Source organism: Myxine glutinosa, chromosome 4 (assembly GCF_964187855.1).
Source record: "Myxine glutinosa chromosome 4, kmMyxGlut1.1, whole genome shotgun sequence".
Lineage (NCBI taxonomy): Eukaryota > Metazoa > Chordata > Myxini > Myxiniformes > Myxinidae > Myxine > Myxine glutinosa.
Window position 1 is genome coordinate 75115309 of NC_136264.1, and position 144179 is coordinate 75259487.

Sequence of the window (144179 nt, forward strand, 5' to 3'; positions counted from 1 at the left end):
TCTGGCACCCTGCCCTGCTCACCAAACTCCCCTCCTATGGCATCCATGGAAATCTCCACGCATGGCTGGCGGACTTCCTCTCTGGTCGTAGGCAACGTGTGGCCCTGAATGGGTTTCTCTCATCTCCTCTTCCTGTTCAGGCTGGAGTTCCCCAAGGCAGTGTTCTGCGCCCTGTGCTTTTTCTGGTCTTCATCAATGATCTCTCTGACTCTCTTGAAAATCCTCTCTACCTCTTTGCTGATGACTCCACTCTCTGCCGCTCCATACCCCATCCCTCAGATCGGTAGTCTGCACCCTCCTCACTCTCTGCAGACCTGGACAAAATCACAGACTGGTCAAACAAGTGGAACATGTCTTTCAATCCTGACAAATCTCACACTCTTACTATGTCTCTACGAAAAGACCGACTGGACAACCCTCCCATCTACTTTCTGAACAATCCTCTCCAAGAAGTTCTGTCACTCAAGCTTTTGGGTCTCACTATCTGCCATGATCTTTCCAGAGAAAACCACATATCCAAGCTGGCCTCCAAAGCCAGTCGCCGACTGGACATCCTCCGTCGTGCGAAGTCCTTCCTTGGCACACCTGAGCTCCTCACCACATACAAGGCTTTCATCCGCAGGTCAATGGAATACTGTTCCCCCCTCTGGGCCGGTGCTCCTGCCTCACACCTCGCTCGGCTTCACGCTGTTGAAACCAAAGCTTTCAGAATCATTGGTATCTCCCGCGATGAAGCGAACTCTGATGGCCTTTCACTCACTCACCACAGGCAGGTTGGTGGTCTTTCCGTCTTCTACCGACTCCTCTCCGGCCTTGCTCCCCCAGCTCTGTCTGTGCTCTGTCCCCCAAATATTCCTACAGGTCACACAAGATCTGCCAGTAACCCTCTTCTGGTTAAATTGCCAAAATCAAGACTCTCTGCTCACCTTCACTCCTTCATTCCTTTTTACTCCCGCCTCTGGAACAAACTCCCTCACTCCATCCAATCCCACTCCTCCCTCCATGTCTTTAAAACAGCTGTTCACCACCATCTCTTGTCTTCCCCCATCCAAAACCTTGATCTTTTCTACCCCCATTAATTCACCCCAGATCCACTATTTTGAACTGCCGACTTCTTTCCTGGAAGTCCTTGCAGTGTACATGTGTTTTATACCCCCTCCCCACCCCCCTTACCATGCCTCCTCCCCCCAAGCCCTCACCCTCCCACAGATCTCCCGATGTCCTTGCTCTCAAATGTTGTACTTGTGTGCTTCCCTCTCTCTCCCCATCTTGTCTCCCACACCCTTTATCTTATGTTTTATGTGTCAGTGTCTTTTTGTGATTAATGTTCGCTCTTACACGAGCCTCAATCTTGTATGCAAAAAAACAAAACAAAAACAAAAACAATGATCGACGACGATTTCTGAAATTCCAAATAACGATCTATACGAAGCGAGAAAATGTCACAAAGGTTGCGACGTGGCCGGAAACCGAAAGGTGATGTTGCGCATTTACGTGATTTACGAACGGGAACGAACTTTGAAGTTTTACACAGCGCGCAGACGAGGAAGCATCGAGAGACGTGAAAACCCGAGTCAGCAGCGATGTGCGCGAATCGAGGTACGAGGTTGCGTCTCGAAACCCGGAAGTGCGCTCATGGCTGAGAAGAAGCAGCAAGAGAGCGACACCGGTCCATCGTGCGAAACGGGAAACGTCGAGGCCATGCCGTCTCCGAGAAAGGCGACGCCGGCGTCGCCGGAGCAGGCGGGTAAGAAGGTGCTTTAGCGAGTGCGCGGAAAGACGTGTTTAAGTCGATGGGAATTGAAAACATTTAAATCCGCTCGTTCGCTGAAATCGCTCGCCAGTGCGTGTGAATGAATGAGTGTGAAGGACTAAATCGTGAGACTTCTTCTTGACGTTAAAATACTTTATTTTGGGTTACGTCGTGGTAGGAAATATAAAAAGAAAATTGGTATCCGATGCCCATTGAAGGAACTTTGGCACAGGAGGCGGACATTCGGCCCATCATGGCTGCGCTGCACCGAAGCCGGAGGCGGAATTGTTGATTCGAGTTCGAGACATTTTGCTGTGTGGTGCATTCTGGGCATTTAAACCGACCTCCTCTGCCACGTTTCTTTGAAATAACTTAACTAACTTAACTACAACTGCACTCGGTAGAGCGCATACCTACCTCCCCCAGACTGATCCGCTTATGTTTTGTATCCACTGATAGGCCGGATCTGGATTTGGAACTGAACAAAAATCTAATCGGCTTGTTCTTGTCACCTGACCAACTCGTCCACCTAGTTTTTATCATAACTCATCCATAACTTTTTGAAATATCATGTTATATATCGCTTTTCACCCGATCTCTCAATGGTGAAGAATCACTTAAAAATTAAATAATTATTGTAGCCGAATCCAGATTCAGGTCTTCACCAAAATCGAATCGAATCGTCCTTGTCACACACCCAACTGGTCTACCACGTTTCGTCCAAATCTGTCCACAACCTTTTGAGAAATCCTGCCAGATATAATTTTTGGCCCTATCTCCCAATGGTGAAGAATCACTTAAAATTTTTTAGTAGGCGAATCAGAATCCGGATCTTCACCAAAATCGAACAATTTCATCCTTATCACATACGCTACATCTCTGCCAAATTTCGTTCGAATCGGTCCACAACTTTTTGAGATATCTTGTTCACAAACGGACACACAGACAGACACTCGGCGAGATGGAAATATAACATAATGGAAACATAAATGTATATTAAGGAAACATAAAATAATGGCATAAAATAATAAAAACATAAATAATAATACATAAATACATAAAAAATACAAAAATATACATACATAAAAATACATAAATAATAATACATAAATACATAAAAAAATATTAAACATAAATAAACATAAAATAATGAAACATTAAAAAGTGCATAAAGGAAACATAAAATAATGGATGGAAACATAACCTCCATCCACCTTTGGGGCGCTTTTAATTTTGAGCCTTTTCTTGGTGCCAAAGTTAAATTTTGCGCTGAAAAAACCGATATAACAAGAGTGAGAATTGCTTTGCAATACATGTCCGTTGTCCCCTACCTGTGTGATATTTTCCAAGTCCAAAAAGGGCATAACTCTGGGGAAAAATTGACAAAACGCCCTGAACCTCGAACTTATTCTGTAACTTGGCATAATAAAGCCATGTAGCAAGTTTCAGTTGAATATGTTGAAGGGAATTGGAAAAAGTGCAGAAAACCACAGGTGGCACAAACAGACAGACAGACAGACAGACAGACTGACTGAGAGCAAGCCTATAGTCTCCTCCGCCGAAACCGGTAGACGATTAATAATTCAACATGCCAAATAAATCAAACAAAACAAATCAAATATTTGACTGCCTTTTTTCTCATGACTCTTGAACTCATTCACAATGCAAAAACCAAAAAGTGAGAGTGACACAAAAAAAACTACACAAAAACGAACTTTAAAACTTGTCAAAAATGCGACCACTTGCGTCTACGGATTCATTCAAAATTTCCTGAACAATGGCTTGGGGATCAAGTGCTGCCAGTTGATCTCGGTGCACGTGACAGATCACAAGATTGTTGAGGCGTTGCTGGGTCGCTGTACTACGTAGCCACGTCTTCATACACCTCAGTGCCCTGAATGACCGTTCAGCTTCGCATGAACTTGCTGGGGAAACCAAGAGAAACTTGAGCAATCGTTCTACTTCCAGGAACATTTGACGGACCTCAGGCACCTTGGCTACAAATATCTTCCGGTAATCCTCAACTGATGAACCACTGAATTGGTTACGAAATAAGTTCTTTCTCTAGACTCCTGAGAATCTGTAGGTTCAGGAAATTTGTGGATTATTTGTGGCTGGAATGACCCAGTTACTAACATCCCATACAAGTTCCTATACGACATGAGGTCGGTTGATGTTAAATATTCAGTCAAGGTATCACATAGCAGGCATGGATCCATGATTATAGATTAGGGGGGAGGTGGGGGGGGACGTGCAAAAATGTATATTCCCCAGAAAAATATAATTTTGCAGGGCAGAGCGAGGGGAACATTTTTTGTGGGTGTTTCTTTTTGTCATAAATTCTAAAGGCTATTTTAAATATAGACAAAGAACGCTCCAACACACTTGTAAAGAAGTTCTCCAATGAAAAAACTTTTGCTCAAAACTCAAGATTTATTTTAATTATTGTCTCGTCATAAAAATTAAATTGAATGAAAAGCAGACATTGCATATATAATGAAACAAATGATAAGGTTTGACCCATAAGTGATCTTCGATTAGAATTACGGTTTTGCCATCAGCTGAACATTTGACTTCATCATCTTGACGATGGGAATCACTTATAACAAAGCTTTCTTCTTCAACACATTGATGCCTATTAGTATTGTTACGTTTGTGGGGGGTAGGCATGAAATACCTTAGGAAAGTTAGGAATGTGTAGATTAGCATGGACCGTGTGACACGAAGAAGAAGCCTACCTCTATGCAACTAAGTAGGGAATCTGTATAGAATAAGATCATATATGTGTCTCAATACAAGGGGTGGAGCTATGCTAATTAGGTAGGGCTAAGGATAACCCCCAGTGTGTAATTGCCCCTGTGATTTTTCCCTTCGTTTTTATTTCATCAAAAAGGGCCGCCATTACAACAGCCATAATCGCTGACAGTATAACCGGGCATTATGATAGGCAAAGGAACCCCACCCCGCCGAACATTCCCGAAGGATGGCTAAGCTCCGCCTCGGAGGACCGGAGTTGACAGGCCACGCCCTGAGCTTCGTGCCTGGTTAAGGAGCCATAGAGTGATGAACAGAGCTCGGTTATTGGACAGAGTGTGACGTCAGCGGTGGAACATTCGAGAATGAGGAGAGCAAAAAGAAGCCGTCTTACCATCTTGGTCTCTCTTGGTGCTGGCGTTTGTTGAAGGCAGTCACATTTTCTCTCTTGGTGCTGGCGTTCATTGAAGGCGGTCGCATTTTCTCTCTTGGTGCTGGCGTTCGTTGAAGGCAGTCACATTTTCTCTCTTGGTGCTGGCGTTCGTTGAAGGCGGTCGCATTTTCTCTCTTGGTGCTGGTGTTTGTTGAAGGCGGTCACATTTTGTCTCTTGGTGCTGGCGTTCATTGGAGGCAGTCGCATTTTCTTTCTTGGTGCTGGTGTTCGTTGAAGGCGGTTGCATTTTGGTTTGTGTGCGCTGGTGGAGCGAGTTCAGAGCCTGTGTGGACCTGGTGCAGTGAAGGAGCAGTGTGGCAAACTTCGATCGTGAGGAGGGGGCGTTGCTGGCGGTTCATAGAGATCACGGCGTTTCAGACGGAGTGGAGAACGCGAGGGGACCGCCGGCCCGAATTACCTCACATTCATGGCGTGGCTCGGTGCCATCTTGAGCAGGTTGACGCGCGGCCATTTTTCCGACCGACCAGACCTGTGACGACCACCAAGCCCTCGTTGAGATCGGAGTTAAGTGGCTGCACGACATAAACATTATTTATTTTCTTTTACTTTTCCCCTTGTTCGTATCTGAGTCAGAGGGAGGGACCCCCATTTAGGAATTGTTAGTTTACCTTACCTTTCGTTGTTCCCTTGTATTATTTTAATGAGCAACGGTACCCGCCCTATGGGCGGGGCTTAAATTGGGAAGCCCAAATTAAAAGGCAAAATATCAGAAATTGAAGGCTTTTTTTATTTTAAACGATTCATTTCAACATCCGTTGAATCATATCACACGCAAATCGTCAAAATCTAAACAGTACATGGCGCCCATTTTGAAAAAAGATTGAATTCTGCAAAACGAAGCGGCTTGGAGTTTGCAAAAAAGCACCTAAAGGACTCTCAGACTGTGAGAAACAAGATTGTGAGAAACAAAACAAGAAACAAGATAAACATAAAACATCGGTGGAGTGTTGCAGAGATGGTTGTCCTTCTGGAATTTTCTCCCATCTCCACACAGGATCTCTGGAGTTCAGCCAGAGTGACCATCGGGTTCTGGGTCACCTCTCTTACCAATGTCCTTCTCCCTCGATTGCTCAGTTTGGCCGGGCGGCCAGCTCTAGGAAGAGTCCTGTGTTACGGATTCGTCACTTCCGTTGTTGTGGTTTTCATCCACTGTAAACATTTTTGATTCCATGTACTATTATTGTTGTCATTTAAGGGAGATAGAGGTTACTATTTTCAAAAGGTAAAAAAGTCAATGTTTTAAATGAAACCGGAACCGGACGACGGAAGAGGAGGAGGAAGAAGAGGAGGAGAAGGCGGAGCGAGTGAGTCGGGGAAGAAGCCTAGCTGCTTCGAGGTCTGAAGCAAACGTTGACGAACGGAGGTCACTAGCGAACTTCGGGTTTCCCGGGAAAGGGATTCTTGCGACAGAGTTGTTATCGCTGTGACAGATCAACCTACGTGTCAGGTTTTGTCGGTTGATTCCGAGGAGAATCATCGTCGTGCCGTCACGCCTCGAGAACGGGCCGTCAGCCATTTTGACTCGCGCGCTTTGCGCATCTCGCAAGGTTTTTCGCTTCGCTTCAACCATTTTCACCGCATCCAGACGTTTATCTGGTGTGTGTGTGTGTGTGTGTAACGTGGATTTTGAAGGTAAACTGTGGTTCGCCGGTTTGGAGCTGTGAAACGTCCATACCCGAGGGTGTGATTTCCCAGTCGCCTGGAGGGCGCCTTTGGATTTCCCCGTCGCCTTGAGGGCACCTTGGCGCAGCTTTGGCCGCGTGACTGTGACTGTCATCCGAACGGGATTCTGGTCTCGATTGGACATCGTTCTGACGATCGCTGGAGCAGATCGACTTGGGCTTGATGCCGGAATAGAGACATTGGGGAATGTTCTTCTTTTCGCTCACTTGGAGCACAGTGAGTTATATTGTACGAACCTGATGGTACCATCATAGGAAATATATATTGGTTGTACAATTGATTACTATTGTTGTTGTACTGTTATTCTTGTGTGATCTTAATACAATATTTGTTTGTTGGTAACAATTGGTGTGGCTTCACCATTGATCTTTGACATACAGAATAACACATTTTTCTGCCGTGACTCCTCTCGGGGCTCGGAGGTACACCGTGACCGGGGGTTGGGGAGGAGCATGTAACACCTGGTTGTTCCAAACTTCTTCCATTTAAGAATTATGGAGGCCACTGTGCTCTTGGGAACCTTCAATGCAGCAGAGATTTTTTGGTAGGCTTCCCCAGATCTGTGCCTCGACACAATCCTGTCTCTGAGCTCTGCAGGCAGTTCCTTCGACCTCATGGCTTGGTTTTTGCTCTGATATGAATTGTCAGCTGTGAGACCTTATATAAACAGGTGTGTGCCTTTCCAAATCATGTCCAATCAATTGAATTTACCACAGGTGGACTCCAATCACGGTGTAGAAACATCTCAAAGATTATCCAGAGAAAGTGAAGGCACCTGAGCTAAATTTCAAGTGTCATAGCAAAGGGTCTGAATACTTATGCCAATGTGATATTTCGGTTTTTTCTTTTCAATAAATTTGCAAAACTTTCTAAAATCCTGTTTTCTCTTTGTCATTATGGGGTATTGAGTGTAGATTGATGAGGGGAAAAAATGAATGGAAACGATTTCAGCATAAGGCTGCAACATAACAAAATGTGAAAAAGTGAAGGGGTCTCAATACTTTCTGAATGCACTGTATGTATTTTCCACTTCACAAACATGCAAGCTTCCTTGTGTTGTGTGCATTTCAAATAGGTAGGTTTATAAGGTTACACGTAGGTCGTAGGTCTTTCTTTTGGGTACACAATAATGTCATTTTGTACAGGATGAACAAATGGATATACAACAAACAACACAACAGGCATTGTAAGGCCATTTCCCCTGCTGGAGCGGGGGTTAGCCTAGCCGGCCCCATGACAATGATGGATGACAATGATGCTTGAATAAATGGATATAAACTTTTCAAACTCCATAACGTGGGTGATGTATTGTCCAAACTTCGGTCTATAAACCCTTTTTATGACCTGTTTTGTACACTCACTTTTTCCCTTTGACATAGATGTTTTTAAACGTGGATTTTTCCATGGGCATCGCTAGTGTTAGTGAACATGTGGATGAATAATCGATTGCAAGATCAAAGTAGCCATTTCCATGAAACATCTGCCTGGTTCTTTATTGCATTAATTAAACTTGGTGTTGGATTAACGGTTAAGGTGGATGACTTGCGATCTAATGGTCTTGAGTTTGAGCCCCTGTCATGCCGTTAAATAACAACGGGTGGGTTGACTCAGGTAGACCATCCTTACAAGGTGGGCAAAATGAGTACCAGCTTACTGGAAACAGGGGGCACTGCATCAGCAGAACAGCCATGCTCCCAGCAATGATGCAACCAGAAGCCACAGGCTGTATACAAAATGATGATAATTACGCTAATTAGATGTGGTGGGTAATGGGGTAATTAAAATTCAGAAATTGACACACCCAAACATTTTTTGGATATTGACACTGTTATCCTAAACATTTCTATTTCTTCCAAGGAAACAGTAAAGTTCGGTGGGTGAGCCTTGCAGTGCTGGTCTTTCAGAATGCGAGCCTCATTCTGAGTATCCGGTATTCCCGCACACTACCTGGGGACAAATATTTGTCAACAACTGCTGTGGTTCTTGCTGAAGTAATCAAGTTGCTGGCATGTTTAGTTGTGCTTCTTGTTCAACACAAAGGTCAGTATGAGAACTGAGTCACTATTTAGAGGTTGTTTAATTTTTCTTGGTGACGCTTTCTTTATATATTGCTTATTTTGTGACTTGTACCCTGTGTCACACTGTGTCACGCAGGCAATGTCATCAACTTGCTGCAATTTCTCCATGAGACCATCCTGAAGGAGTGGCTGGACACATTGAAATTAGCAGTGCCTTCTCTTCTGTACATGCTCCAGAACAATCTGCAATATGTGGCCATTTCAAACCTCCCTGTTGCCACATTCCAGGTTTTTACACGTTTTAAAAAATCCATCCATCTATACACACTTGTTTATTTACTGATATTCACCACTGTTGGTTTTCATTCGTGAAAGGGTTGATGAAATAAAAAGGGAGAGAGAAAAACTCCGTTGAAGTCACAAAACTAAAGTCGCTATCCAACCTTGCACAGCTGTTTTGGCCATTAAGGGCATTTTCTCTATCGTCCAGGTGGGCTGACAGGATGGCCTAGAGGTACGCACACTCGCCTTTAAGCTGTCTAGCCTGGGTTCAAATCCCGACGCAGCTATAAACTGTCAATTTGGTGTTTCACAGGCAGGGTGATTCATCAATGTGGGTGCTTGTCCCTCGGATGGACGTTAAACCGGGAGTACCGTCTGCCAGCATGGGTTGGTGGACGTTAAAGATCCCATGGTGTCCCTCGCAAAGAGTAGGCGAGTGTCACCGGGACCATGGCCAAATTCTTGCTCTAACTAGTCGAACGTCAGGCCTGGCCAGGCCGGTTCGTGAAAGACTTGGGTCAAGGTAAGACGCCACAAGGTGGGATAATAGTGGCCGTTAAAGAGCAACAAACAAAAAATCTCGATTGTCCAGGTCAACTCCTTATTCACTGTATTTTTCTTGATGTGTTGTTTGTGTTAATGTATTGCAAGGTGTATGTAAGTGAATGTGTTTGTGATGAGCCAAAGATAGTTCAGCTTAACGTTAAAATGCTCATGTTGGAAATTACCATTTCCATTGAACAATAATTTTTCTCTCTGCCAAACTGTATTTGGTCTTGTCAAAGTCAATCTTTGTTCACTGAAAAGTTTGCTTCCTGGATGCGATCTTGTTAACTCGTAGTCTTTCTTTTATCCTAGGCAAAGTTAGAAATTCTGATTGAGCTGAGCTTGCCTCCCTGACATTCAGTAGGCCAATACAATCAGGTTTTTATCTTGTTTGGAACGACAGCATTTTCTCAGCAGCAGGTATTTTGAAACGACAGCAGCAGCTTTGGATATATATCTATCTATAATTCCAGTAATCTCTGTATGTCTGTGTGTATGTCTGTGTGTCGTTTGTCTGTGACCGCTGTTTCTCGACAACCACGGGTCCGATATACTTGAAACTTGCCAGGTATATTGCTGGGGACCCGAGGATGTGCCTTTTCAAGGTTTCATATTAATCGGACAAGTAGTTACCGAGCTATGGCGATTTCTTTACCAAACTCCGCAAGCCGTTCGCTTTGGACCAAACCATTTCATGTAAATAGAGGGGGGGGGGGGGGGGGGTTCTGTGGTCGTTGCGAATGGACCAAACCATTTCATGTAAATAGAGGGGGGGGGGGGTTCTGTGGTCGTTACTGCCACGTGGTTTCAAAGTTTTTTTTTGTTGTTGTTGTTTGCACGCATGTTTTTTTGCACGCACGTACGGGCACCCACGTACGGGCACGTCCTAGTATATCCAAATCAGCCATATATCCAAATATATATATATATATATAACTGTGAGAAATAGCAGAAATTCCACAATACGAGCAGGGTGCCTCATTTGCATTAAACAAAGAAATAATCGGAAGAAATTAAATAAGTCATGCACATAGCTTCAAGACAGTCGATCTTTAATTTTCAGACAAGCTTTTGACCAACAGGTCTTTTTCTTAGTCCTCCTAGAGTTCAACGAAAGTCATTGAAACTTCAACGAAAGTCCTCATATATATATATATACAGTCACGTGAAAAAGTAAGTACACCCCATGTAAATTTTTACTTTTTCAACATATTTCAACATACAGCTATTTGATCTTCATTTCTACAATATTGATAGATAAAGGTTAAATAATATAACAAATATCATGAAACATTTACATTTTGTAGTCCATTGTATAATTTAAATAAACATAAAGGCAAATTTCGCATGTGGAAAAAGTAAGTACACCCCGACATTTACCACTACTTCAAATACCTAAAATTAGAATCAGGTGCACTAGCTCAGGTGCAAATGATTGGAACATCGTTAGAGAGGATCTTGGAGGAACCTGTCTTATTTAAACCTCAGACATTTAGTTTGGTTTGCTTTGTTGTTGAAGTGTGCGGCGTCACCATGCCTAGATCAAAAGAGCTCTCTGAGGCCTTCAGAAAGAAGGTTACAGATGCCTACGAGTATGGGAAGGGATTTTAAAAGATCTCCAAACGATTTTAAATCAATCATTCGACTGTCCGGAAGATCATCTACAAGTGGAGAAGATTCCAAACAATTGCCAACTTGTTCAGGCCAGGCCGCCCCAGCAAGTTCAACCCGAGAGCAGACCGCAAGATGCTGAAATAAGTCTCTAAGAACCCCAGAATGTCATCACGGGACCTACAGGTAGCTCTTGCCTACCTCTCCTCTCCTCAGTGAAAGACACATGAAAACCCACTTGGAGTTTGCAGAAAAGCACCTAAAGGACTCTCAGACTGTGAGAAACAAGATTCTGTGCTCTGATGAAACCAAGATTGAACTGTTTGGCTTCTGTCTGGCCACTCTGCCATAAAGCCCAGATCGGTGGAGTGTTGCAGTGATGATTGTCCTTATGGAAGTTTCTCCCATCTCCACACAGGACTCTGGAGCTCAGCCAGTGTGACCATCGGGTTCTTGGTCACCTCTCTTACCAAGGCCCTTCTTCCCCGATTGCTCAGTTTGGCCGGGCGGCCAGCTCTAGGAAGAGTCCTTGTTGTTCCAAACTTCTTCCATTTAAGAATTATGGAGGCCACTGTGCTCATAGGAACCTTCAATGCAGCAGAAATTGTTTTGTAGGCTTCCCCAGATCTGTGCCTCGACACAATCCTGTCTCTGAGCTCTGCAGGCAGTTCCTTCGACCTCATGGCTTGGTTTTTGCTCTGATATGCATTGTCAGCTGTGAGACCTTATATAGACAGGTGTTTGCCTTTCGAAATCATGTCCAATCAATTGAATTTACCACAGGTGGACTCCAATCAAGGTGTAGAAACATCTCAAAGATGATCAAGAGAAATGGGAGGCACCTGAGCTAAATTTCAAGTGTCATAGCAAAGGTTCTGAATACTTATGTAAATGTGATATTTCAGTTTTTTATTTTTAATAAATTTGCAAAACTTTCTAAAATCCTGTTTTCTCTTTGTCATTATGGGGTATTGAGTGTAGATTGATGAGGGAAAAAATGTATTTAAACGATTTCAGCATAAGGCTGCATTGTTCATAACAAAATGTGAAAAAAGTGAAGGGGTCTGAATACTTTCGGAATGCACTGTATATTTGGTATGTTGCAACTCAAGTTTGTTCACAGCATTAAAAAAAATGATGTACCAATGTTTGCTCATGCACAGCATTACAAAAATCGGTGTCCATGGGAGTCTACAGTGGGTGGGGCTAGGTTGTCCCCAAAATAGGTTTTTGTGTTTGTTTAAAGTCTTAGCATTACGTTGGTATGATTCTGCATGCCACCCTGTCTCCTAGCAACCATTGGAATTGGTTTAAAATACTGTTGCGCGATTGCCCCTTGGTTAAGACCGGGAATCGTGGATGGCCAAAACGAGCTTTAATGGAGGCATTTATCCAATCGATGGCAGATCATACACGAGACGGAATGAACAATGCCGCTTACCTTCACAGTCTGATGTCTTAAACCTGGAAATTAATAAATCAAACCAAACACGGAATTTAAAATGTACAACAAAGAAATATTTATTACGGAACCCGAGAACAAGGAAACGCGACGGAAGAAACTAAATTCTAAATTGGGACGTCTCCACACCAGATTTCAAATACAAGACAAATGGGAGAATAATAAAATTAATGTCTCGTTGTGTTGTGGATTGTGGTGCGTCTTATCTGTGTCTGGCAGTGTAGCGTCGGGTCGATCAGGCACCGTCCGACGCAGCTCTGGTCAGCGCGAACCGCTCGGTCCCGTCTGCTGGCGTTCCACCGCCCCCCTACCCCCCGTTCACCAGGCATCTTGCGCCACGCGAGCGAGTGTGCAATGGTCTCCCGGCTGCTGCAACTTGTGCGCTCGCCGTTCACACATGAACGCCGGGGAAGATAATCGTTGGCGCTCCAATGTCTTTCCACCATCTTTCGAAGCGAACTCCAACCGGGAACGAAAGCAAGGGCAGAAAGGAGGTCCAAGCGGGAAGGCAGCCAACACGAAGGGACAGTCAAGGGAAGGCAAGAGGCAAAGGGAAGAGCTTTGGGCAGGAAGGAACCAGGAACGAGAAGGGAGAATGCCCGCTTGCCCGTAGTTTGACCCGGCCGGCTCTGACGTCATCCGGGCCTCTCCACCAACCAGCGTGTCGCTTGTTACGTCCTCCTCCGCGCCCTCCACACCGACTGGCCGAATGTTCGCGCCTTCCGCACTGATTGGCTGAGGTGGCATCGGTCGGTGGCCAATCAGTATGTCGCTCCTTCACCTTCCTGAATCTTCTCACCGCGTTGGTGTCCTCTCATTGGCCGAGCACTTAGCGCCCTGCTCCTTGTTCGCCCTTCCCCTCCTTCAATCAAGAGCCCTCCTGAGCATGGCTATTGCCTGCCTTGCACGATGTTTGTCGCCATGGTGGCGTACTGCGCGGCCACTGCCTGTTGGTTTTTTCGGTCAGTCATTGTAAGGGGGGGACTTAATTAGTGTGTCCACTAAGGGCCTATCTAATGTCTATAAGAGTGCGTTACCATAAGGGACACAGGTATGTTAACTGAGCGAATGACACACAATGGAGTTAGCATATTCCCTACAACTACTTAACATACCCCGCCCCCTCGTGGCGGGGACGAAGATACGCACTTATTCTGACATACGGGCTACAGGTCCCTGACTTACTTACATCGAGGTGGTTCTAGCTACCCACGACAGATGAAGCATGATACCTACACAGATCTACCTAGATCTAGATATTCCCCTACCCCAAATTCATAATAATACCTTTAGTTAGTGTGGTGTACTGCTTTATTCTACCAGGTGAGCACCCAGGGGTATTGCCTATATTTGTACTTGCAATATCCCACCCTCTGTATATCTTGTATCCCCAACCAGATCACTTATCAGCTGAAGATCCTCACCACAGCTCTCTTCTCTGTTCTACTTCTTGGCCGAAAGCTGAGCCGACAGCAGTGGATCTCGCTTGTTCTGCTCTTCGTAGGTGTTGGTCTTGTTCAGGTATTTATCCTTTTGCTACCCACAAACTGCCCTAATTTTGGTTACATGATCTTTATGGGTACCACACAAAATATTGTTCTTGATGTGGAAAGACACTGACATTCATTCTGTCCTGTCACTGTATGCCATACATAAGCATGACCAATGTTTTTGAAATGGAGCAAGACAGAAAATGGATGAATAACGCTATTTGCTCTCACATGATTATTTTATTGCACGAAAGTTAAATAGGCACTTTTAATAAACCTCTGATATGAGATTTATTGAGCTTGCATTTAAAACGAAAATATTGTTTTGGGAGGCCTTTAGACAATTATTCACATGAATTTGTGCTTTTTCTGTTTTCAGTTTTCAAAAAAGTTTATGTTGTTTTGTTTTATAATCACACTGTCTGTTTACCCATCCTTTGGATGAGCATAGAATGTTCATTTGAAGTGGAGTATACAGATGATTATTTAAATAAACTGCATTCTACTTTGTACTTAATAAAAATGCTTATGTTGTACTACGTACTTGATAGATGTACTCACGTCTTGCTGAGGAGAGGGCGGAGCTGGCACTGCGCATGCGCATTTCACTCCTGCCCCACCCCTCTTGCTGAGGAGAGGAGTGGAGCTTTCCGCTCCCTCAAGCTGAGGAGAAGGGCAAAGCTTTCTACACCCTCGTGCTGAGGAGAGTGGTGGAGCTTTCCGCTCCCTCATGCTGAGGAAAAGGGCAGAACTTTCCTTTCTGCACCCTCATGCTGAGGAGAAGGGCAAAGCTTTCCGCCCCTCGTGCTGAGAGGAGGGGCAGAGCTTTCTGTTTTTCTCGTGCTAAGGAGAGGGTAGAGCTTTCAACGCCCTCATGCTGATGAGAGGGGTGGAGCTTTCTGTGCCCTCGTGCTGAGGAGAGGGGTGGAGCTTTCCACGCCCTCATGCTGAGGAGAGGGGTGGAGATTTCTGTGCCCTCGTGTTGAGGATAGCGGTGAAGCTCGGATTGCGCATGCACATTTTGTTCCTGCCCCACACCTCTTATTAAGGTGAGGGGCAGAGCTTTCCCCGCCCTCGTGCTGAGGAGAGGAGTGGAGCTTTCCACGCCCTCGTGCTGAGGAGAGGGGTGGAGCTTTCCATGCCCTTGTGCTCAGGAGAGCTACGGACTTGCATCAAGCAAGCAAACTCGTTTTTATATTATACACATTAGACATGCCAGACTTAATATTAATAAAGAAAATTTCAAGTTAAAAATTTGAATTAAAAAAGTTAAAGCCTCACCAACACACCTCTTCGCGCCCCCTCCTCGGTCACCTCTTCTGTGACAACCACAGGTGTGTTCTCACTTGCACACCCAACCACGTGCCTCACTACTAATTCCAGTGTGCATTCCCACACACGCTCTACCATTCCAGGTGTGCATCCTTCCATTCCAGGTGTACATCCTTCCTCACCTGCCACAACCAACTCACGCTCCGTGTCACTCACTACTTTTTCCACCACTCTCGGTCGCGCATTCACCCTTACTCTTGACAGCGCACTCTGTACTCATGCACCCGTCCATTACACACCTTTCTCGCGCATCCTCTTGCGCACACTCTCCCGTTACATCCTCCGTAACACTCACCACAGGTGTGCATTCTCCCTTACTTTTGACAGTGCACTCTTTCCTCATGCACCCATCCGTTACACACCTTTCTCGCGCATCCTCTTGCGCACACTCTCCCGCTACACCCTCCGTAACACTCACCACAGGTGTGCATTCTCTCGTTACATCCTCTGTAACACTCCCCACTCCGCGCTTCCATGTGCCTCCTCGCACACGCGCTACGACCAACTCACTCTCGACAGCACACTCACTCCTTGGCGCGCACTTTTTCCTCACACACCCCAGAGTCGGACATTCTCGCACACCTCCTCTTTCGCACTCCGTACCTGTCGCACACTTCACCAATGGCCTCTCACGAACACCCGGATCCAAATCAACCCCCAAGCCGACTGAAGCTCCCCTCACATCATATACATTTCCAAATATATCGCCACTCACCTTGGCACCTCGTCTCCGCACCTCCTTCGCCACCTGCAAACTCTTTATTTGGTTAGCGAGCACATCATCATGATTTGAGCACCGACCTTGCACATATTCCATCACCTCCTCCTGTATTTCTCTCTTAGTTTCCGTCCGTCTCTTCTTAATTTCACTCACCCCCTTTTCCACCTTCTCTAATTTTTGCTTCACCTCTTTTATTTCCCGGTGCGTCTCCTCAATTTCGTCCTCTAAGGCTACCTTGACCGTTTCTATGTGCGTCCTCACCTCCCGGTCCTTCGTCTCCATTACCTCCGTCACCTCGTCCAACCTCGTTGTCAGTCCCACACGTACCATCTGACATTCCCTCTGTGTCGCTATTAATTCGTTGTTAATGTCTTTTTGTGTCGCTTTTAACCCTCCTAGTACCGCAGTGTTCCTTTGTACCTGCTCCACTAACTCCGTCTGTCCCACCGTCAGCTGTTCCACCTCCTGCGTCAGGTCCTCTATGCCCCCCTGTAACCTAGCCGTATTATTCCTCACCTCTTTCTCCATACGCTTCTCACCTCGCGTACCCCCGAGACCTCCTCGCTTACACCTCGTCGTATTTCCTCCTTCATCTCCTCCATCTCTTTTGTAGATGCCACCCTCATCTGTCCCAATTCATCCCTCTGAGCATCCAATTTACCTTCGAACCCGATTTTCACCTCCTCTATCTGGTTCCCCATCCGTTTGATTTCCCGGGCGGATTGCTCCCCTACTTCCCGCAATTTGTCGTCCATTGTGTTTTCTAACCCCCTTAACCCATTCTTCACCCCCTCTATCTGATTCTCCTGGGCAGCCATTCTATTTTCCACCCCTGTTAACCCATTCTTCACCTCTTTTATCCCGTTGTCTAACCCCTCAAATTTACTGTCCAACCCCTTAAAATTATTGTCTAACCCCTCAAATTTACTGTCTATCTTCCCAATTTTGGCACTGGTACCCCTCGCTTCGTCCCTCATTACCCCCATTTGGCCCTCCAATCACTCACCCATTTTTTCCATAAGGGCCCCCATTTGTATCATAAAAAGGTTCAAATCCACCGGTGCTGCTACGGTCACGGGCGCCGCTAAATTTGGTGCCGCTGTAACCACGTGCGCAAAGGCGCCATTTTGTGCGCCTGATACTCCCTCAACCACCTCCTCATTGCTCTCCTCCATTTCTTCCCTCTGATCCTGGGTTACCCCTAACCCCTCTTCTAGTTCCCCCACCGGCATCCGATCGCCTTGACTAGCCATGGCGCGATTTCAAAGTTCGGGTTTTTTTTTGAAAACAAAACAAATTTCGGCAGCTCGTAATTTTGAGCGCGTTAGGCGCGCTTCGGGTCCAATCCCGCTCCCGCCACCAATTGTTACGGACCGCGGATAAGATGTTGATTTGCCGAGCGGATGGCGCCGCGGCCCTAACAGTTACCCCGACTAACCCGATTCCTGAACGTTGGCCAAAATCGTGCCACAGATATTCAATGGGGAAACCTCTAAAGCGACCGAATGTAAAGAGGAAGAAGAAGACGTACAGAAGAATAACAGGATTTATTATTTACACACACTAAGCAAAAGGAGCAGTCAAGGTTATATACAGGGAAAATGGAAAAAGCAGGTGACACAGTGAAAATACTAGCTTAACTATACAAGCTTAATTAACCCTGGGACAAGACAAACAAAACAAACTCACGTACACAAGAAGGATGGAATGGCAGGAATGGATGCTGGAAGGAGGAATGGGAAGGTTCAGCTGGGGCAGATGGTTCGGGTTTGATCCCGCACGGGACGTCGGCTGGACCTCGACGGCCACCGATGCCACCGCTATCTGGTTTCCGCGGGGTAACGGGTTGAAGCTGCCTGGTGGAGTCAACGCTGCTGGTGGAGCCAAAGCTGCTTCTCTGGCTCACCTCAGGACGCGTCTGCCGTCTCTGGCGCAACTCTTTCTTGGACCCTTTTTGCACAACTCTGTCTTGGTACCTTTTGCGCAACTCTTGTCATTCACCTCTCTTTGGCGCAACTCTTGTAATAGACCTTTGGCGCAACTCTTATAATTGACTTCTCGTACAACTCTTGTAATTGACCTCGAACCTTCTCTCTCGAACCTTCTCTCTCGAACCTTCTCTCTTTCTCTCTCTCTCTCGCAACGGCGTCCGCGCGCGCTTATATAACGCCTCGGGCGATCAAGCCGCCGGCCTTCAGGACACGCTCATCGGTGAGCTCGCTTCGGCCCTGATTGGTGGGCACAGGCCCTCTGACTCCACCCTTGATGACGATGGGCGGGCACACCCTTCTTCCCCGAGCTGACCACGCCGTAATAGCGGCAATTGCAGTTGACAGTAGAAGTTTTGGGAATGGGAATGAAAGGGGATCTATCTATTTGAATTCGGTGCAATGGAGTATTAATTAATGGAAGACAAGGCCTTACCCTAATACACATAATAAGGATATAACTGTCAACAAGGGGGGAAATCTATGATTGGCTAACGTGTGGTGTTTATGAACTAATTATGGGACGCACTTTGACCTTTATACATAACTGGAGCAAGGAGGGCGATATTTTACAACAATTTACACAACAACAACAAAAAAAAAAATTCTCATATCCACAATATATATATATATATATATTGTTACAGACGCGGGTTTTAGATGTTATATTGACCGAGCGGTGGTGTATTTAACCGCGTCCGAACAGTTACTCCCCGATTAAAACCCGATTCCACCCGACGTTGACCAGATCGCCCCACAGATATTCAATCGGGAAATCTCTAAAGCGACCGAAAGAGAATGAAAAAGAAGAAGAAGAATACGGAGGAAGAACAGATTTTATTATACACACACAAGCAATGGATGGAAGAAGCAGTAACACAGCGAATCGTTAACTTACACTATTCATTCTTACTTAACCCCAAGACAATGAGTAGGACAGGACGTTCACACTTACACAGGGGATATATGCAGGCAGGTAAGGCTTGAGGTGGATTGCTTGAGAGGGAGGCAAGGTCGGGAGGCCGCAGTTCGCAATTCCTCGCGGTTTTGGCGGGAAACCCTCCGTCGTGTATCCACTGCGGTAGACGTCACGCGCTGGTTCGGCACACCTGCTCCTCTTCCTGGGGGTGGAGCCGTCTCCCTCCTTTCAGTGCGTCTCTCCAAAGCTGGTTCCCTTGCCGAGTACCTCTCCTCTTTGGCTTGGAGCATTTCGCATCTCACCGCCTCTTGGTGCAGTCTCTTTGCTCATCTCCCAAGGCCTCTCCAAGTCATCTCTCAAAGCAGTCCCTTACAGTTGCTTTTATCACCTCGAGCGAAATCAAGCCGCCGACTCCGAGGGCACGCCTACCGGGTCACTCACCGCGGTGTTGATTGGCTGTTAGGGCTGGTTCACTCCTTCCCTCTTATGACGAGGTGGAGACACGCCTTTCTTCCCCAACCCTACCTCGTGGCCAATGGTGGTTTGAAGAAAACCGGCCAAAATGCGGAAGGCAATTGGAAGGGAGGTTTTGGGGAAATTGGAAGGGCCTACACTTATTTTGTTTGATACAATGCAAAGTCAATCTAGTGGGAAAACACATATTTAGCCTACATGGAATAAGGAAATACACTATTTAAAAGATATATCGTGACCTGCGTGTAAGTTTCATGGAATTAACTAGGACGCCGACTGCGACCATTATTTACATTAACAGGGTGTTACCGTACTTTTGTAACGTTCACATTGTAACGTTTCCACATTCGTTACAATATATATATATATATATATATATATATATATATAGTTGTGAATCCCGGTTCTGTCCGTACTAAGGGGGGTGTTAAGTCCCCGTTTCCCCCACAGACACCGGGTCCACGGGCAGTCGATCGCGAGACGAAACCCGCGCCTGGCGGGTTGCGTAGCAACTCCAATCGCCAATCCACCAATCGTGGGTCGAAGGGTTATCGACCGTGATCTGAATACCTTTGAGACCACGTGGCTGGGAGGACCGAGAATTGAACCCCTCGCGTTCCCACACCTGTTCCAATCAGGTGTGCCGAGCAGGTCGCACGGTGTGGGTCGCGGTTTTACCCTGCGTGTTCTACGGGCCTAATTGAGCAACCGGATTCGGTTTCGGACGATGCTGGGTCAATGGGGAAGAGGACGCACACGAGCAGGTCGAGAGGAAAAAAAAATGTACACATTTTATTTACAAAAAGCACAGATAAAGGACGAGAAGCAGACTTAACAATTCTTACCTATCTAATCCCGACACAGGCGCCTGACACACTCGCACACACAGGGAATGAATCACACACCGGTTAGGCTCGTACCAGTGGATGTGCGGACGCTAACTTGGGTAAGGCTGTTCCCACGCGTGGTGCCCGGGTCGATCTGGACGAGCAGCTTGAAGGAAGGTCCGGACAACGAACCAGCTCGAGGACAAAGGAGAAGGGCAGCACAGAATAACCAGCTCGAACGACGGTCAGCTTGAAGGACGAACGAGGAGAGAGAGCTCGAAGCACGATCGGCACGGACCTTTATCGGGTGGATTCCCCTTCTAGAAGGTCCCACGGCCTACCTTTGGTCGATGTTGGTCACGTGCGGTCATTCAACCCCACCCCCTTCTGGAAGGTTCCACGGCCTACCATTGGCCGATGTTGGTCACGTGCGGTCATTCATTCAGCCACGCCTCCATCTGGAAGGTTTCCATGGCCCGTTCTTCCACTAGTCGCGGTTGATCACGTGCGGTTATTCATTCATGAACCAACGTTTGCTTCTTTCAACCACACGACAAACAACAACAGGCATTTTAAGGCCATTTTCCCTGCTAGAGCGGGGGTTAGCCTTGCGGGCCCCATGACAATCTTCTATTTTGCTCTATTTTCTGCATCTCCCCTTGTTAACCCCCTTGCCCGCATTTCTTCTTCCACCACCTTTAGCCAAGTCTTTCTCGGTTTTCCCCGTCCTCGACTTCCTTCTACATTCATTTCCATCACTCTTCTCAACTAGTCACTTTCATTCTTCCTCAACACATGACCAAACCATCTCAACCTGTTTCTCTTCACAGCATCCATCACAGGCTCTATTCCCATCATCTTTCGCAATTCATCATTTGTCTTCCTCTCTCTCAACGATACTCCACACATCCACCGAACCATTCACATTTCCACCCTTTCCAGCCTTCGTTGCTGCTCTACGTTCATTACCCATGTCTCGCTCCCATAAATCATAACACTTCTCACATATGCAGCATACACCTTTCCCTTCAGCTTCGTTCAACCACACGGAGGGTTGGAATCCTGCCTAACTCAATGCGTATCTGCTTTAATTACTACACAATGGGAAGGGAGCTAATCTTTACATTGAATAAGAAATAACTGACTACTGCAGGCTACATGTTGTCGTGTAATTAACTAGAGGTTAAATTGTCTTTTGTTGCAAAACCGTAACAATATATATATATATTTCTTCCTGAAGGCAATAGACATAATAGATTGTGGTTATATAGTTCGGATATATTTCAACTGCACTGGTGCGTAGGCTGACACCTGAAGCCTGAGGCCTACACATCTGAAGTCTGAGGCCTATTGCCATCACAAAGCCCATGTGGATTGTCGGCTCTAATCTTTAGATATTTGATCATCCTATTAATCAGTCATTTTGGTTGGTTTACACTGAACAGAAAAGTTATAAAACATGGCGATTGTGACATGGTGATTATAGGTTATAGTGAATATAGGATGGAGAATATAGGATTGTATAGGGCATGGTGAATATGAACCTTCCGAAGATGTGTTTAGGCTTGGCATGGCAAGAAAATGGTCGACGTATGATTTTCCTGCTTACAATTGTGGGTGGTCAGGCCAGCTGTCCAGCTAATGGGTTTTTACTGGAAGGCTTCAGACGCACACAGCCATGCAATCAGCTTCATTGCAGTTGGAAGTTTTTTTTTTTTTTTTTTTTACTTTTTTTTTTTTTTTTGGAATACAGAATCGACACTCATGTAAGAGATAACACATTGAACATGAAAACATGCACAGACACATAAAACATACAATAAAGGGAGTGGGAGACAAGAGGGGGGGTGAGAGAAGGAAGCACACAAGCACAACAGGAGAGAACAGAGACATCGGTAGATCTGTGGATGGGGGAAGGCTGGGGAGGAGGGAGAGGTACACAGTATAAAGCAAATGAACACTACTAGGAATATCAGGAAAGAAGTTGGGGATTGAAAGAGGTGGATTTGGGGTGTTTTAACGGGGGTAGAAAATATCAAGGTTTTGGATGGGAGAAGATAAGAGATGGTGGTGAACAGCTGTTTTAAAGACCTGGAGGGAGGAGAGGGATTGAAGAGAGTGAGGGAGTTTGTTCCAGAGGCGGGAGAAAAGAGGAATGAAGGAGTGAAGGTGAGCAGAGTCTTGATTTTGGCAGTTTAACCATAAGAGGGTTGCTGGCAGATCTTGTGCAACCTGTAGGAATATTTGGGGGACAGAGCACAGAGAGAGCAGGGGGAGCAAGGCCGGAGAGGAGTCGGTAGAAGACAGAAAGACCACCAACCTGACTGTGGTGAGCGGGTGAAAGGCCCTCAGAATCAGCTTCATCGCGGGAGATGCCAATGAATCTGAATGCTTTGGTTTCAATGCGTGAAGACGAGATAGGTGTGAGGCAGGAGCACCAGCCCAGAGGGGAGAGCAGTATTCCATTGAGCTGCGGATGAAAGCCTTGTATGTGGTGAGGAGCTGAGAAGTGCCCAGAAAGGAGTTCGCATGACGAAGGATGCCCAGTCGGCGACTCGCTTTGTTGGGCCAGCTGGGTTATGTGGTTTTCCCAGGAAAGATCATGGCAGATAGTGAGACCCAAAAGCTTGAGTGACAGAACTTCTTTGAGAGGATTGTTGAGAAAGTGGATAGGAGGGTTGTCCAGACGGTCTTTTCGGAGAGACAAAGTGAGAGTGTGAGATTTGTCAGGATTGAAAGACATGTTCCACTTGTTTGACCAGTTTGTGATGTTATAATGATGGTGAATTAATAGCAATGTGTATTTCCTCACTGTTTCTTTACTTTTGGTCAACATATAGTGCAGTATAATGCTGAAGCAATATGGTCAAACATTTTGCTGGTAGCTGTCAATAGCATGACCAATGTTTGGGATGCATGCCACATAGTTTGCACAAATAATAAGCAATATGGACTGCTTGAGAACAACAACATGCATTTTAAGGCCATTTTCCCTGCTAGAGCGGGGGTTAGCCTTGCGGTCCCCATGACAATCTTCTCCATTTTGCCTCCACTGCTTGAGAACAACGTCGGTTTAATTTGTTTGCAGATTGAAAGCAGTGGAGGATCTAGGGAGACTGTTTCAAATCAGGCAGATCAAAGCCCGCTTGTTGGCTTGATGTCTGTGGTTGCATCATGCCTCTCATCAGGTTTTGCTGGGGTTTACTTTGAAAAAATCCTTAAAGGTAAGTAATTCAGAAGACGTAATCCATTGCTAAAATAATAAGACACAATCAAAATACCTACGGACTATGATCCAAACTAACCTTGCACTTTGGCTGATTATTTTTACAGGGACATCAGCCTCCATCTGGCTGCGGAATGTACAGCTCGGGCTGTTCGGTTCCTTGCTCGGCCTCCTGGTCATGTACATCAATGATGGTTCAGCCATTGCCACACATGGATTTTTCATTGGTTATACACCTTTTGTATGGACTGTGATCCTGAACCAGGCCTTTGGTGGTCTGTTGGTTGCAGTTGTGGTTAAATATGCCGATAACATTCTCAAGGGTTTTGCCACATCATTAGCCATTATCATCTCCACGTTGGCCTCAATATACATCTTTAAGTTTCAAGTGGATGTACTGTTTTCTGTTGGAGCAACATTGGTTGTCTCAGCTGTGTACCTGTATGGACGGCCTAATCCAGTGCCCGCCTCCAAGAAGTAGAATTACTAGCAGGGTGAGAAATAGATTGGCCTCGAGGAGGAGAAGGTATGAAGAGCAAGTGAAGGATTGGCACAGTTTAGGTACTGAGTTATAATGGCGATCAAGAGCGGAGAAGTATTTTCAAGGGTTTGCATCACTTCCTGATAAACCCCCATTATGAACATCTGTTTTGATCTCTGAAGCATGAGAGCAGTTGAAAAGACGAGTTAGCTTTACCATTTTTGCTGGATACCAAAGGGTGTGAGGTCCAGATATACTTCCATCGCCAATCTTTGATTTTCAACTGTATAGTTTTGAAAGTATATCCTTTCCATTTTTGGCTGGTGCCTGATGCACAACACATTTTCTAAGGAATGTACATAGAAAAAGATCTTTAACAAACCTGATTCCAAATTGTATTTTATGGTATTTGAATGGATTTTGTTTTCTTATAGTTTGCTTTATGAGAAATAGGTTACAGGATGGTGGTTTACAACATGTTCTATTTTTGGGGGCAATTGTTACATATTTTTTGATTATTGTGGAGCATAGATTTAAGGGGTTTCTGATTGAGCTGATCATGATGCCTTCTCTTTAATGGCTACCCAAACCTCCTGTTCTTCACTTTGAAAAACTTATTTCATAACTTAAATTTTGGTGGATTAAGAAAGGCATTATGAAGAACCAACCAATTCTTTAAAAAATTAAACAACAGTTTGCTTCGTTTTGTTTGTAAGGTTTCCTTTCATGTCGGTTTTTTCAGGAATCGTGGGGACAACTGAAACTTGAATAAATATTTTTGCACTTATTTGTATTTCATTTTTGATTAAAAAAAAGATCGACACATTTCAGAAGATGGTGGGAATAAAAAGGAAGGTGCGGTTTCGTATTTTGATTGAATGAGTTCACGGTGTTTTTCTTGCAATATTTGCGCTTCAATTTGTCAACAGAAAAATGGATGATTACTGCAACGTTTACAATTGCACTAATCAACCTGGAGGGCAAGAACAGTTGTGTAAATAGACGCATTAAGGCTCATGGAAGAAATAAACAACAGAGGATCACCCTCTCTCTGTTCTCTTCACCCTCTCTTTTGCTCAATGTCATCTGCCATCTGTTTGGAAATCAGCCAACATTACCGCTTTACATCGAAAAGGTGCAAAAACAGATCCTTGCAACTTCAGACCAATCAGCCTGTTCCCAATTATCAGCAAAGTCATGGAATCCATCATCACTTCTGATATTAAATCCTTCCTCTTCTCCAATGGCTTGATCTCTGATCATCAATTTGGATTCAGACCAGGTCATTCTACTCTGGGCATGCTGCTTCTACTGTCTCAACAATGGTTGGAGGCCCTCAACGCCAAACAGGAAATCAGAGCTATTTCCCTTGACATATCACGTGCCTTCGATACGGTCTGGCACCCCGCCCTGCTCACCAAACTCTCCTCCAATGGTATCCATGGAAATCTTCACGCATGGCTTGCGGACTTCCTCTCTGGTCGTAGTCAACGTGTGGCCCTGAATGGAATTCTCTCATCTCCCCTTCCTGTTCAGGCTGGAGTTCCCCAAGGTCGTGTTCTGGGCCCTGTGCTTTTTTTGGTCTTCATCAATGATCTTTCTGACACTCTGGAAAATCCTCTACATCTTTTCTGATGACTCCACTCTCTGCCGCTACATATCTCAACCCTCAGATTGGCAGGCAGCAACCTCTTCACTCTCTGCAGACCTGGACAAAATCACAAACTGGTCAACCAAGTGGAACATGTCTTTCAATCCCGACAAATCTCACACTCTCACTATGTCTCTCCGAAAAGATCATCTGGAAAACCCTCCCATCTACTTTCTCAACAATCCTCTCCAAGAAGTTCTGTCACTCAAGCTTTTGGGCCTCACTATCAGCCATGATCTTTCCTGGGAAAACCACATTTCCAAGCTGGCCTCCAAAGCCAGTAGCCAACTGGGCATCCTCCGTCGAGCGAAGTCCTTTCTTGGCACTTCTGAGCTCCTCACCACATACAAAGCTTTCATCCACAGCTTAATGGGATACTGCTCTCCCCTCTGGGCTGGTGCTCCTGCCTCACACCAAGCTCGGCTTCACGCTGTTGAAGCCAAAGCTTTCGGGATCATTGGAATCTCCCGCGATGAAGCTAACTCCGAGGGCCTTTCACTCACTCACCGCAGGCAGGTTCGTGGTCTTTGTCTTCTACCAACTCCTCTCTAGCCTTGCTCCCCCAGCTCTCTCTGGGCTCTGTCCCCCAAATATTCCTTCAGGTCGCATAAGATCTGCCAGCAACCCTCTTTGGTGAAACTGCCAAAATCAAGACTCTCTTATTCACCTTCACTCTTTCATTCCTCTTTACTCCCACCTCTGGAACAAACTCCCTCACTCTCTTCAATCCCACTCCTCCCTCCAGGTCTTTAAAACAGCTGTTCACCACAATTTGTTATCTTCCCCCATCCAAAACCTTGATCTTTTCTACCCCCGTTAATATACCCCAATACACCACCTCTTTCAATCTTCGACTTCTCCCCCAGATTTCCCAGTGGGGCAAATGAAATCAAGTTAAGTTTCATGCTTCTAAAACTCTATTTCTTCCCATCTCTCTCTATAAAACTCCTCTCAACTCTCCAATCTCCTTTGAAAGCTCCGCAATTACACCATGTGATTCAATAAACCTCCTCGGTATTAACCTAAAATCAAATGTATCCTAAAATACACACATTACACAAATAGTTAAGTCTGTCTCGAAGAAACTAAGAGTCCTGCTCAGATGTCGAAGATTCTTCTCCTCTCAACAGTTGCTTCGACTATTTAAAGGATTGATTCGTCCTTGTATAGAGAACTGCTCTCACATCTGGGGAGGTTCTCGCTCCACATATGCACTGGACATAATTGAATCCAAAGTAATCCGACCTATCAACTCTCCCAATCTGACCTCAAAACTCAACCCGCTTGAATTACGCCGTAATGTTGGTTCTCTTTCTCTTTTCTACAGATATTTCTTCAGTTTCTGCTCCCAATAACTTTGTTTGTGTACCTCCACCATGAGGGAGACCATGGAATACTCGACAAGCCCCTACATCGCATGATTAGTGTGTGGCCATTATTCTTCTTCGTTATATGATTGTTTCTTCTCCACCACTGCTAAACTCTGGAGCTCTTTACCTTCTCATGTATTTCCAAACACTTATGACCTTCCCCTTTTCAAATATCAGATTTTTTTACTTACTCTTCTCTTTCTTCACTTTTCTATCAATGCAGCTCTTTTATTTAAGGCCTGGCCTCGATGAGGACGATATAGTCCGTGACTGGAGCCTTCAACATAAAAAGTAATAATAATCCATGTGTTGTCCCACTACCCAACGATGCCTTTTTCTTTTTATGGATGTTGCGTATGTTGCCTTTTTCCCTCCATCACCTTGCTCATCCCATGAGCTGAGAATTTGTATGCAAAAAACAGCGGACGTGTTAGTTTAGCCAAGGCCAAGCGAAATGAGGTCGTTTATTCCTGATACATGAAACACCCTGCAACCCATGCCTACAGAAAACGGATTTTTTGTTATGCCAGCTGCATTGTTTATCCAATCATCATGTAACATTGTTAAAAAATATATCCATAGGTAGGTGCTCCTATATTGAAAGTTTAGTGTCAATCGCACAAGCGGTTGCAGAGAAAACTAGAACGGCACTTGGAAGAGCGCATACCTCCACCAGACTGAACAGTTTACGTGTTGTATCCCACTGATGGGTCAGATCTGGATTCGGACCTGAACCAAAATCGAATCGGCTTGTTCTTGTCACCTCACCAACTCGTCCACCAAGTTGTCATAACTCGTCCATAACCTTTTTCAATATCATGCTACATATCGCTTTTCGCCGATCTCTCAATGGTGAAGAATCATTAAAAAATTAAATAATTTTCGTATCCGAATCCATATTCAGATATCTTCACTGAAAGCAAATTGATTCGTCCTTGTCAGACACCCAACCTGTCCACCAGGTTTCGTCCAAATCTGTCCATAACTTTTTGCGATATCTTGCTATATATCGGTTTTCGACCGATCACTCAATGGTGAAGAATCACTTTTAAAATTCTGCTCGCCGGATCCGAATCCGGATCTTCACCAAAATCTAATCATTTCGTCCTTGTCACATACACTACCTCTCTGCCGAATTGTCCGAATCCGTCCACAACTTTTTGAGGTATCTTGTTCACAAATAGACAAACAGACAGGGGTGAAAACCTTCCATCCACCTTCGGTGGTGGAGGTAACAAATTTAAAAGCAGATAAAGGTGACAAGTTGAGGGCAGAAGAAGAAAAGGTGAAGGCCTTGACTGACGTTTCACATGGGCAAGGATAGGTGTGGATGTCTATTTACCAGTAATAGTCTGTTTCTGGGCAAAAGTAAAAACTTGTTCCTTTTGGTCATTAGACACACCCATTACGTAAGGGCTGGCAGGACGGCCCAGGCTCTCGACCCAGCTACAAACTGTCATCCTGTTGTCTCACAGGCAAGATGATTCATCAATGTGTGTGCCATCCTCGGATGAATGTTAAACGAGTGTCCCATCTGCCAGCATTAGTTAGTAGACGTTAGAGACCCCACGGTGTCCTTCGCAAAGCGTAGGTCAGCTATCGCCGGCACCATGAACAAAAGACATTCCTGCTTGGAAGGCATTGGCAAACCACCCAGTATAAACCTTGCCAATAAACTACTTTGGCAGCAATAACGCTCTAAGAGTAAGATACATCAGATTTAGTTCATACCTTCAAAGCGTACTTCTAACTTGTCAATGTTCCCGCTCATTGTTTACATTCAAATACAACTGGAGTTCAAGTTACTCCGAATGAAATCTTAACTTGTAATACTTGTGTCCACAACCATCCTTGACCATGTTGTGGAACGTCAGCAGAGGCCTTCACTTTTTTCCTCCGCACTCTTTTAAATGAGTTTTCTCCGTAACCACTTAAATCTTAAAGGATTGACAAATCTTTCAACATATGAGCAGCCGACCCATGGATAATTTTTTTTAACAAGGTTACATGATGATTGGATAGAAAATACTGCTGGTGTTCCAAAAAGTCTGTAGACATGAGAGCTGCAAGGTGTTTCAGGTACCAGGAATAAATCGCTTATTCCCTTTGCCACCAAAGGTGGATAAGGTTTGTTTTTCACCTCTGTCTGTGAGCTCAATATCTCAGCTATGGACAGATTCGGACGAAATTTGATGGATAGGTTGTGTGTGTGACAAGCATGAATTCATTCGATTTTGGTGAAGATCTGGATCCAGCCTACCAGTGGAAATTACGGCATGTTTAAATGAGGCCACTTCTTTCATATGCAGCACAAAACTGCACGGTAGCATCATTGACCGAGGGCAAATGGTGCTACTGATGCAGTGCCCTCTGTAGTTTGGTGCAGGAATTTGTCCATGGTGCTGGTGATAGCTTACCTACTCTTGGTGAAGGACACCGTGGGATCTTTAACATCCACCAACTAACGCCGGCAGATGGGACCAGTTTAACGTCCATCGAAGGGATGGTACACAGGTTGATGAAACACCTGGCATGTGACACACCAGGATGACAATTTATAGCCAGGCTGAGATTCAAACCCAGGCTTGATGGCTTACAGGCGAGTGTGCGTACTTCTAGGCCATTCTGTCACCCAAATGAGGCCACTGTAGATGATGCAATGGACCAATTGATTATTTCCATTTGTATGTGCAGATTTTTCCTGGAAACTTTATTTTGATTGGAAATAAAAAATGACTTTTTAAAGCCATGTACATGATTCTTTTAGTTGGATATTTGGCATTCTGATCAGTACAGAGCTCATCTGGAATCCCAAAATACCAACTACACAGTCCATCGAGGTACTAAAGCACAATATTACTTGTTTTTATGGGGGTTGAGGGAGAGAATGAACTGAGTGAAGCTATTTCTGCATTATTGGGTACAATTGACAAAAATGAAGACAGGAGATAATGGGAAACAGCATGGGCCACTGAGCAAAATTAGTTTTACAAGTTGTTTTTCTTTCATTCATGGATCTGCATGTTAGAACTGGACATCATTTCCCTTTTCTTTTGCCCCCATCTGCAACACGCGAACCTTCCTGGACCTTCCGAGCTGCTCGCCATGGCAATGGATTTCGTCTGTAGAACCCCCATGGGGGTAGTGTGAGCTGCGGAGGAGGAAATTAGAAGAATTGTCACAATGGCAACTTGAAGTCCAATTTGCAGTACAAGGAACGATTGAATTTAAGATAGTATAATATGCAGATACAATGGTTGTGAACCAAAAGAAAATCGACGTTGAACATGTTGGTTGTATTATTAACAGCAATAAGGAAGAGTCTTGTAGGCTGGTGCAAGTGATGTGAAGTGACTAACCAAACATGAGAGCAGGAATCCAGCAAGTACAACGTACATAGTCTGTCCAAAATGCTCCACTGCGTAACCCCAAAAGAAACCAATCACCTGCACAAAATACACCACACAAGCTGCATCAAACCATGCTTCACAAGGTGAGTTAAATACCGTATTCACAAGTTTTTCTTGATGAAACTTTCATTTATACAAAACTGGTGCCATAAATTTCAAATATTTTACTTATTATAGATTCACTGTCAGGAAGGCAAACAATCACAATATGAACAAGAAAGCATCTGAAAAGGCATATCCCATCTACGTTCGCTTTGTATTTGGATGTCTTCTTCTTCCATATGTTAAACATGATGAAAACAACTTTCAACTAGAACGGCACTCAGTAGAGAGCATACAGTCACGTGAAAAAGTAAGTACACCCCATGTAAAGTTTTGACTTTTTCAACACATTTCAACATACAGCTATTTGATCTTCATTTCAACAATATTGATAGATAAAGGTGATATAATATAACAAATATCATGAAACATTCACATTTTGTAGTCCATTGTATAATTTAAATAAATTATATGCAAATGCAAATAATTATATGCAAAATAAAAATAAATGCAAATTTCACATGTGGAAAAAGTAAGTACACTGTTATGGATTCGGCCCTAATTATTGTTGGGATTATTATTATTGTTGGTTCTCAGTAAGGGTTATTGTGGTTAAAAGGTTTAAAAGCACTCCTGGTAAAATGTGTCCAGAAATCCGGAGCGTGACCCGGAAGAGAAAGGGAGCGAGGAGGAAGAGGCGTGGAAAAAGACGATATTGGTTGAAGCTCCGTACCGAGTGGTCGAGTGGGCAGTGCGAGTGAACTTTGAGTCCTTGAAAGGAAGTTTGTGCGATAGGTGACATCGCCGGAGTGCTGTGGAGCCTGGGTAGTCGGGTATCTGCATTGAGGGTCCGGAGTGTCCTTGCCTGGAAGCCCGGCTCGAGTGAAAGCCGTCTGCCATTTCGCCAGGTGCGCTACCTTCAGTGAAAAGGTTTTTGCCACGTCGGCTGGGCATTATTCCCCGGTGGGTTGCCGGGGACGGCTGTGTAAGAAAGTGGCTTTTTAGCATTAGGAGACTCGCTGATTGAACCGCAAACGTGTACGTCGGAGCGCGTCTTTGGGAGGTTTCCCATTCCACCGCTATTGTGCTGGGTGTTGGACCACGTGACCTCTGGGTTGCTTCGATCGTCCACGCCTCAATTGATTGTGATCAGACATTGATCCAACGATGCTGGAGCGAATCGACTTCGCCTTGGAGGGGTACAGAGACATTGGGGGAGTGCTGTGAGTTTGGGTTAAAGGACTAGATAAGGTGGTACCATCTTAAAATAGTGATTGTAGGGCGAATTGCTATTATTATTTGTGTCATGATTCCGGTGTGATTTATAATATATTACTGTTTGTTCATAACCCTTGGTGTGGTTTCATTATTGATTTGATTGATTTCAACCAAGGATAACATATCTTTCTGCCGGGGACCCTCTCGGGGTTCGGAGGTTTACCGAGACCGGGGGGATAGGGGAGGACCCCGTAACAACCCGTACATTTATCACTACTTCAAATACCGAAAATTAGAATGAGGTGTACCAGCTCAGGTGCAAATGATTAGAACATCGTTTGAGAGGATCTAGGAGGAACCTGTATTATTTAAACCTCAGACATTTCGTTTGGTTTGCTCTTTGTGTTGAAGTGTGCGGCGTCACCATGCCTAGATCAAAAGAGCTCTCTGAGGCATTCATAAAGAAGGTTATAGATGCCTACGAGTCTGGGAAGGAATTTAAAAAGATCTCCAAACAATTGGAAATCAATCATTCGACTGTCCGGAAGATCATCTACAAGTGGAGAAGATTCCAAACAACTGCCAACTTGTTCAAGCCAGGCCGCCCCAGCAAGTTCAGCCCGAGAGCAGACCGCAAGATGCTGAAAGAAGTCTCGAAGAACCCCAGAATGTCATCACGGGACCTACAGGTAGCTCTTGCCACTGTTGATGTCAAAGTGCACGTGTCTACCATTAGAAAGAGGCTGCACAAATTTGATCTACATGGGAGGTGTACAACAACAACAACAACAACAACAACAACAGGCATTTTAAAGGCCATTTTCCCTGCAAGAGCGGGGGTTAGCCCTGCGGTCCCCATGACAATCTTCTCCATTTTGCCCTATTTCCTGCATCTCCCCTTGTCAACCCCCTTGCCCGCATTTCTTCTTCGACCATCTTTAGCCAAGTCTTTCTCGGTCTTCCCCGTCCTCTACTTCCTTCCACATTCATTTCCATCACTCTTCTCAACCAGTCACTTTCATCCTTCCTCAACACATGACCAAACCATCTCAAACTGTTTCTCTTCACAGCATCCATCACAGGCTCTATTCCCATCATCTTTCGCAATTCATCATTTGTCTTCCTCTCTCTCAACGATACTCCACACATCCACCGAACCATTCGCATTTCCACCCTTTCCAGCCTTCGTTGCTGCTCTACGTTCATTACCCATGTCTCGCTCCCATAAATCATAACACTTCACACATGCAGCATACACCTTTCCCTTCAGCTTCAACGACACTCGCCTCCTCGTCAGCACGCCACTCAGTTCCCGAAACTTCTTCCATGCACATCTCACTCTAGCAACCGTTGCCGAGTCTGATCCACCTTCTCCATTCAGCATGTCTCCTAGGTAACAAAATGTTTTCACACCTTCCAGCTTCATGCCGTCTCCAAGATCCAACTCAACATTTCCTCCATCTGCAGCTCCCTCTGTGCACACCTTACACTAGAATGTAGCTACCACACTGGTTAATGACCCTCTCAAACCACTACATTTTTGATGAACCCACTCAGCGCACATTGTACATTGAATTGAGTTCACTCCGACACCCTTCCTGCACAAAGCACATGTCAGGAGGTGTGTCAGGAGGAAACCTTTGCTGTCCAGAAAGAACATCAGGGCAAAACTAAAGTTTGCCAATGAACACCGAGGCAAAGACCAGCACTTCTGGAACAATGTGCTCTGAACAGATGTCAAAGGTAGAGCTATTTGGCTACAGTACCAGAAGACATGTTTGGTGAAAACCAAAGACAGCATTTGACTACAAAAACCTGATACCAACTGTAAAGCATGGTGGTGGAAATATTATGGTTGGGCAGCTCACCATCATAGAATCCACTATGAATTCTTCATTGTACCAGAGGGTGCTTGAGGATAATGTGAGGCCATCTGTTGGAAAGTTGAAGCTCAACCGAAGGTGGACCTTGCAACATGACAATGACCATAAACATACCAGTAAATCCACCAAGGAATGGCTGAAAAGAAAGAAATGGAGGGTTCTGGAATGGCCAAGTCAAAGCCCGGATCTAAATCCCATCGAGATGTTGTGGGGGGATTTGAAACGAGCTGTGCATGCAAGAAACCCCTCAAACATCGCACAGCTGAAAGGATTCTGCATGGAGGAGTGGGCAAAAATTTCTCCCAGTCGATGTCAGAGACTGGTAGACAGTTATAAGAAACGCCTACTTGAGGTTGTTTCTGCCAAAGGGGGCAATACCACCTATTAGAGCCAGGGGTGTAATTACTTTTTCCACATGCGAAATTTGCATTTATGTTTGTTTAAATTATACAATGGACTACAAAATGTAAATGTTTCATGATATTTGTTATATTATATCACCTTTATCTCTCAATATTGTTGAAATGAAGATCAAATAGCTGTAGGTTGAAATATGTTGAAAAAGTCAAAACTTTACATGGGGTGTACTTACTTTTTCACGTGACTGTACATACCTCCACCTGGTGAACAGTTTACGTTTTGTATCAGAGAAGACCAGAAAATCACAACACAGAATCACATTTAATCAAAATCAATCAGAGGAGTCACCATAGGTCCAGTCTTTCATACCCTGGTCTACCCCTCGTTTTTGGCCATATCACTCAATGGTGAAGAATCACTTTAAAAATTCTACTAGCTAGATCCGGATCCGGATCTTCACCAAAATGGAATCGATTCTTCCTTGTCACACACACAACCTGTCCAACAAGTTTCGTCCAAATCCATCCATAACTCTTTGAGATATCCTGCTATGTATCGTTTTTGGCCCTATCTCCCAATGGTGAAGAATCACTCAAAAAATTAAACAACTCTCATATCCGAATCCACATTCAGATCTTCACCAAAATGGAATCGAATCGTCCTTGTCACACACCGAACCGGTCTACCAAGTTTCGTCCAAATCCGTCCACAACTTTTTGAGATATCCTGCTATGTATCGTTTTTGGCCCTATCTCCCAATGGTGAAGAATCACTTTAAAAAATTCTAGTAGCCGGATCCGAATCCGGATCTTCACCAAAAATCTAATCATTTTGTCCTCGTCACATATGCTTCATCTCTGCCAGATTTCGTCCGAATCCGTCCACAACATTTTGAGATATCTTGTTCACAAACGGACAGACAGACAGGGGTGAAAACATAACCTCCATCCACCTTTGGTGGTGGAGGTAAAAAAAAAAAAAACAATGAAAATTGATAATTTTATGCAACCTTGACCTTTTCATCCAAAACAAAAATCGCCTTCTGGCTTTTGATTGGTGAACCAATTCTGTGACCCAATATGGAAATTCTTAATTTCATATCAATCGGATGGAAATTGACGATTTTATGTGATGCTGACCTTTGACCTTTTTAACAAATTATTAATTTGCCTTCTCCATATTCCCATACAATGTCTCTCCGAAAGGACCGACTGGAAAACCCTCCCATCTACTTTCTCAACAATCCTCTCCAAGAAGTTCTGTCGCTCAAGCTTTTGGGTCTCACTATCTGCCATGATCTTTCTTGGGAAAACCACATTTCCAATCTGGCCTTCAAAGCCAGTCGCCGACTGGGCATCCTCCGTCGTGCGAAGTCCTTCCTTGGCACACCTGAGCTACTCACCACATACAAGGCTTTCATCCACAGCTCAATGGAATACTGTTCCTCCCTCTGGGCCGGTGCTCCTGCCTCACACCTAGCTCGGCTTCACGCTGTTGAAACCAAAGCTTTCAGAATCATTGGAATCTCCTGCGATGAAGCTAACTCAGAGGGCCTTTCACTCACTCACCGCAGGCAGGTTGGTGGTCTTTGTCTTCTACCGACTCCTCTCCGGCCTTGCTCCCCCAGCTCTCTCTGTGCTCTGTCCCCCCAATATTCCTTCAGGTCGCACAAGATGTGCCTGCAACCCTCTTATGGTTAAACTGACAAAATCTCGGCTCTCTGCTCACCTTCACTCTTTCATTCCCCTTTTCTCCCGCCTCTGGAACAAACTCCCCCACTCCCTTCAATCCCACTCCTCCCTCCAGGTCTTTAAAACAGCTGTTCACCACCATCTCTTATCTTCCCCCATCCAAAACCTTGAACTTTTCTACCCCCGCTAATTCACCCCAGATACACTTTTTTGAATTTCCAACTTCTTTCCTGGAAGTCCTTGCAGTGTTCATATGTTTTATACCTCTCCCGCCTCCCCCCCCCCCCCACATTTCTCCTGATGTCCCTGCTCTCAAATGTTGTGTTTGTGTCCTTCCCCCTCTCTCCCCATCTTGTCTGCCGCTCCCCTAATTTTTTGTGTTTTATGTGTCGGTTTGACTTTTTGTGTGATTAATGTTAGCTCTTTCACGAGCCTCGATCTTGTATAGAAAAAAAAAATAATAATAATAAAGCTTTTTTGAAAATTTGAAGACTGCTGAAATGGTAAATCGAAATTTCAAGTCAATTGGATGAAAAATGATGATTTCATGTGACACTGACCTTTGACAAAATTATTAATTTGTCTTCTCCTAAGAAGACTTTGTTGAAAATTTGATAAAAGTTCAAATGATAAAAAGTTACGGCGTGAACAGACACCATCTCAGAAGAGATTGCAAAATCCCGTCGCCCACGCTGACGAAAAGAGCACTCGGTAGAGTACATACCTCCGCTAGGTTGAAATATTTACGTTTTGACCTGAACCTAAATCAAATTGGCTTGTTCTTGTCGCCTATCCAACTCATCCACCAAGTTTTGTCACACCTTGTCCACAACTTTTTGAAATATAATACTATATATTCTTTTTTGGCCCAATCTCTCAATGGTGAAGAATCACGTAAAAATTATCGCATTCGGATCTTCACCAAAATCTAAGAGATTTGTTCTCGTCACAAACCTAACCTATCCACCAAATTTTGTCCGAATCCGATATCCTGTTCACAGACAAATGGACAGACAAGGGTGAAAACATAATGTCCGTCCACCATCGGTGGCGGAAGTAATAAGGTGAAATTAACATGCAAATATATTACGAACTAGAATGGCAGTCAGTAGATAGGATACCTCCGCCTGGTTGGCTATATCACTCAATGGTGAAGAATCACTTAAAAAATCAAATAATTCTCATATCCGAATCCATATTAAGATCTTCACCAAAATCGAATCGATTCTTCCTCGTCACACAAACAACCTGTCCAACAAGCTTCGTCCAAATCCATCCATAACTTTTTCAGATATCCTGCTATGTATCGTTTTTGGCCCTATCTCCCAATGGTGAAGAATCACTTCAAAAATTAAATAATTCTCATATCCGAACCCATATTCAGATCTTCACCAAAATGAAATCTCTTTGTCCTTATCAGACACCCAACCTGTCCACCATGTTTCGTCCAAATCCGTACACAACTTTGAGATATCCTGCTATGTATCGTTTTTGGCCCGATCTCCCAATGGTGAAGAATCACTTAAAAAATTATAGTATCCGGATCTTCACCAAAATCTAATAATTTCGCCCTCGTCACATACGCTACATCTCTGCCAAATTTCGTCCGAATCCATCCACAACTTTTTGAGATATTTTGTTCACAAACAAACAGACAGACAGGGGTGAAACCATAACCTCCATCCACCTTTGGTGGCGGAGGTAATAACACAGATGAAGAAAAATAGATTTTCATTTTCTTATTAACATAAACATTTCATGAAACAATCTTGCACAAGTTCCCAGTTTGGGTTTTCCACGATAATTTATCCTCAATTGTTAGACCATGGAATTTGGTATAAGAAACTTTGTTTATATTGAAATTGTTCATCATATCCCTTGGGAGGGTAGTTAGGGGGTTACAAAACAAGTAACGAACATGACTATTGATACCGTTACCTCTAAATAAATTAGGGAAAAGAACTTTAGGACAGCACATGAGAAAGTGGATTTTACCGCAAATGTTATGATGACGACCTGGAAAATCTGCTCAGCCAACCTCTGCCCACGATAGTCCTAGAAAACAACAGTGAGGAAACCATCATAAATTATATGATCAATACAATACACGTTATTATCAATTAATACATATCATTATGCTGGCAATAATAAATCAATCAACAGCTCACTTTGATTTTGAGATGATAGTCAGGTTCACTATGTTTTTTCGTTCAAAATTTTGGTAGATTAGCAAAACTATACATTTTTGGAATATTCAGAGCATGAGGAATCCAAAAATTAATGTTTACATTTGCGTAGACACCTTTGCGAAAATGACACTCAGGACAGTGATGAAGATCTGTAAAAGCATATTCCTGAACGGTATAGACCTCGTAGATCCTGTGTATAGGACTTATAGTTCAATCTGATACTACCTATAACTTCCTATAACAACCTATAACTTCAAAGGACTTGCAATATCATGTATTATGTAATACAGTTATATCACAAATATAAAGACAATGGTTTTCAATTACCTTTGTTTGTTGCTTTTCTATAATCCTGAGCACTATTTTGAGGCCTTTATTGGATTCCTTGACCCAGAAAACATAGGATTAGCATATTTAATTAAGTCTCTAGGTTGACTAGAAGCCGAGATCGCGCAAAACATGTATTTTATGGCGGCCATTTTCAAAATCCAAAATGGCGGCCATGCAGGTGTCTGTGCAAATGCCAACATTGATTTTCAGATTCTCCATGCTCTGAAGATTCCAAAAATGTACAGGTTTGCTAATCCCAAAATTTTGAAAGAAATTATATTTGTTAACATAGTGAACCTGACTATGATGAAAAGCTCATGGAAGAGCTAGAATACAGAATTGATCAGGACATAACAAACCGGAAGGAACAGTAGACAGCGGGGAGGAACACATCAACAGCAGGGTTGAGGGATAAAATCGAGGGAGACTTCAACAAATAAGGGATGTGGGTAAGAACGAGGGGTAGAGGGACACACGTGGTGGACAAGATAGATACGGACATGGTTGACATAATCATGGAAGACCAGACCAGGGGCTTTCCAAGACACAGGCCATTAGCACGGACTGACTGAGCCGGGGGGGGGGGGGGGGTTCAAAACCCCCTCGTAGGACCAAAACAGTGTTTAAGTTCACTACATTCGGCGCCTCCAAACCACCGTGCGGGAAGCGCACAAAGTGGTGCGGAGTCGCGCTCCCTCGACGTGAGGTACTTCTCGCGATTCCGACTGCCCTGAACCTCTCTTGCTCAATCTCTTCCCACAAGCGCACCCGAGCCAAAGATGCGCCACCACCCACGACCAAGCCAGAACAAAGAGAAAAAGGCAAACACAGCCATTCTCTTGAAAGCCAACACACCAGAGAAATGTGACCGCCTCCAACGAACGCCAGAACAAAAAGATACCAAGATGGCGAGACGGCGTCCTTTTCCTCTCCCAGCTCTCGAATGTTCGACCGCTGACGTTACACTCTGTCCAATCACCAAGCTCTGTTCATCACTCCATGGCTTCTTAACCAGTCACGAAGCTCGGGGCGTGGCCTCCTCGTAACGAGTCGTTGTCTAGTCGTCGTTTGGGAATGTTTGGATGACGTCGTTCCCTTGCCGATCGGCAAATGCTGTTTTTGTCCGCCCTGGCGGCGCTGTGAGCGAATGAGTCTTTTGTTATAGTTGTTGTTTGGTGGGCTTTTTAATGGTAATACAGATGGAGGGAAGATCACAAGAGGCAAGCACATACAGGGGAATTTAACCTAACAGACCCTATGATTAATTAGCACAAAGCCACGCCCCTTATGGCGACATGCAAACACTCTTACCCGGACAGACGGCCTACTTACGTACATAGAGATGGCTTCTTCGCGGCATACGGAGCATTCTAACCCGACACGAGTCTAACTTTCCTAAGGTATTTGTTTGTTTACCCCCACAAACGTAACAGTATGTACAATGGAACTAAATAAACCTAACCCCCTTATGGAGCTGAAATACCAGATTCATACATGGATATAAAGGCAGGCGACAGCTTGAGGCACGAAACTGGTGGCAAGCATGTCGCCAGCACAGAGCTAGTGTGGCTCGAGGTAATGAACGGCGACGAGTAGCGATGAGGTCTGGAGACGAGGTAATGGCGGCCAAGTAGAAAGAGAGACTTCTTTCACCTCTCAAATCCAAGGTCCAGCTCTAACTAATCTTTCAAGCATGGTCACTTCCCTTGTCAACACTGGGACCGCCATTGTGGGCGGCAGGTACAATCATTGCATGAAGCTTCTGTGCGTGTGCCATCTACCGGGCCATACCACCCTGTGGGATGGCCCTAATAAAAACAATGTATTTTGCCCCTCTCCAGGCCTCTATAGCCCATTCTGCCGCCATGGACGGTGGTCCACTGTCCATACAGTTATAGTTTGCGATATTCATGGCATGAAGCATTTTCTCGTGTGCCCAAGTCTTAAATGCCACAAGTTCTCACCTGACCTCACATGAAAACAATAGGTTTTACACAATAATCTTACCCTATATGCTTTATAATGGATGCTCACTTCCTCCTCAGTGCAGGTTTTACAATACAAACAAGAAAAAGAGCAATCAGAGATTGCAAACCCTCGCCAGGATGTATTTTCAGTTGTTTTTAAGGCTGTTGTGTTAAAACAAATATGGCGTCCGAACCACGTGACAGATGACGTCATCATTATTTATTTTCTAAACTAATTTATTCCTAGATTATGCTCAAGAAATTTCATCTTGATCAGATGAAGTTTTGTACTTGTTGAATTATGATGTCATAATGGAGGCACCTATGACATGATCGTTAACATATTTTATTCCCCATGGAGAGTTCTTTACAATGAGCCTTATCTCAATTTTTTCTATTCAGCGCTTTCCGAGATATAGAGGTGCAAAGTTTTCGATTTTTCCAAGATGGCGGCCGAACCACGTGACCTATGATGTCATAATTATCATTAAAAAAATTATACAGGTGGAGTTGCACCTATGGTGAAAATTTCCAGTCAATCGGACCAACGGTTGCAGAGAAAATCATATTTATTCTGTGCGGACAAACAGACAAACTAGAAATTGGTCAGAGACTGAGGACTTGCCGGAATGTACTTTTTTTTTTCAGGGGTGTTGGGTAGAAGGGAATCGGATAATGTTTGACAGAGTTATTAGTAAAAAAAACAATTTTTGACCTTGAGTTTGAACTTCCAAGGTCAAAGGTCATGGTGCCAAATGAAATGTCATATGTGACTTCATATATGTCAATAACAGTAAGTGTATGCATATCTCTTGTACTTTGAGTTATAGTGGTTTGAAATATATTTTAAATGAAAACTCGACCACCCTGATTTCACGTTTTGGGTGACATTGAGCTTGACCTTGGGCCTAGAGAGTTAAAAATCGGGCACAGTCTATTCCAGGGCAAGGCAAATATGTGTGTAAAGTATGGCGATGCTATGTGCAATGATGTAGACATAGTACTGCGCACAGACAGACAGACAAACCAACCAACATACTTGCCGGAATCTTTTCCGGCAAGTAACAAACGGACTCAAATGCAATACTGTTACGGATTCGTCACTTCCGTTGTTGTGGTTTTCATCCACTGTAAACATTTTTGATTCCATGTACTATTTATTGTTGTCGTTTAAGGGAAGTATAGATTACTATTTTCAAAAGGTAAAAAAGTTAATGTTTTAAATGAAACCGGAACCAGATGACGACGAAGAGGAAGAGGAAGAGAAGGCGGAGCGAGTGAGTCGGACAAGAAGCCGAGCTGCTTCAAGGTCCTGAGCGAACGTTTGCGAACGAGGGTCACGAGTGAACTATGGGTTTCCCGGGAAAGGGATTCCTGCGACAGAGTTGTTATCGCTATGACAGATAAACCTGCGTGACAGGTTTTGCGGTTGATTCCGACGAGAATCATCGGAGTGCCGTTACGCCACGAGAACGGGCCGTCGGCCATTTTGACTCGCGCAGGATTTGCGTTTCGCTCAAGGTTTTTCACTTCGCTTCAACCATTTTCACCGCATTCAGACGTTAATCTGGTGTGTGTGTGCAACTTTTGAGTGAGAAATCTGCGGTTCGCCGAGTTGGAGCCGTGGAACGTCCATACCCGAGGGTGTGATTTCCCGGTCGCCTTGAGGGCGCCTTTGCGCAGCTTTGGCCGCGTGACTGACTGTCATCCAAACGGGATTCTGGTCTTGATTGGACATCGTTCTGACGATCACTGGAGCGGATCGACTTTGGCTTGATGCCGGAATAGAGACATTGGGGAATGTTCTTCTTTTCGCTCACTTGGAGCACAGTGAGTTATATTGTACGAACCTGATGGTACCATCACAGGAAATATATATTGGTTGTACAATTGATTACTATTGTTGTTGTACTGTTATTCTTGTGTGATCTTAATACAATATTTGTTTGTTGGTAACAATTGGTGTGGTTGATCTTTGACATACAGAATAACACATCTTTCTGCCGTGACTCCTCTCGGGGCTCGGAGGTACACCGTGACCGGGGTTTGGGGAGGAGCACGTTACAAATACCCTCTCCTCTGACGAGGATAATTACCTCTAAACAAATAACTGATACAAGGGGAATCTAACCTACGCGATCACACGGACCAAGACATTCTTACGACAACCTATGGATCCCCTCCCCCCTTCAATGTGACAGTATAAATACCTGTCCAGGAGCCAAAAAAGTCCGTAACACAGAAAGGAGTTGGACCAATCATTTGCAATCATATGTGATGCTTGGCAGCTCTCGTGGGACTCCGAAGTGCGCTTTCCCCCAAATTCCAGATATCAAATGTCTTCTGACAGATCCTGCATCTGGCCTTGTGAACAGACTCCTTCATGAGCCAATCCCAGTAGCCTACATGACTGAGTGACTCAGCCACAGGCAATTAATATTGCAAAGCTTTGACATTCTTCAAATTCTCTTCCTTTCCCTTTACAATCGGCAGTGCGTGCCAAGTAGTTACTTCCTGCTTAATTAGGGGAGGTGGGGGGGGAGGGGGTTGAGAAGTTTCAGTAAACACTTGTATAATTTATGCATTCTGTGTGAGAAATCATTTTGGCTGTTCTGTGGGGAAGCTTAAATTGGCAACGTTCTCAAAGTGGCGGAATTAACAATCAACTTGTGACACGACACATTATTTATATTTGCGCAATTCTCTTGATTTTCCAGTTTCAAGGACTTGGACAAGTTTTCCAGAACTTTACAGTACATTAAATTTGCTTCCTTATTTTTCCAAGACGTTCAGGACGTGAAAACCATGAAGGAAGCAAACTCTAAGGAAATAAAAACTGGAAATTTGGAAAGGTGTGTTTGGTGGGTGGTTTAACTGAGGTAGAAAAGATCATCGTTTTGGATGGGGAATGATCTGAGATGGTCATGAACAGCTGTCTTGAAAAACTGGAGGGAACAATGAGATTGAAGAGAAAGTGAAAGTTGGTTCCACCAGTGGGAAACAAGAGGAGCGAATGAGTAAAGGTGAGCAGTGATTCTGGATTTTGGGAGTTTAACCAGAAGGGGGTTGCAGGTGGACAGTGTGTGCACTGCAGAAACCTGGGGGATGGGGCAGAGGAGGGGGGTGGGAGTATAGCAGAGGGTGCAAGACCAGAAAGGAGGCAGTAGAGACAGAGAGACCACTGACCTGTTTGCAATGGGAAAGTGATTGGCCCATAGATTCAGCGTCATTGTGGGAGATTCCAATGATTTTGAAGGCCTTGGTTTACTCGGCGTCGAGCTGAGGTGTGAGGCAGAAGCCCCAGCCCAGGATGGAGAGCAGTACTCCATCACATTGTGGATGAAGGACTTGTAGGTGGATATGAGCTCAGGTTTGCCAAGAAAGGACTTTGGACAACGGAGGATGCTCAGTCGGTTATTGTCTTTGGAGGCCAACTTAGATGTGTGGTTTGCCCGAGAAAGATCATGGCTGATATTAAGGCCCAAAGTTTTGAGTGGCTGAACATCTTCAAGATGATTTTTAAGGAAAGAGATGGGAGGGTTCGCCAGATGGTCCTTTCAGAGAAAGAAAGAGCGAGAGAGAGAGGATTGTACCATATTTCAAAAACTATGAAAATAATGTTTACAGTGCGTTTTGTATTTGGAGCTCAAATCCCAGCCATCCCAGGTGTGATACCCGGATTCCAAGCAAGGTACGGAATGTATAAATTCAAGCACACTGGTTGTTTCTGCACAACAAAAAGGCCCATTGTAGAGTCACCAACCCATGATGGTACTGTTTATAGTATGGCTGGCAGGACAGCCTAGAGGTACTCGCACTCGCCTCCAAGCTCTCTAGCCTGGGTTCGACTCTCAAACTAGCTATAAACGGTCATCCTGGTGTTTTACGGGGAGGATGATTCATCAGTGTGTGCTGTCCCTCGGATGGACGCTAAACTGGGAGTCCCGTCTGCCAACATTAGTTTGTGAACGTTAAAGTCCTTCGCAAAGCGGAGGTGAACTATCACCAGCACCCTGGCCAAATTTGTAAATTCCCACGATGACTACCAATGGGAAGACAACGGCAAATAATGGAAACCTTAAATGGCTATGCTTTGACAGCACTGAAACTGCTTTTGGGCAGAACACGCATAAAGAAAAGAATGCTTAGTGTTTAGTTTTGGGTCAGCTAAACATGGCGCAATGTGTCCCCCAGATGCACAACACAAGGTACAAAATCGTTTGGACAAGAAGGTGGCTGGCTTGAGATATTAAGGTCCCGAGTTAGAGCCCGTGCCGTTTCGTTGAATTAACACCAGGTGGGTGGACTCCTTCCGAGGTCGGTGAAATGAATACCAGCTTAGGCGATTGTTACCTTTCCCGCGTTAAATTCCGCAATTTTCGAAAATTATATTTTCGTAATATTTTATTGGTTATGTTTTCAAATTTCGCATCCGATTTCCACCCTAATGGCTGTGCGACGTGGTAGACCTGCTGCACCTATATGCATAGTTGCTGCACAAGTTGATACAAATACTGTTTCAACTCGACTTTACAATGCGACAATCAACGGCTCAGACTTCTGACAACTTGGACTGTATCAGTTGGCTAAACATCATCTCATCGCAAACTGCTTAGACTGTGCGAACTGCAATCTACCATTGTCATTTCAACATAGAGGAGGCCGTGATTACGTTGACGGTTTTGCCTGGTCATCGATGTAGAAGACACAGGAACCTGAGGGTCGGGTCCTTCTTCGTGGGATCGCATCTGACATTAACTCAGGTGCTGGACATCATCTATTGGTGGTCAATTGACATCAAGAAGCAGCATCATGCAGTTCGAGAGACTGGCGTCAGAGGGTTATTGTAGACTGGCAGAATTTCATTCGTGACATACATGCTCAATATGTCATTGATCATCCTGTTCAATTGAGTGGAACGAATAGAACCGTGGAAATAGATGAGAGTAAGTTTATGCATCGAAAGTACCACAGTGGGATGTATCATGAGGGTCACTGGGTCCTTTGGCATGGTTGAGCGTGAAAGTGACTGCTGTGTGATGATACCTGTCAACGACAGATTTGCAGCAACCCTGATACCTTTGATCCAGCAGCATGTTTTGCCAGGGACGTGAATACTGACTGATCAATGGGCTAGTTACAACCAGCTGCCAAATCACGAGACTGTTAACCATTGTTTGCATTTCGTCGATCCAAATGATCCAGCGCTGCACACAAACCAGGTGGAAGGTTCATGGGCGAATGTCAAGGCCAAATTCCGGAACATGCATGGCACTTCTGATGGCTTATTTCAGTCATACCTGCAGGAACTTATGTGGCGAAAACAGCATCAAGAAAATCAGTTTGGAAATATTTTGTATTGGATCACGCATTACTATAACGTTTAAAATCATTTAAAACTGTTTGCAATCATGTAAAACTGTTTAAAAATAAGCATTATCATGTTTTGTTGTGAAATATATGTTGTTTTAAAATTGTACGTTTTCATATAATTTTCGAAAATTGCGGAATTTAACGCGGGAAAGGTAACAATCGCCCCAGCTTACTGGTAATGGGGGGGGGGGGGGGGGGGGCTGCATTAGCGGCACATCCACCACAGGCTGCATACAAACCACCACCACCATTTTTAGAAGCTATGTAGTAGCCGGCGAAGCCGATGTTGTGAATAAACGCGTACGTATTATGTTGAAAACCAGATTATGCTGGATCCCTTGGCTTGAGAATTCCGAAGCTGTGACGCACCAAATCGCTCAATGGAGGCCGCCATCTTGCAGATGCGGAAGTATGCATAACAAATTGAAAAACGTTCAATAGGAGTTTGTTTCACCCGTCTTTGTTTGATTCACAATCTTATGCACCTCTAATTTGTAATTAAAATACTTTAGGACCAACCTCATTCCCCGGGCCCACACGGGCCCTGGTTATCTTCAACCAAAATCGTCACCAAACACCAGAACCAATGAGATTCGAGCATTTGAAAAAATATTTCAGAAACCAAATCACTCGATGGAGGCCGCCATCGACCGGATGCAGAAGTTTGCATAAAACAATTGCGAAAAAGTTCAATAGGAGTTTGTTTCACCCGTCTTTGTTTGATTCACAATCTGATGCACCTCTAATGTGTACGTAATTAAAATAATTAAAATACTTTAAAACCAACCTCGTTATCTTCAACGAAAATCGTCACCAAACACCGGAACCAATGAGATTCGAGCATTTGGAAAATATTTCAAAAAAGCTTCTTACGCGTTTCGGTGGGTGAAAACGGCATCAAATATTCTAAAATTGACGAAGAATTATTTTTTAGAAATCTCGCGGCCGTAGGGGATAGTTTTTCACGGCCGGAAATATCCGAAGCTGAGACGGAATTCACCGAATTAATCAAGAAGTAAATTTTATCAATTTTAATCTCATCCAGAATGCAAATGGTGTCATTTTGAACGGTACCTACTACACCTACCTACTACCAACTACCTAACCTACTGATGCCACAGTGATGGGTAAAATAGTGGCAAGAGGCTTTGGCTTCGCCGGCTCATTGCGGCTTTGCAGTCGGTACTAGTATATAGAGCAGGAACATGTGACTGTATTTGCAGCTTTCAGCACAGATAAATGTTAAACATCTGCCAAGATTGAAGAGAAATAAAAACAAAATTAGAACTAAAACCTCCACTTGGTTGGTCATATTTCCCCTCCATAAAAGCAATGGTGAAGAATCACTTTTAAAATTCTACTAGCTGGTTCCGGATCTTCATAAAAATTGATCCATTCTTCCTTGACACACACACACACACACACACACACACACACACACACACACACACACACACACACACACACACACACACACACACACACACACACACACACACACACACACACACACACACACACACACACACACACACACACACACACACACACACAAGTTTCGTCCAAATCCATCCACAACTTTTTGAGATATCCTGCTATGTATCGTTTTTGGCCCCATCACCCAATGGTGAAGAATCACTTAAAAATTTAATAATTCTCATATCCGAATCCATATTCAGATCTTCACCAAAATCTAATCATTTCGTCCTCGTCACATACGCTAGATCTCTGCCAAATTTCGTCTGATTCCGTCCACAACTTGAGATATTTTGTTCACAAACGGACAGACAAATGGACAAAGACAGAGGTGAAAACATAACCAACATCCACCTTTGGTGACGGAGGTAGCAAATGGTCAATCTAGGACTTCGCCGTGTCCAAGACGGGATATAAGAACAGTACAAGGTGTCCATGGAGAAGTAAATGGACAAAAATTGTGGGACAAAAAACAAAAACCAGCCTTCCATGGTAGCAACGTATATAATTGGGTTAACATATTTGAGGGTAATTAATAAAAACAACGATGGCGCAACGTAGCATGGATTAGCATCATCGGAAAAATCAATAAGTGAGCCAATCCGCATCATGGTCGAGGTGACGAAAAACACAAACGAGCATCACATCCATGTTGATATGGGAATGAAAGGTGCACAAAACTTCCCCTTACCATATGCATAGGTATGGAAGGAAACATTTCCGAGATCTTGCTCCCCATGACGGCTAAAACGATTCACTCACTCGCCGATTACAAGACAGGAAATCCAGAACGGCCGGAAACTGTTGTTGTTGTTGTTTATACCCTCTCATTCCAGAAAACAATTTCTAGCCACATACTGTAAAATGGAAATGAGGAAATAAATGTTTGTAAAAAGCGTTTATATTGGATTATATACCTACAAATCGCTTTACACATCAGCTCAAGACGTCAGTAACGTTTTCACCGATCCGGAATAAATTTGAGGTAGATACTGCAGCGCTCTATACCCAAAGACTACCATGTACTGCATAAAAACGTGCTTTACGCTTTCAGACGTACGACGGGTCTCACGCAGACGTGTTTCATGGAAATACATGCGAAATAAATGATAATTTAAACTCCAACGATACAATCGCATACTATTTATTAGCACCGCATTTTATCCTCCACAAATCCGGAGGGGGCGAGTGTAATACTGTACCTCAGGGAGCCCTCCCTCCAATAAAAACAACACTCGTGAAGACGATTACAATAATTATTGCAAGGAAATGTGAAGATAATTACGGAGAGATTGTAAGATACAGTAATACGGTTCATTTGTTATTTTTCTCTTGCTTATCCGAGGAATATTTAACGCTCATCTTACTATCTATCTATAATTCCAGCAATCTCTCTGTGTGTGTGTGTGTGTGTGTCTGTGTGTCTGTGTGTGTGTTTGTTTGTTTGTCTGTGACCGCTGTTTCTCGACAACCACGGGTCCGATATACTTTAAACTTGCCAGGTATATTGCTGGGGACCCGAGGATGTGCCTTTTCAAGGTTTCATATTAATCGGACAAGTAGTTACCGAGCTATGTCCAAAAAACTCGATGCTCGATAATGCTCGATAGGGCATGCCCGTACTATATATATATCTAAAATTATATCCCCCCCCCTCTATTTACATGAAATGGTTTGGTCCAAAGCGAACGGCTTGCGAGTACGGTGACAATCCCCCCCCTCTATTTACATGAAATGGTTTGGTCCAAAGCGAACGGCTTGCGAGTACGGTGACAATCCCCCCCCCCTCTATTTACATGAAATGGTTTGGTTCAAAGCGAACGGCTTGCGAGTACGGTGACAATCCCCCCCCTCTATTTACATGAAATGGTTTGGTCCAAAGCGAACGGCTTGCGGAGTTTGGTAAAGAAATCGCCATAGCGTGCACAAACGCGCAGGAAAGCGAAAGAATCGCAAATTAGTTTTAATTAGTTTTAAAACATAGTTTAACGCCAACATAGTTTGCCAACGTGAAATAAATGAATACGCTCTCAAATGTGCCGTCCGAGGCAGAGTCTGTTCGGCACGTTCGGCACACGTGATAGCTCGCTGCTCTCTGATTGGTTGAATCGTTTTTTGGACATAGCTCGGTAACTACTTGTCCGATTAATATGAAACCTTGAAAAGGCACATCCTCGGGTCCCCAGCAATATACCTGGCAAGTTTAAAGTATATCGGACCCGTGGTTGTCGAGAAACAGCGGTCACAGACAAACAAACAAACACACACACAGACACACAGACACACACACACACACACACAGAGATTGCTGGAATTATAGATAGATTTGCATGGCCTGTCATCTATCTATAATTCCAGTAATCTCTGTTTGTACGTCTGTACGTTTGTACGTCTGTACGTTTGTCTGTGACCGCTGTTTCTCGACAACCACGGGTCCGATATACTTTTAACTTGCCAGGTATATTGCTGGGGACCCGAGGATGTGCCTTTTCAAGGTTTCATATTAATCGGACAATTACTTACCGAGCTATGTCCAAAAAACGATTCAACCAATCAGAGAGCAGCGAACGATCGCGTGTGCCGAACGTGGAGGACACACTCTGCCTCGGATGGCACATTTGAGAGCGTATTCATTTATTTCACGTTTGCAAACTATGTTGGCGTTAAACTATGTTTTAAAACTAATAAAACCGAATTTGCGATTCATTCGCTTTCCTGCGCGTTTGTGCACGCGATGGCGATTTCTTTACCAAACTCCGGAAGCCGTTCGCTTTGGACCAAACCATTGCATGTAAATAGAGGGGGGGGATTGTCACCGTACTCGCAAGCCGTTCGCTTTGGACCAAACCATTTCATGTAAATAGAGGGGGGGGATATAATTTTAGATATAGATATAGTACGGGCAATGCCCTAGTCTATCTATAATTCCAGTAATCTCTGTGTGTTTGTTTGTACGTTTGTTTGTCTGTGACCGCTGTTTCTCGACAACCACGGGTCCGATATACTTTAAACTTGCCAGGTATATTGCTGGGGACCCGAGGATGTGCCTTTTCAAGGTTTCATATTAATCGGACAAGTAGTTACCGAGCTATGGCGATTTCTTTACCAAACTCCGCAAGCCGTTCGCTTTGGACCAAACCATTTCATGTAAATAGAGGGGGGGGGGGGGGGGGGGGTTCTGTGGTCGTTGCGAATGGACCAAACCATTTCATGTAAATAGAGGGGGGGGGGGGGGGTTCTGTGGTCGTTACTGCCACGTGGTTTCAAAGTTTTTTTTTGTTGTTGTTGTTTGCACGCATGTTTTTTTGCACCCACGTACGGGCACGCCCTAGGATGTTTACACACACACACCCCTACACAAATTTTTATTTTTTTTGGCAAGGAACGGGCACCCACGTACGGGCACGTCCTAGGTATATGATATCCTAGGTATATCCACGTATGATATCCTAGGTCCTAGGTATATTGCTGGGGACCCGAGGATGTGCCTTTTCAAGGTTTCATATTAATCGGAGAAGTAGTTACCGAGCTATGTCCAAAAAACGATTCAACCAATCAGAGAGCAGCGAGCTATCACGTGTGCCGAACGTGGCGAACAGACTCTGCCTCGGACGGCACATTTGAGAGCGTATTCATTTATTTCACGTTGGCAAACTATGTTGCCGCTATGTTGGCGTTAAACTATGTTTTAAAACTAATTAAAACTAATTTGCGATTCTTTCGCTTTCCTGCGCGTTTGTGCACGCTATGGCGATTTCTTTACCAAACTCCGCAAGCCGTTCGCTTTGGACCAAACCATTTCATGTAAATAGAGGGGGGGGGATTGTCACCGTACTCGCAAGCCGTTCGCTTTGGACCAAACCATTTCATGTAAATAGAGGGGGGGGGGGGGGGGGGGGATTGTCACCGTACTCGCAAGCCGTTCGCTTTGGACCAAACCATTTCATGTAAATAGAGGGAGGGGATTGTCACCGTACTCGCAAGCCGTTCGCTTTGGCTTTGCGAATGGACCAAACCATTTCATGTAAATAGAGGGGGGGGGGATATAATTTTACATATGTATATAGTACGGGCATGCCCTAGTAAGTATAATTCACCAAATGTCCGTCCGTCCATCTGTCTGTCCGTTCGAAGGTACCGCAAAAACGGCTGAACCGATCGCAACGATATTTTGGGTGGGTAATCCTGGGATCCACTGGAGTAAAATAGGCTATATTGTTTTTTCCAATTTCAGTTTTGGCCTCCAGCATTTTCAGGTTTGGACTCCCGCATAACGTTATTTTCCCGATCGCTGCGCAGCTGCACCGTTTGGCTGCACCGATTGTACTAGGTGACCTCGGACAGAGACCTTTTATGAGGACATGGGTTGAATCCCTGCTTGAGAGAATGCCAACCCCCCCGCCCAAAACGGTCGTCTCTTGAACTCACAATCGCACGAGATATGCGAAAAGGACGATTCAAAATCAATTATCTTCTTTTTGATTCGTATATAAACATCATTAAAAGTAAATAATGACCTCAGCCAAAGTTCAAACGACGTGAGTTTAATCTCTACATGAGAGAATTCCACATAGCTATTTGGGTGGTGTATACGCTAACAGGTCGCTGTCGCCATCGATCTTGCCAAGGCCGTAACACCTATTAGCTCAAAATCCTTTTAACTGTTGACTTCGTAGTTTTTACAATGAAGGAAACACATATGGGGAGTACATACGACATAGCTATTGTGAATGTGACAGCTCTGAGGTGTCTTTCACTTCGCATCAAATTATTCATTACATTCATTCATTACATTGAAAGTGGTTGGATGTCAATGAAAGCTAGTCTGTTGGGAGCCGTTGGTGAGGTATGTGGATGGACAAAAGGACCACCGAGGCACTCGGAAACATGGTGGTGGGATGATGAAGTTGGAAAGAGGATTGACGAGAAGAGGAAGAAGTTCAAGGAGTGGCAGAAGGCGAAGTGTACGGGAGCAGAAACAGCAGAGCATGAAAGTTATAAGGCAGCCAGGAAGGCTGCAAAGAAAGAGGTAGCAAAGGCGCAGGAGGCATGTAGGAAAATGTTCGGAGAACGCTTGGATTCGGAAGAGGGTCAGAAAGCAGTATTCAGGATTGCAAAGCACATAGCGAAAGAGAGGTGTGATGTGATGGGGGTGAGTTGCTTGAAGGATGAAGTGGGACAAATCGTTGTCGACCCAGATGGAATTAAAGGAAGATGGAAAAGATATATGGAAATGCTGTTGAATACAGAGAATGAATGGGATGGCAACATAGGCATGTAGGAAATGGGTTGAATCCCTGCTTGAGAGAAGGACCACCGAGGAATTCCAACTTCTTTCCTGGAAGTCCTGGCAGTGTCCATATGTTTTATACCTCTCCCACCGCCCCCTTCCCCCCCCCCCCAAAGCCCTCGCCCTCTCTCAGATCTCTCGATGTCTCCATGTCTCTCGGTCCCTGCTCTCAAATGTTGTGTTGTGTCCTTCCCCCTCTCTCCCCATCTTGTCTACCGCTCCGATGTTATATGTTTTATGTGTCGGTTTGTCTTTCTGTGTGATTAATGTTCGCTCTTTCACGAGCCTCGATCTTGTATACAAAAAAAAAAAAAAAAAAAAAAAAAAAAAAAAATAGAGAGTAACCCAGTTTTAGGACCGGCAGAGAAGATAACTGAGAAGGAAGTTGAGGAAGCGACAAAAGCAATGAAGAGTGGAAAAGCGGGAGGGCCGACGGGAGTTGCGGGAGATATGTTGAAGGCAGCAGGAAGTTGGGGTGTGAAGAGAATGACAGAGATCTGTAATCTGGTGGTGAAAGAAGGCCGCATTCCAGTGGATTGGGAACCGAGTACCCTCGTCCCTCTATACAAGGGGAAAGGTGATCCTCTGGAGTGTGGCTCATACCGAGCGATAAAGTTATTGGAGCATGGAATGAAGGTATTGGAAAGGGTGTTGGAGAGGAGGATAAGGAAGAAAGTGAAGATCGACGAAATGCAGTTTGGATTTATGCCAGGAAGAGGAACGACAGACGCACTTTTCATTGTGAGGCAGTTGTAGGAGAAGTACATGGAGAAGAGGAAGAAGTTGTTTTTTTGGGTTTGTTGATCTGGAGAAAGCATTCGATAGGGTTCCACGCAAAGTATTGACATGGGCATTGAGGAAGTTAGGAGTGGAGGAATGGTTGATCAGAGTCGTGATGGCAATGTACAAAAGAGCGTGCACAGCTGTAAGGACGAAGGACGGGAACAGTGGTGAGTTTGAGGTGAAGGTGGGAGTGCATCAGGGGTCGGTACTAAGTCCACTACTATTTGTAGCTGTGATGGAGGTGCTGGCTCAGAACGTAAAGGAGGGTTTACCATGGGAGTGTGTTGTATGCAAATGATCTGGTGTTGATTGCAGAAAGTATGTATGGACTGAAGGAAAAGGTGAACAAGTGGAAGGAATGTATGGAGACAAAAGGTCTGAAGGTGAATATCAGAAAGACGAAGGTGATGGCAAGTGGGAAAGCATGTGGTGAGGTGGAAAGAACTGGGAAGTGGCCGTGTGCTGTGTGCAGGAAGGGTGTCGGAGTGAACTCCATTCAATGTACAATGTGCGCTGAGTGGGTTCATCAAAAATGTAGTGGTCTGAGAAGGTCATTTACCAGTGTGGCAGCTACATTCAAATGTAAGGTGTGCACAGAGGGAGCTGCAGATAGAGGAAATGTTGAGTTGGATCTTGGAGACGGCGTGAAGCTGGAAGGTGTGAAAACATTTTGCTACCTCAGAGACATGCTGAATGGAGAAGGTGGATCAGACTCGGCAACGGTTGCTCGAGTGAGATGTGCATGGAAGAAGTTTCGGGAACTGAGTGGCGTGCTGATGAGGAGAGTGTCGCTGAAGCTGAAGGGAAAGGTGTATGCTGCATGTGTGAGAAGTGTTATGATTTATGGGAGCGAGACATGGGTAATGAACGTAGAGCAGCAACGAAGGCTGGAAAGGGTGGAAATGCGAATGGTTCGATGGATGTGCGGAGCATCGTTGAGAGAGAGGAAGACAAATGATGAATTGTGAAAGATGATGGGAATATTACCTGTGATTGATGCTGTGAAGAGGAACAGGTTGAGATGGTTTGGTCATGTGTTGAGGAAGGATGAAAGTGACTGGTTGAGAAGAGTGATGGAAATTAATGTAGAAGGAAGTAGAGGACGGGGAAGACCGAGAAAGACTTGGCTAAAGATGGTGGAAGAAGAAATGCGGGCAAGGGGGTTAACAAGGAGAGATGCAGAAAATAGGGCAAAATGGAGAAGATCGTCATGGGGACCGCAAGGCTAACCCCTGCTCTAGCGGGGAAAATGGCCATAAAATGCATGTTGTTGTTGTATTCATTCATTCATTTAATGATCATTACGCTCATTAAACGTTCAACAATTACGAAAATAAAAACGAAAAACATTACGAAATTACGTTCACACCGTCACATCAAACACTACCGTGAACACAAACATCATCACATCGTCACAATTAAAACATAGTCACAAACGTTATGTTACATAATTCAAACCGTGAACACATCGAATATTGGAGAGCCCATTGCCCAAATTTGAAACACGATGGAATAACATTTACCGATATGAACAGTGATGTGGCTTTTATTGAAATTCGACAAATACTGTTGAGATTTTGATGATTTTCGTGTGATACGATTTAACGGGTGTTTATATAAATCGTTTAAAATAAAAAAAGCCTTCAATTTCTGATATTTTGCCTTTTCATTTGGGCCTCCTAATTGAAGCCCCGCCCGTAGGGTGGGTACCGTTGCTAGTTGGTGTTAATTTGACTCCATTTGAAAAACTGTACTCTTTACAGAGCATTGGTGTTGCCGAGGCAGTTTTTTGGTGAGGGTTGTACTGGGTGGTTTGCCAATGCCTTCCCAGCCTTGTTTGTCTGTGTTCTATCCTTTTAAATGCTGAGCCCCAAGTAAGGAAGCAGCATGTACAATTTTTAAAGTCTTTGGTATGACTCGGCCGGGGTTTGAACCACGACCTCCCAAACCCAGAGAGATCGCTCTGAAACATAATACGAATGAATCTGGCATTGGTGTTAAATAACTCGTGTTAATTCGTCTTGATTCTCACGAACCCGGATGCAGAAGGGCAGAGCAAAGAAAGCGCACGCGGAATGGCAGAGCTGACAGAGCGGCACTTCCTCTAAGTCTAAAGGGTATGCGAACCTCGCGGCGGCCATCTTGGAATATGTAATATGTAATCTGTACTGTGACGTCGTCGATTAAGCACGTTTTCGAAATACTTCCGCGTGAATAACGTTTTTACCAGGTTTGGTAAATATAAATAAATAACCCATTTTCAATTCCTGCCAACTTGCCACATATATATATATATATATACACACACACACTACATGACCAAAAGTATGCGGACACCCCTTATAATTAGTGGATTCGGCTATTTCAGCCACACCCATTGCTGACAGGTATATATAATCAAGCACATTGCCACGCAATCTCCATAGATAAACATGGGCAGTAGAATGGGCCGTACTGAAGAGCTGTGACTTTCAACGTGGCACTGTCATGGGATGCCACCTTTCCAACAAGTCAGTTCGTCAAATTTCTGCCCTGCTAGAGCTGCCCCGGCCAAATGTAAATGGTTATTGTGAAGTGGAAACGTCTAGGAGCAACAACAGTTCAGCCGCAAAGTGGTAGGTATGCGAAGTGGTGATGAATCACGCTTCACCACCTGGCAGTCCGACGGATGAATCTGGGTTTGGCGGATGCCAGGAGAACGCTACCTGCCTGAATGCATAGTGCCAACTGTAAAGTTTGGTGGAAGAGGAATAATGGTCTGGGGCTGTTTTTAATGGTTCGGGCTAAGCCCCTTCGTTCCAGTGAAGGGAAATCTTAATACTACAGCATACAATGACATTCTGGATGATTGTGTGCTTCAAACGTTGTGGCAACAGTTTGGGGAAGGCCCTTTCCTGGTTCAGCATGACAATATCCCCGTGCACAAAGCGAATTCCATACAGAAATGGTTTGTCGAGATTGGTGTGGAAGAACTTGACTGGCCTGCACAGAGCCCTGACCTCAACCCCATTAAAACACCTTTGGGATGAATTGGACCGCCGACTGCGAGACAGGCCTAATCGCCCAACATCAGTGCCCGACCTCACTAATGCTCTTGTGGTTGAATGGAAGCAAATCCACGCAGCAATGTTCCAACATCTAGTGGAAAGCCTTCCGAGACGATTGGAGGTTGTTATAGCAGCAATGGGGGGATGGGGGGGGGGCACCTCCATATTAATACCCATGTAGTGTATGTGTATTTGCATGTCCAAATACATAAGTTTGCTTATAAATCCTGTATTTGCACACTATTCAGCCTTGAAAACTCAGACAAAAAACAAAAGTTTTTCTATTAAAGACTTCAACTATCAATGACTTTTCTTTCCACCACATGGGTTGTAATCAAAACATACTTTTCTCATTATAGATGACATGTTGTTCTGTACATTTAAAAACTGAATATAAACCCAGATTGTTCAAAAGTTTTCTTTGGGTGGTGTATAGTAGGCCACTGCCTCCATCGCTCCTGAACAAAACATGCATTACCTAATTTGCTCTGCATGGGTTGTAATCAAAACGTACTTCTTTCCTCAAAACGTACCTTTATTTCATTACAGAAGACAGGTTCAGTCTTCAAATGTAAACCAGAGGCTTGAAACTTAAGGCCCTATGAGCAATGACCAAAATGGCGATTTTCAAGTTACAACTGTGGGTGGAGTCAGGCCAGCCAAACTCTGCCTTGGACAGAGAGTTATGCAGTGTACATGCCTTTCATGTGTCTGATGGATGCAAATTGTTCATGGATAATGAATCTGCTCACGCATGTAAACATGTGTTGTAACTCCTCCAAACATCAGTTACAATCACCCCATAAATGTGTGACATTCCAGCAGAACAATGTAATTCTGCAATATCAGTATGGAACCCCTCATTCATTGCACCAGGCAACATTCTTCATTCGCACCCACAATTCAATAAAATAAGTGCATGGGTTGTTATTACATTTTCAGGACAGTAACTTATTGAAAGGTCATGAAGGGACTCACTCACACATGTATCACACATACAGGACAACGAAATTAGATGCATCGGTAAACATACGAGGCCAAAGCACAAGGTGTGTTGTTCTCATGTCACAGAGGTCGCTGGCTTCTGCATTTCTGGTTTTAATAGCCTCTTCGCCGATATTGCTCCCTCTGCTCTCTCAGCTCTGGGACACATTCTTGCAGTAACCCACTCCTGGTTCAACTCCCAAAATCGACTCACGACATACCTCAACTTTTTTCTACCCATTGGTAAAACTGCTTTTCGGAGGTTGTTGAGTCGCACTCTTCCCTTCAGGGCTTCGAGACGGAAATGTTCTACCATCTCATGCAATTCCTCATCCAAATCCATAATCTTTTCTTGCCCCGTGAACTCTACTCCCGAAATCAATCCCCTGACATGTAGGTTACTGTGTTTCCTCCCCAACTCCTGTTCGTGCATGCCCTTGCTTGGGTACAACTGTTACCCCCACTGTCAGTTTCTTGCCGTTTTACCCTCCATCATCATGCTCTTCCATGAGTCTTGATGTTGTACAAAATTGAATTATCCTGTGAAAGCCGTTTAAAAACTACAAACGAGTAGTAACGGAAAGACATTTATTATGAAATATATTGACAATTGAAAAGTTTTATTATTAAATACAAATATATTGACAATGAACTATTGTAAAGAAACACCACGAAGATCAAAACATTTTTAAACATCCATCATTTCCATAATGTGGAATATCGAGTGCTGCTCCAATCAATGAGTGTTAGACCAAATACGATGTAAAAGAGCAATTATATCATCCTTACATACACGTTCAACACCCCATGGCCTTGCCAGTTGTTTGCATTGCTATACAATATTATGTTACCAAGGGGTGCACTTGTACATCTTCACACGAAGGTACCAGGTAAACGGCAGATTCTTCTTATGGCCCGTCATTCACAATAAGGGGCTTTCGCTTACAGGTAGAAATCTCGACTGAAGTCATAAGAATCATCGTTTGATGCAGAGCTCTGCAACACTCCTGGGGTGGAGAAGGGCGGATGAACCACAACAGATATAGTGCAACCTTTCAAGAACCACACAAATAAAATTTGTGATGCCATTCACCGAGTCACGGACCAGTAAAATACGACAAAAACCGCTGCTCAAGCAATGGCAAGAACCTCATGCACATTTGAAGAAAATCTAAAATTGAAAGTGCACATTATCATAGCATTATTCTTAAAAATAATATACCAAAAGCAAGTTCATCGATGTATGCCAAATGAGTGATAACCAAGATCCATTTGAAATGGAAATAAAAACAAGTAAACTCAAACTTTGGAACAGGGAGACAGGCCTTGTATTCATCACATCAAGGTTTGATGATTTTGAAAACAATGATGAAAAAGATTAATTTTTGTGTAAGCTATAGTTAGTTAAATGACTAATTTACATTTGTTATGATAATTCCATTCAGAGTACAAACGCTTCTGGTTCCGGTTCTTCATTGGTGGAAACATTGCTCGTTCTCCAAGCAATATACTTAAAAAAAGAAAAGAAAAGAGGATACTCTATCAAGAATAGTCTTGTTTTTTAAGTTTGATTGCTCACTGTACCGATGAGAAGTTTTCTTTTCGATGCCATGGAAGCATTTATGTATCTCTTCCTCTTTGGTCTCTTCTGCATAGACCGCACTTTCCCACTTTTACTTTATACTTTCCTTGCTGTTCTATTCTTCTCTTTTACTTACTAACAAGTCTCTTCTAACACCCATTTTTGGTAAAGACAGACCGAGTAAGTCCAATAGTTTCACAGAAGAACAGGTGCTCGTGCGTGTACCAACACCAAGCCAGCTGGGCATGGTGGCAATCATTGTCTCCACAGATTAGGAAGAGTGAACAACGTTTCATGTATGAAGTCATCGGAATTGTGGGGTTTAGATTAGACAAGACAATACAGTATGTTGTTACAGAGATGCACACAAAGTCAAATGTACTCCATGGGGTTTGGGGCATGGAGTAAGGGGCAGGGATTGCAGAAAAGGGAGGGGGGGGGGGGGGAACAAACAGACTCAGAAACCCCACCATCAGTGTGGAAATCAGGTCTGTCACAGTGGAGGAGACAATAACTAAGGATATGCACAGAAGGGTCCAGGACATCATGAGAAAATGTTTCCATGAGACGTACAAAATCAGGGTTATCTGCTGGAGCTTGTAGGGACAGATCTGTGAAATTAAGGAGTGCAGACCTCTGATATTAATGGACCAGAGGACCAGAGGACCAGAGAGGGTGAAGGAAGAAGGAAGAGGGTGTTTTTAGACATCAGCTGGCCCTAACGGCTGGTCTGGTTGCGTCTGTGTACACCCAGATCAGCAACACCAAGTTTCCAATCTCTGCTGAGTGTGAGAGAGAGAGGGTTTGAGTCGCGCGTTGTAACATGGCAGTGTAACTGAGCAGGGAGTGTGTAAGATGTATTGGAGGATGTGAAAGGAAAAGAGAAGATGACAAAGAATAGTGTGACAGAAGACAGGGCGGAGATTTGAAAGTTGGAAAGGTGCAACAAAACATGGGTAAAAAGGAAGATGAAGAGGAGCATGAAGGTCCACCACCTAATAACTTGATAAAAAGAGTGTGTGGGGGATGTAGCTGTTGAGTGGCAGTCTCAAGGCAGGAAGTAGATTCCCAAGGAATGCCACTCTCCCACCAGTGGCAATGTGGTGGGATCCCGTTTATACAACTTACATTAGGCCTGGCTCCTGCTGTCCTCACCTACCTCTACCCTTCCTAATCGACCTCAGGTCATATGCGTTCCTCTAGAAACTCTCACCTGCTCAACCTCCCCCTTGGGATAAATTTGTGCAGACTGAGCACCACATCAAGGCATTCAAACATTTCTTAAATGACTGGTTGCGGTTCCAATTTTGATTGACCCAACAAATGATGATGGTACATGTACCCTGGACACAGATGCAAACGAGGAAGGATCAGATGCTGTGTAGTCACAGCAACGGCAGGGGGCCAAGAGGGAATGGTAGCCTTCATCAGTAAGGCTCTCACTCGTGAAATTAATGCATCGCTCGCAAAGGGTAACTGGCATTGCAAGCTGCAGTTCCGCACTGCCATCCACTTCTTTACGAAAAGCAATGTCTGGTCATATCTACACGACAATCATTCATTATTGTTCAAAACAGACATTTTGTTGATGTAAAATGCTTACCTGGCAAATTTTATGACCGTACATATTCATAAGTAGTCAACATGTATGTGGAGGAAAAAAGTTAATGATTCCATTTATAAAACCTATCAAAATAGATCGCACGATTTTGAAAAATTAATGTCGCTGATCTACGGATTGCATCCTTCAAGAATTAAAATCCAGGACAAGGTAATGCAATTTACCTTTAATGTCAGCATCTTTCAAACACCTTTCTTTCAACACCTGAAAATAACAACACACACATTACAAAGGATCATATTTTCATGTCCTAAAATTTATCAAGATATACCTGCAACCAAGAAATCAAAACAACGAGAGATGCAGTAAAATTCACAAAATATGCTTGACCAACTGCAGATGTCATAATAATGCAAATAATCTTGAGGAATAAATAAACTTCAGCAATCGCGGCTGCAAGTAATTAATTATTTATGCAAACACTAACTCCCCTCTGACCAAACACGAAATTTGATGAAAAACACTGGATATAAACACCATCCCAGCAAAGTTAGCCAATATACCTTTAATAGCTCATCTCTTAGCCCAAAGCAAAGGCAACACGATAACAAGACTGCCATGAATATGATGGGAAATTGCGCAGGGCATGCCCATTTTGTAACTGGTTGAGACCATTTAAAATGGCAGACAGAGCCTTGTTTTCAAGTTGGTATCATTTTCTCCAATGCTGTCACACCTCATCTCCCCCCCCCCCCCCGCCCCCCCTCACACCAACTCCCTCCCCCACTCCCACTTTCGTTTTGGGTATCTCTGTTGGGTAATGCTCACCTTCTCAGTATCCTCAGATGCTTCAACTTGCCCATCATCAGATTTGTCTTCTTCGCAAACATCTTTGTCTACATCCTCATCCAGTTCTTCACAATCTTCCCACAAATCCTTTTCAGCCTCATCTTCCTCCTCATCACAATCATACGTTTCTTCATCTTCACTTGCTTTTACAATGCTGTGTACTTGCTGGATGCTTTGACACTCTGACGCTTTACCATCTGAGACATCCTCGACCGTCAGCATCCCATGTGTGGGACCTGGTGACGTCATAAGGATGGGAATTGTTCGACAAGAGGCTTGGAGGCCTAGAAGACAAAATGTCAGAAGTGGTGGGGTGAAGATGGGGAAGAGTGAATGACTATCACTGGAGCAACTAAAGATAAAAATCTAGTTGTTGTCAACCACCAAAGCTTCCAAAGTACCTAGAGTTTAAAGCAAGAACCATTAACATTTTCAAATTTAGAATAAAAAAACCGGCATAACTGCAATCGCACAACACAAGAAAGTGTTTTCATCAAAATAGGCAATAATCTATGGTTGCTATCGGCACCATCTGGGTTGCTAAGGCCCCCTTTACACAGCACGGAGATCGTTGGGTGACCATTGCGCGATCAAAAATTGGCCCGATCTCTCAACGATCTCCTAAGCCTCGAAAAAGCCGTTTCTGTGTAAATGTTTGGGAGATCCTTGTGCGCTCGTTGTGCGATCAAAAATTCAATTTTCGGCAACTTTCATGGCGATCTATAGAGATCTTTGAGCGACCTTGGCGATCATTGAGCGCCCATTGAAACATCCTTGAGATATCAAAGGAGACTAAGCCCCCTGCAGCGACCATTGAGAGTTTGCTGAGCGCTCGTTGTGTGACCAAGAGAGATCACTGAGAGATATACGGAGATCGCTGAGAGATCAGGTGCGACCAAGAGAGATCACTGAGAGGCCAGGAGAGATCACTGAGGGATCATTGAGAGTTCCTTGGGCGACCAAGGAGGTTGCTGAGCGTTTCTTGGGCGACAGGGAGCCTCTGGGTATATATATATATATATATATGAGAGGTTTCTAGTGCTCTTCCATCAGTCTCTGACAAAGTGTTGAAGAAGAAAAATTTCCACGGCAATCTCTCCCCAATCTCTCAACGAACGCTCAACAATCTCTCAAGCGGAAATTGATCGCCCAATGATCTCTCAGCAATCTCCGCCCCGGTCTTTCAATGAACTCTATTGGTCTTTCATCGAACGCTCAGCGATCCCTCACTAATCACTCAGCCATCTCTACCTTCGTGGTGGAAAAATTTGGCGTTCATTGAAAGATTGCTGAGAGATCATTGGGAGATCGATGAGATCGTTGAGCGCTCCTTGAGCGTTCGTTGAGAGATCGCTTCCCTTGGCGATCGTTGAGAGATTGTTTTGGACCGAGTCAAAACTTTGAGGAGACCGTGGCGACCGTGGAGATCACTGGAAGATCATTGAGAGATCTTGGCAATCGCTGGGCGCTCATTGAGATTTTTTCATCGCTCAACGATCGCCACCCCTGTGTAAAGGGGGCTTAAAGAATGATACACGGGATTAGGCCACAAGGGTCCAAATCATAATTACAATATCCTATAATGGATACATACCAGTTTTCTATCGCAATCCATTACCTTCCCGATGTGGAGAAATTATAAATTTTAAACGGATTATGAACCACCCTGGCCGATTGATGATCTATTTTGAAAAATGTATTTTTTGTCTGAATCTCGATAATCCACAACGCTGAGTGGCAAATTTGATTGGTTGAGATAGCGTAACATTTTGTCCAAGTACTATACTGCAAAACTGAAGGTTTTTGGAAGTGACAAAAAGACGATTTGGGTTCGAGTGTTCAAATGTATAATTCAAATGAGATTTAAAAAAAAAGGTTTTAAGGTTTAAAACAACACAGACACACAGAAAGACACAGACACATTCAAGGCTGTTTAAAACAACACAAACACACAGACACGCAGTCGACTTTGCTGACATTTGAAGTGAGGGAAGGGATGGAAGGGGAACAAACTCCAGAAACAGACTTAACAAGGCTCCATCAGGTTTTAGAGGAGGAAGACAAGTTTGAAAGTTCATTCTTGAGGTTGGACAGATCAGACAACCAGTTTTAGCATTTCAGTGATACATGTGACCACAACAAGAGTACGATCAATGACATTTCTGATGACTTCAATTTACATGCTCTGCCAATTAATCAGCTTTTTCTCTCCTTAATTATTTATTCGTGGCTATGTCAAAGACAACATCTTCCTTGACAGACCACCAATGATTCCCAAATTAAACCACAATTTAGTACAGGAATACAACAACAACAGGCATTTTAAGGCCATTTTCCCTGCTGGAGAAAATTTAGTACACAATATACACCTAGAATGTAGTACAGGAATCATCAACAAAAATTACATCATAACAAAATAAAACTGTTTCTTTACATTTTGGTGTACCTTGCAAATTTTTACCAGTATTTTGCTCTGGGATCTATGGCTCAAATGGAATGGCCTGTTCTTAACGGGTCCGACAAGAGGAACAATCATGTTAACTATCTCCCCTTCCTGTCCAGGCTGGAGTTCCTCGAGGTAGTGTTCAGGGCCCTGTGATTTTTCTGGTCTTCATCAATGATCTCTCCGACTCTGGAAAAGCCTCATTTCTTTGCTGATGACTCCACTCTGCCGCTCCATACCTCATCCCTCAGATCAGCAGTCTGCAGCCTCTTCACTCTCTACAGACCTGGATAACATCACAAACTGGTCAAACAAGTGGAACATGTCTTTAAATCCTGACAAATCTCACACTCACTTTGTCTCTCTGAAAGGCCCGCCTGGACAACCTTCACATCTACTTTCTGAACAATCCTCTTGAAGAAGTTCTGTCACTCAAGTATTTGGGTCTCACAATATACCAAGATCTTTCCTGGGAAAACCACATTTCCAAGCTGGCTTCCAAAGCCAGTCGCCGTCTGGGCATCCTCCATCGTGCAAAGTCCTTTCAGGGCACTTCTGAGATCACCACATACAAACCTTTCATCCGCAGCTCAATGGAACACTGCTCTCCCCTATGGGCTGGTGCTCCTGCCTCACACCTAGCTCGTCTTCACGCAGTTGAAAACAAAGCATTCAGAAACATTGGTATCTCCCACGATGAAGCCGATTCTGAGGGCCTCTCTGTCACCACAGGCAGGTTCGTGGTTTTTCTATTATATCTCCTACCGACTCCTCTCCGGCCTTGCTCCCCATGCTCTGTCCCCAACTATTCCTGCAGGACACACAAGATCTGCCAGCAACCCTCTTCTGGTGAAACTGCCAAAATAAAGACCCTCTGCTCACCTTCACTCTTTCATTCCTCTTTTCTCCCGCCTCTGGAACAATCTCCCACACTTTCTTCAATCCCTCTCCTGGCTGCCATTGATGGTGCTCTCTGGCCCACTGCAATCGGCGCTGGCAGTGTTGTCTGGTCAGGCGTGGCTTTCTCAGGGGACGCTTGGCACGATAGCCTGCTTGAACCAGTCGTTGGTTGACTAGCCTTCTGGATACAGGCACATTTGTCAGTTGCTGCCACTCAGCCCTAAGCCGATTAGCTGACTTGGTATGGTCATTGCGGACTAACCGGTGCAGCTGGCGATCATCCCTCCTTGTGGTTCTGCGGGGACGTCCTGGCCTCAGTATTGGAGTAGGGACACCCCTCTGAGCATTTCGTTTCAGGATCTTTGACACCTGACCTTGAGTGATGCCATACTGCCGAGCAATAGCACGCTGTTTCATGCCGTAATTTCGTAAAGCCACCACTCCATGACAAACATCATTGTCGAGTTGACGGACCATCTCCAGAGGAAGCGGCAATAACTTTTGGAGACGTGCAGCAGTTGTTTTCCACTAATACAGAATGCAACAACCCTTGTATACCCGACTGTGAAGCCAATCATCAAATGCACCTGTCCATACATTTTGCCACGCCACCTGTGATATAATCCTGTTGTTGACTTCTTGCTGCGACAGACAATCAGTGACATGGTTCTTTTAACAAATAAATCACCAAAGTGTAAAAGAAACTCACCAGATTGATATACAGAGTTAAGAAAGTAAACCCAAGTCAAGAAAAAAAATATATTCCATATTAAATGCCAAGTCTGTATATATTGTTATGTCGGTGGGGTAGTGATGACTTTAGACCAGGTAGATTTGTATCGGTAGCCTGCTCCGATTGTCGTGTAGAAAACACCATGTAATACGTACCTGTTTAGCCCGGGTGTCGGATAAGTTGCATTTCTGTCCCCGTCCCGAGGGGGCGGGGCATGTTAACTAGCTTAAGGAATAAGGATAAATTATCCCTTGTACGTCTTACCCTTGTGATTTATCCGTTGTCTCTTATAGCACCGCATTAGACACGTAGCGCATGAAATGCCCATTAACTACACGAACAATAACAACAACAACAACAACAACAGGCATTTTAAGGCCATTTTCCCTGCCAGAGCGGGGGTTAGTCTTGCGGGCCCCATGACAATCTTCTCCATTTTGCCCTATTTTCTGCATCTCCTCTTGTTAACCCCCTTGCCCGCATTTCTTCTTCCACCACCTTTAGCCAAGTATTTCTAGGTCTTCCCCGTCCTCTACTTCCTTCTACATTCATTTCCATCATTCTTCTCAACCAGTCACTTTCATCCTTCCTCAACACATGACCAAACCATCTCAACCTGTTTCTCTTCACAGCATCCATCACAGGCTCTATTCCCATCATCTTTCGCAATTCATCCTTTGTCTTCCTCTCTCTCAACGATACTCCGCACATCCACCGAACCATTCGCATTTCCACCCTTCGTTGCTGCACTACGTTCATTACCCATGTCTCGCTCCCATAAATTATAACACTGCTCACACATGCAGCATACACCTCTACACTCCCATTAACTACACAAAATAACAATAAAACCAACAGGAAGCCAGGCATCAAGCACTAAGGCTGACAAGCCCGCCTGGCAGACACACATAGCTCAGGCATGCCGAGAGCCACGTCCAGAAGGGCAGTGATTGGGCGGGAGTTGACCAACAGGAAGGCCGGGGTAAGAAGGAACTTACTACTTACTTACGACTACTTACTACTTACTTAAGACTGAACTTACTACTTCCTACTCGCTGATTGGTGAAGAAAAGGAGGAGCAAGAAGCAACTCGCTGATTGGTGAAGAGAAGGGCGAGTAGGAAGCATCACGCTGATTGGCGGAGCTCGACCGATGCCGTCAGAAAGCGGACTGTGCGCTGATTGGTGGAGAGCTGAGCCTGTGGTTTTGGCCTGCGCTGATTGGAGGAGGAGCGTCGATGACGTCAGAGCGGGATGTAAAAAGAACGCTCGAACCGGCATCTTCCTTCTTGTTCTCCTGATTCTCTTGTCCCTCTTGTCCCTCCGCGTTCTGGATGTCACAGTAGACGGCTGTGCGCTGAAGATTTTTCCCTTTACTTCTTCAAGTTCTGGACCTTGGTGTGGGCGGCAGTGTGCCGAGATGTTGCTGGTGGACGAGAGGCGGAAGAGCCGTGGACGTTGAGCTGCAAGTTTACAGGCAGGATATATATATATAAAAAACTTGCAACCGAGATAGCTTGTACTTGCATAGTTTTACATAATTATGAAACCCCGAAACCATAGGTCGGCAACAGGCGGCCCGCGGGCCAGCAATAATATCTGGCCCAGCAGAATATTTTGATAATCTGAAATAGATATATATATCCTGCCTGTAAACTTGCAACTCAACGTCCGCGGCTCTTCCGCCTCTCGTCCACCAGCATCATCTCGGCACACTGTGTGTGTGTGTGTGTGTGTGTGTGTGTGTGTATGTATGTATGTATATATATATATATATACGTGTGTGTGTGTGTGTGTGTGTGTGTGTGTGTGTGTGTGTGTGTGTGTGTGTGTATGTATGTATATATATATATATATATATATATATATATATATATATATAATATATATATACGCGTATGTATATATACGTATAGCTAGCTATGCGTATATATATGCGTATAGCTATACGTATAGCATTTGGAATATCTTGGAATTTTTTTGGGGAAATTTTTTTTAACAACTTCAATTGTTTATAAAATGTAATATCAGGTACTATAAGTACCCGGCATTGCCGGGCGGGGGAGGGGAGGGGGGAGGGGGACGGGGGGGGGTGGGGAGAAGAGGGGGGGAGGGGAGAAGAGGGGAGGGGGAGGGGGGAGAGGTGGAGAAGAGGGGAAGGGGGAGGGGGAGAGGGGAGAAGAGAGGGGATGGGGAGGGGGAGGGGGAGGGTGAGGGATGGGGAGGGGGTGGGAGGGGGGAGGGTGAGGGATGGGAGGGTGAGGGGGTGGGAGGGGAGGGGGGCGGGGCGAGGGGGAAGGGGTGAGGGGGAGGGGGAGGGGGAGGGGAGAGGGGCAAGGAGAAGGGGGAGGGGGAGGGGAGAAGGGGAGGGGGGAGGACGGAGGGGGAAGGGAGGGGGAGGATGGACGGGGGAGGGGGAGGATGGACGGGGGAGGGGGAAGGGGGAGGGAAGGGGGAGGGCCAGTCAACAATGACGTTGCAGTTCTCATGGTCGGAGAGCAGCACAACAATCGCGACATCGTCCTGCATCTTCGCAAGAGCACAAAGCGGATTTTGGAGACTCGCCGATCCTGTGACCCACGCCCTCCAGTACCGGCGTTGCCGGGCGGGGGAAGGGAGACCCGTACTTTCCCAACCCGTACATTCGCCCTCTCGACTCAAGCTCGTATTCGATTCGTATTCGAAATCGAAAGGGGAAAGGGGAAATCCTTCGTATTCGAATTCGTAAACACGAAATATGAATTAAAATTTAATTCATATCGCACAAAATCGACACAAAACACGATCGCATAAAGGTGAAAAAACGCAATCGCTTTTCGCCCTGAATTACGTGCAAACGTGTGACGGGATGGAACATCACGTGATCGCTCTGAGCGAATCAGCGAGCTGCTCGCACTGGCTGAGATTAGCGGGTACTTCGCTGAAATGCGCTGAGGTAAATATGAATAAAAAATATGGATCTCGTCAAATATGGTCTCGGCCATGTTCGTCCCAGGCTCAATGGCCATGTCGATGCCAAATATCAAGCACGTGAGCCTCTCCGTTTCGGAGTCTATCGGTAACATTACACACACACACACACACACACAAACTGTGTTTTATCTATCTATAATTCCAGTAATCTCTGTGTGTATGTTTGTATGTTTGTATGTTTGTATGTCTGTGACCGCTGTTTCTCGACAACCACGGGTCCGATATACTTTAAACTTGCCAGGTATATTGCTGGGGACCCGAGGATGTGCCTTTTCAAGGTTTCATATTAATCGGACAAGTACTTACCGAGCTATGTCCAAAAAACGATTCAACCAATCAGAGAGCAGCGAGCTATCACGTGTGCCGAACGTGGCGAACAGACTCTGCCTCGGACGGCACATTTGAGAGCGTATTCATTTATTTCACGTTGGAAAACTATGTTGCCGTTAAACTATGTTTTAAAACTAATAAAAACTAATTTGCGATTCATCGTATTCATCGCTTCACATTTACGACAGTGAAGACTTCACTTCCGGCAGCCAATCACAGAACGCGTTGTTGCGAGCCCGAGAGCCTGCGCCATTACGGTTCGTAATTCGATTTCTTCCGGAGAAAATAATAATTTCTCGATTTCTTATGCGCATTATTTCTCCCAATTCAGTCAGAGCGAAGGGCGGAAGCGAAGAGCGTTGTTTTTTTTGTTTACGGGCGTACGGGCGGGGTAGAGCGTACGGGTAGCGTTTTTTTTTTTTTTTGGCAAGGAACGGGCACCCACGTACGGGCATGCCCTAGTATATATAGATTGCAGGAGGGGTGGTGGTCGATTGTGAGGGATCTGAGTGATGTTTAGTGTTGTAGGATGAGGTGGTGGTCGATTCCGAGGGATCTGAGTGATATATAGTATTGCTGGAGGGTGTGGTGGTCGATTCCAAGGCATCTGAGTGATATATAGTATTGTAGGAGGGTGTGGTGGTCGATTCCAAGGCATCTGAGTGATATATAGTATTGTAGGAGGAGGTGGTGGTCGATTGTGAGGGATCTGAGTGATGTTTAGTGTTGTAGGAGGAGGTGGCGGTCGATTCCAAGGGATCTGAGTGATATATAGTATTGCAGGAGGGTGTGGTGGTCGATTCCAAGGCATCTGAGTGATATATAGTATTGTAGGAGGAGGTGGTGGTCGATTCCAAGGGATCTGAGTGATATATAGTATTGCAGGAGGGTGTGGTGGTCGATTCCGAGGGATCTGAGTGATATATAGTATTGTAGGAGGAGGTAGTGGTCGATTCCAAGGGATCTGAGTGATATATAGTATTGTAGGAGGAGGTGGTGGTCGATTCCAAGGGATCTGAGTGATATTTAGTATTGTCGGAGGGGGTGGTGGTCGATTGTGAGGGATCTGAGTGATATTTAGTATTGTCGGAGGGGGTGGTGGTCGATTGTGAGGGATGAGTGATATTTAGTATTGTAGGAGGAGGTGGTGGTCGATTCCAAGGGATCTGAGTGATATATAGTATTGTAGGAGGAGGTGGTGGTCGATTCCAAGGGATCTGAGTGATATTTAGTATTGTCGGAGGGGGTGGTGGTCGATTGTGAGGGATCTGAGTGACATTTAGTATTGTAGGAGGAGGTGGTGGTCGATTCTGAGGGACCTGAGTGATATATATATATAGTATTGTAGGAGGGGGTGGTGGTCGATTGTGAGGGACCTGAGTGATATATATAGTATTGTAGGAGGGGGTGGTGGTCGATTGTGAGGGACCTGAGTGATATATATAGTATTGTAGGAGGGGGTGGTGGTCGATTGTGAGGGACCTGAGTGATATATATAGTATTGTAGGAGGAGGTGGTGGTCGATTGTGAGGGACCTGAGTGATATATATATAGTATTGTAGGAGGAGGTGGTGGTCGATTGTGAGGGATCTGAGTGATATATATAGTATTGTAGGAGGGGGTGGTGGTCGATTGTGAGGGATCTGAGTGATATTTAGTATTGTAGGAGGAGGTGGTGGTCGATTGTGAGGGACCTGAGTGATATATATAGTATTGTAGGAGGGGGTGGTGGTCGATTGTGAGGGATCTGAGTGACATTTAGTATTTTCGTAGGGGGTGGTGGTCGATTGTGAGGGATCTGAGTGATATATACAGTATTGTAGGAGGAGGTGGTGGTCGATTGTGAGGGATTGAGTGATATATACAGTATTGCAGGAGGGGGTGGTGGTCGATTGTGAGGGATCTGAGTGATATTTAGTATTGTAGGAGGGGGTGGTGGTCGATTGTGAGGGATCTGAGTGACATATAGTATTGCAGGAGGGGGTGGTGGTCGATTGTGAGGGATCTGAGTGATATATACAGTATTGTAGGAGGGGGTGGTGGTCGATTGTGAGGGATCTGAGTGATATATACAGTATTGTAGGAGGGGTGGTGGTCGATTGTGAGGGATCTGAGTGATATATACAGTATTGTAGGAGGGGGTGGTGGTCGATTGTGAGGGATCTGAGTGATATATACAGTATTGTAGGAGGGGGTGGTGGTCGATTGTGAGGGATCAGATTGATATATACAGTATTGTAGGAGGGGTGGTGGTCGATTGTGAGGGATCTGAGTGATATATATAGTATTGTAGGAGGGGGTGGTGGTCGATTGTGAGGGATCTGAGCGATATATACAGTATTGTAGGAGGTGGTGGTCGATTGTGAGGGATCTGATTGATATATACAGTATTGTAGGAGGGGGTGGTGGTCGATTGTGAGGGATCTGAGTGATATATATAGTATTGTAGGAGGGGGTGGTGGTCGATTGTGAGGGATCTGAGCGATATATACAGTATTGTAGGAGGGGGTGGTGGTCGATTGTGAGGGATCTGAGTGATATATACAGTATTGTAGGAGGGGGTGGTGGTCGATTGTGAGGGATCTGATTGATATATACAGTATTGTAGGAGGGGTGGTGGTCGATTGTGAGGGATCTGAGTGATATATATAGTATTGTAGGAGGGGTGGTGGTCGATTGTGAGGGATCTGAGTGATATTTAGTATTGCAGGAGGAGGGGGTGGTGGTCGATTGTGAGGGATGAGTGATATTTAGTATTGCAGGAGGAGAGGGTGGTGGTCGATTGTGAGGGATCTGAGTGATATATATATAGTCGCGCGGCAAGGAACATCACGTGATCGCTCTGAGCGATCGATTGCAACTCTGCGTCGTGTCGTGGGCGTGGCCAACGTGGCCTCATGTTCCCAGGTGATTGGCTAACTCGAGCTTGAGAGAGCCATAATGCACTACGTTATGGCAAAAAATATGGATCTAAAGATGAAAGGGGAAAAAACCTATGTGGTGTGAATGGCAATGTTCCTCGCTGAAATGTGAAAAAACGCATTCGCTTTTCGCTCTGAAATACGTGCGAACGCGTAACTGTGTTAATGGCGGCAAGGAACATCACGTGATCGCTCTGAGCGAATCAGCACGCTGCTCTGCGACCGGTCAGATTCCGTGCATAATATTCCTCGCTGAAATGCGCTGAGGTAAAAATATTATGAAATCAATTTTTAGTTCGGCCATGTTCTTACCAGGCTCAATGGCCATGTCTGTAAGCCTCTCCGTAACAACACACCACACACACCACACACCACACACACACACACACACACACACACACACACACACACACACACACACACACACACACACACACACACACACACACACACACAGTTTTATATATACACAAAGAATTAAGTTAAGCACCCCCCCCGTTTTTTTACAACCTCGCACATTACAAGTTTGTTGTCGTCAAAACAGTGTAATATACCCATGATATTGCTATATTTTCTGGAGAAGTGATATTATGGTCACATAAAAACATAACAATCATGCCGTTTTCAATATTTTATTCTGAATAATTTAAGGTGAAATTTTTTGGGAATTTTAGGCATATTTGCACCTCAATTTAAGTATGGAGCTATAGGTCCATCACGGACAGTGTGGATGACGTTTATGTTTTCTAACGTACAGTCATTGTTCTGAGAAGACCTCTAGCGATCTTTGCGTCAATAACGTGTGTAGGACCCACGTGATCGGATCACTGACTCAACCCTACGTCTCAAAGACCCTGTAAGCCGTCGTATGCGTTGCTGTGGCAGGTTGTTCCATTCCCGATGTAATGCACGTTCCAATTCATCCAGATTGGCTATTGGAGGGACCATCCTCGCAATTTGGCGTCCCAACATGTCCCAAACGTGCTCGAGGGGGTTCAGGTCAGGACTGTACGCAGGCCAGGGGATGGTTGTCACAGCACCTTGCTCCAGCAAGGCTCGGACGCGTCTCGCACGGTGAGGCCTGGCGTTGTCATCCATGAAGATGGGTCTGCTGGCGAGGGTGTGGTCATCGAAGTGCGGGATTACGGTGGCATTCAGGATTTCCTCGGCATATCGCTCTCCATTGAGGTTACCTCGCACAGTTATCAGGTCCAACTTACAGTCATGGGAGAAGCATCCCCAGACCATAATCGAGCCACCACCATTCACCAAAGGGTACCGTTGGTTGAATGTTTTTAGGTGCATACGCGGTGTGTTTGTGGCGCCACACCCGAACACGCCCATCTGTCACGTACAGCAAGAACCGGCTTTCATCCGACCAATGAACTCGCCTCCAAGACCGGATGTTCCATCCACGTCGCGCTAGGCACCATGCCAAACGCTCCCTCTGATGTCGTTCGAGTAGCCTTGGACGCTTGATCACTCGTCTTGACCTTAAACCGGCCGATTTCAGGCGGTTCCTCACGGTACGGTGACATAGCCTTCTGTTGGGCAGCCAGTTGTCCTTCAGGAAATGGCTCGAGGCGAAGGGATATCGTCGCACCAGTCTCCAAAGCGCTCTATCTTGGCGGACTGTTGTCACGCGAGGTCTTCCAGACCTTGGGCGGTCCTTCACCGCATCCGTTTCCTGGTGTTTCTGCACCAACCGACTGATCACCGAATGGTGGTAACCAAACGTTCGAGCTACAGCTTTTCTGGACATTCCGGACTCGATCATGCCTATTATCCGCCATCGTTCACCGTCCGACAACCGTCTACGAGCCACCATCACGAGAAAATGACCATGTAACCCCCACACGAGCTCAGGCGTGACTTGCAATAACCCGTGATGATAGTGCATTTACAGAAAATCACGACCACGTGGATGATAACACGTGCTGCACGAGCGATGGGCGTCACAGATGAGTGCACTCATCTGCATTTCATCAATGGATAATTGCTAATGTCATACCAATCATTATTTGATCTCACATACCTTAGAATATATGCCAATGTATACATATACACAAAGAATATATATTAGGGGGTGCTTACCTTAATTCGTTGTGTAGGGGTGCTTAACTTAATTCTTTGTGTATATATAGATATTACAAATACACTTGTGAAAAAAAAATTCTTTGAATTATGATTGGTGTAAACCATGACAAAACAGCAACTCAGGTACAGTCATTTATCTATACTAGGGCATGCCCGTACTATATATACACAAAGAATTAAGTTAAGCACCCCCCCGTTTTTTTACAACCTCGCACATTACAAGTTTGTTGTCGTCAAAACAGTGTAATATACCCATGATATTGCTATATTTTCTGGAGAAGTGATATTATGGTCACATAAAAACATAACAATCATGCCGTTTTCAATATTTTATTCTGAATAATTTAAGGTGAACTTTTTTGGGAATTTTAGGCATATTTTCACCTCAATTTAAGTATGGAGCTATAGGTCCATCACGGACAGTGTGGATGACGTTTATGTTTTCTAACGTACAGTCATTGTTCTGAGAAGACCTCTAGCGATCTTTGCGTCAATAACGTGTGTAGGACCCACGTGATCGGATCACTGACTCAACCCTACGTCTCATAGACCCTGTAAGCCGTCGTATGCGTTGCTGTGGCAGGTTGTTCCATTCCCGATGTAATGCACGTTCCAATTCATCCAGATTGGCTATTGGAGGGACCATCTTCGCAATTTGTCGTCCCAACATGTCCCGAACGTGCTCGAGGGGGTTCAGGTCAGGACTGTACGCAGGCCAGGGGATGGTTGTCACAGCACCTTGCTCCATCCGATCACGTGGGTCCTACACACGTTATTGACGCAAAGATCGCTAGAGGTCTTCTCAGAACAATGACTGTACGTTAGAAAACATAAACGTCATCCACACTGTCCGTGATGGACCTATAGCTCCATACTTAAATTGAGGTGAAAATATGCCTAAAATTCCCAAAAAATTTCACCTTAAATTATTCAGAATAAAATATTGAAAACGGCATGATTGTTATGTTTTTATGTGACCATAATATCACTTCTCCAGAAAATATAGCAATATCATGGGTATATTACACTGTTTTGACGACAACAAACTTGTAATGTGCGAGGTTGTAAAAAAACGGGGGGGGGTGCTTAACTTAATTCTTTGTGTATATATATCTAAAATTATATCCCCCCCCCTCTATTTACATGAAATGGTTTGGTCCAAAGCGAACGGCTTGCGAGTACGGTGACAACCCCCCCCCCTCTATTTACATGAAATGGTTTGGTCCAAAGCGAACGGCTTGCGAGTACGGTGACAATCCCCCCCCTCTATTTACATGAAATGGTTTGGTCCAAAGTGAACGGCTTGCGGAGTTTGGTAAAGAAATCGCCAAAGCGTGCACAAACGCGCAGGAAAGCGAAAGAATCGCAAATTAGTTTTAATTAGTTTTAAAACATAGTTTAACGCCAACATAGTTTGCCAACGTGAAATAAATGAATACGCTCTCAAATGTGCCGTCCGAGGCAGAGTCTGTTCGGCACGTTGGGCACACGTGATAGCTCGCTGCTCTCTGATTGGTTGAATCGTTTTTTGGACATAGCTCGGTAACTACTTGTCCGATTAATATGAAACCTTGAAAAGGCACATCCTCGGGTCCCCAGCAATATACCTGGCAAGTTTAAAGTATATCGGACCCGTGGTTGTCGAGAAACAGCGGTCACAGACAAACAAACATACATACACACAGAGATTACTGGAATTATAGATAGATACAGTCACGTGAAAAAGTAAGTACACCCCATGTAAAGTTTTCACTTTTTCAACATACAGCTATTTGATCTTCATTTCAACATTATTGATAGCTAAAGATGATATAATATAACAAATATCATGAAACATTTACATTTTGTAGTCCATTGTATAATTTAAATAAACATAAATGCAAATTTCGCATGTGGAAAAAGTAAGTACACCCTTGGCTCTAATAGGTGGTATTGCCCCCTTTGGCAGAAACAACCTCAAGTAGGCGTTTCTTATAACTGTCTACCAGTCTCTGACATCGACTGGGAGAAATCTTTGCCCACTCCTCCATGCAGAATTCTTTCAGCTGTGCGATGTTTGAGGGGTTTCTTGCATGCACAGCTCGTTTCAAATCCCCCCACAACATCTCGATGGGGTCTAGATCCGGGCTTTGACTTGGCCATTCCAGAACCCTCCATTTCTTTCTTTTCAGCCATTCCTTGGTGGATTTACTGGTATGTTTAGGGTCATTGTCATGTTGCAAGGTCCACCTTCGGTTGAGCTTCAACTTCCGACAGATGGCCTCACATTATCCTCAAGCACCCTCTGGTACAATGAAGAATTCATAGTGGATTCTATGATGGTGAGCTGCCCAGGTCCTGATGCAGCAAAGCTGCCCCAAACCATAATATTTCCACCACCATGCTTTACCGTTGGTATCAGGTTCTTGTGGTCAAATGCCGTCTTTGGTTTTCGCCAAACATGCCTTCTGGTACTGTGGCCAAATAGCTCTACCTTTGACTCATCTGTCTAGAGCACATTGTTCCAGAAGTGCTTGTCTTTGCCTCGGTGTTCATTGGCAAACTTTAGTCTTGCCCTGATGTTCTTTCTGGACAGCAAAGGTTTCCTCCTCGCACACCTCCCATGTAGATCAAATTTGTGCAGCCTCTTTCTAATGGTAGACTCGTGCACTTTGACATCAACAGTGGCAAGAGCTACCTGTAGCTCCCGTGATGACATTCTGGGGTTCTTAGAGACTTCTTTCAGCATCTTGCGGTCTGCTCTCGGGTTGAACTTGCTGGGGCAGCCTGGCCTGAACAAGTTGGCAGTTGTTTGGAATCTTCTCCACTTGTAGATGATCTTCCGGACAGTCGAATGATTGATTTCAAATTGTTTGGAGATGTTTTTAAATCCCTTCCCAGAATCTTGGCATCTATAACCTTCTTTCTGAAGGCCTCAGAGAGCTCTTTTGATCTTGGCATGGTGACACCGCACACTTCAACAACAAAGAGCAAACCAAACTAAATCTCTCATCTCCTCTTCCTGTTCAGGCTGGAGTTCCCCAAGGCAGTGTTCTGGGCCCTGTGCTTTTTCTGGTCTTCATCAATGATCTGTCTGACTCTCTTGAAAATCCTCTCTATCTCTTTGCTGATGACTCCACTCTCTGCCGCTCCATTCCTCTTCCCTCAGATCGGCAGTCTGCAGCCTCCTCACTCTCTGAAGACTTGGTCAAAATCACAGACTGGTCAAACAAGTGGACCATGTCTTTCAATCCTGACAAATCTCACACTCTTACTATGTCTCTCCGAAAAAAACGACTGGACAACCCTCCCATCTACCTTCTCAACCATCCTCTCCAAGAAGTTCTGTCGCTCAAGCTTTTGGGTCTCACTATCTGCCATGATCTTTCTTGGGAAAACCACATTTCCAAGCTGGCCTCCAAAGCCAGTCGCCGACTGGGCATCCTCCGTCGTGCGAAGACCTTCCTCGGCACAACTGAGCTCCTCACCACATACAAGGCTTTCATCCGCAGCTCAATGGAATACTGTTCTCCCCTATGGGCCGGTGCTCCTGCCTCAAACCTAGCTCGGCTTCATGCTGTTGAAACCAAAGCTTTCAGAATTATTGGAATCTCCCGCGATGAAGCTATCTCTGAGGGCCTTTCACTCACTCACCGCAGGCAGGTAGGTGGTCTTTCTGTCTTCTACCGACTCCTCTCCGGCCTTGCACCCCCAGCTCTCTCTGTGCTCTGTCCCCCAAATATTCCTACAGGTCGCACAAGATCTGCCAGCAACCCTCTGATGGTTAAACTGCCGAAATCTCGGCTCTCTGCTCACCTTCACTCCTTCATTCCTCTTTTCTCCTGCCTCTGGAACAAACTCCCACACTCACTTCAATCACACTCCTCCCTCCAGGTCTTTAAAACAGCTGTTCACCACCATCTCTTTTCTTCCCCCATCCAAAATCTTGATCTTTTCTACCCCCACTAATTCACCCCAGATCCACCTTGTTTGAAATTCCAACTTCTTTCCTGGAAGTCCTGGCAGTGTCCATATGTGTTATACCTTACAAAAAATTCACGCGTGTGCATTAGGATTGCCTACATACATGCCCCAATCAACACCTCCCTAGCTTCTTTTTTTTTACGCACGAAAAATAAAGGTCGGATACTTTTTGAACACACTACGTATCTATATATATCTATATATATCTATCTATCTATATCTATCTATATATATATCGAAATATATATCGAAATATATATCGAAATATATATCTATATATATATCTATATATATATATCTATATATATATCTATATATATATATATATATCTATATATACAGTGGAACCTTGACTTACGAGTTTAATTCGTTCTGTGACCGAGCTCGTAACTCAAATTGCTCGTATCTCAAATCAAATTTCCCCATTGAAATGCATTGAAATGCTATTAATCCGTTCCAGCCCGCCAAAAACCACACCAATTTTTTTTTACATATACAGTATATATAAAAATATCTCGCGCTTTATATTTCACCTGTATGCAGCATACAAGTTGGCAGGATGGCCTGGACTGGAGGTACGCACACTTGACTCTAAAGTCTAAACTGTCCAGCCTGGGTTTGAATCCCGACCCAGCTATAACCTGTCATGTCGGTGTTTCACAGGCAGGGTGATTCATCAATGTGTGTACCGCTAAACTGGGCGCCCCGTTTGCGTCCCATTAGTTGTTGGATGTTAAGGATCTCACCGTGTTTTCCACAAAGAGAAGGCGAGCTATCGCCGGCACTCTGAACAAGTTGTGGCCTGGCATGGCATGAACATGAAAACATGAACATGAACATGAAATGTTCGACATGAACATGAAATTTTCCAAAATAACAAAAATGCGAAAACAAAAATGCAGCGCTATACGACAGAGATACTGTACGTGCACGGCAAGATAACCACGTGACCGGAACCCACCTGGCGGCGTAAACTCAAAATAACCGAAATGCGAAAACTAAAATGCAGCGCTATACGACAGAGATACTGTACGTGCACGGCAAGATAACCACGTGACCGGAACCCACCTGGCGGCGTAAACTCAAAATAACCGAAATGCGAAAACTAAAATGCAGCGCTATACGACAGAGATACTGTACGTGCACGGCAAGATAACCACGTGACCGGAACCCACCTGGCGGCGTAAACTCAAAATAACCGAAATGCGAATACTAAAATGCAGCGCTATACGACAGAGATACTGTACTTGAACGGCAAGATAACCACGTGACCGGGTGGCGAAAGCTCGTAACTCGGATCTCGGCTCGCATCTCAAAGCAATAAACCGCCCGAGCGATGGCTCGTATCTCGAAAAACTCGTAAGTTGGGGCACTCGTAAGTCAAGGTTCCACTGTATATCTATATATATATATCTATATATATAGGGGGACCTCTAAATCCGAATTTAATTCGTTCCAGCGGCAGTGCAGATTGGGAAAAGTTCGGAATTAGAAACTATTTTCCTCATAAGAAATAATGGAAAGTGAATTAATCCGTTCCTGGACCCCAAAAACCCATTATCAAGACACTGTTAACTGCAAATACACATGATTCAAGGTAAAATAAGATGAGTAAATGCCCTAAATATCAAATAATAATAATAATAAAAACAAGAAATAAATGTACTAACATGAAAATAACTGCATTTACCTTAGTGGAGAGTTCTGATGGTGCATGTGGAAGCTGGAGAGGAGGAAGGAGGGAGAGGGTTTTATTGCTTGGAAGGTGAGGCACCTTCCAAGCTAACATCAGATGACTGTGCTTCTGGTGTTTGCTCTCTTTGTCTCTTAACACCACTTGTAGAGGGTTGGGGCTCACAAGGCTTGCTTTCTTTAGAGAACCACCTCTCCAAAGTTGCCTGGTGTTGGCGACTTTTCTTAATTTTTCTGAAGTGGTCAATCACATTGTCACTGAACAAGTTAATGCTCCTGTTAACCACTGCTTTATTAGGGTGCCACTTTTCAACAATGGCCTGTGTTTTAGACCAATGGAAGCACAGTTCTCTAATTTCAGCACTGGAAATATGAACGACGCTCGCGGCGGGAAATATGAACGACGCTAACGCTATGTTGGCGGTTCGGTTATAGAAATACATTCGGAATTAGGGACAAAATTTTCTCGAATTTACGGTTCGGAATTAGAGTAGTTCGAGATGAGGGGCGTTCGGAATTAGGGGTCACTACTGTGTATGTATGTATGTATGTATGTATGTATGTATGTATACGTATGTATATATATGTATATATATATATATATCTTGGTCAGTATGGGGACCCCTTCTGATTGTGGGCCTGGCACCGAGGCACCATTGGAGCCATTGTTTTCTTTGACATAGCTGGAGACCAGGTAGGTATTCCTGTAAATCATTCTTCACTCCAATTTGGCAATCAATCAGAATGGGCAGGAACACGATGACGTCGGGATTACTGTGCATGACTCAACAGGCAAAAACTTGCAACCAAGATTGCTTGTACTTGCATAGTTTTCCATAATTATGAAACCCATAAGGCCTAAACGTTCCCCGATATGTAGCATATAGATCCTCGTGGAATATGTATGATAATTGGAATATAATTGAAATTCATCGCTTGTTTTTAAGACCAATTTTTTTTTTCTATATCTGTGTATTAACCGCACCCCCCAACTTTTAACTTTTTTGCCGATAAAAAAGCACGGTTAATACATCGGAAAATACGGTACTCCTTACGCTTCAGCAAAGCTGCATTAGCATTGTCCAATCGTTCTGGGTTAAGTTCAGGTCTTGCCCAAGCTGGGCATGTAGTCTGCAGCTCAGCGATTACAGTAGGTGGTTGGGTGTAGTAGGGAAGAACCCTGGAGCACAAAACAAGACAACTGCTGTTACAGTCTCAACTAACAATGGAATACTATCACAAATATGAAGCAAAAAAGCGCTTACCCCAACCATTTGACGAGCACAGAACGTGCCGTGGATTTGTAGTCCAATTGCCCCGCACGGACAAACTGACTCCAGCGCTGGCCGAGCAGCTGAAGGAACTCATTGCTGTTCGCGAATGTTGGTAATGTGTAGTAGAGCATCAACTGAAGTAGCATTTGGAAAGGAGGGGAAAAAATGGAGGCGGGGAGATGGGAGGGCAGAAGAAGATCAGTATTGTTCAACAGTCGGCAAAATAAATACAGATAAATAAAACAGTACTGTAAGAGCGGCAACAAGAACATGTCCACACGTACAGGATGAAGAGAATTCGACATCGATCTGGAGAGAATGATTTACCATCACAATCAAATATTCCATGTGTTTGCAGTTTTCAAGAAGCTATTCCACAATAATATTTGAAAATGCTAAAAATAGGAAAATAGCAAATATTCTTGAGTAATACAATATATTCAGAGATGAAAGTGTTATTTGAATATTGAATGAATGAATGATCGTTTTAAGGCCACTTTCCCCGCTAGAGCGGGGGTTAGCCTTGCGGGCCCCATGACAATCATGGTTCCCTGTTTGAGGCAATGTTTTTATGGCCGGATGCCCTTCCTGGCGCCAACCCTTAGTCGCCTCTTACGATGCGCAGGGATACGGTGTACCTATTCTAAACCGGGGTACACACCGGGATCATTCGTCCCAGCAAACTGGTACTCAAATGGCCAAGCTGGCAAGGGAAAATGGCCTTTTAAAATGCCTGTTGTTGTTCAACTACATTTCAAAGCATGAAAACCACAAACAATATAATTAATTGTACAGTAATGGCTAGATGTTACAAGTTAAAAGAAACTAAAGAATTAATTACATGTACAACCTCAAATATAGTTTACCTATTGACCTGTAGCAAATGTGCGATGCAATATGTTGGTGCATTGATGGGTTGACTGACTGCCTGGACGCAACTGAGGTTGTGGATCTACTGATGTACCTTCTATTGATGTGGATCCATGATCGAGGTTGTGGATCCGCCGTTTGGAGAGGTCCTGGGCTGAAAGGATTGAAACCTCGAGGAGGAACGGTGCCCAGCTGATGATCCGTGCAGAACAGGGTATTTGAATATTGAGGAAACAAGAGAATTCATAGAACTAACCCCATGTAGTGTTCAACTATATAATTAAATTGAATTAAAATAAAGATTGTAATGATCGGATAAAGAAAAAAAAATCAATTCCGGAAGTTTACCGCCATTGGCAGTGTCGATTACACCACCTTGTCTAAATTTTTATTAGGTGTGTCCTTTATGATGCCCTTAAAAACAGCAAGTTCCCTGTTGGGAATGATTTTCAATTTTGTTTGACTACCAGACAGGTAGACAGAGTAAAAATATTATATCGCTCCTCTGAGCATGTGTGGTCGGGACAAATTCAGAGCCAAAGCACTGGAATGATTTTCAATTTTGTTTGACTACCAGACAGGTAGACAGAGTAAAAATATTATATTGCTCCTCTGAGCATGTGTGGTCGGGACAAATTCAGAGCCAAAGCACTGTTAAGCTACAGGTTTGTTTTCCCGATTAATGTTCAAAATATGACATTAAATTGAAATCAAGTTGTTCCTCAATCATAAACTGATGCTTGTAGACAGACAGACGAACAGGGGTGAACCTATTGTTTAACCCCACTTTACGCTTCGCGTGCGTGAGGTAATGATGTTTTTATTAAGGGGAAAGAATGCTTCAAAGGAGATTGGATGGTAATAACAGCTTTGATACACACTCCACACTCCTAAAATAAACTAGCACAATCAAAAGTAAATTTCATTTGTTAAATATTAAATATTAATTGGAATTCATGAGATTTTCCAGGTAGTATATTGAGTATGCTGAGTCCAACAGAGGTGCAAGTTTTGAACATTGGCTCATGTGTTTTTTGGTCATTTAAAAAGCAAAGTTTGTTTGTATGGGGTTTCATTTCAAAAGTTAAAATCCACATCCAAAGTTGAAATTCATATCAATACAGATAACAGCAAAGCAGGGGTATGGTAATCTCAAATGATCAGGGACCCTTGAAGTGCATGACGGAGGTATCAATCACACACCACCACCCTGTGGACTGCCCATACAAAACCTGGTCTGGTTTGGTGGATGTGCCTGAAAGGTATGATCTTGGCAACCTGTTCCTTTAGTTCACCTACTGCATTGTAAGTGTATATCTATATAATAATAGCGTAAGGACTCGACTTTGTTATCCCTTTTACGCCGCACCCAGTGACCCGATGCCCACGGCACTAATGGATTTACGATCTACAAACGCGCTCTTTGTTTATCCCGTACAGCCATACTCGAAAAATCTGAATTAGCCGACGTTGGGGCCCAAAAGCATCCGATTAACAGCCGATACGACGCCATCTTATTGGCATCTGCTGGGTGAAGGCAAAGCAAGCCGTCCGCTGATTGGACAGTCAAAGGCGACAGCAAGCCATCCAGAGTGGACAATCCTGAGCATGCATTTGTGTGCAATAAATACGTTGTTCATATACGCACTCTTCATTCTCATCTTTCTTCCTTACTCTTACTCGGACAAGCAAATCCCCTATGCCATCCATAATGGTACACTCTATCCATACACCACATCCTCCCTTCCGTGGATGTTCCACGGGTTTCGGCTAGTTTATATATTATTTTAGCTCTTTCAAGAGCCTCGATTCAGTATACAAAAAAAATAAAATAATAATAATAATTGTTGGCACAGTCGTGGCCAAAAATATTGGCACCCTTGCACTTTAAAAAAAAATAATGCACCATTTCTTCCAGAAAATTGTTGAAATAAAAAATATATGTTGATATCCACATATGGTCCATACTCCTCCCCGACCCCCTGGTCACGATGTACCTCCGAGCCCCGAGAGGAGTCACGGCAGAAAAATGTGTTATTCTGTATGTCAAAGATCAATGGAGAAGCCACCCCAATTGTTACTCACAAACAAATATTGTATTAAGATCACACAAGAATAACAGTACAACCATAATAGTATTCAATAGTACAATCCATGTCCTAAGATGGTACCATCAGTTTTGGTAATATATAACTCACTGTGCTCCAAGTGAGTGAAACACGAACATCCCCAATGTCTCTTATTCCCGGCTTCAAGCCCAAAGTTGTTTCGCTCCAGCGATCGACAGAACGATGTCCGATCGAGACCAGAATCCCGTTCGGATGGCAAGTACAGTCCCACAGCCACAGCTGTACAAAGGCACCCTCAAGGCGACTGAGATATCCAAAGGCGCCCTACAGGCGACTGAGAGATCACACCCTCGGGTATGGATGAATTAACCTTCAAAAAGCCATGTCACACACATGCCCCCAGATCGACGTCTGGATGCGGTGAAAATGGTCGAGAAGAGACGAAACCGCGAGCAAAGCACAAGTCCTGCGCGAGTCAAAATGGCCGACGACCCGGTCTCGTGGCGCATGGCATGGCGATGATTCTCTACTGAATCGATCGCAAAACCTGACATGCAGGTTGACCGGTCACAGCGATGACAACTCCGTCGTAGGAATTCCTCTCCCGGAAACCCGAAAGTTCGCTAGTGACTGGCTCGCCAACGTTCGCTTCAGAACCCGGAGCAACTCCGCTTTCTTGTCCGACTCATTCGCTCCGCCCTTTTTTTCTTCTTCTTCTTTGTCTTCCGGTTCCCGATCCGGTTTCATTTTTAAAACATTCCTTTTACCTTTTGACAATAATAATTGCTATTTCCCTCAAACAACAATAATAAAACATGGAACCAGAAATGTCAAGTAGATGAAAGCCACCACAACGGAAGTGACGAATCCGTAACACTTCCCCCCCTCAAGAAAGAAAGTTTGAACATAGTGAAAACTTTCTTTGTAGGCAAAACTCTTCCAACAAACAAAAGTAAACTCACACCCAAATCATCAATTCCCGTGAGCAACGATAATTAATATTTCCCAAAAATAAAGCAACAAAACTTCAAACAACCTACAGATATCTCCACAGTTAGTTCACTCTGGACAAAGCATCCGCAACGACATTGTCCCTGCCCTTTACATGCTCAATTTCCAAGTTGAACTCCTGCAAAGCCAAACTCCATCTCATCAACCTCTAATTTTATTTTTCGTTTTTTTTGAATGAAGGTTAAGGGGGTGTGATTAAAAATCCAAAGTCAAGCAAATCTATTACACTTTTTAGGGAGGCCGAGCTGAGAGCCAGGCTTAATGGTGGTTGGGTGGTGAGGCCTGGAAGTATTCACTACATGGACGCCTTTAGGAACGTGGATTTCACGGTTAATCCGTGCAGGAAAGTTCACTACATGGACGCCTTTAGGAACGTGGAGTTCGCGGTTAATCCGTGTAGGAAAGTTCACTACATGGAAGCCTTTAAGAACGTGGAGTTCACGGTTAATCCATGTAGGAATCTTGGCTCGGCTGCTCCGCAGCATTCAGTGCTTCAACTCTTCCTAACTTTCATAATAATCATGGTTGGAACGCTTGTCGCTGAAGTCACGTGAATAGCGTTCTCCTTCTCGGCCACTACCCTGAAAATCATCCCTTCGGGAGCTGCCGTAACTCTGGGAGCCTGCATAGCAATATCGACTGCGGCCACCACCAAAACTACTACTCCCACCCCGGGAGCCATAGCCACCCCTGAAACTACCTCCACGTTTTCCTCCTCTGTAGCCCCCTCGACGCCCATGGCCTGCCTTCTCTGCTATTAAGGTCCGACCATCCAAATCCTTGCCATTCAAATCCTTTTCTGCATCTTTGGCATCCTTTGTGTTTTCAAACGTGACAAAGCCAAACCCTCTTGACTTTTGCGTCTCCCTGTCTTTTATCAGCCGCACTTCCAAGAGTGGTCCATATTGGCCGAAGACAGAGTCCAGAACAACTTCCCTGGTTTTGAAGTTCAGTCCACCCACAAAGAGCTTGCCAACATTGCCTCCATCCATGACTTGTGTGCGCTGACACTTAATTTTTGGGTACTTGACAAGACGTGCCTGTGCAAAGAGTGACGTCGGTACCTTCCTCTTCTCTTCAGAGCGCTTCCTACCCGTAGCATGAGTCGCAGTACAGGATGGAAAGATACGTGGAATCTCCTCCTTTAACTGCGCGGCGTTATTTTCCATACTAGGCTTTTCAACAAACATCGGGTTACCAGAAACTTGACCACCGGCCAAAGCATTCCCAATAACAAAAGATACTCCCTCTACAGGAAGAGTGGCTTGTAAACCTACGGTGACCGGTCCTGACACCAAATCAGACTGCAAATGGATGACATGAAGTGGAGCTTTAACGTAGCCACCAACCCCCTGTAAACGAACACTAACACCAGTTGCCGTCTTATCTGACAATGGCAAAATGCCTTCAAGCATCAAAGATCAATGTGCTCCTGTGTCCCTCAATACCCTAACCGGTCTCTGGTTAGTCAAGTCTCCATCCAGTGACACAAACCCCTCTGAAATAAAAGGTTTGTAACCCCCTTGAACAAGGCCGTTCTGAGATGCCGGAACTTTGGCATGGGAACCTCCACAAGACTCTGTCCTCCAAGGACGATTTCTCACATTTGCCAATGCATTCGGAGTTGTACTAATCTGACTCCGCTCCTGATTTTTCCTTTCCAGGGCATAACATTGGGACATCAAATGTCCAGGTTTCTTGCAAAAAGCGCAAGTAGGCCCGGAGGAAAAACTTGTGGTCTGCCTCGAGCCCCCCGGAAGATAAGTCTGTCTTGGAACTATAGTCTTCTGATCCCTAAGAGTCACGGTATCAGATCTGTCCTCATAGTCATCTCTAGGCCGTCCCCATGAATCTTCGTTCTCCGCACTGGATGTACCATAACTCCCCTGGCGAACTCTAGGTGGGAAGTTAGGTTTGTGGAACCCCATCCTGTGGGTCAAGGCATAGTCATCTGCCACGGTGGCTGCCTCATACAACTCTGGTACCTTCTTTTCCTCCAGATGTACTTTAATGTCCTCGTGGACACACTGTTTGAATTCCTCCACCAAGATCAATTGTCGCAACAGTTTGAAGTCTTTCCCAACCCCTTTCGAATCACACCACCGATCAAACATGGTTTCCTTCATTCTGGCAAACTCCACATGGGTCTCACTCTCCCTCTTCCTGGCATTCCGGAATTTTTGCCGGTAAGCTTCAGGGACCAATTCATAGGCTTTGAGAATGGCTTTCTTCACTTCCTCATAATCTGTACATTTATCAATCGGTAAAGCCGAAAATATATCTTGAGCTTTACCCACCAAAACACTTTGCACTAACACAGTCCAGGACCACACAGGCCATTTTAGCATTTGAGCCACTTTCACAAAGAGTAAAAAAAAACTTGGCTACCTCTTTTTCATTGAAGGGTGGAACCAGCCTCGCATGTTTACCAACATCCCAGGTGTTCTAACTAGTTGTCGAACTAGCCGGCATGGATGCTACCTCTCCCCTTTCTCATTAATTCCAATTCCTTGAGTTTAATTTCCCTCTGACACTCCATGTCACGTTCCTTTACCTCCCTTTCGGCTCTCCTCTCCTCTGCTCTTTCCTTTTCTCTTCTTTCTTCGAGTTCCCTTTCAGTTCTTCTTTCCTCTGCTCTTCTCTCCTCGAGTTCTCTTGCAGCTCTCCTTTCCTCTGCTCTTCTCTCCTCGAGTTCTCGTTCCTGTTCTGCTCTTTCCTTTTCTGCCTTCCTTTCCTCTGCTTTTAACCTTTCCTGGCTCTGCAGCTGCATCTCCAGTTTCCGGAGCTCCACATTTTCTTTTTCTTCGGGTAACCAATCCAAGGCTACCTCTGTCCATGTGCCCTGTCCCACCAGAGATTCTATCACCAATGTCTGCATCTCTGCTTTCTTCATATTAACTCGGACCTCCAAGTTAAAATGTCTGGCCAATATCAAGAGTTCCGATTTTTTTAACGCTTGGAACCGTGCCTCATTAGGGGCCGCCGCAAACTTCTCTGCGTCAAACACCATGGTGACTATCAGTTAACACCTGTTAACCTTCACACAAAAATTTCCAAATTTAAAAAAAACTTGGGAATGTTAGAAAAATCCCAAATTTGGGAATTTTGGGAATGTTAGAGAATTCTATCCCGGACGAATGTTATTCGGGAATTTAATCCCGGACGAAGACCCAATTTCGAGCCCCCGAGTCAATTGGACGAGCCCCCAATTTCTGTTACGTGCTCCTCCCCAACTCCCTGGTCATGATGTACCTCCGAGCCCCGAGAGGAGTCACGGCAGAAAAATGTGTTATTCTGTATGACAAAGATCAATGGAGAAGCCACCCCAATTGTTACTCACAAACAAATATTGTATTAAGATCACACAAGAATAACAGTACAACCATAATAGTATTCAATAGTACAATCCATGTCCTATGATGGTACCATAAGTTTTGGTAATATATAACTCACTGTGCTCCAAGTGAGTGAAACAAGAACATGCCCCAATGTCTCTTATTCACGGCTTCAAGCCCAAAGTTGCTTCGCTCCAGCGATCGACAGAACGATGTCCGATCGTGACTAGAATCCCGTTCGGATGGCAAATACAGTCCCACAGCCACAGCTGTACAAAGGCGCCCTCAAGGCGACTGGGATATCCAAAGGCGCCCTACAGGCGACTGAGAGATCACACCCTCGGGTATGGACGAATTAACCTTCAAAAAGCCACGTCACACACACGCCCCCAGATCGACGTCTGGATGCGGTGAAAATGGTCGAGAAGAGACGAAACCGCGAGCAAAGCCCAAGTCCTGCGTGAGTCAAAATGGCCGACGACCCGGTCTCGTGGCGAACGGCACGGCGATGATTCTCTCCTGAATCGATCGCAAAACCTGACATGCAGGTTGACCGGTCACAGCGATGACAACTCCGTCGTAGGAATTCCTCTCCCGGAAACCCGAAAGTTCGCTAGTGACTCTGGCTCGCCAACGTTTGCTTCAGAACCCGGAGCAACCCCGCTTTCTTGTCTGACTCATTCGCTCCGCCCTTTTTTTTTTCTTCTTCTTCGTCTTCCGGTTCCCGATCCGGTTTCATTTTTTAAACATTCCTTTTACCTTTTGACAATAATAATTGCTATTTCCCTCAAACAACAATAATAATAATACATGGAACCAGAAATGTCTCAAGTGGATGAAAGCCACCACAACGGAAGTGACGAATCCGTAACAATATGTATTTCTTTGGTTTGCAGTGGAACAAAACAAAATCTTAGCTGAAAAAAAAAAGGTGAGAAAATCACTAAATCTTAGCTTTTACCACAAATAAATCCTAAAATGGGCCACACAATATTCCTGGCACCTTTTAGAAGTTGTTAGAAATAATTAGATTTCAAGCAGGTGATTCTCCTTTACCTTGGAATTGAACTCACCTATGGTGAGTTGCAGGTGTCTGCAACATAAATATCACTCATTCAACCAGTTTGAATAGAGAAAATGAGTTGTTCTACTGTTTTGTGTCAGTGTGTACCAAAATGAGCATGGACAAAAGAAAGAAAACCAGAGAATAGAGTCTGAGGAGGTCAGACACAAGATTATAGCAAAGCATGGGCAATTTCAAGGCGACAAGTCCATCTCCAGACACTGATATTCCTGTGTCCACCGTACGCAATGTTATCAAGACGTTTAAGGCCCAAGGCACAGCAGCAAACCTCCCTGGATGTGGCCGCAAGAGAAAACTTGATCGAAGATTGCAGCGAAGGATTGTTCGAATGGTGGAGAAAGCACCTTAATCAACTGCCAAACAGATTCAAGCTGACTTTCAGACACAAGTTACGACAGTTTCAACTCGCACCATCCGTCGCCAACTCGATGAAAGGGGGTTCTATGGTAGGAGACCCAGGAGGACCCCACTGCTAAGAAAGTCCGACTGGAGTTTGCCAAAACACAGCTGAACAAGCCAAAATCCTTCTGGCAGAATGTCCTGTGGACATACAAGACCAAATTAGAGCTTTTTGGTAAAACACATCATCTCTATGTTTACGGAAAACAAAATGAAGCCGTCAAAGAAAAGAACACCTTCCCTACAGTCAAACATGGTGGAGATTCAGTGATATTTTGGGGTTGCTGTGCTGCTTCTGGCATTGGGTGCCTTGAATGTGTTCATGGCATCATGAAATCAGGAGATTACAAAGGCATTTTGGAACGCAATGTTCAACCCAGTGACAGAAAGCTGGGTCTCCATCGAAGGTCATGGGTCTTGCTGCAGGACAATGACCCCAAACACACTTCAAACAGCACCCAGGAATGGTTCAAGACAAAACGCTGGACTGTTCTGAAGTGACCAGCAATGAGTCCAGATCTAAATTCCATTGAACACCTGTGGGGAGATCTGAAAACAGCACCTGGGAGAAGGCACCCTTCAAATCTGGGAGCACTGGAGCAGTTTACACTCGAAGAGTGGGCCAAACTGTCAGTCGAGAGTTGTAGGAAGCTCATCCATGGCTATAGGAAGCGGTTGACTGCAGTTATTGTCCAAAGTCTGTGCTACGAAATATGAAGTCAAGGTTGTCGATATTTTTGACAATGCCATTTCTTTCTATTTTCTGATTTAAAAGGATATATGAAAGTTCTGAATCAAAAACAAAGGTTCTGTAATATTAACAGTGAAAGAAAGAATTGTGGAGACCAAATACGTTTGTCAATTGCAACTTATTTTTCAAGAAAATTGTGAGTTATTTGAAAAAAGTGCAAAGGTGCCAATATTTTTAGCCACGACTATCATTCATGCAGGATTCTTACGATTTTCGCCCGACCACCAAATTTTGCTTACCCATTGGTAGCACACAGTGTCAGGTCATGGCAACCTCTCCTCCTACCCCCCTTGCAGGAGGGTGAGGAGAGGGAGACGACTTGTCAATGCTCCCAAAGGGAGCTGTCCCACAAAATTAACAGCGAAGCAAATTTTGACAAATTGTAGCATGATGAGAAATGCACAGAAAACCTGTAAATTGCAATTAAATTCACTTCACCTTCTCCCATTGGCTGTAGTTTCACAGGGGTTAGTCAGGTAGTCCCAATGTACCAGGTATTTTAGTGCAAGGTGTTTTGAAGGTTATATAGTCAAGGTGATCTATTTGCCCTTGAGGCTGCACCTATTGGTTTAGCAATGACCTATTAAAATTGTAACTTGGTGATTACTCAATAGACTACAAGTAGGATACAAGTAGGCTTCTCAATGGAATATGAGTAGGATTCACTTATTTAATTTGGATTTTTAACGATTCCATATCATTGTTAAATTCCCTTTAAAAGTAGACAAAACAAGAAAGAGCAATCAGAGCTTGCAAACCCTCACCAGAATGTATTTTCAGTAGTTTTTAAGGCTTTTGTGTTAAAAGCAATATGGCGGCTGAACCACGTGATGGATGACGTCATCATTATTCTTTTTTCTAAACGAATTTCCCCCCCTTCCCACGCCTCCTACCCCCAAGCCATCTCCCTCTCACAGATCAAATGTTGTGTTTGTGTGCTTCCCCTTCTCTCCCCATCTTGTCTACCCTCCCCTTATTATGTAGCTCCCCTTATTATATACGTTGTGTGTCTGTTTTGATTTTTTTGTGTGATAAATGTTAGCTCTTTCACGAGCCTCGATCCTGTATACAAAAAAACCCCCCAAAAAACCCATTTATTCCTAGATTATACTCAAGAAATTTCATCTTGATCGATGAAGTTTTGTACTTATCGAATTATGACGTCATAATGGAGGCACCTATGACAATCATCAACATATTTTATTCCCCATGGAGAGTTCTTTAAAATGAGCCATGTCTCAATTTTTTCGATCCAGCGCTTTCTGAGATATAGAGGTGCAAAGTTTTTCGATTTTTCCAAGATGGCGGGCGAACCACGTAATTATGACGTCATAATTATCATTTAAAAATTATACAGGTGGAGTTGCACCTATGGTGAAAATTTCCTGTCAATCGGACCAACGGTTGCAGAGAAAATCATATTTATTCTGTGCGGACAAACAAACAAAAAGACAGACAAACAGACAAACGGACTCAAATGCAATACCCTCTCCTCTGGCGAGGGTAACAAGATTCAATTTACTGCTCAAGAAATAAAATAAGCAAAGATATTTAACTGGTTAACGCCTCCGCAAGGTTACTTTTGTTACCATGAGCAATACATGTGCACAAGGGTCACTGCAGAGCATAGCTCATATCTTGCCAAATCCAGCCTTACCTCTTCCTTGTTAAAGCTAGGGAAGATTGCTTCAACTTGGCTGACTGGATCAAACTCCAACTCAGGCAGGTTGAGAGAGTGAAGGGCACGCGACACCAGTGGAGATGTGTGAGCAGCGATGATTGCTGGTGTATCTAACAACAACAGCTGTTTATCAAGAGTCACTTCCTGTACACACCTAAAGGAAGAGGGAAAAAGAGGATAATTTTAGCCTATTAGAGAGAGTGCATAGAGAAGAGTAAAGATACTCAGAATCTGAATAAATAATAATGGCTGAGCCAACATTATAATTAGAATGATAATTAATCAAAAGTAAAGAAAACGTTTATAAGAAAATTCGCAAATGTAATTCTCACAAGTCACTAAAAGCGAATATCATTACATACAAAACTAGAATGGCAATCCTTGACGTTGCACCACCGACCGATATGCCTCCGCCAACATTATTACATCATTATATGCACTTGTACCTCGTTTGATTTAAATCCACTCTTATGTTTTCAAGTATCACATTTTTACCTGAGATGACCTCTGACCTTCAACACTGAAATATAATCAGTCCGTCTTTGCATCATAATGTGTTATACCAAGTTTGGTCAAAATCCCATCACTGGTTAAAAGGTTATTTCGGTCACAGAATTTTTACCTGATGGGAACTCTGACCCTTGACCCTTGACCTCCATAATCTAATCAGTTCATCTTTGCATCACCATACATACTTGTGCCAAAATCTGACTCGGATCCCTTCAGCCGTTCTTAAGTTATCGCGGTAACAAAAACCTACCAAGGATGCACGGATGGAAGAACCCAAAAATATAATGCCTCCAGCAACTTCGTCGGCAAAGGCATGAAAGGATGTAACAAAGAGCAAATGATGAGGTAATAAAGACCAGTGGATAAAAGAATGGAGGATTAGCAAAGGTACAGGGCCTCAAAGAGTAGCCAGGTCCAAAAGAGCACAACAAACATGTAATACTACGGTTCCCCCCCCGCCCCCCCCCCCCCCCCCATCATGGTGTGAGAAAAAAAAGTCACTTCCACAAAAACATGCATGGGTTCTTCTCATGATTATACTCGTATCATGAGGCAGGGAATGAGTAAAAGTCTTTGGATTAAAAAGAAAAACATTGGAGAAATCTTAAATTTATGAAAGACAGCTAACCAGAAGCAGAGGTGTGCAAAAAGCCTCATCTTAGGCAACACCCAGGGAAAGACTTCTCAAATGAAACACTTGTCATGCAAATCCATGACAAGCTTACCAAAAACCAAACATATAGACCTTGATCCCAAAGAAAAATACATGATCATAAATGCACAACGTCTAATTGGCAGTGGATACAAGGGGTTAAGGTGAGGACAGAATGGGATGGGTTTGGGTAGGCCTACTCAAGGAGACGAACACTGAATCGAAACATTCTTCCTCGTCTTGAATCGAGTTGGCAGTGAGGTCGATCGAGGGGAGACAGAGACGGAGATGGAGCATACGCCAAAGCCGGACTTGAAAAGGCACTAGAAGGACTGAGGAAGGAGAATGCTCAGAAAGTCAACTCTTGAAATTACCAAGATGGGGTTTTCTGGCTTGCCTAAGGATGGACACATTTCTTGCGAGCCTTACTAGGAGGCCCGAAAGTTGCACTTAACTGGGATTGAGAGAGTTGAGAAAGCATGCGAAATGACCACCTCACCAGAGGGTTCAGGTGTTAAAACAAGCAAAAGATTAGTCCAGAAAGAAATCTTTATATTTTACATGAGTTTTCTGAAAAGGCTCCTGCACAAATATTTAAAATCTCAACAGGAGGAAAAACCACAGCATGACAACCTAACTCCCGGGCAACATCATATGGAACCTCAACATGAGCAAATAGGTCCCCGCCGGTCAAAGCCTGTTTGATCCCTACTCATCTCATGCTGTAATATAATCGACATGACAACTTGCCGAGCGAGTGCACCAATTACTGTTGCGACAGCAAATGCGCAAACAATGCCAATGGAAAGCACTGCATTTGTGCTGAGCTTCAGCTTGTCTGCGAGCAAAATCACTGAAGTTGTTCCGAGAAAGTTCAAAGGAGCAATTAATTTGGGCGTAGTGAGGGTCATTGGGCATTAAAAAAAAAAAAACCAGACAATGGATTTTGACGTGAATGTGTCGATGGATATACCTTCACCCACGTTAGATGTCAACCCACTGCTACGTCTTATCTCAATTAAAGGTCACATTAGCGTATGAGAGAGAGAAAAAGAGAGATAAGTAGAGACAACAGCGGATGCTTCCAACTCGAGTAATGGTCTGCAAATTTATTTTCAAAAAGGCGCATGACCTTCGACCCGTTGACCCCAAAATCGAATCGGTTCATCTTTGTATTTCAGTCCATACTTCTGCCAAGTTTGGTTGAAATCCATTCAGTGGTTCACAGATTATTGTGGGAACAAAAATCCGATAACGGACAGATGAACGGGCAACCCTATATCAATGCCTCCTGCCTTCGGCTGTGGAGGCATATAAACTGCCATACTAGCATTATAGCTTTTGGGTGGGACTGACAGGATAGCCGAGAGGTACGCACACTCTGCTGTAAGCTGTCCAGCCTGGGTTTGAATCCCGACCCAGCTATAAACTGTCATCCCAGTGTTTCACAGGCAGAGTGATTCATCAGTGTGTGTGACATCCTTCAGATGGACATTAAACAGGCGTCTGGTCAAGTGCTGGCATTAGTCCATGGACGTTAAAGATAACACGTTGTCGTTTGCGAAGAGTAGGCGAAATATCGCCGGCACTATTGTCACATTCCAAATTCCTGCCCCAAGTACTGCTGAGAAGACAATGGCAAACCACCCAGCATAACCCTTGCTTAGTAAGCTGCTTCGGTGGCACCAACGCTGCGCGAAGAGTATGGTACATGAGAGAGAGCGAGAGCGGACTTGGATAGCACTACTAATAGGCACCATTTTTGTGACCATCGCTGAGAGTCTTGATACAGCGGTTGTGGGCCATCTCCTCAAACCACTGCGTTGTTTCATAAGATGGTTCATTTAACATGGTACTAAGTAAGCTATGACGAGGACGTAGCGGTACAACTGCAATCTATGCTCATTGTCTATCCATCCCCTTCAATGTCAATAAATCAATACACCAGGTGAATTGTGAAATGGAGGTAAAACGTAGAAACAATGCAAAGCTGTTGAGCAAAATCCAATTACTCATCCAAAGTACTATTTGGCATGACAAATCCACCTACCGTGTAATGCCAGGTTTGGGGCTGGAAGCACACACTGGTTTCTGCATCAGGCTGTTCACGACACTGCTCTTACCAACATTTGGAAACCCTGAATTTGAAAATGTGGTGGCGGAAGAAAGGAAAAAAAGAAAAAAAAGAGCAAAGTTAACAGTGGTAATAGGAAGAAAAGGCCAAAATCAATCAAACTCAACTCGGACATCAGGGTTGGATTGGTTCTTCAAATATCGTATTCGGTTTGAAAGATTGTCATCATACATCCGAGCGTGATCTTACACATCACCTCTAAATGTTTAAAATTACCAAAGAATGCTACACGAATATCTCCTTTTGACTGGCCAGCCACAAATCCAGACAAGATCTTGTGCAACGTCCCAGCTCCAAGTGGTGGGCTCATGGGCATCTCCGTACACACAATATTCTTGCGTTTCTAAAGAAGGAAAAACATGGAGCTCAAGTCACCCATTTCAAATCAGATTCATTTTTACTTTACATCTGAACAAATATATATATTTTTGGTGTAAAAGGCATAGTCGGGATGACAGTTTTGTGCAACGGGATGACAGTTTTGTGCAACGGGAAGACCCAGGCGACACAGCTCAGAAGTGAGTGTGTGTACCTCCAGGCCATCGTGCCAGAGTCTGTACATAAACGTTGGGGAATCAAAACGATTTGCCAGAATTTACGATCATATATCCACCTCGGTGTAATACAAATCGCAGTGTGGTGTCGGCTTCTCTAACAAGGTGACAAATAGCCAGGGCTACATGACCATAATCATCACCTATCAATTCATGAAAAACTAGAACGGCACTTAGTAGAGAGCATACCTCAATCTGGTTGGCCATATCACTCAATGGTGAAGAATCCCTTAAAAAATTAAATAATTCTCATATCCGAATCCATATTCCGATCTTCACCAAAATCGAATCGATTCTTCCATGTCACACACACAACCAGTCCAGCAAGTTTCGTCCAAATACATCCTAACTTTTTGAGATATCCAGCAATGTATAGTTTTTGGCCACATCTCCCAATGGTGAAGAATCACTTTAAAAATTCTAGTAGCCGGATCCGAATCCAGATCTTCACCAAAATATAATCATTTCGTCCTTGTGACATACACTACATTTCTGCCAAATTTCGTCCAAATCCATCCACAACTTTTTGAGATATTTTGTTCACAAACAAACAAACAAACAGACAGGGGTTAAACATAACCTCCATCCACCTTTGGTGGTGGAGGTAATAAACCTTTTGAACAATGTCCCGCCACAAATAATCTCACCCCAAGCTTTAGATGGGTTGTACTGCTCTTGTAGGCGAGGACAGGGAGCTCTTTCTTGAGGACATTCAACCACTGCTGCACAGAGGCTCTCGGTGCAAGGTCTGAATGCCATAAAAGTAGGGACAAAATGGTTCTTATTAATGACAGAAATGTTTTCCAAAAAAACACGAAGGTTTTGTCAAAGAAAAAAATAAACGAGAAAGCCAGCGGTTTCAACCACACGACCTCCATCAAGGGCTATACTGGATATATGCGCTCAGATAATAAATAACCTTCCGTGTTTGAAGAGCAACACAAGCATGCAACATTTTTTTGTTTTAATATGGTGTCATATGCATGGAGCAACTGCAAAATGCACATGCACAAAAGCACACGCACACAACTCCTCCTCCCCAAACATATGCGACAACACAGGACTTAACTCCAGACAAATATGGCTACCGAGATGCCATATTTTCTCTCCTTGGTGGTGTAAGTGTGAAATTTCACGGCTGTGCAGTGTGTGTACGCCTGAGGGGGCACGCAGGCGTGGGCGCATGAGTGAGAAAGAGTGCGAGTGAGAGAAAGAGAGAGCGAGTGCTCGTGAGTGTGCACACGTGAGAGAGTGCGCACGAGTGCACGTTTAATTGTGAAATAAAATAAAGCCAGTGTTAATTTCATTCATCCTTTGAAATAATTGTAAACAGCAACTTGATAAGCTAAGGACTGGTAAATTTAATAATACAAAATGACACACTAGATTAAAATAAAAGAATGAGAGCAGTGAGGTAAAGGGGTGTTGTGGGTGAGGCGCAAAGGCAAAAGGCGTACAAAAGGAAAACATGTTTGCAGGGTCAGTGACATATACAAGAAAAAGGAAACAATCTCCACCAATTTTATTCAAAAGAAGAAGCAGAGGTCGTGGATTTGAGCCCTCCAAAACTGCAGCTTCCAGATCAGGACAGCGGCATCCAGCCGGATCTCGGGCATCAAGAATTTCAATGACAACATCTGCGACCATCAGTGCCTGTAAGGACCAGCCACAGTACTGAAAAACTAAAACTAAAAATGTGTCACTAAAAATCGAAAACATTTACCATTATGTTGAGCACAAAAAAAATAACAAAACACACTAAAATGTATATTATGGCCCACCCTCCTCCATTGCCCCTCACCAACCTCCTTCAGCTTCTCCTCTGGTATGGCTCTATCTTCTCTCTTAGCACCCACCCCCAAGACACATGCACTTTTCCAGTAACATTCTACTGGTTAAACTCTGAAATCCATGATTACCACCCATTTTCACTGTTTTGTTACTTTCTTCTCTTGATTGTGAAACTGCCTTCAGGAGGCGGTTCAGATTCTCACATCACTCCATCCCAACACATTATCTTGTCCACCACCACCCATTAACTAACCCCTCCACCTGATCCAAACTGCAGGTTACTGCATTTCCTTCCCTCCTCTATCTCTCTCCCCACTGACAGCACATTGTCTTTTTGTGTCCAACTCTGTCTCCTCACTCTTCCACAACGTGACAAGCCTAGGTCTTGAACGTAAAAACAAAATAATATGAAATTGATAGAGATTACCCAAGTCGGTGGTGTAATGGTTAGAGGATCTGACCTGAGTGGGGAAGGTCAGCGATTCGAACTGGACCCTGGTCGAGTAATATGAAAGACTAAAAATGGTACGTACTGCTTCATTGCTTGATGCTCAGCATTTAAAAGGAGAGCGCACAGACAAACCCCAGTCTATTGCCTACGCAGTTGGACCCCAACATTCGCGGGGGATATGTTCTTGGAAAATGCCGTGAATGTCAAATCCGTGAATGGGGGTCGGGGGGGGCATAGTTTTAATGGGAAAAGGAGGGATATGTTCATGGCGGTTCCTGATTCATGGAAAATTCCATGACTGCCAAGGAAAATCCGTGAATGTGAAAATCCTCGAATACACCCACAAAAACAATGTCGAATCGTATGGTTGCACATGTACAGCAGCTTTATGCACAAGTGCAAATGCTTTTAGCACTGTTATGTACGCACGACTGGTGGGAAATGGTTAATGGTGGCTGGAAGTGGTTTTATATGTGACGGTGAAAGATGCTTTTAGAAGTGTCAACTGCGCAGCTGGTGGGAAGTGGGGTTTTTTTTTCGCCGAGAAAAACCACGAATATACTGGATACAGGGCCGCAAATGTTAGAAATGGGTCACAATTTATCAACCGTGAATACGCAGAGCCCACAAATGTTGGGACCGCGAATGTCGGGGTCCGACTGTACACCGCCCGGATTCAATTTTCTGTTTGACTGAAAAACGTTAAAAAAAATCCATAGGTTTGGATTAATTTGAAGCAACCTTTACTCAATTTTTCCTGTCTGAGGAGCACTTCAGTCTTTCAGAGTGGGACAGACAGACAGATAGAAAGACAGCATTAGCCTCATGATGTTTCCATTTTTAATTTTTTTTTTTAAATTCGTCTCCGTTTAACAGTTCAGCATAGGGCAATAATGTATACAGGGGTGAAGAGGAGTGGTGAAAAGGAAAATGCTCCGGCGGATACAATTTTACACAACTGGCATATATCTCCCTCACAACTATTTTTTTTAACCACCGACCTCTTCCCCAATACAATATCCAACGAGAATGGCACTTGGCAGAGCACATACATACCACCTCCAGGCCGAACAGTTTATGTTTTGTATCCCACCCGAGAGGCCGGATCTGCATCCGGACTTCAACTAAAATGTAATCGGCTTGTCATCTGCCAAACTCATCCACCAAGGTTCGTCCGAATCCTTCCACAACTTTTTGAGATATCATGGTATATTGTTTTCTTTGACAATTACAACTACATGTGGGCAGGGTACAGCCCGAAGTGGAGATCGGTTTCTGAGGTTTGGGACATTGAATGTAGGGACAATGACAGGGAGATCAGGAGAAGTGGTGGAAGTATTGGTCAGAAGAAGAGTGGACATATGTTGTGTGCAAGAGACGAGATGGAAGGGAAGTGGTGTGAGAGTGGTGAAGGGTAGGCAGGGACAGAAATACAAGTTTGTGTGGCAAGGGTGCCTGGAGGGCGTGAATGGTGTTGGTGTCCTGTTTTCTGAGGAGTTTGTAGACAGTGTGGTGAGTGTGACTAGAGTGAGTGATAGGTTGATGATGGTGAAAATGATGATTGGGAAGCTCTTGGTGAACGTCATCTCGGGATATGCTCCGCAGGTTGGTCGGAGCGATGAAGAGAAGGACAAGTTCTGGTGTGCGATAGAGAAGCTGATGGAAAACGTGAAAGATGAGGAAGTTGTTGTGGTAGGAGGAGACCTGAATGGACATGTGGGAAGGAGTATGGATGGTTTTGACGGAGTTCATGGGGGTTACGGATATGGTGTGAGAAATGGAGAAGGTGAAAGGATTTTGGAGTTTGCTGATGGAGCTGATTTGTTGATTTGTAATACTCAGTTCCAGAAAGACGATAATAAGCTTGTTACATACACGTCAGGTGGGTCGACGACAACCGTTGACTACCTGATGGTGCGTAGGCGAGATAGGGGGCACCTCCGAGACACAAAGGTGATCCCGGGGGAAGAGGCTGTTTCACAGCACCACTTGGTTGTCTGCGACGTAAGGGTGAAAGGTGCGAGGAGAGCTCGGCGGGTGAAGTACCAACCGAGAATGAAGGTGTGGAGGTTGAAAGAGGTGACAGTAAGGGAGGCATTAAAAGAGAGGCTGAGTAGGGTCGAGGATGATGTGGTTGAGCTTGAAAGTGGTTGGATGTCAATGAAAGCTAGTCTGTTGGGAGCCGTTGGTGAGGTATGTGGATGGACAAAAGGACCACCGAGGCACTCGGAAACATGGTGGTGGGATGATGAAGTTGGAAAGAGGATTGACGAGAAGAGGAAGAAGTTCAAGGAGTGGCAGAAGGCAAAGGGTACGGGAGCAGAAACAGCAGAGCATGAATGTTATAAGGCAGCCAGGAAGGCTGCAAAGAAAGAGGTAGCAAAGGCGCAGGAGGCATGTAGGAAAATGTTCGGAGAACGCTTGGATTCGGAAGAGGGTCAGAAAGCAGTATTCAGGATTGCAAAGCAGATAGCGAAAGAGAGGTGTGATGTGATGGGGGTGAGCTGCTTGAAGGATGAAGTGGGACAAATCGTTGTCGACCCAGATGGAATTAAAGGAAGATGGAAAAGATATATGGAAATGCTGTTGAATACAGAGAATGAATGGGATGGCAACATAGAGAGTAACCCAGTTTTAGGACCGGCAGAGAAGATAACTGAGAAGGAAGTTGAGGAAGCGATAAAAGCAATGAAGGGTAGAAAAGCGGGAGGGCCGACGGGAGTTGTGGGAGATATGTTGAAGGCAGCAGGAAGTTGGGGTGTGAAGAGAATGACAGAGATCTGTAATCTGGTGGTGAAAGAAGGCCGCATTCCAGTGGATTGGGAACTGAGTACCCTCGTCCCTCTATACAAGGGGAAAGGTGACCCTCTGGAGTGTGGCTCGCACCGAGCGATAAAGTTATTGGAGCATGGAATGAAGGTATTGGAAAGGGTGTTGGAGAGGAGGATAAGGAAGAAAGTGAAGATCGACGAAATGCAGTTTGGATTTATGCCAGGAAGAGGAACGACAGACGCGCTTTTCATTGTGAGGCAGTTGCAGGAGAAGTACATGGAGAAGAGGAAGAAGTTGTTTCTTGGGTTTGTTGATCTGGAGAAAGCATTCGATCGGGTTCCACGCAAAGTATTGACATGGGCATTGAGGAAGTTAGGAGTGGAGGAATGGTTGATCAGAGTAGTGATGGCAATGTACAAAAGAGCGCGCACAGCTGTAAGGACGAAGGACGGGAACAGTGGTGAGTTTGAGGTGAAGGTGGGAGCGCATCAGGGGTCGGTACTAAGTCCACTACTATTTGTAGCTGTGATGGAGGTGCTGGCTCAGAACGTAAAGGAGGGTTTACCGTGGGAGTTGTGGTATGCAGATGATCTGGTGTTGATTGCGGAAAGTATGGATGGACTGAAGGAAAAGATGAACACGTGGAAGGAATGTATGGAGACAAAAGGTCTGAAGGTGAATATCGGAAAGACGAAGGTGATGGCAAGTGGTAAAGCATGTGGTGAGGTGGAAAGAACTGGGAAGTGGCCCTGTGCTGTGTGTAGGAAGGGTGTCGGAGTGAACTCCATTCAGTGTACAATGTGCGCTGAGTGGGTTCATCAAAAATGTAGTGGTCTGAGAGGGTCATTGACCAGTGTGGCAGCTACATTCAAATGTAAGGTGTGCACAGAGGGAGCTGCAGATGGAGGAAATGTTGAGTTGGATCTTGGAGACGGCGTGAAGCTGGAAGGTGTGAAAACATTTTGCTACCTCGGAGACATGCTGAATGGAGAAGGTGGATCAGACTCGGCAACGGTTGCTCGAGTGAGATGTGCATGGAAGAAGTTTCGGGAATTGAGTGGCGTGCTGATGATGAGGGGAGTGTCGTTGAAGCTGAAGGGAAAGGTGTATGCTGCATGTGTGAGAAGTGTTATGATTTATGGGAGCGAGACATGGGTAATGAACGTAGAGCAGCAACGAAGGTTGGAAAGGGTGGAAATGCGAATGGTTCGACGGATGTGCGGAGTATCGTTGAGAGAGAGGAAGACAAATGATGAATTGCGAAAGATGATGGGAATAGAGCCTGTGATTGATGCTGTGAAGAGGAACAGGTTGAGATGGTTTGGTCATGTGTTGAGGAAGGATGAAAGTGACTGGTTGAGAAGAGTGATGGAAATGAATGTAGAAGGAAGTAGAAGACGGGGAAGACCGAGAAAGACTTGGCTAAAGATGGTGGAAGAAGAAATGCGGGCAAGGGGGTTAACAAGGAGAGATGCAGAAAATAGGGCAAAATGGAGAAGATTGTCATGGGGACCGCAAGGCTAACCCCCGCTCTAGCAGGGAAAATGGCCTTTAAAATGCATGTTGTGTTGTGTTGTATGGTATATTGTTTTCTGGCCCTATCGCTCAATGTTGAAAAATCACTTCTGAAAATTTATTGCATCTGGATCTTCGCCAAAATCTAACAAATTCATCCTTGTCACACACCCAACCTGTCCACCAAATTTCGTCCGAATCCATCCACAACTCAAGATATCCTGTTTACAGACAGACAGGGTGAAAACATAACCTGCACCACAGATAACACCTACCTTCTGCAACTCCTTCACACGGTACTGCAAAGTATTCTGACAAGGCAATACTTTGTGCTGTTCTTTGCTCTTCTGGGGCAGGAATGGAAAACGAAATTGAGAGAGTATCAATTTAAATATCAACACAAGAATATTGTCGTGTCCCCGGGGTTAAGACCCCAAGAGGACTAATGGCCAAAACGAGCTTTACACCGAGGCATATACCCAACTTGGCGGTATTATCTTTTCGTGCACGCAGGAAGGTTCGAGGTCTTACCTGTGTGTGTTTGAGGAACACACACAGGGTTAATCCGAACCCACAAACGAGGAAACGGACACAACACACAAAAGTAAGATGCAACAATAACCGATTTAATGAAAATAAATGCAAGTAACAATGAAAGGGGAGGTAAAAACTAAAATTCCTAATTGAGACGTCTCCACTCAGACTCGTATACAAGCAAGTGCAAAACGAAAATAAAAGAAAATAAATAATGCTTTGGTAATCGGCCAGCACTCAGCTTTGCGTCCCCAAATGGCTAGTAAGGCTTGCCGGTCGCTCGTCGCCTTCAAACCACAGCGCGGGAAATGCACAAAATGGGCTCTTCGACGTCCAGAGGAAACACGACACGAATCCAGTCCACCGCCGACGTCAATCCTGTGGCCTTGTAGTTCAGACTGTTCCGAACCACTGTTTCTCACCAGCCCTTTCCCAAGAGCGCACACAAACCAAAGCTCACACACTTTTTTTTTCATCTCCGTTTAACAGTTCAGCATAGGGCAATAATGTATTGCCCAAGCCGGAACAAGCCGGAAACTTGCACTTGTAAAACCAAGCCGGAAACTTGCACTTGTAAAACCAAGCCGGAACAAGGAGGAAATGCGACCAGCGCCGGGACAAAAACCACCTTTAGAGGCCATTAGGTGGTTTTTGCGCGGTTGAACGCAGCGCCGGGACAGAGAGAGACAAAATGGCGAGACCGCGTTCTTTTTTCCTTCAGCCCTCCCGAATGTTCCACGATGACATCACACTCTGACCAATCACCGAGCGCAACTCAATCACGAAGGCCTCCCCATTACGATTGCTCAGGGGGCGGAGTCGAATATCTCTTCGGGAATGTCTGGATGACGTCGAAGACCGTGAGGCGGGGGCTTGCGTGCCGATCGGCAAATGTGCTGGGTGTTGTGTGTTGGTTAGCCCTGGCCGCGTGATGAGTGAATGATTCCATGTACAGTGTGATCGTTGTAGTTATTTTAATGGCGGCCCTTTTTGATGCAATAACAACGAAGGGAAAAAATCACAGGGCAATTACACACTGGGGTTTACCCTCAAGCCCTACCTAATTAGCATAGCTCCACCCCACGTATGGAAAAAAAATATGATCTTACCCGGACATTCGACACTACTTAGATACATCGAGGTGGGTTCTGCTTCTTCGCGACACTTGGAGCATGCTAATTTATACGATTCTGAACTTTCTTTGAGGTATTTCTTCATTTACCCCCCACAAACGTAACAATATCAATATCAATGCTGCAAAAGATATTTCTTCGCCCAATAGATCTTACCTTCTGCACCTGCTTTGCGCTGTGCTGCACAGCATCCTGACCAGGCAATACCTTGTGCTGTTCGCTCTGCAGTGGCTGCAATGTAAATAGAAAGAAGAATGACTAGTGAACCCGCAAAAATGCCACAAACAATGTACATCCGATTTCTAATTTTTGTCACAAAATAATACAAACTCCATTATTGCCAAGAGTTTAGATTTTGTGTCCCACCAATAGGCCGGATCTACATCCAGACCAGAAAATCTAATCAGCTGGTTCTTGCAACCTACCCAACTAATCCACCAAGTTTCATCCAAATCTGTCTATACCTATGTGAAAAATACAAACATAATATGACCCTACTGCAAAGCCGCAATGAGCCGGCGAAGCCAAAGCCTCTTGCCACTATTTTACCCATCACTATGGCATCAGTAGGTTAGGTAGTTGGTAGTAGGTAGTAGGTAGGTGTAGTAGGTACCGTACCTAGTTCAAAATGACACCATTTGCATTCTGGATGAGATTAACATTGATAAAATTAACTTCTTGATTAATTCGGTGAATTCCGTTCCAACTTCGGATATTTCCGGCCGCGAGATTTCTAAAAAATAATTCTTCGTCAATCTATATAAATAAAACACAGTGTGTGTGTGTGGGTGTGTGTGTGTGTGTGTGTGTGTGTGTGTGTGTGTGTGTGTGTGTGTGTGTGTGTGTGTATGTTACTGATAGACTCCTAAACGGAGAGGCTCATGTGCTTGATATTTGGCATAGACATGGCCATTGAGCCTGGGAACGACATGGCCTACCTAAAAATATTTGACGAGATCCATATTTTTTATTCATATTTGCCTCAGCGCATTTCAGCGAGGAATATTATACACGGAATCTCAGCCGGTGCCAGAGCAGCTCGCTGATTCGCTCAGAGCGATCACGTGATGTTCCATCCTCGCCGCCAGACCACTGAACGGAAAATATATAGAATGACCATTGCCATTCACACCACATAGGTGGAGATGCAGCTACCGGGCGCCATCTTGGTTGGCACTCGATGCTGGGCGATGGTGATTTCCGTCATGCGTTTGCACGTAATTCAGAGCGAAAAGCGATTGCGTTTTTTCACCTTTTGTGCGATCGTGTTTTGTGTCGATTTTGTGCGATATGAATTAAACGTCTTTGAAACAGCTGTGAAACGTCTTTCCACAACCCTTCCTTAACTGATTGAAGCAGTTTATTGCCGCACAAAATGGCATTTTAACAGTTGTCTCGCTTTTAAAATCTAGGAGACGTTCAAAACAAACGAGATCCACAAAGTGAGTTGGTCGAGTCGCGCTAACCAAGATGGCGACACGGCGGGTACACTTTTCACGGAGTATGAGCGTTCTATATATTTTCAATTCAGTGCGCCAGACTCGCTCACATACTTGATTTGTGGCATACACATGGCCATTGGGCTTTCACGGTGTAATTTGTGTGAGGCTTTTGTCCGAGTGAGCTTGAGTCGAGAGGGCGAATGTACGGGTTGGGAATGTACGGGTCTCCCTTCCCCCGCCCGGCAACGCCGGTACTGGAGGGCGTCACAGGATCGGTGAGTCTCCAAAATCCGCTTCGTGCTGCTGTTGCGAAGATGCATGACGATGTCGCAATTGTTGTGCTGCTCTCCTCCCATGAGAACTGCAACGCCATTGTTGACTGGCCCTCCCCTTCCCCCTCCGTCCTCCCTTCCCCTCCCCTTCTCCACTTCCCCCTCTCTTCCCCCTCCACCCTACCCCCTCTCCCCCCTACCCTCCCCCTCCTCCTTCCCTCCCACCCTTCCCCCTCCCGGCAATGCCGGGTACTTCTGCTAGTTTTAGAATATTTGACGCAGTTTTCAACCTCCGAAACGAGGTAATAAGCTTTTTTGAAATACTTTTTCAAATGCTCGAATCTCATTGGTTCCGGTGTTGGTGAAGATTTTCGTTGAAGATAACCAGGGCCCGTGCGGGCCCCAGGAACGAGGTTGGTCTTAAAGTATTTTAGTTACAAATTAGAGGTGCATAAGATTGTGAATCAAACAAAGACGGGTGAAACAAACTCCTATTGAACTTTTTCGCAATTTTGTATGCACACTTCCGCATCCGCAAGATGGCGGCCTCCATGGAGCGATTTGGTGCGTCAAAGTTTCGAAATTCTCAAAGGATCCAGAAAAATCTGGCTTTTCAACATAATACGCGTTCATTCACAACACCGGCTTCGCCGGCTATAAATTACAGCTAATTAGATATTGATAGAAGATTCCTACTATGGAATAGAAGTATATAAATTTAATAACGCCACTTACAATAACCTTAAAAACAGTAAGCTTCCTGTTTGTAATGATTTTCCATTTTGTTTGACAGCTATGCACGCAGACAGGTAAAAATTATCTCGCTCATCTCTGCGCATGTGCAATCAGGACGAATTCTGAGCCAATGTACGGTAAAACGGCAGATTTGTCTTTCATTCATGTTGTGATTCACGTTCATAATATAACATTCTATTTAAACAAGTTGTTCTTCGATCATAAACTGACAAGACGGATGAACCGACAGACATTAATTGCTTAACCCCGCTTTTCACTTCACGTGGTAATGACATTTCTTCATGTGGCACTTTAACTGCTCCTGTGCCAGATGGTTAAGAGTCAATGCCTTGGCGATGGATTGGAACTGATTGCTTCCAAGGCCTTCGAGGCAGATACCTGACTCGACGACAACATTCTCACTAATAATGACCAACTTCCAAACAAACCCCTCTAATTACTCCTCCTCAGACAAAATGAACAAACCTCCTCGGCCAGTCTCCGTCTCCTCCCCCCTCTTCTGCTCATATACTTCTAAAAGTTTATATTTCACTGGCCGTAGTGTGTCCAAGTGCTGCAGAATCGAGCCATTCACCCAAACCAATCGATCAGCTTGTTCACTCAAAAACTGGTCTATCATCTCTCTTGCATCAGATACTGATACTTCATAGAGTGCTTATAACAAATACCTGTTCTTTTCAATGCATAGATTCATCATTTTTCACAGCTGCGCCTTTTAAACCCAATACAAAGAAGGTGGCAACAAGGCAAATTCTACTGAAGCTAATTCCACACAGAAAACGTGTTTGAACTCAGGATTTATAATCAAAGCACAATTCCTCTATCTGGCCTTACATTTCTTCATTGGACACTGACATTTCAATATAATGCCCACATACTCAACTCTTGTTCTAGCTTGTTTTAACATAGATGAAGTTTGTTCTTTTCACCGCGTACTTCATATTCGGTCAACAACCATTTGAATCGAAAGTAAGCCGCATACTCCGTATCCACGATTGCAAGCGTTTCCTTGATACCATAAAAAATGTTTAAGGCACTGTAAGGCATTTGCACACACTGCAAAACCCCGGTTAACGTTGGGTATGCGTTCCTGAAAAGTGCAACGAACAGATGTCCCCACATCCCTTCTCTACTCTACTCTGGATGTTGTTGAGACCATTGCGCTGAGATTTACAAAGCAAGAGCATGGCCAAAGTTCTCATCAGACAAGTCAGTGGCCTCTTGATCTTTTCTCTTTTCTTATCTGGTCTTGCACATCTTCCTCTTTCTGTCCTCAGTCTCTCTTAGCTTTTCCAGTACAAAACAGATCAATCAAATACTTTGCATCACTTAATAATAAACCCAATGTCAGAGCACACGTGGCAGTTGGTTAGGAGGGGAGTTGGGAGGGGCAGAGGTGGAGAAGAGAAACCAAAGAAGGTCAGATGAGGCACTGCATCAACTGGATATGGAAATCAGTATATGTAATAAATTTTTGAATAGGTGGGAGAGAAGGAATGGGCACAGAAGGGGTCTAGGACGAGAAGAGAAGAAGACCTCTTCCTTTCAATATTCAACTCGGTCACCTTATTCTGGGTATTCAACTTGTGCTCCTCTGAAAGCTTTTTTTTATTCAACCGCTGGCGTTTTACTTCTTTCCTTCGTGCATCCTTTCGCTGCTGCTTTCCCTCTTCCAACTGAAAAACAAAAAATAGGGGAAATACCCCTGGGCGCTCACCTGGTAGAATAAAGCAGTACACCACACTGACTAAAGGTATTTTTAACAGCATCATGGGATTTTAAGCCAATTTAAAGGGATGCTGGAAGACAGGGCAGCATGTAGAATCATACTAATGAAATCATAAGACTTTAACAAACAAAAAAATACCTATTTTGGGGGATCAAAACCCCCACACATCCCCTTAAACCCTGATTTTTTTAAATGTTGTGAACAAACGTTGATGCATCACGGGTGATGAAGGTTGTGGTCAAGTTTCATCAGAATTGCGTGTGCAGTTTCTGAGAAGGCAAATACCTATTTTGGTGGGGCAGCACTCCAGTAGACCCCCTTAGGGGCCTATTTTTTTTTTTATGCCGTGAACAAACTTTGCTACATCACGGGTGGTGAAGGTAGTGGTCGAGTTTCATCGAAATAGTGTGTGTAGATTCAGAGAAGAAAGCAAATACCTATTGTGGGGGGAATGACTGTATATGACCGTATCGGCAAATGTTAACCATATAGAGTCATAGACAAACAAATGACCGTATAGGCAAATACCTGGACCCACTTTGACCGCCCGTGTATCCCCTTGCATTGGACCCCAATTTTTTTAATGCCATGAATAAACTTGAGTTGCAACATAACAAAGAACATTTTGCCAAGTTTGGTCACAATCCAATCAGTAGTTTCAGAGAAGAAGTTGCAAGTGTTTACGGACTGACGACACACCATCGCATAAGCTCACCACTGGAACTACATTCTAGGTGAGCTCAAAAGGTTAAACATGGTGATGGAAACAACATTTACAAGGAAGATGAGGAAAGGGAGCTGAGACCTAAATGAAAGAGGTTTACAATGCAACTCACCAACACAGCAAATCCCAAATGTCAATAGAAACCTAAAGTGGGAAAAATAAATGAACAAAAATACTGGCATCATTCTTCACCTTGCGTTTTCGCTCTTCTGCCGTTCGCAAAATTTCCTCCTTAAATGGTGCTGAATTTGGCACACCTGGGTCTTTCCTCCGTTTCTTCACACCTTTTCTTTTGGCCTCCTTACGCACCTTCCGGCGATGCACTCGAATCTGTACAAGGTAAACTTGTGATTTTCCAAGCATACTAGTAACATGCTCGTTAGAAAAAAGCAAATGGAATGGGGTTAAAGGGCGCCAGTTTGTTTCGGTAGTTCGCATAAACCGGAAGTCATTTCACTTCCACATTTGGGGTGTTGTATTTCTGTCTCTGCTTCGTTCATTGATGGGGTTTTCACGAAAGCACCGTTTCTGCCACCTTAGTTAACATTTTCAAATGAAGAAACTTCACATATTCAAACATGTTTGTCTTTTCGGAGAGCAACTCGTGATTTTGTTCCAGGTGGCCACGAAACCCGGCCCGGCTCAATTAACCACAGGACAAAGCCTTTCAACAAACCGTTCTAAACACCCAATAGAACGTCCAAATTTCTCCGGAATTTTTACATACGAGTCTAGAAGGGCACAACCACAACAAGTGACTGTTAAAAATGCCACCAACAACTTCTTAAAGCATAAAATTAGTGCAAAGTTACTTCAGGGAAAAAAAAAATAACCACCCTTTTTTGCAATTTTTTTTGCAAATAACGTATGTTCTTGGTATATGTTTGAATAAAAGAGGATCCACTGTACTATATTAATAATAACGATGATAAACTACTAAAGATCCATAACATTCTCATATTTAAAGCATCAAAAGATACCAGGTCTTTTAAATAATGTTAATTTGACATTCTAAAAAAAAAAAAAAAAAACAACCTTTAGAGGCCATTTTTCCCCGCAAGCGGGGGTTGGCCTTTTTCGGGAACTGTGGTTGTTGTTGTTTTTCGGTCCCCTTTTTGAAGCAATGTTTTACGGCCGGATGCCCTTCCTGACGCCAACCCTTTTTTGACATTTGACATTTAATTTGTTTAATTTGACATTCTAACTGGTGTATAAAATCTGGGTACATGTAACAGATTTTCATTTCTGCTATTATGGAGGGAATCTAATGTTACATGTAACTCCACTAACCCCCACCCCACTGAAATGAAATAAACTTCAATTAATGAAGGTAGTACAGGCATCATGGACCGAATGAACTCCTCCTGTGTCCAACTTTCTTGTATTATAATTATCCTCTTATGTACATTTTATTACCCAATATTCAAACATATTGTAGGACATCCCCTGAAACCCTCTCCTTATTCTCAAAAAACTTGTTTTGCTGCTTCAAATCGGTCACCTCATTCCCTCAACTGGATCGTGAAAGCATAGAACTTCTCATTTACCAATGTCCAGTTACTGTTCAAAGTGTGGAGAACCCTGTATGGGACATAACGGTACGAGCATTCTGGGTTTAGTTTATCTCTATGATAAAATAATGAGCTTACAACCTTATCAATCAAGACCATTAATCTTGTCAAATTATTAAATAATACAAATCAAAGAGACGATGATCAATAAATTGCTTTAAAAATGAAGTTTATCTTCATGTACCGAGTTTACCTTCATGTACCGACACGTGCCCCTCATCTCTACTGCATAGGCAAACATCACCAAGCAATTTGTTGGTCCCAACTTTAATATACTGTACTTCACATGTGCAAATAAACCAGTGTTCCTGTAATCCAACAATTGTACAGTATCTATTGATATTCGAAAGTCTAACACCCAGTGCGTTAAATGATGGGTGGATGATCAAACAACGGTGGCCGATTTATCTGTTGGCTAGAATTAAAAACAGGTAAATCAATTCAATCCCACCTTCTTCTCGATCATGTATCGCTTACGACATGTAAGCCGCTTGCTCGCCTTTTTCAACTCTGCACAAAAAGACAAGTTCATGAAATTGCATCACACACCAATCCCCAACTAAATATTTTCGATATATTTAAGGAAAATAACAACCTAGGATTACAATAACTGGAAAACAAACAAGTAGAACTATATTCAAAGTACACCACCTCGATGCCAAATAAATAAATAACATCCTCCAGCGAGCGACATTACGGGGCGCCTTTGGCCCCCGGCGATGCCATCTTGCAGCACATGGAGATGGAATTGTGAGTCGGTTGTGCACATTAATTCATCACTTGTGCAATAAAATAAAATAAATAATAATCATAAATAATTAATTTCTTAATCAATTGGCTAACAGCATACCTAAACCACCATTGCTTCATCCGAATAAGTATTTTTTTGAAAATTAACTCAGTAATTAATCGAAAAATTAAATAATTAATCAATTAATCAATAAAACAAAATACCTTTATAGCCAAATCACTTGGTCATTGTCGTGTACAAATATCGGCTTCCTAGCTCAAAAGGTGCCTGACATATTGAAAATAAATTGGTACTTAACAAATCAATAACAATGAAGTAATTAATCAATTAATCAAAAAATAACAAATACTGTTTTTGCCAAAGCACTTGTTCATCATTGTGCCAAAATTTCAACTGCCCTGCTAAAAGATGGCTGAGCCAAACAAACAAACAAGAAAACTCGAACGGGCACTCAGTAGAGCGCATTCCTCCACCAGGCTGAACAGTTTACACTTTGTATTCACATGACTAGCCCAGGCAATCCAAGAAGAAGTGAGACACTTACTGACCGCACCTTATTTTGCCTTTGTTCTTGGTTCTCCATATTGTGAATGTAGAAAAGTGGTGTGTCAATTAATCACACTAAATATCGCAAAGTATCGATTAACCATACCATATAATCGCAAGGTATCGATTAATCATACTGTATATATCGGAAAGTATAGATTAATCATACTATATATATATATCGGAAAGTATAGATTAATCATACCATATAATTGCAAAGTATCAATTAATCATACAATATATCGCAGAGTATCGATTAATCATACTATATATCGCAAAGTATCGATTAATCATAATATATTGTTACGGTTTTTAGAACCTTCACTTTGTAAAATAATAATTCTTGTAAATATCCCCCTTTGTAAAGGTTGCACCCTAGTTGGGCCATGTACAACACGTAGCAAACCATAGATTCTTCTTTAGTTATTTCATTAGTATGTGTTTCAGTTAAGGATCTGTTTTCAATAGTTTGACTCTGCGTTGTATTAATCAAATAAGATAGGCCCCTTCAATTATCCCCAATCACCTCTCTCTCTCCAAAGTGCAGTAGCCATATGGCAGCATTCGCTGCCCTTTTGGTTTGTTTGCTGGCCCCAAGCCGCCATTACGCACGCAGTCAGAGTGGGAGGAAAAGGGAGGAGCGGCCAGGAACACAGGCGTGGCCCCCATCGATGCGTCACGAGGGGAGGTACGAGTGAACCCTTGTGACCAATCCGGGCCGAGGCGTGTTCACGAGTAGGCGGAGCAAAGAGGACGCGGCTTAATACGCGAAGCTTCCAAAAAAAGCGCGAACGCAAAGCCTTTAGAGGAGTTGAAAGAGTTGAACGGCAGAGAGAGAGAGAGGCAGCAGATGAACACGACGAGTCGTAAGGCAGGAGAGTGGGTCCGTTGACGGCGACAATACCGCAATATATTCGCATTGTCCGACCGCGTGAAACCGATACGTGCAGCTGCCGCCGGGTTTCGCCTCAAGCCCGGAGCGTGGACCGGAGCGCGACCTGGAGCGGACCTCGACGCTGTGCCATCTGCCCGGACCTTCCTGCCCTGCCATCTGCTTGGACCTTCTCCCGTTTCCAGCCATTCCCTATTCGTGTAAGTCCGTCTGTATTGTCCTGGGAGTGTTAATATAAGAGTGTCTAAGGTTGCCCTATGTCCTTTTATTTCCTCTCCTTGTATATTCCCTTCTTTCGTTTCCTGTTGTAGATAGTAATAAATCATATTTGTTCTTCCTTTACCCTTCGTATTCTTTGCTTCCTCTCGTCCAATCGTCTTAGTCTTTTCCCCATTGAGTACCTGTGGCACGATTTGGCCAACCGCTAGAATCTGGTTTAGACCTTTTGCTAACGGCTCGGGCCTCGGATTGCTAAACCGCTCGGCAATCTTCCATCTTGTCCGTGGCTCGAGCAGAAGTATCGTCCTGCTTTGCGGAGAGGTTGGCGAAGGTATCTGGGACTCCATTGACCAGTCACCCTGGTCAACCTCAACCCCGCAAAGGAGCGCGATATCTTCTAGGACTCGGACGGCCAGCTTAAAAGACGAGGGGATTAAACCCCCCTCGGTAAGGGGGAGTGCCGTAACCGAGATCCGTAACAATATATATATATATATATATATATATATATATATATATATATATATATATATACAGTGGGGAGAACAAGTATTTGATACACTGCCGATTTTGCAGGTTTTCCCACTTACAAAGCACGTCAAGGTCTGTAATTTTTATCATAGGTACACTTCAACTGTGGAAGACGGAATCTAAAACAAAAATCCTGAAAATCACATTGTATGATTTTTAAGTAATTAATTTGCATTTTATTGCATGAAATAAGTATTTGATACATCAGAAAAACAGAACTTAATATTTGGTACAGAAACCTTTGTTTGCAATTACAGAGATCAGACGTTTCCTGTAGTTCTTAACCAGGTTTGCACACACTGCAGCAGGGATTTTGGCCCACTCCTCCATACAGATCTTCACCAGATCCTTCAGGTTTCGGGGCTGTCACTGCGCAACACAGACTTTCAGCTCCCTCCAAAGATTTTCTATTGGGTTCAGGTCTGGAGACTGGCTAGGCCACTCCAGGACCTTGAGATGCTTCGTACGGAGCCACTCCTTAGTTGCCCTGGCTGTGTGTTTCGGGTCGTTGTCATGCTGGAAGACCCAGCCACGCCCCATCTTCAATGCTCTTATTGAGGGAAGGAGATTGTTGGCCAAGATCTCGCGATACATGGCCCCATCCATCCTCCCCTCAATACGGTGCAGTCGTCCTGTCCCCTTTGCAGAAAAGCATCCCCAAAGAATGATGTTTCCACCTCCATGCTTCACGGTTGGGATGGTGTTCTTGGGGTTGTACTCATCCTTCTTCTTCCTCCAAACACGGCGAGTGGAGTTTAAACCAAAAAGCTCTATTTTGGTCTCATCAGACCACATGACCTTCTCCCATTCCTCCTCTGGATCATCCAGATGGTCAATGGCAAACTTCAGACGGGCCTGGACATGCGCTGGCTTGAGCAGAGGGACCTTGCGTGCGCTGCAGGATTTTAATCCATGACGGCGTAGTGTGTTACTTATGGTTTTCTTTGATACTGTGGTCCCAGCTCTCTTCAGGTCATTGACCAGGTCCTGCCGTGTAGTTCTGGGCTGATCCCTCACCTTTCTCATGATCATTGAGGCTCCACGAGGTGAGATCTTGCATGGAGCCCCAGACCGAGGGAGATTGACTGTCATCTTGAACTTCTTCCATTTTCTAATAATTGCGCCAACAGTTGTTGCCTTCTCACCAAGCTGCTTGCCTATTGTCCTGTAGCCCATCCCAGCCTTGTGCAAGTCTACAAATTTGTCCCTGATGTCCTTAGACAGCTCTCTGGTCTTGCCCATTGTGGAGAGGTTGGAGTCTGATTGAGTGTGGACAGGTCTGGAGACGGCTTTGCGGTCGGTCTTTGCGGTCTTTGTGGTCGGAGACGGTCTGGAGACGTCTTTTATGCAGATAACGAGTTCAAACAGGTGCAGTTAATACAGGTAATGAGTGGAGAATGGGAGGGCTTCTTAAAGAAAAAACTAACAGGTCTGTGAGAGCCGGAATTCTTACTGGTTGGTAGGTGATCAAATACTTATTTCATGCAATAAAATGCAAATTAATTACTTTAAAATCATACAATGTGATTTTCAGGATTTTTGTTTTAGATTCCGTCTTCCACAGTTGAAGTGTACCTATGATAAAAATTACAGACCTTTACGTGCTTTGTAAGTGGGAAAACCTGCAAAATCGGCAGTGTATCAAATACTTGTTCTCCCCACTGTATATATATATATATATATATATTGTTGCAGTTTTGTGTTTTTACAATAAAGGTTAATTTCCCCTCATAGTTTAGTTACACTACAACACGTAGCCTCGTTTAAGCTCAGTTATTTCACAGTAAATGTAAGCGTAGACCTTTCCTATGTTTAGTTTTGCGTTGAGTACGACAAGGAGGGTTAGGTCCTTTATGATGCCTCGATGCTTTGGGTTTTGGCGCAAAATACCACGAGGCCGGCCTGAACAAGTCGATCAAGGCCGAAGGAAGGTGGGGCAGGAGTGGGAGTGGCCGGTAAGCACGAGCCGCCAATCAGGGCTGGAGGGCAGTGACTTACCACTGCGGCAAAGGGCGGGGTTTGGAACATTCGATGCGGGCTAGGGCGGGGCCAATATAACCCTGTGCCCGGAGCCCCCACCTCAGTTATGAGGGGAGATGCGCTGATACGAGTTATGAGAAGGGAGGCAGATGAGTTATGAGAGTCAGTTCGAAGCGCTGTGTTCAGTTATGAGGGGAGAGGCGCTCGTTGAGTTATGAGAGTCGCTTCGGAGCGCCAAGTTATGAGAAGGGAGGCAGACGAGTTACAAGTGATGAGCTCGGGTGAAAAGCGCATGAGTTACAAGTTGAGTTCTCAGTTGAGCTGGAGTCAGATCCCCGAGGAGTTGGAGGGCAAGTTGCGCTGAGTTCAGTTACGAGAGCGAAAGCGTGCAGTTGTATTAATCGCGCTGCGAAAGACAGCCGTGCCAGGCTACAGAGATGCGCGTATATTTTCCCGCCTGCCTGCCTTTGCCAAGACACGCGCTGCGAGGACTCTCCCACCTGCCTGCCTGCCTTCGTCGGGACACGTGCTGTGACCGCCAGAGGGCCACGCCGGGTGAGCTGTTCCTGGACGACCAAGGCCGGCGCGTTCAGCGCATGAACAATTCTTCCTTCATCCCCCTGTGAGTGTGCGTGGGCCCATTGTCTGGGTAATTAGTTACGACTGTTTAAGACTGCCCTGTGTCTCTGCTTCTTCTACCAGTGTACATTGTAAATAATAAAATAATTAAACCTGTTATTCCTTTGATTCAACCGCTTTTGTCTCTCCATCATTGACTTAGCATGGTACGAATTATATCGCTCTGATCGGGTTCCAATAGCAAGGTAACAGCACGGACCATGTGGTACGCCATCCGCTCGGGTGTACTCCATTAAGCGTGGTTCGTGCGAGACTCGATCCCCGCTTCCGCGGCGGCGTGGGTACTTAGGTATGTGCGAAAATTGTCCCGAAACCCTGTCCCGCGTCTGACCGGAAGTGGAGACTCAGTCTCGCAGTTGCGAAGACCCAAGGAGAACAAGGGGCTTAATCTCCCCTTGGTAAGGGAACGGGCTTCGGAAAACCGTAACAATATATACATATATATACAGTGCATTCAGAAAGTATTCAGACCCCTTCACTTATTTCACATTGTGTTATGTTGCAGCCTTATGCTGAAATCGATTAAATTCATTTTTTCCCTCATCAATCTACACTCAATACCCCATAATGACAAAGAGAAAACTGGATTTTAGAAAGTTTTGCAAATTTATTAAAAATAAAAAACTGAAATATCACATTGACATAAGTATTCAGACCCTTTGCTATGACACTTGAAATTTAGCTCAAGTGCCTCCCATTTTTCTTGATCATCTCTGAGATGTTTCTACACCTTGATTGGAGTCTACCTGTGGTAAATTCAATTGATTGGACATGATTTGGAAAGGCACACACCTGTCTATACAAGGTCTCACAGCTGACAATGCATATCAGAGCAAAAACCAAGCCACGAGGTCGAAGGAACTGCCTGCAGAGCTCAGAGACAGGATTGTGTCGAGGCACAGATCTGGGGAAGCCGACAAATAAAATTTCTGCTGCATTGAAGGTTCCCAAGAGCACAGTGGCCTCCATTATTCTTAAATGGAAGAAGTTTGGAACAACTAGGACTCTTCCTAGAGCTGGCCGCCGGGCCAAACTGAGCAATCGGGGGAGAAGGGCCTTGGTAAGAGTGGTGACCAAGAACCCGATGGTCACTCTGGCTGAGCTCCAGAGATCCTGTGTGGAGATGGGAGTAACTTCCAGAAGGACAACCATCACTGCAACACTCCACCGATCTGGGCTTCATGGCAGAGTGGCCTCTCCTCAGTGAAAGACACATGAAAGCCCACAGAATCTTGTTTCTCAGTCTGAGGGTCCTTTAGGTGCTTTTTTTTGCAAACTCCAAGCGGGCTTTCATGTGTACACACACACACACGCACGCACGCACACACACAATCACACACACACACACACACACACACAATTATACACACACACACACACAATTATATACACACACACACAATTATACACATACACACAATTATATACATACACATACACTCTTATACACACACACACACACAATTATATACACACACACACACACACACACACACACACACACACACACACACAATTATATATATATATACACACACACACACACACACACACACACACACACACACACACAATTATACACACACACACACACAAACACAATTATACACACACACACACACACACACACACACAAACACAATTATACACACACACACACACACACACAATTATACACACACACACACACACAATTATACACACACACACACACAATTATATATATATACACACACACACACCTAAGGTGAGCGTGACCATGTACCTGCTAGTTTCCAGTGCTGTATTAGATCATCTCCGAATAGTGTTATATTGTGAAATATTTTTCTTCATGACCGGTGTGGTTTTAAACTCTTTTTGGAACTCGGCACCGTGCTGTACACCGTTCAAACTTTAAATTTTATAATTTAATTTCAATTATGAACTCCAGGTTGACAGGTTCATGACATGACAGGTTCAAAGGGAAAATTTACAAACGAGTTAAAAACTACAGTTTCTGGAATGCCAGTGTGGGGTTTTGCATTCTCCTTGCTTTCATGTCTTATTCCAATACATGTTAATTAAAATGTTGGTCAAACAAATGTCAATGTTTACCCTCGCAAGAGCAGAGCGTATTGCATTCGAGTCCGTTTGTTACTTGGCCAAAAAAAATATTATTTTAAAAAAAAATATTAAAATATTAAACATAGATAAAATATATATTTAAAATATTAATATTAAAAAAAAATTTTTTTTTGCAAGTATGTTGATCACTCCGGTTTGTGTGTGTGTTTGTGTGTTTGTTTATTTGTCCGCTCACTTATACTTGCCTACAGGTCACAATTTTAAACCGATCTTCACGAAACTTCACCAAATGGTAGAGTTTGTGGTCCGACAAAATCCTATATATTTTTGGGGTCAAAAGGTCAACATAGGCCAAAAGGTCAACATAGGCCAGATTTCTAAAATTGTCAATTTTAAACCGATTAACTTAAACTTTGAAGACGATTTGCATATCAGGTCACTGAATTCAACCACAAATTATTTTTGAGGTCAAAAGGATGCTCTACTGAATGCCATTCTATTTTGTTCTGTTTTGCCAAGTGTCACTCTATGAGTGATTTTTCATTTTGTCTGCCTGTCTGTCCGCTCACTTACACTTGTCTACAGGTCACAATTTTAAACCGATCTTCACGAAACTTCACCAAATGGTAGAGTTTGTGGTCCGACAAAATCCTATATATTTTTGGGGTCAAAAGGTCAACATAGGCCAAAGGTCAACCACTTTTTTTCAAATTTCTAAAATCCTCAATTTTCATCCGATTGACTTGAAATTTGAATAGGATTTTCACATCAGCTAACTGAATTCAACAATAAACTATTTTGAGATCAGCATAGGCCAAAAGGTCAACATAGGCCAAAGGTCAACCACTTTTTCAAATTTCTGACATCCTCAATTTTCATCCAATTGACTTGAAATTTGAATAGGATTTTCACATCAGCTAACTGAATTCAACAATAAACTATTTTGAGATCAGCATAGGCCAAAAGGTCAACATAGGCCAAAGGTCAAAAACCATTTGAAATTTCTAAAATCCTTAATGTTCATCTGATTGACTTGAAAATTGAATGGGATTTACAAATCAAGTAACTGAATTCAACTTAACAACTATATTTGAGGTCGACATGTCACAAGGTCAACATAGGTCAAAGGTCAACTAATTTTTCCAAATTTCTAAAATCCTCAATTTTCATCAGATTGCCTTGAAATTTCAAAAGGATTTTCATTTCAGCTAACTGAATTCAACCACCAACTATTTTTGACAGCATAGGCCAAAAGGTCAACACCGGCCAAATTTCTAAAATTGTCAATTTTCATCTGATTAACTTAAACTTTGAAGACGATTTGCATATCAGGTCACTGAATTCAACCACTAATTATTTTTGAGGTCAAAAGGATGCTCTACTGAGTGCCATTGGACTTTGTTCTGTTTTGCCAAGTGTCACTCTGAGTGATTTTTCATTTCTGTCTGTCTGCACAGCATAAATATGATTTTCTCTGCAACTGTTGGTCCGATTGACAGGAAATTTTCATCATCGGTGCACCTCCTCTTGTATAATTTTTTTAATGATAATTATGACGTCATGTCACGTGGTACGGGCGCCACCTTGGAAAAAGCAAAAACATTTGTACCTCTATCTCCGAAAGCACTGCATATAAAAAACGAAGACATGGCTCATTGTAAAGAACTCTCATGGGGAATAACATATGTTAATGATGTCATCGGTGCCTCCATTATGACGTCATAATTCGACAAGTACAAAACTTCATCCGATCAAGATAAAATTTCTTGAGTGTCATCTCGGGATAAATTGGTGTTGTAAAAAAAAAAAATGACGCCATCAGCGACGTGGATTGGTCGCTATATTTGTTTTAACACAAAAGCCTTAAAACCATTACAACACGTCCTGGTGTGGTGAGGGTCTGCAATCTCTGATTGCTCTTTCTTGTTATCTATCTATAATTCCACTAATCTCTGTGTGTCTGTGTGTGTGTGTGTGTGTGTGTGTGTGTGTGTGTGTGTGTTTGTTTGTCTGTGACCGCTGTTTCTCGACAACTACCGGTCCGATATACTTGAAACTTGCCAGGTATATTGCTGGGGACCCGAGGATGTGCCTTTTCAAGGTTTGAAATTAATCGGACAAGTGGTTCCCAAGGTATGGTCACCGTACTCGCAAGCCGTTCGCTTTGGCTTTGCGAATGGACCAAACCATTTCATGTAAATAGAGGGGGGGGTTCTGTGGTCGTTCGCTTTGGCTTTGCGAATGGACCAAACCATTTCATGTAAATAGAGGGGGGGGGGGGGTTCTGTGGTCGTTACTGCCACGTGGTTTCAAAGTTTTTTTTTGTTGTTGTTGTTTGCACGCATGTTTTTTTGCACCCACGTACGGGCACGCCCTAGTATTCTTAATTAGATCATTCCTAAAAAGTACCAAAATGTTGGCATGATTCAGTCATTTGATAGAATGCAAGAGAGACCCTTCAGGAGAACCCCGGCCTGTAGTTGTAGGGCCTTAAACAGGCAACAAGTCATTTAGAGTTTAGACGTAACAGAAAATACTAAATACATGTTGGTGGTACTTACTACATGTACTTGTGGCATGCATGTGTGACGTGTTTTACGTTGACTCTCAGTAATAAAAAGGAAGAACCGATGGTGCAATTACCCCCCCAAAACCCAACCGCTCCCAAACATCCCCAAAAAACCTACTCAGGTTACATACACAAAGGAACCATCAGATCCATGCTCACGTACAACAGCAAGTGATAGAAGCTTTAAACTGCACATTTTAAAACAAAGCTATACCAGTCCACATCAAAACCGAATTTGAAAGGGGAAACCGTTCTTTCGTATGCAGCACACGGCAGGGAGATTGCATCAATATGATCTAAGGGTGGCACGACAGTGCCAATGATGCAGTGCCCCCGTAGATTGGAACAGGAATTTAAGATTTGGTCAGGTTGCCGCCATTACTCATTAGCTAGTCTACTCTTCCCGAAGGAGACCTTTGACTTTGAGGTCCACTAATCACTAATGCCGTAATGGTGGAAAATCGGACGCCGTGTTATGTTTAACTTTAAGTTTAATGTCCACCTGAAGGACGGCACACATGGATTCCTCGCCCTGCACATTAAACAACAGGACGACAGTTTACAGCTGGGTCGGGATTCCAACCCAGTTTGGACAGCTCAGGGACGAGTGAGTGCACCATTACGCTAACCTGCCAACCCCGGGGAAAACAGTAAAAATTAGGGAATTACAATCAAATAGCTCCTGAAATACGTTATCGGATATACTTGAAAGTAAAATACAAATAATATGAATCTACATAAGCTCATATAATAAGAGGAAATTATATCAGTAAACGAGAAAAGCTTACTCGGCCGCTTCATGCTGAACCACGTGCAAAGTGTAACGCTGAAGGGTGAAGGCCGCAAACCGGAATGCCGTAAAACTGAATAGTGCCACAAAGATGATAGCGGCAAAATGACGTAAAGGGGTTTTGTTGTAGGTGTTGTTTATTGAGATTTTTTCTACTTTCATCGGAGAAATTATATACTGTACTATATAGTGCATAGGATTGGTTCTGAAACGAGTCAGAATAACTCAGACTTTCCCTTCAAATCGCGTTTACAAGTAAAGTACACCATCAGCATCCCCCAGAATAAATGAAAAATAAGTTCAGTTTTGATTTTTGAAGGAGCTGCGCTCCAACGCGAGTCGAAAGAATTGACGCGACCAAAGACGGAATTCGTCCGAGTTGCTTTATTGAAACAAAACAGCTCAGGTATTCTGACAAAAGCCCGTTTATCGGGCAGCAATATATATACACATTTATGTCGGGAAGTTTGCCCGGCAAAAGCTATACCGGGCATGCCCGGGTGTCAAGAGCGAGCCTTGGAAAGGCGAGTCTGGACCTGCCCGGGCGTGTTTGGCTGCGGCCTGGCAAGTCGAGGCTGGGCGTGCCCGGGCACTCTGGACGAGCACTGGAAAGGCGAGAGCGGGCATGCCCGGACGCTCTGGGCGAGCCCTGGAAAGGCGATAGCGGGCATGCCCGGACGCTCTGGGCGAGCCCTGGAAAGGCGATAGCGGGCATGCCCGGACGCTCTGGGCGAGCCCTGGAAAGGCGATAGCGGGCATGCCCGGACGCTCTGGGCGAGCCCTGGAAAGGCGATAGCGGGCATGCCCGGACGCTCTGGGCGAGCCCTGGAAAGGCGATAGCGGGCATGCCCGGACGCTCTGGGCGAGCCCTGGAAAGGCGAGAGCGGGCATGCCCGGGAAAGACGAGACCGGGCGTGCCCGGGAGGTTCGGGCGTGCCCGGGAACAGTGAGTCCGGGCATGCCCGGGAGAGGCGCGTCTGGCCGGTGCAAGGCGATTGTGTGCATCCAGCGGTAACCGCTACACACGCCCCTCCAGAATCGACCTGCACCGGCAGGGTCAATTTAAGGGGGGTCCGGATGACCCGGCCGAAGCGACCCCTGGAGGGTCGTGGGGAGGGTTCCGACGTGGTGGTGGGTGGTCGAGCGGAGGGAACTGTGGACGGGGGGCGGCCTCGTCGCGGAGGAAGGGCCAACCGTGGTGGTCGGTCGACGTCCATGTGCGCCGGTTTGAGGCGGTCCACAGAGATCCGGTCCGACCGGCCGCCAACGTCGACGACAAAGGACTTGTCGCCCCGTCGCAGGACCCGGAAGGGCCCGTCGTACGGCGGCCGGAGTGGCCCCCGGTGCGCGTCATGACGCACAAAGACGTACTCCGCTGTGCGAAGCGCCGGGGGGACGTAGGACTGGGGGCCACCGTGGCGGGACATTGGCACGGGGGCAAATCGGCGGGCGGCCTCCTGGAGGTCCGAGCGCTGGTGTGCGGCGGACCAGGGACTGGTAGCGTCGGGCACAAACTCGCCCGGGACGCGGTGCGGCTGGCCGTAGACGAGCTCGGCGGCGGACGCCCGGAGGTCCTCCTTGGGGGCCGTGCGGAGGCCCAAAAGGACCCACGGCAGCCGGTCGGTCCAACCGTCGTCCTGAAGGCCGGCCATGAGTGCGGCCTTCATGGAGCGGTGAAACCGCTCGCACAACCCGTTGGCTTGGGGGTGGTAGGCCGTGGTGCGGTGCAGCGTGACCCCAACGAGCGGGCGACCGCGCCCCAAAGTTCGGACGTGAACTGTGGGCCACGGTCGGATGAGATGTCCGCCGGTGCGCCGAAGCGCGCGACCCAGGTGGCGATGAACGCCTGCGCCACGTAGGCGGTGGTGGTGGAGGTGAGGGGCACGGCCTCTGGCCACCTGGTGGTCCTGTCCACCGTGGTGAGCAGGTGGGTGAACCCCCGCGATGGGGGCAGGGGACCCACCAAGTCCACGTGGACGTGGTCGAAACGCCGTGCAGGCACGGTGAAAGGTGCCAGCGGGGCCTGGGTGTGGCGGTGGACCTTGGCCCGCTGGCAGGCCGTGCAGGCGTTGGCCCAGTCGCAGACGTTCCGTCGAAGGCCGTGCCAGATGAAACGCGCCGACACCAGCTTCTCAGAAGCTTTCCGGCCCGGGTGAGAAAGGCCGTGGATGGAGGTGAAGATGCGGCGCTGCCAGGAAACGGGCACGATGGGGCGAGGCTGGCCCTGGGAGACGTCGCAGAGCAGGACGGTGCCCGCGAAGGGGATGTTGGCCAGGCGGAGGCCCGTGTCCGCCGCCCGGAGAGCCTGCACCGAGGTGTCGGTGGTCTGGTCGGCCGCCATGAGCACGAAGTCCACGCCGAGGTGGACCGCGTTCGCGCTGGCCCGAGAAAGACAGTCGGCCACAGCGTTGTCTTTGCCGGCGACGTGCCGGATGTCCGTGGTGAATTCCGACACGGCGGAGAGGTGGCGCTGCTGGCGGGCCGACCACGGCTCCGTGACTTTGGCCATTGCGTAGACCAACGGCTTGTGGTCGACGAAAGCCGTGAACGGGCGGCCCTCCAGGAGGTGTCGGAAATGGCGAACGGCCAGGAATAGACCGAGCAGCTCGCGGTCGAACGTGCTGTATTTAAACTCGTTCGGCCGGAGCTGCCGGCTGAAAAAAGCGAGTGGCTGCCAAACCCCGTCCACCCATTGTTCATGGACGGCGCCCACCGCGTAGTTGGAGGCGTCCGTAGTGAGGGCGATGGGTGTGTTGAGCACCGGGTGAGCCAGCAGCGTTGCATCGGCGAAGGCCCGTTTTGCGCTCGCGAAGGCCGCGTCCATGGCCGCGGACCAAACGATGTCATGCTTGGCCGGCTTACCCCAGAGGGCCTCGTAAAGGGGCCGCATGAGCTGAGCAGCGCGGGGCACGAATCGGTGATAAAAATTCACCATGCCGAGGAACTCTTGTAGGGCCTTGATGGAACGGGGACGCGGGAACATGGTGATGGCCTCGACCTTGGTCGGCAGCGGCACGGCCCCGGTCTTGGTGATGCGGTGGCCCAAAAAGTCAACGGTCGTCGTGCCGAAGTGGCATTTGGCCGGGTTGACAATTAAGCCGTGCTCGCTGAGGCGACCGAACAGTGATCGGAGGTGGAGGAGGTGCTCGGCGCGGGACGTGCTGGCGACGAGGATGTCGTCCAGATAGACGAAAAGAAATGGCAGGTCGCGCAGCACGCCGTCCATTAAGCGCTGGAACGCCTGGGCCGCGTTCTTGAGGCCAAACGGCATCCTCAAAAATTCGAACAGGCCGAACGGCGTGATGACGGCCGTCTTCGGGACGTCGGCCACCCGGACAGGTACCTGGTGGTATCCCCGTATCAGGTCAATTTTGGAAAATATGACCCGTCCCGCCAAACGGGCGGAAAAGTCCTGGATGTGCGGGATCGGGTACCTGTCGGGGGTGGTAGCGTCATTGAGGCGGCGGTAGTCGCCACCCGGGCGCCATCCGCCCCCCGGCTTTGGCACGATGTTCAGCGGTGAGGCCCACGCGCTATTGGAGCGCCGCACGATGCCGAGGTGCTCCAACGCGTCGAACTCGGCCTTTGCCACGGCGAGCTTGGCCGGGTCGAGGCGGCGGGCCCTGGCGTAGACCGGCGGGCCCGTAGTGGGTATGTGGTGCTCGATCCCATGCCGCACTGCGACGGCCAAAAACGTCGGCCGTGTGAGGGCCGGGAATTCCGCGAGCAGGCGAGCGAACTCGTTCGCCGTCGGGAGGGCGCACGCCAGTTCGGTCGGCGCGGAGCTGCTCATCGTGCACGCCAGGGAGCTGAAGGTCTCGGCGTTGACAAGGCGACAACGTTTGACGTCGACCAGCAGCCCGTGCGCGCAGAGGAAGTCGGCGCCCAGCAAAGCCATGGGGACGCAGGCGGTCACAAAGGTCCACTGAAAGCGCTGGCTGCCGAAGCAGAGGGTGACGTTGCGTGGGCCGAAAGTGCGTATGGCCGAGCCATTAGCAGCGACCAAAGAGGGGCCGCAAACGGCGTCCCGCCTGTCCTGCTCGGAGGCGGGTATGACGCTCAGTTGGGCGCCGGTGTCACAAAGGAAACGCCGCCCGGACGCTTTGTCCCGAATAAAAAGCAAGTTGCCCAAGTGGCCGGCGCTCATGGCTGGGAATGAACGCCGGCCCGGCCGTTTCCCGACTTGCCGAAAGTGCACGGGGGTCGGCACGTCCGAGCCTTGTGTCCGAACCTGGCGTGGTAATAACACCACGCCTGGTCAGGTGGAGGCCCCGGCCGTCGTGTCGGAAGCGGTCAGTGCGGCATGGCGGCCACCAGTTTCACCGGCAGTTCGGCCTCCAACCGCGCAGGGCGCTCGGGCGTCGCCTCGGACGGCGGCAGGCTCCAGGTAGCCGCGCCGATGTGTTGGCCCGCCGAGGAGATCTTATCGGCTTCCCTGGCGAGGGCGCGGGGATCGGTGATCGACGTGCCAGCCAGGGCGAGGCGTACCGGGTGAGGCAGCTGGCGAAGGAACAACTCGCGGAACAGAAAATCCGGAGAGTGCTCACCGAGCAACGAGAGCATATAGTCTATGCGCTCGGACGGGCGCGTGTCGCCGAGCTCGGGCAGGTCGAGCAGGCGCCGTGCGCGTGCCGCCGGTGAGAGGGCAAAAGCGTCGAGAAGGAGCGTCTTCAGCGCGTCATACTTGTCGGCAGCCGGCGGGTGCTCGAGGAGGCTCAGGGCGCGGGCCGCGGTGGCGGAACCGAGCGCTGCCACGACATGGTGGAAGCGGGTGTTCGTCCGCGGTGATGCCTCGCAGGGTGAACTGGGAGTCCGCCTGGGCGAACCAAACAGCCGCGTGAGCCTCCCAGAAGGTAGGCAGTTTAAGAGTCACTGCCGTGTCCATGTCGGTAGGTCACCAGTGAAGGAGCTGCGCTCCAACGCGAGTCGAAAGAAGTGACGCGACCAAAGACGGAATTCGTCCGAGTTGCTTTATTGAAACAAAACAGCTCAGGTATTCTGACAAAAGCCCGTTTATCGGGCAGCAATATATATACACATTTATGTCGGGAAGTTTGCCCGGCAAAAGCTATTCCGGGCATGCCCGGGTGTCAAGGGCGAGCCTTGGAAAGGCGAGTCTGGACCTGCCCGGGCGTGTTTGGCTGCGGCCTGGCAAGTCGAGGCTGGGCGTGCCCGGGCGCTCTGGACGAGCACTGGAAAGGCGAGAGCGGGCATGCCCAGACGCTCTGGGCGAGCCCTGGAAAGGCGATAGCGGGCATGCCCGGACGCTCTGGGCGAGCCCTGGAAAGGCGATAGCGGGCATGCCCGGACGCTCTGGGCGAGCCCTGGAAAGGCGATAGCGGGCATGCCCGGACGCTCTGGGCGAGCCCTGGAAAGGCGAGAGCGGGCATGCCCGGGAAAGACGAGACCGGGCGTGCCCGGGAGGTTCGGGCGTGCCCGGGAACAGTGAGTCCGGGCATGCCCGGGAGAGGCGCGTCTGGCCGTGTTCTGGCCGGTGCAAGGCGATTGTGTGCATCCAGCGGTAACTGCTACAGTTTCTGACTTTCCCCCACTTCTGTGCGTTTATGTGGTAAATGATTCCTATGAGATTGTCGTACTCCTATACCTTTTACCCGCTTGTTGCTGCATTATTATTATTATTTTAATAATATGGTATTATACGGTTATACTTTAGTAATACTATACCGGAATAAGGCACTGTATATTTAATATGACCCTACTGCAAACCCGCAATGAGCCGGCGAAGCCAAAGCCCCTATTGAACTTTTTCGCAAATGTTTATGTATGCTTCCGCATCCGCAAGATGGCGGCCTCAATGGAGCGATTTGGTGCGTCAAAGTTTCGAAATTCTCAAAGGATCCTGCAAAATCTGGCTTTTCAACATAATACACGTTCATTCACAACACCGGCTTCGCAGGCTAATATGACCGTACTGCAAAGCCGCAATAAGCCGGTGAAGCCAAAGCCTCTTGCCACTATTTTACCCATCACGATGGCATCAGTAGGTTAGGTAGTTGGTAGTAGGTAGGTGTAGTAGGTACCGTACCTAATTCAAAATGACACCATTTGCATTCTGGATTAGATTAAAATTTATAAAATTTACTTCTTGATGAATTCGGTGAATTCCGTCTCAACTTCGGATATTTCCGACAGTGAAAAACTATCCCCGACGGCCGCGAGATTTCTAAAAAAATAATTCTTCGTCAATTTTAGAATATTTGACACCGTTTTCAGCCCCCGAAACGCGGTAATAACCTTTTTTGAATTTTTTTTTCAAATGCTCGAATTTCATTGGTTCCGGTGTTTGGTGAAGATTTTCATTAAAGATAACGAGGGCCCATGCGGGCCCAGGGAAGGAGGTTGGTCTTAAAGTATTGTTACGGTTTTGGAATAAAGGATAATCCCCCTCGTAGGCAGACGCACCACAACATGAAGCCTCGCGATAGTTCAGTTATTTCTTAGTGAATGTAAGCGTAGTCCTTTCCTGTGTTAGTTTTGCGTTGAGCAGGCCCGTAAGTAGGATGGTCTTTTGGCACTGAAATGCCACGTGCTCGGCCTGAACAAGTCCTCAAGGCCGAAGGGAGGCGCTGCAGGAGGGAGTGGCCGGTAAGCGCGAGCCGCCAATCAGGGCTCGAGGGGAGTGGCTAACCACGGCAACGGGAGGCGGAGCCTGGAACATTCGGGTAGGGCCGGGGCGTAGCCATAAAACCCTGCTCCGAGCCCCCCACCTAAGTTCAGTTGAGTCGGAGTCCCTGTGAGAGTGAGTTGGAGTTCGGGTCGAGGCATGAGTCAGAGTCAGTTGAGAGTTGCGCGTCAGATGAGTTGAGCCGTGGGCACAGTCGAGTTCGGAGTTCGCCTGATTCAGTCGGAGTTCGGGTCGAGGCATTGATTGAGTCAGAGAGAGACAACGCGCAAGAGACCGAGTCAATTGCATTGCCGGTTATCGTCATTGTACACGAACTTGCCCCGTGCCCTGCGCTCTGCTGCGCTGTATTAATCCTGTTCGAGAAGACGACCCGTTCCAGGCCACCGATCTCCTCCTGCCTGCATTTTCCTGCATACGTGCCGTGACCACCAGAGGGCCACGCCGGGCGTGCTGCCCCAGAGCGACCGACGGCAAAGCACGTTTGGCGCGCGAACTTCTTCCTCCTTCTCCCCGTGTGCGTGAGTGGGCCCTGTGTCTGGGGATAAGTTAAACTGTTAAGTGCATGCTCTGTTTCTCTGCGAATCATTGTGCATTGTGTAAATAAATTGTGTTATTCCTCTGATTTGACCGTTCCCGTCCCTTCTATTAATTGGCCTCACATGGTACGAATAGAACCGCTCGAATCGGGTTCCATAAAAGTAACGGCACGAGTCACGTGATACGCATACCGCTCGGGCGTTATCGATTAAGCGTGGCTCTTGTGAGGTCCGGTCCCCGCTTTTGTGGCAGCGTGGGTTAAAGGTACGTGCGGCGTCGACCCAATACCCTTTTTCACGCTTGCTCCGGAAGTGGCGATTCGGCCTCGTGGACACGAAGACCCAGGGGGAAAAGGGGTTTAATCCCCGCTTTGTAACGTGGAACGGGCTTCGGGAGATCCGCAACAAATTGGTGTCAGGAGTGGGATAATTGGACCTAGAGTGCGCTTCGCGTGCTCCAAATTACGAGTGGACAAAATTTAGTTTGTAAAATCAAAATTTATATTCGTACCATGGCTGGCCAAGACGGTCAAATGCCGGTGGGGGTAGTAGAAGAAGAGGAATTAATGACCCAGGACCAACATGAGCAGTTGGTAGAGGAGGGCAGTAGCTGAGGGTGCGGCAGTTGGTAACGGAAATGTCGGCGCCTCGCACGTGGTGGCGGAAGCCGAGCCCGCGGTGCTACGGTGCATACAATTGTATATGGCGCAAATGACAGCATCCATGAAATTGGATGGGGGTCGATTGGCTAATATAATGGATGCCCAGGGAGACAAATCCACCAGGGAAATGAAAGAATTGGGGGACAGAACCACCCGGGAATTGGAAGAAATTAAAATGGGGTTGCAAAACAAAATGGGCGGTCAAATAGAAAAATTGGGGGACAAATCCACCCGGGAATTGAAAGCAATGAGGGACGAAGCAAGGTGCAACATGGAGGTGTTGGAAAACAAAATGGGTGGTGAAATGGAAAAAATGAGGGTGGCGTCGAAGAAAGAAATTTTAAAAATGGGGGAGGACATTGGGCGCAGGTTGAGCAAGGAAGTCGCGGTGGTACGCGACGAGGTGAAGCGGTGCGAGGAGCGCGTGGGGATAGAGTTGAGGCAGAATACAGCCAGACTACAGGGAGGTTTTGAGGAATTGACTCGGGAGGTAGAAAAACTGACGGTAGGACAACAGGAATTAAGGGAGCAAGTGGGGAAGAATACCGACATAATAGGGGGGTTGAAAGCAGCACAAAAAGAAATAAGGTGGGAAGTGATAGCGACAAAGAAGGAGTGTCAAATGGTGCATGAGGGACTGACAAAGAGGCTGGACGACATGGTAGAGACGTTGGGAACGAGGGAACGAGAGATCAGGACCCATGTAGAGACGACCAGGGTAGTCTTAGAAGGGGAGATTGCGGGGGCGCACCGGGAGATAGAAGGGGTGAAACAGAAGTTGGAGGAAGTAGAAGAAGGGATGAGCAAAATTAAGAAGAGACGGAAGGAGACTAAAAATGAAATAAAGGAGGAGGTGATGGAATATGTACAAGGTCTGTGTTCACATCGTGATGAGGTGCTTGCTGAACAAATAAAAAGTTTGCAGGTGTTGGAGGAGAAGCGTGGAGGAAGAAGCTCCAAGGTGAGTGGCGATGATGGTGGAAATGTGTTTGGTGTGAGGGGAGGTTCGACGAGCTTGGGGGTCGGAATGGACCCGGGCGTCCGTGAAAGGCCTATAGCGAGGTGTGCGACTGCTACGGAGTGCGTGGAGAAAGAGTGTGCACCTGGGTGTGCGATAATGGGGTGTGCGAAAGGTGTGGGTGCGCTGGGGTGTGCGAGCACGGAGTGGGTCGCGCGTGGTGAGGGCGCGGCTCAAGCATCGACACGAACCGGGGTAGCGCCTAGCGGGACGGGTAGCAGACGTGAGCCCCCGGTGAGTTGTGTGCTGCAGGGACCAGAGGGGATCGGTGCGGCGTCGGTCTCACAAGGACTGGCATGCACGATTCGTGCCTCCGGCCCCTGCACTGTATGGTTGGTACCGTGCCTGGCGGCAAAGGTAATCGGCGAGGTTCAAGGAGAGGTAGGAGTTCTCGGAGCCGCGCACCCTATCGGGTGCTGTGCTCCGACCGTAGCCGGTTGGGTCATCGTGCGTGGGACCGTGAGGCCCCATGCAGGGATGGAGCCCTGAACCTGCGCCCATCAATCCCTCCCCCCTTGAATTGTAAATGCCGGACGGACACCCCATACAGGCGACCAACCACCCGCATGGATCGCTCGGCCCTTCGAGGCCGAGCCGTGACAAGATACATCCACTTGGAGAGGCTCGTAGCATAGAGGACTGGTGAGAGTAGTGTATCCCACATGGGGGAATGGTAGTATAACCATTCCTCACATGGGGGGGGGGGGCATGAGCATTAGTTTAGGCCTTAGGGGGATGGCAGTAATAGGCACATGGGGGTGCCAGCAATGGTTGCCTCCATGGGGCACCAAAGCTAGCCGAGGGAGGCCTAGGATAATTGTTAGGGATCTAGAAGACTGTAGAGACAGGAATTAAGTAGTGACACCTGGACTATAGTGGGGACGTAGACAGTTTAGGTGGTTGATAAAGAACAGGGTGTGCATAGTGTAAAGGGACAAAGGGGAAGCACGAGTTTTAGGGGAAAAACAGTTAGGTAGATGATGCTGTGTGTTTGAGGAATTGTGAGTGAGACAAATGGAATTGTGTAATGGTGTGTGAAAGTAGTGGTGTGAGAAATAAATGGTGTGCGAGATATTTGGGGTGAGCATGCTTGGTGTGGAATAAAAGGTGTGGAATGCATGGTGCGAAGGAGTGAATGGGGGAAGAGTGGAACCCATTCGTGAAAGCCCGGGGTGGGTAGTGTAAAGCCAGGTAGAGGGCTTAGGTAAATTGTATGGATATTGACACCTGTGGTGCGGGTAGCGGAAAGAAGTGTTTTGTTGGGTGCAGTAGTCAGTGACATGGCTGGGCGTGTCGCTTAATTGGTGCGTATAGTTATTTAGGCACTCCGCCACTGGTAGTTTGTTGGCCAGGTGAGGCCGTAGGTAGGCTCTGGAAGCCGGTTAGGGTAGTTGTTGTGAGTGGAGTGGGGCCGGAGGATCCCCGGAGAGGACCCGGGTTGCCCGATGCCAAAGTGGGCACAGAGGGGGTAAGTGCCAGGGAGGGCCTTCCCCAGTTAGGTAGTCGCGAGGAGCAGGTAAGCTCGGGTGGTGGCTTCAGTGGCGGAGGTGCGCAGGTAGTTGGACCTGCGTGTGGAGCCACACGACCCAGCCCCAAAATTGTGCGAGGGCACAGATTGAAAATTTGTGGGGGTGAGACCCAAATTCGGAGGGCACCACCGTGTGGGCAATGGGAATTCGGGTTCTTAGAACCACATAGTTTAAAGAGGCCGATTGGCAGGATACGCCCCCGGGTAGTTTAGATGTGCAATGTGTTACGTGCTCCTCCCCAAACCCCGGTCACTGTGTACCTCCGAGCCCAGAGAGGAGTCACGGCAGAAAGATGTCTTATTCTGAATGTCAAAGATCAATGGTGAAGCCACACCAATTGTTACCAACAAACAAGTATTGTATTAAGATCACACAAGAATAACAGTACAACAACAATAGTAATCAATTGTACAACCAATATATATTTCCTATGATGGTACCATCAGGTTCGTACAATATAACTCACTGTGCTCCAAGTGAGCGAAAAGAAGAACATTCCCCAATGTCTCTATTCCGGCATCAAGCCAAAGACAATCCGCTCCAGCGATCGTCAGAACGATGTCTAATTGAGACCAGAATCCCATTGGGTTGGCAGTTACACTGCCAAAGATGGGCGAAGGTGTCCCCGAGAAGCGACGGGGAAATCACACCCTCGGGTGTGGACGTTTCAAGGCTCCCACTCGGCGAACCGCAGATTTCCCACTCAAAAGCCACGTTGCACACACACACCAGATTAACATCTGAATCCGGTGAAAATGGTTGAAGCGAAGTGAAAAACCTTGAGCCAAGCGCAACTTCTGCGCGAGGTCAAAAATGGCCGACGGCCCGTTCTCGTGGCGTAACGGCACTCCGATGATTCTCCTCGGAATCAACCGCAAAAACCTGTCACGCATGTTGATCTGTCACAGCGATAACAACTCTGTCGCAGGAATCCCTTTCCCGGGAAACCCGAAGTTCACTTCTGACCTCCGTTCGCCAACGTTCGCTCAGGACCTTGAAGCAGCTTGGCTTCTTGTCCGACTCACTCGCTCTGCCTTCTCCTCTTCCTCTTCCTCTTCGCCGTCGTCCGGTTCCGGTTTCATTTAAAACATTAACTTTTTTACCTTTTGAAAATAGTAATCTCTATTTCCCTAAAACGACAACAATAATAGTACATGGAATCAAAAATGTTTACAGTGGATGAAAACCACAACAATGGAAGTGACGAATCCGTAACAAATGTCATTACTCTGCACATCGGATTTTTATGTGAAAAAATAAAAAATATTTTTTCACATAAAACGGCTTTTTTGCGCACAAAAAAATTATTTTGCTATTTTCGGAGAAAAAAAAAATTTCGCCCTTTTTCGGGAAAAATAAAATAAAATGCCCTTTTTGGTCAAAAATGTCTGGCAACGCTAAAAAAAATTAGGGAATTTTTCGAAATTTTTAAGTGCGATCGAAATTTTTAACTGCGATCGATCTCAAAAACAAAACGTTGCGTCCCCTTGCGTGCATTGCGTCCCCAGCGTGTACAGCAGTGAGGCGGTGTACTACAGTGAGAGAGTGTACACAAAGTGTGAACAAGTCTCCTATAAAGATGAGTGAAGCTCTTCGTGACAAGTGGCTGAAGGAATTCAACGCTGGCGGCGATGGGGCCACCTTCAAGTACGTGTCGAGTGACACGGCTTTCTGTCGAGCTTGTGAAAAGACTTTCCGGGCGAAGCAGAAGTCTGAGCTGGCCCAACATGTCCGAGGAGACCGCCACAAGAGCAACTTGGCCTTGAAGAAGAAGAGGACGGTCATTCAAGCCACCATGGAGGACTTTGGTGGCGGAAAGAGGCACAAGTGCGACGTTGTGGCTCAGGAGCTGTGCCAGGCCATGCTGGCCGCTGGCATCCCATGGTCGAAATTGGAAAACCCTGCCCTCCGGTCGTTCCTGGAGAAGCACATCACTCTCCAGATCCCCGATGAAAGCTGGATTTGAAAGCACTACCTCGACAAGTGCTACGATGAGGCCTTGGCGGGGATCCGTGCCGACCTCGGACAGCAGCCCATCTGGCTGTCCGTCGACGAGACGACCGATTCGGCAGGTCGATATGTGGCCAACATCATCGCGGGACGCTTGTCCAAGGAGGGGTACTTTCATCCCCATTGCATGTTTCTGGAGAAGACCAACTCCGGGGAGATCGTGCGTGCAATCAATGACACGCTGCGCTATCTTTGGCCTGATTTCAAGCCGGAGTGCCTCAAGGTCCTCGTCAGCGACGCCGCGGCCTATATGATCAAGGCCGGCCATGCCCTGACGGAACTCTTCCCGGACTTGCTGCATGTGACTTGCATTGCCCACGCGCTCCACCGTGTCTGCGAGACAGTCCGAGAAATGTTCAAGGACGTCAACGACCTGATTGCCACGACAAAGAAGGTGTTCGTCAAAGCCCCGTCGCGTGTTGTCCTTTGGAGGGAGCAGCAGCCCAATCTTTCTCTCCCCCCGGAGCCCATTCTGACTCGGTGGGGGACGTGGATCGACGCCGCGGTGTTTTACGCCGAGCACTTCGAGGCCGTCAAGGACATTGTGGACCAGCTGAACGATGACGATGCGATGGCAATCCGGAGTGCCAAGGACCTGTTCGGAAAGGCGGACATCAAGCTCAGTTTGGTCTTCTTAAATGCCCACATGTCATTCATCCCGAAGATCCTTAAGCAGCTGGAGGAGGCCGGCATGGAGCTGGCCAAGGCCTTCCAGCTCCTTGATCAGGCCAAGGAGGAGCTCGAAAAGATCCGAGGCTGCCGTAAGGAGATCCTGCTCACCAAGTTCAAGGCGGTGCTGCAGCGCAATCCTGACATTGGTGTGCTGAGGACAGTGGCTTTGATCCTGGATGGAGATCAGCACGGATCTGAGGTTGGTGTGCCGGCTGGAGTCAAGCTTGCCGACATCCCCCTCTTGAGGTACTGCCCCATCGTCAGCGTCGACGTGGAAAGGTCCTTCTTCGTCTACAGAAACGTCCTCACCGACCGCCGACACCGCCTCACCAAGGAGAACATTACCAAGATAATGATTTCAAACACCTACTTTAACCGTTCCTAAAAGGGTCTTGTCAATTTCTTCTAGTCCTCTACTTATCAAACAATGCGGTTGCAATAAAAATACCTGAACGTCATTTTTTACCTGTTTGCTAGCCCAGAGTGCTTAATGTTGTGCAGGAAAAAGCTTACCATTTTTTGTTCTTTTTTTGACTGATTTCTGAAAAACTTGGTAATAATAAAAAATGAATAAAACGGGGGAAAAAAATATTTCGGGATATTTTCACATAAAAAAAAAAAAATCCGCTTTTCAAAACATAAAAGGCCTATTTTCTTAACATAAAAATCCGTAGTCTATGATTAGTGTAGTTAGGAATTGAGAAATCCCTTCGCACCATCCACAGCCATTCACCGAGGAGGACGAGCTCCACACCGAGGCGCTGTGAGCTGGTTGAGTAGTGAGACACGTCATGACGTAATGTGACATTGTGTTTGTTCCATCCCTTCCTTCTTGAGAGGGATTGGGAGACGGATTTGGAATTAGAGGCCGATATGGGAGACAAGACGTAGTGACGGGTTGTAAATACAAGGGGGGCTAGGGTAGTGTAGCCAACGGTGGGGGGTACGGACGGCTAGGGACGAGTTTGCTCTGCTCGCTCTTCTGCGTCCCTCGCGCTGCACCACCTTGTTTTTCTGTGTGCCATTGCGTCTGTGTGCCATTACTTGCTTGTTGTGCTTTGTCTCTCACCCCCCCCCCGCCCCAGGACCATTTTGGAGGCCGAACTGTGCAGCACCATCGACCTGTGCAGCATCCCTTCTGCACCTTGGTGCCCTGTCCTTGTTGCACCAGTGCAGCCGACCTGTGCAGCACTTTGCTGCCAAACCTCTTGCTGCACCCTTGTCACTCATAATGGACCACAAACCTTGTGGTCTTGCACCTCTGCTGTGCAGCATCTTGCTGCAAAATCATCTTGCACCTTCGGACCACTTGTTTGAGTGGCATTGATGCCACGCAGTTGGACCACGTGAGAACGGCCCTGCTGGCCAAATAAAAGCATTGTTTATTATTGTGTGCTAGGGGTAAATAAGATGTGTAAGTTTAGATGGCCCTGATGCTTCAAATGGCCTGTATGCCAGCCAGGGGGCCACCCGGTTTGTTAGACGCACACGGAAGAAGCAAGATGCAAGATGCAAGCAGCAAGTGCCATTTATGAGTGTGTTTTGTTGTGTTTTTTCTCCCCTCCAATCTTCTCTTCCAAAAATAACAGATCCTGGGTCATAGAATTGTAAATACTAGGGCATGCCCGTACTATATATATATCTAAAAGTATATCCCCCCCCTCTATTTACATGCAATGGTTTGGTCCAAAGCGAACGGCTTGCGAGTACGGTGACAATCCCCCCCCTCTATTTACATGAAATGGTTTGGTCCAAAGCGAACGGCTTGCGAGTACGGTGACAATCCCCCCCCTCTATTTACATGAAATGGTTTGGTCCAAAGCGAACAGCTTGCGAGTACGGTGACAATCCCCCCCCCCTCTATTTACATGAAATGGTTTGGTCCAAAGCTAACGGCTTGGCGCTTGCGGAGTTTGGTAAAGAAATCGCCATCGCGTGCACAAATGCGCAGGAAAGCGAATGAATCGCAAATTAGTTTTAATTAGTTTTAAAACATAGTTTAACGCCCGAGCGAGTTTAACGCAATCGCAAATCGCATCGCAAAGCGAAAGAATCGCAAATTAGTTTTAATTAGTTTTAAAACATAGTTTAACGCCAACATAGCGCCAACATAGTTTGCCGACGGGAAATAAATGAATACGCTCTCAAATGTGCCATCCGAGGCAGAGTCTGTTCGCCACGTTCGGCACACGTGATAGCTCGCTGCTCTCTGATTGGTTGAATCGTTTTTTGGACATAGCTCGGTAACTACTTCTGCGATTAATTTAAAACCTTGAAAAGGCACATCCTCGGGTCCCCAGCAATATACCTGGCAAGTTTCAAGTATATCGGACCGGTAGTTGTCGAGAAACAGCGGTCACAGACAAACATACAAACAAACATACACACAGAGATTAGTGGAATTATAGATAGACTAGGGCATGCCCGTACTATATATAAGCTAGGACGTGCCCGTACGTGGGTGCCCGTTCCTTGCCAAAAAAATAAAAATAAAAAAATTTGTGTAGGGGTGTGTGTGTGTAAACATCCTAGGGCGTGCCCGTACGTGGGTGCAAAAAAACATGCGTGCAAACAACAACAACAAAAAAAAACTTTGAAACCACGTGGCAGTAACGACCACAGAACCCCCCCCCCTCTATTTACATGAATGGTTTGGTCCATTCGCAACGACCACAGAACCCCCCCCCTCTATTTACATGAAATGGTTTGGTCCAAAGCGAACGGCTTGCGGTGTTTGGTAAAGAAATCGCCATAGCTCGGTAACTACTTGTCCGATTAATTTCAAACCTTGAAAAGGCACATCCTCGGGTCCCCAGCAATATACCTGGCAAGTTTCAAGTATATCGGACCGGTAGTTGTCGAGAAACAGCGGTCACAGACAAACATACACACATACAAACACACATACAAACACACATACAAACACACATACACACATAAACACAGAGATTAATGGAATTATAGATAGATACGTGCTTGTAAATATAAGAATGTTGCCCACCGGCTAAGTGTTTAGTTTGAAATTCCAGAAATACTCGGGTAGTTGTGGGTGTGAAACTGTTAGGTAGCTGCTCAACGCAATAGGAGGGACATATTTAATGTTAAAAATGTCGCACACATGGGTCAGAGTAAATGGTAGGGGGAACCACACCTATGTGTCACATTTAAACGTAATGTTAATTTTGCATGCCAGGCTCTACCGGTCGTTCCATTGGTGGGTTCGACTCGGGACGAGTCTGGTGAGAGAGGGGTGTACTGTTACGGTTTTGGAATAAAGGATAATCCCCCTCATAGGTAGACGCACCACAACATGAAGCCTCATGATAGTTCAGTTATTTCTTAGTGAATGTAAGCATAGTCCTTTCCTGTGTTAGTTTTGCCTTGAGCAGGCCTGTGAGTAGGGCGGTCGTTTGGCGCTGAAATGCCCTGTGCTCGGCCTGAACAAGTCCTCAAGGCCGAAGGGAGGCGCTGCAGGAGGGAGTGGCTGGTAAGCGCGAGCCGCCAATCAGGGCTCGAGGGGAGTGGCTAACCACGGCAATGGGAGGCGGAGCCTGGAACATTCGGGTAGGGCCGGGGCGGAGCCATAAAACCCTGCTACGAGCCCCCCACCTAAGTTCAGTTGAGTCGGAGCCCCTGTGGGAGTGAGTTGGAGTTCGGGTCGAGGCATGAGTCAGAGTCAGTTGAGAGTTGCGCGTCAGATGAGTTGAGCCGTGTGCACAGTCGAGTTCGGAGTTCGCCCGATTCAGTCGGAGTTCGGGTCGAGGCATTGATTGAGTCAGAGAGAGAGAACGCGCAAGACAACGAGTCAATTGCATTGCCCGTTATCGTCATTGTACACGAACTTGCCCCATGCCCCGTGCCCTGCGCTCTGCTGCGCTGTATTAATCGCGTTCGAGAAGACGACCCGTTCCGGGCCACAGACGCACGAACTCCCCCTGCCTGCATTTTCCTGCATACATGCCGTGACCGACAGAGGGCCACGCTGGGCGAGCTGCCCCGGAGCGACCGACGGCAAAGTGCGCCTGGCGCGCGAACTTCTTCCTCCTTCTCCCCGTGTACGTGAGTGGGCCCTGTGTCAGGGATTAAGTTAAACTGTTAAGTGCCTGCTCTGTGTCTCTGCGAATCATTGTACATTGTGTAAATAAATTGTGTTATTCCTCTGATTTGACCGTTCCCGTCCCTTCTATTAATTGGCCTCGCATGGTACGAATAGAACCGCTCGAATCGGGTTCCATAAAAGTAACGGCACGAGTCACGTGATATGCATACCGCTCAGGCGTACTCGATTAAGCAAGGCTCGTGCGAGGTCCGGTCCCCGCTTTCGTGGCAGCGTGGGTTAAAGGTACGTGCGGCATCAACCCGATACCCTTTTTCACGCTTGCGATTTGGCCTTGTGGCGATTGTGGCGATTCAGCCTCGTGGACACGAAGACCCAGGGGGAAAAAGGGGTTTAATCCCCCCTTTGTAATGTGGAACGGGCTTCGGGAGATCCGCAACAGTATTTTAATTACAAATTAGAGGTGCATTAGATTGTGAATCAAACAAAGATGTGTGAAACAAACTCCTATTAACTTTTTCGCAATTTTTTATGCATACTTCCGCATCCGCAAGATAGCGGCCTCCATGGAGCGATTTGGTGCGTCAAAGCTTCGAAATTCTCAAAGGTTCCAGCAAAATCTGGCTTTTCAACATAATACGCATTCATTCACAACACCGGCTTCGCCGGCTATTACGTCCGTAAATAATAAAATGATGGATTTAACCGATCATTGAACTTTCTCAAACTCACAGGGATTCTGGTTCTTGATCCTTTCACCATCCTTAAAAATCCCAGACAGTACAAGTGGCGGATCAGCACCTTATTTCTGCTTCCACAGTTTCAAATCAGTGTCATTAGGAACCTTCAGGTGTTGCCTGCGTTCCACACAATGTAACAAGAAAGAGCAATCAGAGATTGCAGACCCACGCCAGGACGTGTTTTTAATGGATTAAAGTGACCTTTAAAGTAAATGGATTAAATTGAAAGTGACAGGACGAGATTAAAGTGACCCAGGGGACCCTCACCACGAACCACAATTTGGCACCGGAGGCTCCAAAATTGGATACCCAGCTTGGGGGGTGTTTTGGCCCCGAGCTGGATTCGGACATGGGGGAGTCAAGCCTTGGGAAAATCGATCCCCATAGTGAATTTGGAACAGCTGCAGGGAGCGGCAAAAAAACCCAACGAACGGGTTGTAACCTGCAGCTGCGGTTTAAAATAAAATTTTCTTATCTATCTATAATTCCAGTAATCTCTGTGTGTTTGTTTGTTTGTACGTTTGTACGTTTGTCTGTGACCGCTGTTTCTCGACAACCACGGGTCCGATATACTTTAAACTTGCCAGGTATATTGCTGGGGACCCGAGGATGTGCCTTTTCAAGGTTTCATATTAATCGGACAATTACTTACCGAGCTATGTCCAAAAAACGATTCAACCAATCAGAGAGCAGCGAGCTCTCGCGTGTGCCGAACGTGGCGGACACACTCTGCCTCGGATGGCACATTTGAGAGCGTATTCATTTATTTCACGTTTGCAAACTATGTTGGCGCTATGTTGGCGTTAAACTATGTTTTAAAACTAATTAAAACCCCGGGGGGATTGTCACTGTACTCGCAAGCCGTTCGCCGTTCGCTTTGGCGTTGCGAATGGACCAAAACATTTCATGAACCAAACCATTTCATGTAAAGCGTTCGCCGTTCGCTTTGGCGTTGCGAATGAACCAAAACATTTCATGCACCAAACCATTTCATGTAAATAGAGGGGGGGATATAATTTTAGATATAGATATAGTACGGGCATGCCCTAGTAAATTTAAATGGGAGTTTGATTTGAAGCAGCCGTGGCAGGAGTTGGTCCCCGGGCTGCGGAATTCGGAGCAGGAGAGGGTCATTGGGGTTGGCCCCTTTCAAAATTGGTTTGTGCCAGGCTACTGAGGGGCTGCGCTGGCAGGATTTGGATGCGGGGTCCGACCATGGGTGTCGTGGTACGTACCCGTTTGTTTGTGTACGGGAACGTTTTTCATGGAAGTCCTTCACGAACTTGCTGTCCATGTCTGACGTGCGACTGAGGATGCTACAGGAATGTGGAATTTATTGGTTTCATGCTTTAGCATTCGCCATTTCTGCATTGTCTGTTTGCCTCTGGCCTCCCACCCGTGTGTAGCACGGGTATCTCACTAGTTTGTTAAATATTAAGTAATCGTAGTCGTGATGACACACTTTAAATGTTGCATATTTAGCAACATTGCATCCGCGGCGAGCAGTTATTGAACTTGAAATAATTTTAATTTGAAATTGTTACTATTAAAAAACTTACTATAATTCACCAAATGTCCATCTGTCCGTTCCCAAGTACCGCAAAAACGGCTGAACCGATCGCAACGAAATTTTGGGTGGGTAATCCTGGGATCCCCTGGAGTAAAATAGGCTATATTGTTTTTCCAATTTTTCCATACTACATGCTCTTGTTTATAAAGCTCTTTCACAAACCACTTCATCAAATACTGTATATAAAGGTTATAGCTATTATGTCTGCACGTAGGATGCACCCGAGTTGTTTCTTGCAGTGTGCCAGCCCCACCAGTGATTTTATGAACCATCGGTTCAGCTCCTTTCAAGTGAACGAGGTGGTGGCTCTGAAAAGAGCCGTTGTGGGTTTTGGGCGAGTGAGACGAGGAGGAACAAGAGAAAACCTCACCTCGACTCTCTCGTCTTCTCTTTCTCTCACTTCTTTTTGAGCGTCGCCTTCTTGTTCTTCAACCCCTTGGTTGCAAGCTTGGACTTTGGTTTCGTTGTCTTGGTCTAAGGCAGAACCTTCTTCACGTTTTTCTTCACCTTGGCAGGCGACTTACTGGATCGCTTTGAAGGGGCGGCGATAGGTCTTTTCGGTTTCTTGGGAGAAACCTTCCGCACCACCTTCTTCACAGCTGGCTTTTTGGTCGCTTTCTTTGCCGCTTTAGACTTGATTGTGGTCTTCACCACTTTTCTGGGACTGGTGCTCTTCTTCACTTTCACACTCTTCTCCTTGTTGAGTTTGAAGGAGCCGGCAGCGCCTGTTCCCTTGGTCTGCACAAGATTTCCACTTGCAACGAGCCTCTTCACAGCCGAATTGATACGAACGGAATTCCGTTGGAGATTGTAGCCATCTGCCCACAGGGCCTTTTTCAAGGCGACAAGCGACATACCATTTCGCTCTTTGCTCGATCCCACCACCTTGATGATCTTTTCCGAAAGGGTGCCGTCAGTCTTCTTCGGGATCTTGGAAATGCCAGGTTTATTTTTCCCTCGCTTGACAGACGGGGCCGAAATTGAAAGTTCTGCCGGAACGGGAACAGTCTCCGACATTTCGCACCAACAAGAGTATGAGAGGTAACACAAAAATCCAAAAAGTTCAGTGTTTCACAAATAAAGCGTCGCTTCACCAGGTCGCCTGTTATAGTGATGGCGTGAAGAAGCGGACGTGGTAGAAATCAACGTCAGCGTTCAGAAACGATGGGGTCGTTCACCGTATCCGTTTGTGTTTCCTGCGTCAATTTGAGCTTTGTTATTCACATGAACGATAACTCCATGCGCAATGCGAACAATCGTTCCAGGTACAAGCACATCCTGGCAAACGGAGAGAAGGATCTTTTCTAATATCTGGACCTTTCGCCACATTCCACGGCCCGACACGGCAGATGGACGATCTGCTTTGACACAACATTGCTTTCTCGAACACGTTCTCGGGCTTCGCCCAAGGGGTTTGTTTCTATGCTCAGAATCTGTTTTTCAAGAGTAAAATATCTTCTTTGACCTGAATTAAACCTCACAAAGTTAATGGTGAAATGTGCACCTGTCTGCAGCCACCTTTACAAGGCAATGAAACAAACAAGAAAAAAACTCCTTTTTGGAGGTTCGTGTCGAGGTCATCTTAGCATGAACCAGCACAAATGTGAATATACTTGGTTACCACTTACCAACAGCAAACGGGTGTAAGCAATGGTTGGAAAGTTTTTTTTAAATCAAACGCGAATAAAATCGTCGACCCGGTTTCTCCCCTGTTCTTGTATCGTGCTTCGTGTGATGTTCTGGATGCATCCAGGTGTTGTAAACGAAACTGTTGTGATATCGCATTAACACTTACTTGACTGGTTCAATTAATCCCCTGTCGTCCAAGAGAGGTGCAAGGTCTTCCATGCAGGTGCAAGGTCTTCCATGCAGCAACTTCAAAGATCTTCCACGCGTTAAACTAAAGCTTCGTAATAATAGCGAAAGGTTCTGCTGTTTACTGGTTGAACGTCACGAGAATTCATTGTTTGAACCTTAATAAAATCACATTTACAAGGGACGGTGGTTCAACGAGATTAAAGTCCGGCAAAAAGGGCAATTTTACTTTTCTTGAAATTCAAACTGTCATGAAAATATCGATCCGACGATTACTTGAGACCTTTGAAGCGTATTTATAACTTCGGGGTCGTTTGCGTTTGTTGTTTATTTTGACAAAGTTCTGCAGTTGTGTTCAGAATGAAATCGTCGTAAATTACTGCCGAACTTAAACCTCATTTGACAAGATTCTGTGTTTCTTTGAGAGAAAACGAAGGGACCGGAAAAGCGGGTGCAATTGGAAATTGGCAAGGTGTAAGGACAATGTGCGCATGCGCGGCAAAAGGTGCAAAGAGCACTGGCGCGGACGTGGTAGAAATCAACAGGGAAGCACCCTTTGTTCTCAAGGAAGTAATTAAATATGGAGGCGAAGTGCAAAGGTTAAAGAGCAAATGACAACTTTGAGCTCTCCAACAATATAAAGCCTCGGTACCACCACCACCACCATACATACAAACCCGCGAACTCTCGTCGTTTAGTTTAAACGGAGGTGGATTCAAACGGTGTGGTCATGTCTGGACGTGGTAAAGGTGGAAAAGGTCTTGGAAAAGGAGGTGCCAAACGCCATCGCAAGGTACTGCGCGATAACATCCAAGGAATCACAAAGCCTGCTATTCGTCGCCTTGCTCGTCGTGGTGGGGTAAAGCGCATCTCGGGTCTCATCTACGAGGAAACCCGTGGAGTTCTCAAGGTGTTCCTGGAAAATGTTATCCGCGATGCTGTTACCTACACGGAGCACGCCAAGCGCAAGACCGTTACTGCCATGGATGTGGTGTACGCTTTGAAGCGGCAGGGCCGCACACTCTACGGTTTCGGTGGTTAAACATTTTGGTGGTGGTGTTTATCAACAACAACAAAACGGCTCTTTTCAGAGCCACCAACTCGTTCATGAAGGAGCTTCAGGCGACTTGAATTCTGCTTTACATAATCTTTAATGGACGATGGTTGATCTTGTGCTTTATTCATCCAATAAGTCGAGTCCTCAAGTGTTGCGTGTACAATATCAATTTGGCATGAAGTCTCGTCCAGACATGACAAATGTGGTTGAACAAATCAAAATAAACAAAACGACAATCGTTCGTGATTTCGTGTCGATATGGTGGTGGTACAGAGGTTATCTTTTGGTGGGAAACTCGGTATTACCATTTGCTCTTTGACTCTTCCACTTTGACGAATACATGAATTGTTTTCTCTGCGAAAAGGGTGTTTGTGCTCTTTATGTTCAACACTCGACTGTACAATATCAATTTGCATTATTTGCAAATAATGTACAGTTCCAGCAATATCACAAAAATGCATAATTTGCAAAGAACAAGTTACTGCAATATCATAAAAATTTATTTACAAAGAACGTGGTTCCTGTATTCTTAAGTGGATAATATCTTACTATAATTCACCAATTGTCCGTCCGTCCGTCCGTCCATCCTTCCGTTCCCAGGTACCGCAAAAACGGCTGAACCGATCGCAACGATATTTTGGGTGGGTAATCCTAGGATCTCCTGGAGTAAAATGGGCTATATTGTTTTTCCAATTTCAGCTTTGGTCTCCAGCATTTTCAGGTTTGGACTCCCGCATAATGTTA

The 144179-nt window shown here is 45.4% G+C and overlaps 4 protein-coding genes across 5 annotated transcripts; 2 read left to right on the forward strand and 2 right to left on the reverse strand.

The window, feature by feature from the left end:
* Positions 1–1422: 1422 nt before the first annotated feature.
* Positions 1423–24808, forward strand: LOC137424808 (UDP-galactose translocator). The gene is made up of 6 exons (XM_068112663.2): positions 1423–1747; positions 8502–8684; positions 8799–8950; positions 13962–14084; positions 23403–23538; positions 23648–24808. The coding sequence occupies exons 1-6, from the start codon at positions 1480–1482 to the stop codon at positions 24019–24021; spliced, it is 1236 nt and encodes a 411-aa protein (XP_067968764.2). The 5' UTR covers positions 1423–1479; the 3' UTR covers positions 24022–24808.
* Positions 24809–29731: 4923 nt separating this feature from the next.
* On the reverse strand, positions 29732–47811 carry SPCS1 (signal peptidase complex subunit 1). The gene is made up of 4 exons (XM_068112664.2): positions 47673–47811; positions 37642–37701; positions 30402–30488; positions 29732–30193 (listed from the first exon to the last, which is right to left on the reverse strand). The coding sequence occupies exons 1-4, from the start codon at positions 47718–47720 to the stop codon at positions 30080–30082; spliced, it is 309 nt and encodes a 102-aa protein (XP_067968765.1). The 5' UTR covers positions 47721–47811; the 3' UTR covers positions 29732–30079.
* A 9848-nt stretch (positions 47812–57659) lies between these two features.
* On the reverse strand, positions 57660–121202 carry GNL3 (G protein nucleolar 3). Of its 2 annotated transcripts, none has more exons than XM_068112666.2 (16): positions 121122–121202; positions 110594–110652; positions 108764–108901; positions 107684–107794; positions 103805–103879; positions 102257–102325; positions 96970–97105; positions 96100–96200; positions 95115–95241; positions 94815–94902; positions 91579–91756; positions 80394–80536; positions 80184–80308; positions 61057–61361; positions 60453–60492; positions 57660–58092 (listed from the first exon to the last, which is right to left on the reverse strand). In XM_068112666.2, exons 1-16 carry the CDS (start codon positions 121132–121134, stop codon positions 58028–58030), a joined length of 1773 nt encoding a protein of 590 aa, XP_067968767.2. In that variant the 5' UTR covers positions 121135–121202; the 3' UTR covers positions 57660–58027. The 2 variants fall into 2 exon arrangements, with proteins under 2 accessions (XP_067968767.2, XP_067968766.2); XM_068112665.2 differs by having other exon boundaries at positions 102257–102328.
* A 21864-nt stretch (positions 121203–143066) lies between these two features.
* LOC137426112 (histone H4) lies at positions 143067–143676 on the forward strand. The gene has a single exon (XM_068114805.2). It carries the CDS (start codon positions 143109–143111, stop codon positions 143418–143420), a length of 312 nt encoding a protein of 103 aa, XP_067970906.1. The 5' UTR covers positions 143067–143108; the 3' UTR covers positions 143421–143676.
* The last annotated feature ends 503 nt before the right edge of the window (positions 143677–144179 follow it).

Coding starts and splice junctions, on each gene's coding strand:
- SPCS1 (XM_068112664.2), bottom strand. CDS start 47,720: ATGGGGAGCAAGATCTCGGAAATGTTTCCTTCCATACCTATGCATATG. Junction 37,702..47,672: donor CTTCCATACCTATGCATATG/GTAAGGGGAAGT, acceptor GTTGTTTTCTAG/GACTATCGTGGGCAGAGGTT. Junction 30,194..30,401: donor GATTCCTGCTCTCATGTTTG/GTTAGTCACTTC, acceptor CCTCCTCCGCAG/CTCACACTACCCCCATGGGG.
- GNL3 (XM_068112665.2), bottom strand. Junction 103,880..107,683: donor AGTTGAATACCCAGAATAAG/GTGACCGAGTTG, acceptor TTTACATTGCAG/CCACTGCAGAGCGAACAGCA. Junction 91,757..94,814: donor CCCAAACCTGGCATTACACG/GTAGGTGGATTT, acceptor CTCTTCCTTTAG/GTGTGTACAGGAAGTGACTC.
- LOC137424808 (XM_068112663.2), top strand. CDS start 1,480: ATGTTGCGCATTTACGTGATTTACGAACGGGAACGAACTTTGAAGTTT. Junction 8,951..13,961: donor TCCCTGTTGCCACATTCCAG/GTTTTTACACGT, acceptor ATCCCCAACCAG/ATCACTTATCAGCTGAAGAT. Junction 14,085..23,402: donor TAGGTGTTGGTCTTGTTCAG/GTATTTATCCTT, acceptor ATTTGTTTGCAG/ATTGAAAGCAGTGGAGGATC.
- LOC137426112 (XM_068114805.2), top strand. CDS start 143,109: ATGTCTGGACGTGGTAAAGGTGGAAAAGGTCTTGGAAAAGGAGGTGCC.